The 144,179-nt window shown below is 41.8% G+C and overlaps 1 protein-coding gene across 1 annotated transcript; it reads right to left on the reverse strand.

Annotated features, from left to right (window-relative positions):
* Window positions 1-32,354: 32,354 nt before the first annotated feature.
* Window positions 32,355-90,151, reverse strand: KIT (KIT proto-oncogene, receptor tyrosine kinase). The gene is made up of 21 exons (XM_061992880.1): window positions 90,085-90,151; window positions 71,307-71,546; window positions 67,480-67,758; window positions 64,589-64,725; window positions 60,319-60,478; window positions 57,300-57,489; window positions 56,497-56,612; window positions 50,983-51,097; window positions 49,120-49,313; window positions 46,808-46,914; window positions 46,588-46,714; window positions 46,256-46,360; window positions 46,058-46,168; window positions 44,089-44,239; window positions 42,211-42,299; window positions 41,734-41,861; window positions 38,889-39,011; window positions 34,681-34,792; window positions 34,484-34,583; window positions 33,722-33,827; window positions 32,355-32,603 (listed from the first exon to the last, which is right to left on the reverse strand). The coding sequence occupies exons 1-21, from the start codon at window positions 90,149-90,151 to the stop codon at window positions 32,478-32,480; spliced, it is 2,883 nt and encodes a 960-aa protein (XP_061848864.1). The 3' UTR covers window positions 32,355-32,477.
* Between the last annotated feature and the right edge of the window lie 54,028 nt (window positions 90,152-144,179).

Here is a 144,179-nt window from a genome sequence, read left to right on the forward strand (position 1 = left end):
TTAATCAATGACCACAAGTTACATATATATGTGTGTTCTGAATCCAGAAACATTCTTCCTCCATTTCCTCTTCTGATTTTTTTACATCCTAGCAGTGAATATTTTAAGCATTATTGAACTATTAATGATCACAGCATTACAATATAATCAGTACTGATCTGCACAGTGTGCAGATATTTACATATATTACTTCTTTTTATATATGACATACATTAAGAACTATACATAAAGTAACATTCAGTTCTGCCTGAATTTTATTTTAAGAAACAAGTGGAATCAGGCTGACAGAATGAACATATTTAGGCTGTTCTTTTAAAAAGATTTAATTAAGGAAAATTACTCCACATTGTGAGTAACACTAAGTGGCTGTAGCATGGACAAACCCAAGCAATGCTTTGATGAACTCTGCCTTAAAGGTTACTAATGTGAGATGAATAACGCTCTCTCACACTCTTGAGGCCTCATTTCTCAATGAGAAGTGAAAAGCTAAAGGGACTAGTTCAAAGATTTACATAGGTCAGGATGTAAATCTCAGGGGAAATAACAGATTCTCCGAGCAAAGAAACAGGAAAAGGAAAAACAGCAGCTTTCCTTCTTCCGAGAGGGGAAAACAGATAAAGGGTCCTAGCGGCTCTTGCCAAGTCATCGCGCCTGCTGTGCTGCAGACAGTCCTGCCTTTCATAGGCTGTGGAGCAGCAGACGTTCATTATTAGCAAAGACCTTTCCCCATTTATTTTTTCCTTTTGAAATTATAAAAACTGTCTCATGGGAGAAGCTAACACCTCGGTTTGCTGTGTCCTGCCAATAGTGATCAACCGAGAGCCTGTGAAAGCGGAAGCCACAATACATTTTGTTTCACTGGGCCTTCTCTTCCACCCTCCTGATAATTTTCAGTTTGATAATTTGAGTTAGCGTCCTAGAGACAGGGAGCATCACCTGCCTGTGAGCTGTGGTCATGGCAGCCTGATGTCCCCAGGAGCCTCCAAGGCCAGCGGGCAAGTAGTGGTGTGGCACTGACAAAGTGAGATGTCAGAACGGATGCGTTTCCTGAGAAGCCCTTCCATCTTGATGTCTGGGCGCTTTCCCACACAAGACGCCTCAGTGGAAAGTTGATTCATATTTGTTTACAGACAAACTCATCCCTGTAAGGCAGATGTACGTTAAAAGCCAAAAACGGTTTGGTTGGCTGTCACGGTTTCTACTGCAATAACAACATGTTGACCCTTTGCTTGTCTAATTGCTCTGAACTCCTCTGCTGGTGAAATGTGCTGCAGTGGGTGGAGAAAGGAGGCCTCATCCCTCCCCAGAGTATCAGTGTTTTTTTCTGTGACCTCAGGCTGCCAAAAAACTTTAATGAGTTTTAGAGTCTCAAAAATGTCCAAAGCTACAGCCAAATAAGAAGACTGAAATGCTCAGAGCAAAACTTTAAATTGACAAAATGAAGGTTCATCTCTCAAACTTTGCTCTTTGATCTGTGTACAGCTGGATTTGGGATGCACTTCTAAGGCACCCCAGTTTTCCCCTATACAAAAAGGGAGGGTAAGTGCTTAGATCTGGTCTTTGCATTCCCAATCTGTAGGTAAGAGTCTTGCAGGCAAGTATCTGCTGCTTATTTTTGGTAGCAGGCTTGGCTACTGGCAGTGCAGTGCTTCTGCCTCCTTCTTCACCCTGCAGATAGATAGCCATTCCACTGAGAGAGCCAGAACTCTCACTTCCAGCTCATTCTCTTCTGTTTGCTTTCAATACCACATGTGTCTGGATTTCTCTTTGTACTTATGAAGCCCAGGTACACTGTGGCTATTTGTGGCAAATACAATGTGGGGCGGTCGTCCTCGGATTATAACAAGGAGATGCGCTAGCCCTCAGCTCCTCAAAGCACAATGAGGAGCTTCTTAGGTGCTTTTGAACGTTTTATTGCATGTTCATGAAAACTATCCCGAGAGCATGCTAATGTCCTTGCACGTTTCACAGGCTGCAGGCGGGGTGGTTTTGCAGAACCTCCTTGCATACAAGCTCTTGCCACAGAGAGGCAGCCTCTGCCAGTGAGACAGCAACAGAAACAGAAAAAAAGTGAATGGGAAAGAGGAGCTTTGTAGGAAGCAATCGTAAATGGAAAAGCAGTGACAGTGTAGTCGGGATCTGAGACTGTGCCTGACCTGCTCCCGGAGTGCCCTTGCACTGAGGACAGAGGCAGCACATTGACTGGGTGTGTTATGTACAGTAACAAGGCTACTAACCCATGAAGGCAAAAATAAGTTTTGTATGGTGTGAAATAGCAGTGGTGTCTTTTCAGCAGCTGACTCTCATGACTCGAGCAGCAGTGGTACCTATTCTGATGGTTTCTGCTTGGGATAGTCTTGAGTCCATCTTCTGCAGCTAAGGGACCTTGCATGGTGGGCAGTATAGTGAAAGCATGAGTAGCACCTTGTAACAGGTAGAGATTTACCAAAGCTATGAAGAGCATATATAAATTTTGTCACTTATGTCAAAAGACCAAATTGAGGACCTGCTCCATTTCTTTTCTAACTATATATATATATCTTTGTTCCTTTTTTTTTTTTCCCTTAGCTGGGAACTCTGTGATACCAACATTCCTGAGGACAGAAACCCTTAGCTTTCCACCTGCAAGTCAAGGATGTTTGTCTATTAAAATCATAATTGTGTCAATGAGGTTTATTCATTGTTTCAAAGCTACTAGCAACAATTAGCATGCTGATGTTCACTGATTAAGAGAAGAAGGGGGGAAAAAAGTCTAAGGTAAATAAATCAACTTAAAAATTATCCCTTTCTGCAAACAACAGCTGCACAGGAAAAGGAAGACTGTTAGCCATCTTTCACTGATGTACTAGGCTGATCCAGTAGATGCGTTTCAAGTACTCTGCGGCTGCAAGTTAATATATCCTACACTCCACAGGAAAGAACCGTGCAGGAAAACACACAAAAAAAGAGGCAGAACAATTGTGTGAACTGAATGCCCCATCTTATTCTGAAAACATCTGGGACTCTGAACGTTTCATTCATTCATTTGTTTTATTTGGTGCAAAAGCTGCCCAAGCATTAGCAGCCGGTCTCAGTTAATAATAGAAAACACAAATGTTGATGTAGAGGTCCTTTGCCTTTTATTCGATAGGACATGGGCTCAGAAAACAGGAACCACTCTAGGGCTGAGGCTATAGGGAGTATGCCGGGATGCAGTATAGGGGAGACAGCTGGAATGTGCCATGCTGGGATTGTGGAGGCTTTAAGGAACGCCAGGAGTTTTGGAAATACCGTTTTATAGAAAGTCTCTGTTCAGCACAAGGTACAAGAATACTGGAGAAAAAGGCTACAGGGATGAAAAAAGTAAATGGAAAATGAAAAGCAGGCTCTAAAAGTCTGGGATGATTTTGGCACAAAACTTGCAAAAAGCCAGGACTTTACCAGGAAGGATATCACAGTTTCTGACAGTTTCTGCCAAGCTTAGCCATGGGACTCTGCTTTAGTGCTGAGAAATGTTCTGTAAAGGGTTAAGTGGTGAAAGAGCAACTGCTTTGTTTTACCTAGATAACACAACAAAGCCTGGAAATGCAAATACCTTCAGAAAAAGCCTTTGAACATTCACCCCCCCCCCCCCCCAAGTTGTTACATTTTAAACGTTTAAGAAAAGTCCTCACTGTTTATTGTCAAGTGTTTATTACTGTGGACGTCAGCAACAGCTGACAAGTTTACATTAAAAATTCCGGATCTTAACATTTTCCCAGTTGTTACTTTTCCTTTCCTACTGCTTCATCTTTACAGAAGAAAGAGATTAAAGTGGTGTACTTTGTCACACTTTTTCCTGCGGTGAATTAACCCTTGGCCAACAATGACAGGGAAGACAGCACAGCTATATGGAAATTAACTTGACAGTCCATAAACATGAGCCTGTTGTTCACTGGATTTCTTTTTAATAGGCATTAACAAGGCTTTAGGGTTAAGTAAGCAATCAGAACTAGCCCTGAAACTATAATTTCCTTTCATAGCCCTTTTGATAGGGATTAGCTATCAGTCTGAAAGGCCTGTGGGGCTTCATCTGTCTTTTTAATTCAAATTGTACTGAGTCCATCCAAATTCCTCTTTGCCCCTAAATTGCTACAAAAAAGTAAACAATATCCATTGTGGATCCTGATATTTCTTGGTACTTCAGATCTTTAATGAGAAATCTGAGTTTAGAATGGTGCAAATTTGCACTGGTCTACCAAAGGGAGAGTCTGCTTATTCCCAGATCTTAAATTAGTGAGGATCTTTATCCTATAAGGATAATTTTGCTTTAAAAAATGTCAAAAGTGCATACATGAGCTTAAGGAAGAGCTAAGCCTCTTTCCCCTCTCAATTTTTCGGCACAGTTTGTGCCTAGGCTGGACTTGAATAGGATGCAAGCTTGCTGGGTTGGGGCACCAAGCTTGTAGCACACTGCAAATTAATAAAAATTGTTGTGACATTTCACAATGTTGTCCTTTTGCTCACCCTCCACAACTCTTTTCTCCTCCTAAAAGTAATACAGCAATTCACAGCTGGGTAAGAACAGGAGCATACTGTGTAGCCACTGTGACACCAAGTAGCCACAGTGACAAAGAATCAAGACGAGTGGTTATAATAATCACTTCTGATTGAGAGTATTGCATGGAAAATGAAAATAGTGCTTTTGTATGTGCTTAAGCAGAACAAATTTTCCAGTCAAGAGAAAGAACTTCCTAACAGGACAGTCAGAAGCTTGCCACAGGAGTTCCCATTGAGCCCACTACTGGTGATGGCCGCAGCTTGAATACTTCAGTGATCCTGAGCAGCTTAATGAAGTTGTATCAGATGGTGCCTGGCATACAAGAGAGCAGCCCCCTATTTCAAGCCAGCCCTGTAAAGTTGGGTGCCACTGTAAATGGCACAATGACTGCACCCTCCTGTGACCAGGAAACAAGGCTGAACTGGTCTGGGTAGAAGTCAGTGAGTGTTGACATCTGGTGTAGTACCATACCTGTAGTTGCTCGCTGCATGCTGTGGGGAAACAGTGTTAAGAGGGTCCTGATGTTAGAGCACTTGACAAGAGGATAAGTCATGTAGCACTACCATGTCCATTGATAAGTGCTTCTCAAAGCATTGAGTGAATAGACTTGTGTGAATAACGGAAAATGGGTTTTGCAAGGATTCAATCAATCAGCCATGCTTGCATCCTTTTCACCTGCCTCCATGCAATCATTTGCTTGTATAGATATTTGTGAAGAGTCTTTTATATGAGTAAGTACTATTCACACACAGGTGAACGTATTGACAAGTGAACAAATGGGTTCCCAGAAACACAAGCACACTCTCTCTAGAAGTGATTACCCCGCCAACTTATATGTACACATCTACTCGATGAGAGTGTGACTAGAGAAACTAAATGTAAAGCATGCAGGACAGCCAAGAAATACCATTAATATTTTCCAGTCAGGAAGGAAACCAGCTATTTTTAAAACAAGGATTTATAAATAAAGTCAAATGTAAGGCATGCTGTAAAGAGGACAAGCAAGAGTGGAAGATGCTCAGTAGCTATCCTGGAGCATACAGCTTATTCACCCTCACTATTATTGGCCCAGACCCAAGTAGAGCAGAGCCCTTCTAACATCCTGTTAACAAGAGCCTCTTCTGCTCTTTTAGCTAATGGCATCAAGATATTTAAAAAAAAAAAAAGTGGAAATATGCTGTAGAAATATGGGCAGAGCTTACCACTTCTGTGGGGCTGTGTTGCAGATTTCTGACTCACAAGCAGCAAACGAGTTGAGAGTGCAGTGTTCTGTGTGTCTGCCTCACGTTTTCAAGCATGGTTGCCCACCCTCTCTTGTGGCACACATGTATTTGAGAGTGGTTCTTCACAGGCTACATCAAGCAACCTGTGCCCAACAGCTCATTCACCACTCTCAGGTCTCCGTCCATACCTCCACTGGAGGATCCTGCCATGTAGCTCCTGTAAGAAGGATATCCTCCAGGGAGGTGCACAAACAGGATCCTCAGATGGAAGTATTGTCTGAGACTCAGGAAGCTGAGAAGCTCAGTGCCTGGAAAGGACTGTATTTTGTGCTAAAGAACAGGAATGTAAATATTGTATTAAGATCTTGTATTTCACATCTGTGATCTCAGCAAAGGAGAGAAGAAGGAGGAGGTTGTCATGAAGGAAACAGAAATCCTACTAACCTAAGGCTTCTATTTCAAAGATTTAAAAAAATATTTAATGTGTTTTTTGTGAAGTTCTAAATCTAATTAAAATATCCACTGAAATATTTGTTAAGATACTGCTTCCCTCTCTTGGCTCCCTCTCTCAAGCTGACTAGAAACTATTGTATCAGCTACTTTGGGGGTTTATGTACAACAAACAGCCCAGAGGCTTAATTTTGTGCAGCACTTTTCGAAACACTACAACTGCAAGCTGTGCTTCAGTGTAAGGCTGAAATGTAGCAGGATATTGCTGTTTTAATGTTCCTATCACATGGGTATGTAAGGTATGGGAGGTAATCAGCAGCTGGTTATTAAAAATCAATTTGCTCCTGTCTTCTACAGTGCAGACATCTACCAACATAAGGAATGTATAAAAAAATTACTTCTATTATGTATCTTCTAACACATGGATTAAATTTTCTCTTTTTTTGGAAGCTGCAGTTGGACTTGGAAGGATGATGTGGTAGCATTAAAACATTTCTGGACTGACAAAAAGAACACAGATGCTATCTTCTTAATTTCCTGCTTTGAAACCCTTCTTTATTAGCCTTTATTAGTGAAATTTTGGATTTCCCAGTCCAACCAGCATTGACTACATGCAATAATTAGCAATTAACATGATACTTATGTTTTAAGGTGATTTTCCCCAGTCAGCCTAAATTTGAAGAGTTGATTTTGTTATCCAAATTAGAGTTATAGCCCATAGCATGAGCTTTTACTGACTATCAAAGTCAAATTAAATTAAAGACTATCAATTTTTCAGTCAATTTGAGGATGTTATTTTCCAGAGTGGGAGCCCACCTTCTCCTAATGAATCTGGGGAGGCTGAAGGAAGAAAGGAAATGCTTACCTTTCTTTCTGAAAAGAGATAGTATCCCTCCAGAAAACTTACTGCCTTCATGCTTTGAAATTATGACTTATTTTCACACACACAAACCTGAAATGTTTAAATGGCATTATTACGATGGCAAACTCATGCATCCAAAAGGTCAGATGTGTCAGAATTATAACAACATATTGGGGTGTGGGAAGATTTTTGTGTGTTATATTGTTGACCCTATAGATAGGATCATATAGATGCTACATCTTGCCAAGTGAGTTCCTTTCACATGATTCAAGTACATCTGATTTAGTTGTGACTATTAGAATAGAGGTAGCAAAGTTTCTCTCTTTTGTTCTGCAGTGCATCAGATGTCGCTTTGCATTATTGCAACAAATAACTCATAGTATTATTCCTTTATGTCTCTCCTATAACCCTAAAAAGGGTCATGAAGGAATCCTTTATTTTGAAATTACAAGTATGTATTTAACACCAAGAAGGATATCTGATAATTTTAAGAGCTGGATTATACCAAGATAAGTGAAATTTCTTTCAAAGTTATTCTGGATTCACATTGGTGATAGTCTGGGGAGAGGAGCCTTGGCTACAGATTCTTTTGAGGCATTTCAGGAACTGGGGGTGTTTAGTCTAGAGAAGAGGAGACTGAGGGGAGACCTTATTAACATTTATAAATATCTAAAGGGTGGGTGCCAGGAGTTTGGGGCATCCCATTTTTCTATTGTATCTAGCAACAGGACAAGAGCTAATGGGATGAAGCTGGAACACAAAAAGTTCCATTTAAATATAAGAAAAAACTATTTCACTGTGAGGGTGATGGAGCCCTGGCACAGGCTGCCCAGGGAGGTTGTGGAATCTCCTTCCTTGGAGGTCTTCAAGACCTACCTGGACATGTTCCTATGCGACCTGATCTAAGTGAACCTACTTCTGCAGGGAGTTGGACTAGATGATCTCTAAAGGTCCCTTCCAGCCCTATCATTCTGTGATTCTATGTTTTCTGCAGCCTCAAAGCTCCTTGGACTCATATGCTCTCTGGCACTGTCTCCTCTAGGCAAGGAGCAGACACAGTAGCCAATGGCAAGATCTCCTTGTTCCCCTGTGCCCTCCACACATCACCAACCTGGCAGCTGAATGAGGGCTGCTGCTGTACCGAAGATGTTCAGTGGTTACATATCTCTTTTTTTTTTTTTTTTCCCCAAAGCAGCCTCAGACTGGTCACTGGTCTGAACAGCAAATCCAAAGCACACAAGATAATGCAGGAGTGGCAGAAAACTCCCTGAGAACCAGTTTGGAATGCCATGAGCCCAGTGCCTCCAGATTGTGCAGACTGTACTACTGCATGTGCTCGCTGGTTCTTAACTGTACTTCTTCATAGAGGACTTTTTGCTTAGCTTAGTTAAATGAAAACAAATGCAAATAGAAGATCATTACAAAAGGAACCAAAAGAAAACTACTTTCCAAATACCTTGTGATTAGAAGAAGAAATATTAGCAAAGGGGACTGAGGTTAAACTTCATTCCTTGCTTTCTGCTTACAGAATCATAGAATTGTTTTGGTTAGAAAAGACTTTTAAGATCATTGAGTCTAACTAAATAGTGCCAAGCCCACCACTAAACCATGTCCCTCAGCACCTCAGCTAAATGGCTTTTAAATATCTCCAGGGATGGGGACTCCACCACCTCCCTGGGCAGTCTGTTCCAGTGTCTAATAACTTTCTCAGTGAAAAAGTTCTTCCTAATATCAAATCTAAACCTCTCCTGGTGCAACTTGAGACCATTTCCTCTGTTCCTTCCCCCTTGCAGTGAAGTACTGCAGAACTAATGTGGGAGGCTATAGAAACACCCTCCTGGAGTGTTTCAAGGACAGGTTAACAAATATTTCCCAGAAACAGGTTAGGAGTTGCAGATCCTGCATGGGGATGTGACAACAGGCTGGATGAACTCTCAGCAATTTTTTCTAGCATTCATTGCACAACAGAAATGGGGCTGCTATCCCAGTTTAAAAGGAATCCCCAGAGAAACCCATGCTGTTCATTGGCACTGTGATGGTGCTTCCAATTCCCATGTGGAGCAGCCTGCTCTGTGCAGTCCCCAGCACCCACTGCTGTTTCACACCGTTGCCGTGGCATCAGAGAGCGAGGCCATCACCATGGGGGAGAGTAGCTGTGTTGGCAGGGCAGCCTGGCTCCAGCAAAGCTATCTGCTGCGGTCACTTTAGCAGAGCTGTTGCAAGGGAAGGTGAATCCTCAGTCCCTCAGTGGTTGCAGACATCTCTCCCAATGTTACCTTTCTGTTTTGTCTCTTGTGCAACTGTGGCTGGCCCGTGGCACACAGAAACAGCTTAGAGACAGCTAATGTGTTCTCTAATGTGTTCAAGTGCATCCAGCAACCACTGCTCTGCACTGACTTGACTTAGCCACCAATACTGGAAACTCACACTTTGGAAAAGCAAGAGAAGTCCATCTCACTTTGCCCGTGAACTGGACTGATTTGTTTGGAAGAACAAATAAAATTCTCTTTCAGGGACTGAATTTCAACCTTTCCTCCATTCCATTATCACTGTGACCATTGCAATAGTCAGTGATGTGAGGAGGCATGAAAGCTTTAGCTTAACTACTGCACCACGTTAAGAGTAGATACTAGTGAAAAAGAATAACTGATGTTTTAAACTCTTTTAAAATCTAATTTTAAGATTTTAATTCTCAACAGAAAAAAATCATTATAAAACCCCAGTGCAAATGTGGCTTACACTGTGTTGAGGGGACAAATGAGCTTAGACAACTCAGCAGCAAATGAGCAGAAGATAGGGAGCTACCAAATAGGACAGCTCGATGCCAAGAGTGAGCAGGGAGTTGATGTGCTACCAGCTTCATCTGAATATTCAGGAAAGTAATGGTGACACCTTGTCCTGGCACATGTCCCTATCCTCTCCTGTAAAACAGACCCTGGCACACAGCACATGTCGTGTCACTTGGCTTTTTTTCCTTTCAGAGGAAGAGCAAAAAAATTGTGCACATTTTTGAGACATCTGCATTTAAAGTCACAATAGCAGGGAATGTAGATGACTGTGTCCTTGAAAAAAAAAATCCAAAGCATATTCTCTCCGAGTGCTTTCTGCCTTGCCCTTGCTAGACCAGGGAGCCTTAAGGCCATAGTTACATAGGTTAAGGCAGAAAGACTGCGTAGATCGAAGACATCTGACACACTAGGCAAAGACTTCTGGATTAAGATGCATAAAAGCTAGTGGTAACTAAGATGGTGGAGAGTTAGCAATGCTCCTAAAATTGCCTGTATGAATTTCCTGGCTGTTCATGGCCCAGAGGAAGTGTTCTCTAGGAGAAGAGGCTTGCATATGAATCAGCAGTTCAAACCTGACAGAAAATTTGGGGAGGGGAGCCATAGAAAAGTGAGATGTGTTTGGGAAGCTGTGGAAGTGAGGTGTCAGGCAAGGTACATGCAGCCATAGTAGATATGGGAGTGGGCTGTGCCAGGCTGGGCAGGACACAGGCAATCTTAGAATCATAGAATGGTAGAGGTTAGAAGGGACCTCTAGAGATCATCTAGTTCAGTCCCCTGCTCAGGCAGGTCCACCTAGATCAGGTCACATGGGAACATGTCCAGGCAGGTTTTAAAAAACTGCAGAGAAAGAGACTCCACAACCTCCCTGACCAGCCTGTGCCAGGACTCCCTCATCCTCACAGGAAAGATGTTTTTCCTTGTGTTTAAGTAGAACTTTTTGTGTTCCAGCTTATGTCCATTACCCCTAGTCCTGTCACTGGACATTACAGAAAAAAATTGTCACCCATTCGCTTGACATTCACAGAATCACAGAATCACAGAATCACAGAATGGCAGGGGTTGGAAGGGATCTTTAGAGATCATCTAGTCCAACCCCCCTGCAGAAGCAGGTTCACCTGGATTAAGTCGCATAGGAACATGTCCAGGCGAGTCTTGAAGACCTCCAAGGAAGGAGACTCCACAACCTCCCTGGGCAGCCTGTTCCAGGGCTCCCTCACCCTCACAGTGAAATAGTTTCTTCTTATATTTAAGTGGAACTTTTTGTGTTCCAGCTTCATCTCATTACCCCTTGTCCTGTTACTAGCTACTATAGAAAAAAGGGATGTCCCAACCTCCTGATACCGACTCTTTAGATATTTATAAATGTTAATAAGATCACCCCTCAGTCTCCTCTTCTCCAGACTAAACAGCCCCAGTTCCTGCAGCCTTTCCTCATATGAAAGATGTTCCATACTCCTGATCATCTTGGTGGCCCTGCACTGGACTCTCTCCAGCACTTCCCTCTCTCTCCTGAGCTGGGGAGCCCAGGACTGGACACAGTACTCCAGATGAGGCCCCACCAGGGCAGAGTAGAGGGGAAGAAGAACCTCCCTTGACCTGCTGGCCACACTCTTAATTCACCCTTATACATGTTGAGAAATGACATTCACCCTTATAAATGTTGCTCCCTTCCCTTCCCTTCCCTTCCCTTCCCTTCCCTTCCCTTCCCTTCCCTTCCCTTCCCTTCCCTTCCCTTCCCTTCCCTTCCCTTCCCTTCCCTTCCCTTCCCTTCCCTTCCCTTCCCTTCCCTTCCCTTCCCTTCCCTTCCCTTCCCTTCCCTTCCCCCTTTCCTTGAGAGAGAGATGCTCCAGTACCCTGATCATCTTGGTGACCCTGCCCTGGACTCTCTTCAGAATCTCTCTGTCCCTCTTGAGCTGGGAAGCCCAGAACTGGACCCAATAATCCAGGCCTAACTAGGCAGGGTAGATGGAAAGGAGAACCTTCCATGACTTAAGGGAAGCTGACAGGAGAACCAGGCTTCTTTTCAGAAATAACACTGAAGTGTCACAGAGCATCATCTGGAGCCTGCCAGCTGTTGAGCCACTGCGGCCACTGTTAGCTAGGGAGCTTGAACTCGGGTACAAAGAGGATGTTTTCCAAGGAGATAATTTGCCACTTGGTAATTTGCCTTCCTGGTGACAGTGTTGGTCATTGTAGCAGGGACTTTATATGTTGACTGGCTTTAAAGGTTCATCTTGACAAAATCAGAAAAGGTGATCTGAAAGAAAGACTCTTCCAATGTCCAAAGTCACGTCTCTGGCTTGATGGAGAAGAAAGTTTTTTTCTCTAGAGGCAGGTAATTTTTCTTCTGTGGAGATTAGATTTTTTCAAAACAACACTGTCATAAATCAGAGAAGTCTAAACTCTAAAACCTTAATCGAAGACACTGGGGTCAGGCTTGCCCTAGAATCTCATCCCTCTGTCTCTATATCCAGACCTATTCCAGGCTGAGGAAGTGCCCGTGTTAATCTATTTAAGAAGGAAGGTCACAGCAGACATCTCATGACAGCAGCTGACTCTACAAGAATGCCTCCCTCATGATGGCAGAGACTTGACATAGATGCCTGAACTTGCAAAGCATTTGTCATCTTCAATTGCCATGCTGTGATGCAAGTTTATAATATCCTTGGGATCCCCAAGCATTCTTGTTCTTCAACCTGAAATGCAGTCTGTTCAGAAGAATTTGAGTAAATCTTTTGCAGTATTTATTTTCTAGAATCTGAGCTGACTTGGAGAAAGATATGTCTTTCCATCTCTACAGTAGCTGTGTCTCAATGGAAATAGAAGGAGATTACTTTAAAGGTAAAGAAACAATTGTTTTCAACTGGTTAATAGCAAAAAGAAAGTGCATGCAAGATTTTGCATTGTCAAATCCTTCTATTAAACATAGACAAAGTTGCAGAGTGTGGCTCCACGATGAGACAGTGATATAGCATTACTTCTGTTTCCCTTCTATTACATCTTTAAAAATGTCCTGCAAACCACACCTCAAGACAAAGGTGTCACAGCCAGAGTAAGCATCATGTTTTAGCACTGAAACTTCCATCTGCCTGACTCAAACAGATGTAATCTAGACTGTAGGCCTAATGTTCATACCTCTTGGTATCTTTCTGACTGTGTATAATTATAATTTATACATACTATAACTCACTTTTCACTGTCCCAGTGAAGACTTGCTAACTGCAAGACAGAGGCCCAGAACGTACACATTAATTCAAGCATTATTGTTTCTTCAAAGTGTAAAATGGGAGTTGTACAGCTGAAAATCCAAGTGACTGCACCATAGCTTCACAAGAGGAGACAATGAAAGCATTCAGTGTTCAGTAAATACTCCAAGGGCCAGTCTTGGTACATCTGCTGATCTCCCCAGCATCAGTCAAGCAAAGTCTTCTCAGAGAAAAAGCATATGTCTGCATACATCTGACAGCTTAGGAGATGACTCACACACTGAGGGGCTGGTGTAGAGTCGAGCTGGCTAGATTTGGTCAAAACCAGCTCTGAGAGCAGAGAGATGAGAAGGAAGAAAGAGAAATGGCCCTATTGTTACAACCATGCCATATGACCTGAGCCCATCAGGAGGGCTGCTGCTGGTTTCTTTGCTTCCTTCAAGAAAATCTGAGCTTCCAGACATTTTAATTTTCTTGATCATGGAACCACCAGTACCCTTGTGCTGCATGAACACCTGAGCCTGCACGACCAAGGGATCAGTGGTCAGCAAAGGCAAGTGATGATGGCCTATGCCCCATCACTGCCCTGGCAGGTAGTGCCTCAATGATCATGGCACTTGGTGACTTGGTGCCAGTAGAGCTAGAATTCATTTGCATTCAGTGCATGCCAACCTGTGTTACCTGAAGCAGGGAAGAGGAGGTCAGTGAAGGAGTCTTCTGGGGCCTGTTACCAATCCCCTTAGAGTACTCATCTCACCCTCCTTAGTTCTCTGCACCAAAAATGTTGTTTACAATTAAAAGCAGTTCTTAAATCCATGCAAGCTAACTCTGCTGTTTAACAATAGAGTGTAGCAATGCACAGATAACTTCTATTTATCTTCTTAATCGTACATTAAGCCAGGAATGCATGTTTACATTTAGGATTGCTAAGTATCATGCTTCTCATGTGTGCCTGATTTTTAATGATCTTCTGAATAATTCATTGTAAAAGCCTCTTTATTTTCTTCTCTCCAGTTTAATTAACCTCTTGGTGCAGTCAGTAGGATTTTACCATAAAAGCATAATGCATTTTGCATTAGCATGTAACTCATGCTGGAAGAATTTGAGTACAGCCACTGAAGAGTTAACAGCAGGTTCTGACTTAATGCCTTTTTATTATGGATGATGAATAATAAGATAAAATTGTCTTTATATGCCTGAGTGCTACCTCAGGATACCCAGGAAGAAATATTCATCTTGCCCAGTGCCACTGTACAGATCTCAGCCCACGGCTCCATCCTCAAGCTAGGCAAAGGCAGCATCCTGCGTTAGTTTCTGCGGAGTTCCCAAAAGGCTGAAGAAGGTTCCCAAATGTATGCTGATCCTCTGCCAGAGACTTGGGTGACAAATGTTGATATGATTGTGATGCCAGGGGGCTTTTGAATAATCTGTGCTTTTGGGTTGTCAGGTAGAATCTTTTTGAGTTCCTACTGATGGACACTACTGACCATCCCATCCAAAGACTTGGACTTCATCGGTGGATATGAGCATTTCTCCTTTACACTGCAAGTTGGTAGTGGTTATTATTAACAATGTTATTTGTTCAAAGACCTAGGCTACTTTCTATGGTGAGAAATACTCTTTGCTTTGCAAATGGAAGTTGCTGTAACATAGCAGTGGACAAGTCTTTATAAATGCCTAAGTATGAGGTATCTCCTTATTTCCAACATATCATCTATTCCAGGGTTTTTAACTGCCTTGTAAGTGCCTGTAAACTTGCATGCCTAATTACACAAAGTTTGGGAGTATTATTCTTTCTCTTACAGAGGTTAGGAACTGGTCATACAAAGACCTTAATAAAATTATCCACAGTTCTGTTACCTGGGTGGGGACATCAAAGTGAATCTTTACTTGCTGACCGCACCATGACGCTTAAACTGCAAAGCCAGCTTTGCTAGCAAAATGTCCCCTCTGCTCATACGGGCTCTTGGCAGATGCAGATGCAGCTGCAGCTCACAGCTACAGCCACTTTGCAGAAAGAAGACTCTCCTGATGCTTTCTGACATTTATTCCAATTCTGGGCAAGTTTCAGTATCTCTTTCTTGATAGAAAGTTGTGCTTGACCAAGTCATCCTTGGGTCTCTTTAGTGCAATGTTTTCATGGTAGATCAACCAAGCACCACTTTGGTTCTGTGGTGAGAGATGACAAGGAGGCACATCTAGCGATGCTGGGCCAGGACCCAGAAGTTGTGCAAGAGGTTGCCACAGTAAGGAGCTATGTTTTTCCCTAGGCTCATGAAAGATAGCCCATCACTGGATAGAATCTCATGCCCAAAGATTAGAGAATGAGTCCTTAAATAGGCAAATGATTAAGCCCCAGCTGGTTTGGTCTGAACTAACTAAGGCAAAGTCTTTGGCTGGGAAGAGTGACATGGGATTTAAATCAGCTGTGCACTGTTTCAGGAAACAGATTCTCTAGTGCTGTTTTATTTCCCCCGTAACTATTGTCTGGGTTCAGATTGTCAAAACAGGCAGTGGCGGTTATTTGCTGTTAATTATTTGATCCTTTCTTAAGATCCTCTTATGCAACTGCTTCATTATGCAACTCAGCAGCAGCAGGTTGCCACACGCCAGACAGGGTACGAGGAAGCCAGCCATACCTTAGATAAGAGCTGGGGCTGTGGCAGCAGTGGGGGCTGCGGGCCAAGGCTCAGGGGCCGTGGGCCGGGGCTTGGGGAAGGTGGGGCACAGAGAGGGCAGCGCTTCCTATGCACAAGCCACACCAGCGCCTCAGCTTCCTGAGCATCTGCAGCTCACGGGACGCACAGGCCTCACTGCTTTCCCAGTGAAGGCCTTTTGCTTCCTGTCCACCAAGACAAAAATATAATAAACCACTTGTGTTTTGCAATGGGGCTAAACAGAAACGGCCTGGGTCAGGGGGTTTCTCTTCTCCCTCTCTCCTTGAGCACACATGCATGTATGCGCACAAAGACACCCTAAAGAGTGAAACGCAGTGGTGTTTTTCTCAGTGGCAGTATACAATTTTGAGACATGACAGTCCAGTTCCTACATCCTTTTTCAGAGGGCTCTCAGTTTGAAATCTTTCGTAATTCTCTTTACCAGAACTTTTACACATTTATTCTTTCCTCAGCGCACAACAGAGCTCAAGCTTTAATCAGAGAGGCAATCACTGCCTTCATGAGAGATGCAATGACTCTAAATTATTTTGCTCCAAATGGTTTCTAGAGACATTTGAGTGTTTTGCATTCTGCCTTTTTCTGAGCGTGGATGAAAAGCTGACACGTTCAGAGTCTTTGATATTGCAAACTGCAAAGTAACCCCAACATCACCATGTGGGCTCAGAAAGGGACAGAAAGAACACTCACATGGCTCCGTTGTCTGTGATTAGAGGGAGCTCAGAGAGGGCATCACAGAAGTTGGGGCTGGGCTGCCTTTTACTGCTCAGGTTCTCGACATGTGGGTCTTGCACGGTGCCCTGGGCAGCAGCCAGCAGTGGTGCCTTGGCTGCAGATGGGGAAAGCCTCACTTCTTTTGGTCAGGTGGTCTATCCTGGCATACAAAGACTATTTTTCAGCTTGCTTAAGGATAAATTTGAGGGACAAGCTTTATCTGTGAAACTTTAAGTCATGTGGTTGCTGGGCACCAGCACCTGCTTCTTGTAGGACACTGGCCAGCCCAGGCACTTCTGTTGGGAACCACATGTTTCATAGGTACAGTGCTGGCAGGTGGCATCTTCAGGAGTCCCTGGCACTTACTCATCACACCAATCTGCCCTGGTCTGAATCTGCAGCTCTCAGCCCCTGCCCTCCTGGGAGAGAGGAGAGCCTAGCAGGCAAGGGATGTTCCTAGGCATAACCATTTATCCAAGTGTATAGTGCCAGAGTTTAGTTTATCAGCATACCTACATGCATAAGAAGACATTTTAATTTAATATATTTTAATACATATCTAAATGCTTCCAGCTCCTAAGATTTCTCTGAAGACTAAGTGAAAACTTTTTGCATTGTATATGAAGACCATCATCCTGCTCCACAGAAAGGAACATGTTCATAAAAATGTTATGATAAGCTGTCTTTTGGTGTGTCTATTATTTTTTGGTAAGATCTTTTCTAATAACACACAATAGTTCAAAAAACTAGTATCCTGTATCTGGAGCTTCAAAATTAAGAAATTGTTCAAAGACTATTTGCGTCAGAGGGCTTCAGAATGGTCCCAAGCAACAGTTCTCAGGAAAAAAAACCCAGCAGTTTACATTTTTTCACATTTTATGTCTATAAAATTTAAGGAAGTATGAAATTTAAGGGGTGGCCTCTTTGACTCAGATCCATTAAAAGCTGAACTGTGCATAGAATTTGGTTTTATAATTTTTTTTTTCTAGTGTAATCAGGTATAGAATGTACTACCATAATTCAGGCTGTTTGTCTTTTTGTCTTGTAATACGATGCTATTTTCCCCTCAATATCCTACCATTAGAAACATATACCAAAAGTACTGTTTAAATTCCAGCCAATTTAAATTGTTTGATCTTGTTTGTTGCCAAGCTCATTCTCAGCCAAGAAAGTTAGATTTCTGTGTCCTAACAGGTTACTGTTATCATCTAAAATTATTTGTGCTGAATGAAAACACACAGGAAATGCAGATAGCTTGTGGGCTTTACAGATCACCACGGAGGAAATTCCTTCGACATACAATCTCTCCAGCTATAACTTGGTATGTGTTGAAATCTTTATACACTAAACATATGGTACGTGGTTCTCCTCATGCTACGGACAGCACATCTTTGAAGGCATGCCTTTTAAATGCTCCTTCACTTGGGAGACCTACCAATGCACAGCAGCACTTTTGCACCAGGTGCATTGAGACAACAGTCACCAAGTCTTTCTTTACCAGCAAATGAATTGGGAACAGGGACAGGCTCAATCCCTGAATTATTATGAATTACAGCTGCAGCAGGGACCATTTTATAGAAAAACACAAACACTGAGGAGAGCTGAGTTTATGTATCAAAAGTGTGGCTTTTCAAAGGAAAAAAGGCATTCAGAAAATTTCTGTTGCTGAAAATCAAGCTTACCTTACTGAGACATTTGCGCCAGCACAAACACTGACATGTTGAGGATTTAAAGGTTTTTCCAGCTCACTCCAACATGAATCTTTTTGCTGAATTTTCTAGCTGGGGATCAGCTTTTCAAAATCTCTAACTAGCCCATGTATCTCTTTACAGGATAGAGTTGTAATGTTACAAGAAATCTCATCTGAAGAGCATAGTGTAATCCTCCACCGTAAATCATGTTAGTCAGTCTTCTGGAAAGCTGAATTGCCAAGGGCAAAACACCACCTCTCTGTGTCTGTCAAGCTGGGTAATAATAATACTTACCCATATCACAAGGGTGCATTTAGGATGAATTACCCCTCCCCATGCCAAAATGAATTTATCCCATAGTATTTGATACTGCTGTCCATTAGTGGTAATTTGTATAACTAATTATTTTGGGGCCTGCTTGCCAATATTTGCACGCTCGCGCGCACACACACACACACAAACACTACATTGACTTCTTTCTAGTAGATCTTCTGGCACTAGCAGAAGTTTTGGGCTAATCTTTCCTGATTAGGTCTTGCTCATGTTTTCAAGAAGTTTATCTGTAAAGCCATCTTGTCTGATGAGTCCCCAAACAGTCTGGGTTATTCATCATAAGGTGCAAGTACTTCCTGGTGACATTTTAGCATGCACTTTCAAGCATCTTTTAGAAAAAGATGTAAAGCAGGATCCAGAGAGATCCTGCCCTATAACTGGGCTGCAAATCTCAATTCCAGCTGATGACATTAGATTACAGCATGCAGCTCAACAAGGAGACTGTACAGCTTGGTCACAGGAGGGCTGAGGTAGCACTCCCTTCCCCAAATTAATTGGAAGTCTAGTTTCTATTTGCAGAAGTAATTTATAAACCAACTGAAACTGTTAATGATTAAAGTATTCACCTCCTATAGCTTCAGCAGTATAAATACTGGTTTTGTAGGCTTGAGTGACTTATCCCATCACAGGATAAGTACCCAAGACAGTTGAAACAGTCTCGCTATCAGCTGCAAAAATAAACTGGTGCGGAAGGCTTGTCCAGAATGCCTAACTTTCTGACATTCAAGATTGACTGAAGTTAATTCCACTTTAAGATGTTTTTGAAGATGGGAATTAGTTTGTAAAGTCATGACAGCCCAGAACATCAAAGGTCAGCGAGCACCTCATTTGGGCTCTTTTCCAAGTTCTAAAACTGTTCTCTCTGCATCACATGAAACTACAGTGTTCGGTGAAAAATTCCTATCTGGTTGTATATCTGAACTTGTGAATACAATGTCCTGTATATAAGACAGTGCACTATGCTGTTTGCATTCATTAAATCATTTTCCACTGGAAAACTGTCTCTCTGGCTTGGGATATGCATGACACATAGGAAGGATGTCTGTAATGACTTACACAAATGTCCATATCCTTCTGCTCTTCCTGCTGCCTCCTTACTGTCTCTCATGCTCAACCAAACTACATCTTAAACCGGGAAATGACAAGCCGTGAAGTATTTTCCATCAGTTAGAATTACGCTTGAGTCTCAAGTATCATAAAGGCCAGAAAAAACATGCAGTTACTAAAACCTTTTTCTCTGAAAATGTATTAATAATGTATGATCATACTTTGTAGATAATGCAATAATTGCTTGCTTGACTATGTAGCCAAAATAATCATTTCCAGAGATGCTTGATTTTTGCCTGGTGACTACATTTTGTATCATTTTCAGGGCAACAGATGCTCATCTATTTGTTCTAGTTCAAAAGACAGCTCTAAATTGAAAGTGAATTACTGTAAACCTTCTGCGGGCGTCTAAATTTACTTTAAAAATACATTCAGCCTAAATGGTTTTATATTCAGAGGGGAAAATCCACACACAACGTCCATGTTCAGAGAACTCAGTGCACTGCATTTAATATCACAAGGACCAAATTAGGCACCTAGAGAATACTCATTCGCATACACATGTGCAAAAACACGTGCTGTGTTTCAAACCTGGTTTTAAAATGTTGATTCTGCCTCTTTGTCCCAACATAAAAGTATTTTGTATAAGTTTTTAAATACATGCCTATTTCACTAATAAATACAAGTAAATAAATAAATTAATAAAAGTAAATAAATATCACAGAATCACAGAATCTCAAGGGCTAGAAGGCACCTTGAAAGATCATCTAGTCCAATCCCCCTGCCAGAGCAGGACCACCACAGGAACTCATCCAGGTGGATTTTGTATGTCTCCAGAGAAGAAGTCTCAACAATTCATCTGGGCAGCCTGTTCCAGTGCTTCGTCACCCTCACAGTGAAGAAATTCTTCCTTACATTGCTTTGGAATTCTTATGTTCCAGCTTATACCCATTACCCCTTGGCCTATCATTGGACATCACTGAGAAAAGCCTGGCTCCATCCTCCTGACACATGTCTTTTATGTATTTGTAACCATTGATGAGACTAAATAACTAAATGAAGGTTAATAAATATAAGTAGTGTTCTTGAACAGGCTGAAATGTATTTGAAAACCTGCTTGGGCAAAGATTTGGAAAGTAACGGCCTATGCAAAATCTGTTCTCCAATACTGGACCAATCCAAGCACACTACTAGGGATAAAATGTATCAAAAAAAAAAAAGTATAAAAAAAAGTAGTATTTTTTTTTCCTAACAAAAGGAAAAATTCAACAGTAGAAAGCAGGACAAAGCTCCAGCTGGTTGGCTTGTCTACTTCACTTTTCCAGTTGTTATAAAGATACTCTGCTTTAGGTTTTCAAAAGTCATCACCTTTGAAGTGACTGTTCCCACCTACTTCACTGATAATATGACCAAGACATAGGGGAGTTTTCACTGCTTCAATTCAGTGACAAAGCTCTCTATAGAAAAGGCTTTCCCACTCCTGGACTGATAGTGTGAGTGAAAAGCATCAAGGGGCACACAGTGATGAAGTGGAAAGGAGATCCATCCTCATGCTGAGGGCCAGTGAAGTGAATTCCCCCAATAGGCATTGCTGCCTCAAGGTAGAGACTGTTTGGAAATCAGGTTTAACCACAGACTAGTGATTTTTGTTGACTCCTGTTTGTTTTTGCCAGCTACTTTATTTTTAAACATTGGGCAAAGTTATCTTTGGAGACGAAGTCTCTTTATTTTTTTTTGCACAAATATGGGTACATTATTTTTCAGTTGTCTTCTCCATTATTCAAGTGGATTTTCACCATGGCCAGGCCTGAGGTAGGAGGCAATTTAGGGCTTGGAATAAGAGTTGTGACCAGCAAGCTTCCTTCTACCCAATCCCACATATTAGGTCCTTATTCACAGTGTTGCAATTAGATGAAGTAATGTCTGAGACTGAAAAAAATGGAGAATGATGTTGTTCTAAGATTTTAGTTTTGTAAATACAACATTGAAAGGAAAGCGGGCAACATTGCACTGGAGAGCAAAATGCAAGAAAGAAAGGGCCAATCTGGTTAGCAAGAGGCTACTTAAAATCTTTATCTAAATGGGATCTTGGGATGGAAAAGGACCCTAAAGATATGGTCAGAGCTGGCCTCACCCCAATTCCTCCAGGTATCTTTCCCAGCCTGGCTGTGCCACAGTGCCTTCTGCTTGTGCTGCCTCTGCCCAGACCCCTAAGACCATAGGAAAGATTTCAACAACAATGCTAAGTCCTGGGAAACAAGATTAAAAATAATAAACCCCCAAAATAAAGGTAGCCAATGGAGTTTTAAGAGATTATTTTTGCAGTCAGTATCTACCTGATTTCAAATCTTAGAATATAATGAAATATAGTTTTAAAAATTCCTTAAATGATCTATCTCCAGCCAAGGGGACAGGTCTCTGTTCTCTGAACAAGAGGTAAAAGTAGGTTAGGGAACAAAGTGGGAGGCAAGAGCTGTGACATATCTTGACTTCAGCTAGTTCTCTGTACCACATAGCACAAAATCTTACCTGCTAAAGGACCAGATGCTACTTTGTGTTATGTCTAAGCATGAATTGAAAACAAAACCTTTAAACAAAATGTAATGGGAACTACCTTTGTTTTAATAAGGCCCTTAATGGAACGGTGCAGGCATCAGTATTAGGTCTGGCTTTATTTAATATATTTCATTATTCATGACCTAGAATTTTACAAAGGAGACAATTAATTACAGTTGCAGGAAAAAAAACAAAACTGGAAGGTACATTACTATGCTGCTGCCAATAGTTAAAGCCAACTATTTCTTTGCCAGAAAAGAATTTTTTCCTTCCAGCCAAAATTAGCAGTGCAATTACCCCAGACTGCTGTGCCTCCTTGAACCCAGAACAACTCCTCCAGTTGGTGGAGCTGGGTGCCACCAACACCACGATGAGTCTCCAAAGGGGGTTGTATGTCTGATGGCAATGCCTGTGCCAGGCTGGCTCAGGAGCCGTGTGACTGTGCTTCGAGCCGTGCCGACAAAATAGTACAGAATCTGCACCTTCTGAGCCCTTAGCACATCTAGCCTGACTACTTTTACCCTTTCTAAATATTTCTTCCCACATAGTTCCAGGGGAGAAGATGGGGAGCAGATGCACAGCAGCTACAGGTGGGTGTTGGAAAGCACTGGCGGGGACATAATGAAGAAGATGCTTTGGCAGGAGCCACCCCAGTAGCAGTGAGCATCATCAGAGACATGCAACTAGTTTAAGAAGCTGCATTTGTGGGTAGTTTGTAAAACAGTTCTCTTGATGGTCCTCTCAAAAATGGTCACATCTTTTCTCACAACAAATGGTCTTGGGACAGCAGGATGAAAAATGCTGCACAAAGCCTAAGTGGAAGAATAATGCAAATGACGAAGTATTTCTTCCTCTTATACAGTCTCCACAGTAAGTCTGTCATGCATAGTCATAGCATAATATGCATAATATGCATAAGTCATAATGCATAGACTTAGAGCTGGCTGTCATAGCAGCCCTGTACAGCTGACTTTCTACACTTGGGGTAAAATGCTAAAATCTATTGCAAAAGAATTATACCAAGTGTGTCTGCTTGGAAGTGATAGACTTTCTGAAGCTCTGCTGATGTTCAGGAATGTTCTTTTCAAGTTCAGCATATACTTATCTGGGAGAGAGGATTTGGACATTATTAGACAAAATGAACTGTATTCATATGGTGTTTATAAAATACATTTGGTTGCTATTTCCCACTGCAGCAGATGGTACGGAAAATAAGAGATGACCTGGAACCTCATTACCAACTGCATCAAGTCTGCACAAAACTGCTCAGGGAAGTAGGAAAATATTTTTCACTTGATTTGCTTTCAGCCTTATTCCAGGGCTCCATCTCTCCTGCAAGCCACTGCTGCATTGGTTTCCCCTTCTACAGGAGTTAATAAAACACCTGCCCCACTTCCTCCTGAGGTGGGAATGACCTTCAGATGAATTTCATGGAAGGCACAACCAGTACTGGCTGCTTGTCGGGCTGGTCAGAAGTCCACCCCTCCCAGGCGATACCCATTGCTCTCTCAGGGAGGCTCAGCCCAGCCCAGACAATCAGATCCAACAATGCAAAGCTTGGCTTTCCTCTCTCCTCCCCACTCCTTTTGACTTGCTGTGTGCTCTCATACTTTGTCATGTATTTGAGCCTGGACAAATGAGGGCTAGTGTATAATTCAAGTTTAATCTGTAACCAGAAAAAAAATAAAAATAATTTATAATCATCATCATCATCACCTATCTGATGGTTGAGTACTTTAGAAGTTATAACTGAAGAAAGAGCTACCCTGGAGAAAAACAACTTTTCATTGCAGGAAAGCTGTTTTTAGCCTGTTTTCTGAAACTTGCGCTGAGCCTCAGAGGCTGTGGGTTTTTCGAGTTCTTGTGCAAAGGAGCAGAGACATTTCCTTCTCCAGCTGATACGTTGTCGATCAGCTTTAACCATATTCACAGGTATCACTGTGGTTAGGCTTGAATGTGACCACAGATTACAGTGTGGGTGCCAATCTAGACAGCTTGTCATATGAGTGTAACGATCTCATGGCGCAGCGTGTGTGCTCCACAGCTTTCTGTGCCATCTTCGCTCTTGCACTGGCCACATACAAGTACAAAACCTCAACTTCTTCCTATCTGTTCTTCCATTGGAAGGAGAAGGATTGCGCAGGTAAGCAAGGTGTGTTTATACTTGTCCACTATCCTACTTTGTGCATACCAGTGGGTTTGAGAAAGTTAGGTTTTGCTCCAGAGAGGCTTGTAGTATCAGAAGAAGAAATCTTGAAAAGGTGACAAGTCTGCATGCACTCTCTGGGCTGCTGACACCGGCTGTGTGTTGCTCTATGAGATTTGCAGGTGTCATGCCAGAAAATATCCTTGGTGAGACTGTGATGTTATTTCTGAATACATTTTCTCTTGTAATAGAAGTGACTTAAGATATTTCTCATGATATAAGTGGCTCCTTGAACTGTCCAGATGCTAGATGGCATCTGGATGGCTGAAATTCTTATTTTCCAACTGCTTAACATACTTTCTTCATAATTTGTGCTTACATTACTCAGCCTTGCACTGTACAATGCAAAATACTTTGACTTTCTGTGAGGACCTTCATTTTCTCTTCCCAGCTCTGAACTATGGTTAAACTGTGAGAAAACAGCTGCGATGTATTTAGCCCAAAACAATTTTCTGCCACAGAAAACATGATAAAACATGATTCTTCTTCAGCCTTGCCCCTCCCTCCCTTCAGGAACTGATGTCTTTCATGCTCTTTGCTATGAATAAATGACAAAAGCAGGTCCAAACCACTGTCACATGAGTGTTTGCACTGGCATTGCTCGGGGCAGAACTGACACAGTGGGTCTGATCCCAAGGTATTACTTGTGATGAGAAAAGTACTGGGGTGGTGATGGGCACACATGATGATCATATGGCCTGAGGATCCTACGTAATTGCAACAACAGTTACAAGGAGGATTAAAAGGAGATTTGTTCCTAAAGCCATCTAAAGAGGAGGCCAGAGGGGCTTGTGTCAAACCATGCTGTCTGCTTCAGCAGTGCTTTTGCCTGCAGGACAATGCATTCTGCAGCTGCCTGATACTAACACACACACACTGCTCTCCCCAAGAAGGAGGCATAGTTCTCCTGCTGCCAGAGAGAGGCTTTGAGCAGTTTGCCTAGAAACAAGATCTTCCCTGATGTTGAACTGCTAGGCCTTCATAGGAAAACCAAAAAAAAAAAGAAACACAGCAGGAGCCAAGGCTGGTGAGGCAACTTCATTAAGGAGCAATAAAAAAAAGTATAAAAGATGCAAAGAAACATTAAAGATCATAAAATATGGGTTTTTTTCTCCCTAGCTCTTTGAGATAGAGGCTGTAAGGAATCAGGTAATATGTTTTCTATAGGGATTAATTGCCCAAGTAACAGAGGCCACCTGGGAGGACAAATCTTCTGGGTTAACTCCTGCCACTCCTACAACAATTCCTCTCAAGTGCTTGTGGCTTCTCTGCAAGAGGCTGGTAAGCTATAATGCAGATATTCTCGTTGACTCTTGAAGTGCCAAAAAGGGCCTCAAAGAAAAGTTGGCTGGTGAGCCTAGGGCCAGTGCTGCTAGGATTGCTCCTCCCCATGCTGGGATCCCAGTACCCCTGCTGCCCTGGGTCCTACTAATGGATACCTGTAAGGGCCAAGTAGAGGTGCAGGCAGTGCAGAGTCACATTCAATTGCTGGAAGGATCTTGCAATAGTAATTTTATGACAAAAGATATCAATCTGTTTTGGTTTTCCCCTTAAGTGGCCAAAATCTGCTTGGCTCTTTTTGATGCAACTTGACAAGTGAAGCCCAAGCAACTGCTCCCGTTCAAAGGGGCCTGAGAAATCCTAGGAGGCCTCTAACAAACTGACAGTCAATGGATGGAGGGGATGCAGAAAGGCACAGGTCAGCCATGTCCCCTGGACTGCTGCTGGAGCTACCCCCCTGTAACCCAGGGCTCTGTTCTGGCAATGCAGCTTACCATTCCCAGGCTCAGGCACTCTCTGATAGTGCCCCATATCTCTGAAAGCTCCAATGAATTAACCATGAACTTTTGAAAAGTGATTATAATCCTAGGAGTCTATTGATTTCTCTGAGAGGTTTTTACCAATACTGCTCATACTTTTGTGTTTTCTCCATGACCCAAAATGCCAAAAGCTGTAAAATAAATTAATAAAACTTGCAAAATTAGTTAGGTAACTAATTGCAGCAAAGTTATTTGATTTTATCCTATGCAGCTTCATAAAGATAGTTCAAAGGATGCTGGCAAACATGCTCTACATTTACGTGTATTACTAAATTAGAAGGTATTCTAAAACTTGCTAAATATCCTCTCCCCTTCAGTGTCTCAGTTTTGTCACATTGAACAGGTAAAATATATTACATTTGTAATTTCCCTCTCTTCCCTGAAAATGAAGCCACTTGCAAACACAAGGATGAGCAAGGACACCTTTGCAGGTCTCAGTTATGAAGGGATAAAGCCAGCGTTTCTTTCTGTGCTGCTGCTGGACCTAGCCACATGCTCATACCCAGCCTGAGAGGCTCGTGCTTCTGATGTATTTAGCAATGTGGCAACACAAGGCTATCTTCAGGCAGGCAATGGGCTGTGCAATTACTTACTGGATTTGATGGAGCAATTGCCTTTTTTGAGCTGTTGTTTCTAGTTCAAGGAGGAGCCTTTTCTCTCATGCTTTGATTCAGAAGCATCCTGTCTACCAGAGTTGAAACTCAAAACATGTTGCACAAGAACTCTGGAAATAATAATACCAATTTCTGGAACAACGTGACTTAGGTAATGATTGGTCCGAGCAAAAGAAGAAACATGTAAGCAGCTTTTGAATGAAAAGTGACTGAAGGAGAAAATACGAGAAAATGTTTTCATCTCATAAATGAGTTTGTATTGTTTTGCTATTTTAACATTAAAAAAAGGAAATGCCAACACAGCATCTGGGAGATTGCTATTGCCCTTTAAAAATCTTCTTTCAATACAGTGAATGGGCCAGAGGCATAAGGAATGTCTTTCACTCCTTTTATCCTGAACCCATTGGACAGCTAGATGCAGGTCAGCTGCCCTGCTCAGCAGCCCTCCTCCCACTCTGAGCAAGCAAGTCAAACATCATGTGCCATTTTAGCCACCAGAAGCGAGAGCTCATCTGTGCCATGAAACTAACTTCTTTTTTGATGACCACACCAAACTCCCCCACAACCACACAGTAAGAGCATGGCCCCTTGCCCTGCAACAAGATGACCAAGAGCATGTGCAACGTAATTCACAAAGCGCAGCCAGCCACTAGTGCTGGCACTACTTAAAATGTACACATTTCAGGGAGGCCAAAGATTCTTTTGCATTTTCTGTAGCTAGAGAAAGTACAGGGGTAACTAACAGTGCACACTCGCACTGATGTGCATTGATCTATAGGGGAAGCCACGCGCTGTGCCTTCCAGCATGGTGACCTGAGGGCTGGACAGTGGTCAACCTCCCACAGGAACCCTTTCTCTGACACTGCCATCTTTGCCGAGCGAGGGGCACCTTCCCACTGCCTGTCAAAGCCTAGCTAAAATGATTTCCTGGGCACAGACAGAAAAATCAAGTCACTGAACCCATCACCACTAGTAAATAATCTCTGCTGCCTGGCTGGCAGATGGCAGGTATTAATTCTCACCAAAAAGAGTGACCAATAATCAATTCATGAAATATGGACAATCTCTCAGCAAATATAGCGTCAGGGCAATTCTTGTGCAGAAACTTAATAGTAACAGCATAACCTTTTAATAAATTAGTGCTCAGGAAGCATGGCAATCAAAAGTTGTCTGTAACCATTATTAATAGTTGCAGAAGTTTCTGGAAACCACACAGAACTGCAGAATAGGCTTTCATATTATTGTTACAATTTCAGTTCTAAACCAGAAGTTAAAAAGTCTATGCAACTGCTCAGACCTCCTCATAGGACAACTAGGAAATTTCCTAATCCACAAACAAGAAGAGGGAAATGTTACACTCCTGGTTTCAGCCTACAACAAGGTAGAACTAAGGAATTATGGAATCATAGAATTATTTTTGGTTAGAAAAGACTAACCTCATCCTGCCAAGGCCATCACTAAACCATGTCCCTCAGCTACATGGCTTTTAAATATCTCCAGGGATGAGGACTCCACCACCTCCCTGGGCAGCCTGTGCCCATGTTTTAACAACCCTCTCAGTGAAGGAGTTCTTCCTAATATCAAATCTAATCCTCCCCTGGTGCAACTTGAGGCCATTTCCTCTTGTCCTATCAGGTCCTATGCTGTGAACATTTCAGTCTACACTGGTGACTGGTTCTTCCCTGGTGGCTTGGCCAGGAGAATCATGTCTCCATTAACAACCTCCTGAAAGACCTACAAGGTGTACAGACATGAAGGAGAACAGAAACAAAACAATTCAGTGTTGATGATGCATATGATACTGGTCACTAACTCCATGTTCACTATAGCGTTTCCATGATCTTTCTCTTTCTCTCCCACAAAGCCTAGAATGATTTTCCTTTCCAGCTAGTAAACAGAACAGAGGAAGAAACACTCTAGTGTTCAGTATAAGGATGGAATTTTCTTTTCTGCTTCTGGCCAGGTGAATGTTAGAGCTGAGATTCTCTAAGTGCCCTTGCTGGCTGCAGGATCACAGACTGGTTGAGGTTGGAAGGGACCTCTGGAGGTCATCTGGTCCAACTCCTCTGCTCAAGCAGGACCACCTAGAGCTGGTTGACCAGGATCATATCCAGACAGCTTTTAAATATCTCCAAGGATGGAGACTCCCTAACTTTCCTGGGCAACCTATGCCAGTGCTGAGCCACCCTCAGAGTAAAAAAAAAATGTGTTTCCCCATTTTCAGAGGGAATCTCTCACATTTCAGTTTGTCCTCTCTGTCTCTGGTTCTGTCACTGGGCACCACTGAAAAGAGCCTGTATCAGTCTTCATTACACCTTCCCTTCAGATGTTTGGTCCACGATGGTCCATGATCTATGCTGGTAACACGGTGCTCTTTATATCTGGGTACAATAAAGCTTTAAAGGGCAAATAAAACATGTATCAAATGTCTTCCTGATGTGCTTTTCCATGCAATATATTGGTTACAACTGCTGCAAGAAAATAATTCTGGGGGAAATGGTCTGTGTGACCATGGATAGGAATGGAGGTGGTAATCACTGTGAGCCTTGTAATTAGAAAATAGGAAAAAGATTTTTTCAGAAAGCAGAGATGTCATATCCTAGGTTGCTTCAGAAGGTGAAACATTTTGGGAAGGTAAAATGTAATGATGTGCTAACTGAATAAATATGTTAAATATTAACTGAATAAACACATAAAATAGATCTTTTGGTTGTGATAAATGAGAATTCACAAATTATTTGTACCGGTTCAACTACTGGGATGCCTTGGTATGAAGTTTACTTTGCTTGAATAGAGAGTGGACAAGACAGGAGAAAAAATGGTTCAAAATCAGCCACAATCCTTGTACCTTCTGAAGAATTATTGCAAAACTATGACAATGGTAGTTGTGACAAAGCTTGCACCTCCTGGCTCCCCACAACGTCAGCTTTCAATGTTCTTAATTAGTTTTAACAAACAGAGCTTATATGTCCCGTACCTCCCATTAAACCACACACCAACCATACTGATGCAAACGTTATGCAGCACAGAAACAAATGCTTGCAGGTGAGTCACAGATTTCAAATCTGGAGTAATTAAAGTGGAGGGTCTCCCACTAAGAGTACTTGCTCAGCAAGGGAAGCATGACATTTTCTCTTTATGACGACCCCCAGCCCCAGCTATCTCATGCTGCTTGCCCTACAGTGCCGCATTTGGCCAGCTCAGCATGAGCTCTAGTGCCAGAGTACAGGAGGGGACAAGAGCATGTGCACTTGTTTGAGCCAAGGGGGAACATTCAGCATCACTGCAGTCTTTGAGTTGCTCCAAATGCCTCTGCAACCTAATCTCTGCAACAACTGAAATATTTTTGTTCAGTTTCAAATACTATTCATGACACATAGGCTACATCAATAGTCTACAGGATCAATTTTTTGGTTGCATTTTTTTTTTCCAGAATAAATTTCCTCCAAATTTCCAAAGGTAAAGAACTTTCATAACAAAGTGACATGAGGCTTTCTGGCACATTTTTGCAAAAAATGTTTCAAAATGCCAAACTTGACCTCTGTGTGGCCAGATACCAAGATTTTGCTTCAACCCAAGGATTTATTAAGACTTACATGAAAATATTCCATCTTAACATAGTACACATTGGTAGCATTTGAATACATATTTACAGATTTATTTGAACTTTTCTGAACTGCAATTCTACAACTGAGCAACATAACCATAAGTGTTTCATAAACTTTCAAACACTTACATATTTATACATATAGTTTTTGCATATATATATATAAAAAAATATTTTTGAGACTCAAGGACTGAGAATAGTCAAAAGGACATTATTGCTACATTTCCATATTTACAAAAACAATGCATAAACCCATTCAAAACACCAAGCCATTGCAAAATAAGTTTCAAAAATCCCCAAATTATAAAAATATAAATTTTAAGAACGAAAAAACCCAAACCTCTTTCAGCTAAGTGTCTGTAAAGTACCGAGACATCTATAATTATAACAACTACTCTGTCTACAGTTGCTCTGAAAGCCAACACATTACAAAAGAGCTTTAATAGCATTAAACTGAAAATGCTCAACAACAGGTGTGCATAAGAGTGCCTTCAAACAACTGGCTAACTTTGGAAAGGTGCAACAGCCTAAGTAAGTTCAGTGCAAATGGCTAATTTTTTATTTAAGTTTGAAAGACAGATTCCTGTAACAAAAAAACCAAGTGCACAGTCATAGAAGGAGCGGGATATTCAACATAATCCAAAATATACTACCAGTGTGTGTATTTACAATTACCTTGCATTTGGGCAGTTAGTTACGCATTTAAATTGCATGTAAACGCAACCAAAATCCTGGTAAAGTATAAGTTACAGAGTGCTTAAGTGCATTGTAAATAAATAAGTACTTAACTAGTACTCTGCCTTGGACAAATGCTTCTCTCAATGCCTTTACTAATTTCTAGGGGACAGAAACGAAGAAAAGAGCTAGCAGTGTTTCTGCTGGGAAGAAAAGAGGTTAGAAGATACTTAGGCACAACCCTGGGCTCAACAGATACTAACCCCAAAACCTCAAGTCTGTCAAACAAAACTGAAGGGATTCTTTCTTTTATCCCATTTATAAATTCAGCACTTCCCAGTTAAGCTCTTCTTCATTATGATCTCTGGACTACTGTAGGAAAATTAAACGTTTCAGGGCGGGGGGAAAATGGCCCTTTCCAGTTAGCACTATCCAAGCCTGCCTGCTGGAAAGATTCACCTGGGTAGGACAAGATAAAGAAAGGGCCCCCAGGAGAGAATTTCTTGCCTCTGCTCTTGCTTAGATAAGATGACTCGTTAAACAGCTTCTCCTCCAGACACACAGTTTACTGGAAGCAGCCTTCCTCCTCTGTTTTGATCAACTTGGCAGGGCCCATCTATCTTTGGTGAACACTTTTGGACATAATTATCAGCAAAACAAGCTCCGAAGCCTCAGAGCTCCCAAAGGCTGTGGGGAGCAGAAGCAGTTCAGGCTCCATGGTGTGCTGAGACCCATCCCTGGGCAGATCCATCCCTCGTGAGGAACAAGACAGTGGGAATTAGTGCATATACCCACAGAAACCTTGCAACCGATCTGCAAAGCTGACAGTGTGGGTGGGAAGGAAAGATAAAGTTCCACGCTCTTCTCCCCTCCTCTGAGCTCCTGGGAGTATCCCAGAGCTCCTGGCAACATTTGCTGTTGTGCAAACCGACTTTGAAAGGACCTCAGTTCCTTCACCTCCCTTGCCCAGGTACATACAGCACCCTCATTGGCCTCCAACCTCTGATACCTGCCTGAGAAAGCTTCTCAGGCTTGGCTGGACGTGGAAAGGGGTCTGCAAAGCCATTAGCTTCATATTCATTTATTTCTTGAATTCAGCAAAACAAGATTAACTAGAAAATGACTGTACGCCTTCCAGGAACAGACCCACAGAAGGATCACTGCAGATTTGGTTCCACACCCTGGTTCAGGATTTCTTTTGTTGGGTTTTTTTTTTTTCTTCTTCAGATATAGCTCTCTACTGCAAATACACACAAAACAGCAAAATATATACAGCTTCAGTTAACACTGCAATGATGCCTGTAACCGTGCTCAGCAGATTAAGTTTATGTGTAACAGTGTGTGGTAAAGGACAGTATTACAACAACGTTTTAGCTACACAGTGGTAGTAGTGAGTAAAAGTAAGAGAAATTATTGAAGTCGTCCCTCTCTCACCCCCTGCACAATACAAACAGCTAGTACATCTGGGCTCCACTTCTTCCAGATGCCACTCAAACATCTTCGCGTACCAGGAGAGGCTGAGTAGATGAAGCACTGCTACCCACCGAGTTAATCCTCACCGAGTGATCTGGAGCATTTCCTTGACTGGAAGGTGGACTCGAGAAGTTTGCATAAACCTGCAGAAGGCAAAGACCTGTGTCAATGTTGTGCAGACTGCTCCCTTTGCATGTAGTTGGGAGAATTCTCCTTTCCTAGCCTTTTCCCACTGTGTACCATACACCAACATGGAAGAGATCCAAATAATCGAAAAACAGTTCCAAAGGGTCTTTTAAAGAGTCAAAGGCCTCAATCTTAGTTATTAAAAACACCACAGTTTCCAAGTGCACACCAAATTTCAACTGAGCGTGAAAAAACATAGCTCAGGTTATTACAAAAACTCCCCCAGAAACCTCACTAATATTTCCTTTGCATTCTTGCTTTTGTTTTAATAATGCCTGCACCTGCCAAAAATACAGTACAGGATGCAATTGAACACCAGCAGCTTTCAGTTTCCTCTCTTCTCAGATTATCAGGAAGCCATGTACTTGGCGCCCAAACAAGGCATCCAGAAGGTAAAAGGAAGCTTTATTTTTAAACCAGGTTTTACACTTAACTTTTTTAAACCCCAGTAGCACCAGTAACTGCCAGTCATTGTGAGAGAAGATACAAGTGTCTGATGTGCCTCCACTTTTTCTTTGGATTGTTTTGTCCAGTTATCCCCTCAGAAGAACATTTTACTAGGGAGCAGTCAAAAAAAGAGTGGTAAACACAGTTTGTCACAACACCTCCAAGGGGTTATATAAACAGAGGCAGGGGAAGCAAGTGAGAAGAATCAGACGAGCTTCAAAATGTTCAACTCCTTCACCCAAACAGCTTCCCTAATAAAAGCCAAGTATACTTCACTGCTGAGACTTTTCCCATTGGAACAGAATGTTTCATGGTTTGAGATGAGTTTATGAAATACCATTGCAATTTGTAACACCAAAATTATTGTGTTGGGTCTGTTTTGAGTGAGAAGCATCAACCATGCGAAGAGTCTTTTCCAGCTGGCACCTGTTTCAGGCATGGGCTTGGATAGTTACCGACCAACGGCACAACAAAGCAGATGTGAGCAGCTCAGGCATCATTGCTACCACTTAAACTTGCAATGCAACGTTACATAAATGATATTGGAAAGTCAGTGCCTGACAGTTCTTTTCTAGTGTCTTGCATGAAACTGCTTTGACTCCAAAAAACATGATGATCCATAACTTACCCGGGGGGCATTATCTGAAAGCTGCTGCTCTATCAGCTGTACAATTTGTTTAAATGTGGGCCTCTGTAGAGGATCAGCATCCCAGCAACTTTTCATTATGTCATACCTGCAAAGATACTGTAGTTTAGTACTGCTGATGAGGAAATCCCAAGTTCTTAACTTGCCTCCATTGCTATTTGACAGAAAAGTGTGATCCAGTCTCACAGTCTACCTTCTTTACCTTCTCTGGACTTTCAAGACCAGAAACAGTGCTGCTAACACCTACGCTTATGACAACATAGGACTCAATACTAATGAGACTCTCTGGACGTAGTTCATTTTGACAGCTTTCAAAGTGCCAAGCCCTTTACAAAACAGTGAAGTAGGGATGGCTCATAAAGAAGATCAGTAGCCAGTTCTCTTGCTGTCAGGAAGTACAGCACAAATGCAGATGTTGTACAGTCTGGTGATACATCTCACTGCCTGCATTATCTGAATTAAAAATGTTTAATTATGTTCCGTGATCTGTCAATAATTTATTGACATGGAGCAGATGGCATGACAAAGTGATCAGATGGTACGAAGTATGAGTGTATTTCATTGCTTGTAACAACACAGGCGTGTATTCTGCTAGTTAGACTACATTAATTATTTAAAGCATGAAAAGAACTTTAAAAAAAGGCAATGAGGCTGTGCAACAATCCTCCATGCAAGTATGGAAGCTTCCTTTCCTTTGCATCATTGCTGCTGTTTGGTGATTAGGGGTGCTGGTTGCTCACTTACATCTCAGGCGGTGCACACTCAGGGCTGAACATCCTGTATCCCTCCTTGATCATTTTATAGAACTTGGAGTCCACGGGCATCCCTGGATAAGGGCTGCTTCCTGTTGAGAAAGCACATGAGCAACATGATTTCTACAACTGCAGCAAAACCATGATGGAACAGAAATCCCCTGAAGTACAGATCTTGAAGGAGCTTACCTAAAGAAAAGAGCTCCCAAAGCAATATCCCGTAAGACCAGACATCACTCTCAAAGGTGTAGACGCAATTGAAAATACTTTCAGGTGCCATCCACTTTACAGGAAGACGAGCCTTTCCAAAGAAAAGGGAAGAAATTAAGACAGTGGTTATAAGGCACACAAAATACAAGAGAAAAGTAATCTTTTCTACTTATATACTCATTAAATCAAGAAATAGAAGCTTCTAACCAAAAATGGAAATCTCAGCATTTGAGAGTCTACAAGCGCTGCATGGTTACTAATCCATCATTCTGTGGGTCTACTAAACTCGTGCAGTTCATGCACTCTGATTTTCTGTATACTGTGTGATTCCTTCTGTCTTGTTCATAAGGAATGGCAAGAGGTCAGAGCAAAGTAATACACATGACCATGGCACAGTTCCTTATGAAAACATGCAAGCTTACTTCTGTGGACTAGCTACCACAGGTATATCGATAAGGTTCACATGAGATGCTTTGAGGATTTAATCAACAGTTAAGAATGCATCTGCTTTAGTTCCTTGGTACATCAGAAAAAGATAATGAAAATTCACATGAAATATATACATATCATTGAATCATAGAATGGTAGGGGTTGGAAGGGACCTTTAGAGATCATCTAGTCCAAATACCCTGCAGAAGCAGGGTCACCTAGACCAGGTCACATAGGAACGCATCCAGGAAGGTCTTGAAGACCTACAGAGAAGGAGACTCCAAACCCTCCCTGGGCAGCCTGTGCCAGGGCTCCCTCACCCTCATAGTAAAATAGCTTTTTCTTATGTTTAAATGGAATTTTTTGTGTTCCAGCTTCACCCCACTACCCCTTGTCCTGTTGCTAGATACAATAGAAAAAAGTGATACCCCAGCCTCCTGACACACACCATTTAGATATTTGTAAATATTAATCCCCCCTCAGTCTCCTCTTCTCCAGACTAAACAGTCCCAGTTCCCGCAGCCTTTCCTCATAAGGAAGATGCTCCAGTCCCCCGATCATGTTGGTAGCCCTGTGCTGGACTCTCTGCAGAAGTTCCCTGTCCCTCTTGAGAACTGGACACAGGTCTACAGATGAGGCCTCACCAAAGCAGGCAGGAGGGAGATCCTCCCTCCCTCAACTTGCTGGCTACACTCTTCAGGATGCCATTGGCCTTCTTGGCCACGAGGCCACATTGCTGGCTCATGTTTATTTTATTATAAACCAGCATTCCCAGGTCTCTCTCTGCAGAGCTGCTCTCCACTAGTTCAACCCCCAGCCTATACTGGTGCATGGGGTTGTTCCTCCCCAGGTGCAGGACTCTGCACTTGCCCTTGTTGAACCTCATGAGGTTCCTCTCTGCCCAACTCTCAAGCCGGTTGAGATCCCGCTGAATGGCAGCACAGCCTTCTGGGCAATCAGCCAGTCCTCCCAGTTTGATGTCATCAGCCAACTTGCTGAGGGCACACTCTGTCCCCTCATCCAGGTTGTTGATGAAGATGTTGAACAAGACTGACCCCAGAACCGATCCCTGTGGAACTCCACTGGCCACAGGCCTCCAACTCGACTCTGTGCCATTGATCACCACCCTCTGGGCTCTCTCCTTCAGCCAACTCTCGATCCACCTCACTGTCCACTCATCCAAGCCACACTGCCTGAGCTTTCTGATGAGGATGTTGTGGGAGACAGTGTCAAAAGCCTTGCTGAAGCCAAGGTAGATGACATCTGCTGCTGTCCCCTTATCTAGCCAGCCGGTTATGCACAGGATTTTCCCTTGGTGAATCCATGTTGACTCACCCTGATAACCACCTTTTCCTTCATATGTTTAGTGACAACATTCAGGATGAGTTATTCCATCACCTTTCCAGGGCTGGAGGTGAGGCTGACCAGCCTGTAGTTTCCTGGGTTGTCCTTCCTGCCCTTTTTGAAGACTGGCATGACATTGGCCTTTCTCCATCCTCAGGCACCTTGCCTGTCCTCCATGATTGTTCAAAAATGATGGAGAGTGGCTTAGGAACCACATCAGCCAGCTCCCTCAGTACTCTAGGATGCATCCCATCAAGTGCCATTGACTTATGAGTGTTAAGCTTGCCCAACAAAGTCTTTAACCTTTTCCTCATGCACCAAGGGCAAGTCCTCTGTTGTCCAGACCATTCTACTATCCTTGCTGGACTGGGCTTCCTGAGGGCTGGCCTTGGCCATGAAGACTGAAGCAAAGAAGGCATTCAGCAGTTCAGCCTTCTCTGCATCCTCACCAGTGAACACTCCGTGTTAAGCAGTGGGCCCACATTCTCCCACATTTCGACCATACTATAGAGAAGAATCTTGATGCCTTGTGGGAAAAGGAGACCCAATAGGAAAGGAGGTATGTGAAAAGGAAAAGAAATGAAGTGGAAAACAGACAGCATTTTGCCATGAACTGGCTCATCAGAGAGTTAACCTGAGTTATTTATTTCCTGAACAACACAGACAGCAAACACTCTTCCTGGCCAAACCCCTAGCTGCTTGGGGTCTCTACCTCCCAGAAGTGTCCAGGGTTAGCAACACCCCAGCACTCCCAATCTGCTTTAAGATCAGGCCAGATGCAACTAAACGCCTCCTGTAGCCATTGCTTTCCAGGCAGCTGAAGCCTATCCTCCTCTGACCTTTCAGGTTATAAAATCCTATTCTCAGGCAACTCAGTAAATTTAAAGGGTAGCCTAGACTTTAAATTACTTATTGTCCACTTCCCCCCTAAGCTGCTGGTCTGCACTTCCCATTCCTAGGGACTTTGACTGATAAGTAGCTCCTGATCTGACCATGAGCCTGAAAGCAGCTTTCTTACACTAAATGCTATTCAATATTTTGCTAGGACAGTAATTCTTGAATTATTTCAGCTCCTATCCTTCCCTAACTTCAACTTCTGGGTACCCAGTTGCTGGCACCAACATTGTTCCTGAAGACAACCAATAAACCCATCTCTCCCATAGCCTAAGATGACGATGCTGTAGGTAGCCTGGGACAGACTACTAGATAGCCTGCACCCATGGCCTAGGACATTAGGGACTGCTGGGTGACAGCAGAGCAGCACAGATGTCTCAGATACCTGAGGTACTAAGGTCTGACAGGTTAATCGAGCATGGTTAACCACCGGTGAGAAATGCTCAGGTGTGGGATTTTCTCTCCTTATCAGCTTGCCCAAAACCAGGATGGGTAAGCTTCAGCTTTGTGTGTTGTCAAGTCCCTAATGAATGGTCAGCCCCTGACTGTGAAGCACTCAGCTAGGCTGGGGAGCAGAGCTGCCTGGCTGAACGTGTCTCTTCTTTCCTTTGAAAAATGGTGCAAGTGAAAGCATATGTAACGCTGAAGGCAGTGCCTAACTGCACATATCTGACACAGACTTAAGACACTAATCCAGGCAGCGCAAGTCAGTTTAAGATGCAAAATACCTATTCTTTGTGGCACACTTCTCCATCTTAACCACAGACCAGCTCAGTTTTCTTTTCTAGTAGAGCTCCCTTTATTGCACTAGCACTTTAAAGGGGACTTTGAGAGCTGACACAGTAATCTGCATCACTTCAAAGCATCTACCTTTGTAGTGGTAGGTTTAGTAGGTACCAGTGTGATTAGTACTCTCCTAGATGGAAGTGTTAAACTTTTCTCATGAAAATATTATACAGTTTGGCTACAACCCTGTTACAGAGTTTGAACTATAGCTTCAAGTTTAAGTTGTATTTGTTGCACATATGAAGTTAAAATCTCTATATGGAATCAGAAAAAAGCAAGGTTTTTTGTGTCTCCTACTATGCCCTAATCAATACAGTGACAAATGGTCAAATATAGCAGTGCCCAAGGAAGAAGTTTCAAAATAATTATATTTAGGATTGAGCTACCAGAATATCTCAATGGCAAAACTGGCAATTACTCAGAGCCGTAACTTTTAGTACATTTGGACAGAATACAAAGACTGGGTGTTACATTGGTGCAGCAAAAACATCTCCACTACAACATACATTTCAATAGCAGCACGGTTTTTTCCAGTGTTTAAAACCCGCCAAGGGGTTTTACCAGCACACACATCTCCATCAGGAATCGCCCCTCTCAACCTTCCTGACCTGCATGGATATATACCAGAATTTAGAAATCTAGATTTTTTGCCCAACTAAGAATGATTTTTCTTTCCAAGTTAAGACAACAGAGACCACCTTAAAACAGATGGATAAAATAGCACTTATACTTACATTTCCTTTGACCACATAATTTGAATCGTTCCTTATGTCTCTCGCCAGGCCAAAGTCACAGATTTTTGTTATTCGACCATGAGTGAGAAGAATATTTCTTGCAGCCAGATCCCTATGAATGCACTAAATAACAAACAGAAAAACAAAACTATTTTATAATATCCTTAACAGGCCGTTGCTTGGTTACGTGTTTACTTCACTATATAAGTTACTGCATTATGCATTTTATGGCAAGCTGAAAGTCGTAATGAAGACTTGTGTTAATAAGCTTACTCAGATGATTAAACATGCTGTTGTAGTATCTTTACTAACATGAAATTGTTCCACATGGTTAAGGTTTTTTATGTATTTATTTTAGAAAAGCCCACTTGCAGTCACATTGAATTTTCAACTGTTTCATGTTTAAAGCTACAGTTTCATGTACTTTTTCTCTAGACTTTTTATTTAAAAAAATCACTGTCTTCTTTCCTGATGCAGGACACATAAGGGGAGAATGTGGTTTGTTTCTAGAACAATTTCAATCTTTTATTACGTAGCCAGTGTAGTTTAGGGAAAAGTGTTGAAAAGCTGAAAACAGGGAAAATTATGGTAACAACTTCAAAGCACACAAGTCAGCAGGCTGAATCCCATTTCAAAAATGCTCCTCTGGAAGACTTGAATTGCTAGGCACCTTGTGAAGTGTGCATGTGCTGGAGTCTCCCAGTGGTTGCATTTCTGCTGTATGCAACTCTAAAGCCCATGTACATTTGTTAGAGAATGGATGTAGCTCTCTAACAAAATGATCTCTTCTTCCATCTGCAAAGGAGAGCATTAAGCTCCCACTTTACTGACATATAGTATGTAGGCCATGGCTTTAAAAAAACTGGTTAAATATGATGCCATTTTTCTCTTTTTTCCTTTGAAACACAAAGCTTTCTGAGTTTCCTACAAAAAATTACTTTAAGTACCAATAATTATCTAAAGCAAACTCAGAAAATGATAACTGCACATTGCATAAGCAACTTAATCTCTGTCCCGTTTGCATGCTTACATGAGGAACTATTTTTAGTGACAATTACTGTCTCAGGGGACTTTCCTTCACCTCACAATCGAATATACTCTTCATGTTGCATAAGAAAATTACTGCACTGAAGAAGTAAAGGAATGTACAAGCACCCAGCATTTCTCTGCCTCGTTCCTCCAGAACTAGTGCAGTTTACACTGAATAAAGACTTTGTCCGTTGGAGGACGCCCTGTCTTGTGATTAAGACACTGTGTGCTTAGTAAGGGAATTATTCCCCCAGGACAAGCTCCTATCCTGATTCCTGCATAGAGGCACTTTTATACCTCTGAGCATTGATGTACAAACAAGTTGCAGAAGAGCAGCTGGGTACTCTGCACTGCTGGCCTGCATGGACACTCCTTCCCTGAGAGTGTTAGGCAATCTGAATCATCTTATCTATCAGCACACACTACTGATGAAAACCATTAAAACCTGTAATATAATGCATTTGCCTGTCAGGCCTGTTTTGAAGCTGCAGATAGATGAAAAATAAACAGAAAGGTTTAGAAGGAGGAACAGTGGGGGAAAAAAAAAACAAGTGCAAGAGTAAGTTTTTATGTGGACTTCCTTTGTTGTAGAATGAGAGGCAGATTTCCCACTACTAACATGACATCCCAGGATTATGTTATCGCAAAAGTTTGGTTTGTGCTTCATCCAAAGTGCACCTACACTATGTTGAGTTTATATTAGTTACAATGTTTACATGATAAATGGCATTTTGCCCATGAAATGCAAGAATAACCATAGGAAGATCATAATTATGCTGTGCTTAAGACTTCCATTCTTTATAAATCCCTTTCTGTTATACAATAGTTCCCCTATGAAACCCAGATAAACGTCTATTATGCTCTGGGTAGCCAATGAACATTCTTTGTGGGTCTCTAGGCTGATTTTATCTTTCCAGAAAATTATAAACCAAGACATATCTTGTGCATTAAGCCATACTGCTAAAATAAAAGCACATGATATGATAGCTCCCCTGTTTAAGGCAGTATTACGCATGAGAGAAGTAAGCAGCAAGTGCAGCATGGTTTAGAACCCATGGGAGTAGATGGCTTTGCAGACGTCTTCATGCTGTTCTTTTGTTTGTAAACTCTCCAGCAGTTCTACAGAGAATAAACCTCAAACTCTCGAGAACTAATTGTTTTTGAAAGTGTCCATGTGTTTGGTTTCCTCTCCTTTCCTGAATTCCATTTAATTCCCATATGCTAGAGAAGACTGAAGAAATAACTCCTTGGGGTACCTACGAGTTTCACTGCCTCCAAAGCCATTAGTTCTTATGAAACTACCTGTGTGCTCCAGTAAACACAGGAAAGGCTGAAGATGAACCTGTAAGAGGCACCACTCAAGCTATGCAGGATTCAGCTGCACTTGCCATCCCTCAACACATGACACTAATCATCAGCACAGCCTTGGGGTACAGCAAACATACTCCACTGCAATTCCTCTTCACTGTCTCTTCTCTTGATATTTCTATGTCTAGTTTCTGCTCACAAGCAAGGCCACTGATTCTACAAGCCCAAACTGCAGATAGGCAACAGCACCGCTTCACGATGATGACTGTGCACCCTCTGTTTAATAGGATATAAACCATCACTTTTGACCAATAAGAACAGTATAGAACTCCAACATTAGCAAAAGATTCAGGTATGAGGAGAAGCATATTAATTTGCAGTGCTTCTTGAAAAGAACACAGATGTATTCAGCATTTAAACATGTGTATCACATTAAAACACTGAGAATAATGCTAGAGGAAAACAGAAATCTACTGATTCTGCCCAGCTCAAAAAAATCTTTACTTACATTTTTGGAGGCAAGGAAACTCATGCCTTTTGCCACCTGGTAAGAAAAGCTTAGTAGATCTTCAACATCTAGAGCAAGTTCATCATCTTCTGGCATAGAAAGTGTAACATCCTGATCTGTGTAGGATCCTACACAATAAAAACAACAGCTTTTGAGTAGAGCAACTGTAGTAATTCAAAAACAGAGTTGTCTTAAGGTTAAACAAGACATTAAACAAAACTTCTTCAAGGATCTAAAGAAGTACCAGACTAGAGTCATGGAAACTTCCCATTGCCAAAGAGAAAAAAATAAACCTGATGCTCCAGTTAAATGTGGAGAAATAAAGGATGCTGTAATTTAGCCTTCTCATATCAGTTAATGAGTTTTAATTCCTCCCATCCATGTGAGAAAAATATGATGAAACTGAAAAATTCCATGAAGCATCTCTTCTCTGCACTCTCACCAGCAAACCACCACCTTCCCTATCACTGCACTCACCAGACTTCACTGTTCGTTTTTTATCAGCTTTTGGTGGGACTGCATATGACACTCCTGGTTTCATGTCCATGTACTCATTGGCAACATCACTGTAGAGACAGCAGGTAAAATGAAACAGTTTAGCAGAAGGATCTCAAGAGCAATCCAAACAAAAAGCTAAGGTCATGCCAACCTTCTGAATATAATATTTTACAAATGATCAATATATTGGAAACTCATGGGCGCATAAAAAAAGATGAGGAAAGGCCTGTACAGAAAGAGAGGTTTGTCAATACAACTAATGTTACCTCTAAAAGTTTGGAGTTTGGCTCAAGTTAGTAAACAAAACCTTCCATACAATATACTGTTTATATAGACTTCACTCTCTGTAAATTAACATGCAGATGTTTCACAGGATCTGTTAGTGCTTCCTTCTTCTGCTTAGGCCAACTTCTACCAGAATATTTCAGCAATTCAAGTGGCAATTGAAATGCAGAGGGCAAATGCTAAAAAGATGTTAAATTCAGGGATTCCCCAAATTCCATAGGGGATTCATATGTATTTCAAAGAATCAGTTTAGGCTTGGGACAGCCATCTGCTACATTTTTAAAGTTTTCTTATTTCTTATTCTATTTCTTATCATTCAAATTTTCATACTATCTGGTTTACAAATATACAGTTAGGTACTTCTAGAAATGACGGATATACTGCGGTATTTTTCACTTCATTGCCATTAGAACTCATACATAGCCCTTCCTTGGCTTGAAGTATCTGTTTAATTTGTGAACAATAAATGCGGCCACAGAACTAACACAGAATGGAGTAATGAGATCACCAACAGCTTTAGTCACCACCAGAAACATGTCTGATGCATCTGGGAGCTGCAATCTTACAGTAAATACTAATATGAGAATTTGGTAAATACTCCTCTGTTAATACTTCAGCTGACAAAATGTACTCAAACAGTGAGATTCCTCCATTAAAAGAAGGTCACACCTCCAATGGCAAATCACAGCTTTGTGTTCATCACTTCAGTGGTCCCAATCTCTCTGGGGCATTTCCAGCTATCCATATATTACCAGAGTACAAACAGCTTGCCAGTACTATGACTTGCTGATATAAAAGGCTTTACCACCTGCTAAGGGTCTGCCTAGTTCTTTTGTGTCTGCCAAATAAAGTAGTGTGCCCACTAGGCCAATAAACAAGCTAAAAATAAAAATGGGTAGGTATTGTAGCAGTCTCTAGATTTTGATAAGTTATGTCTCCCTCACTTTGCGAATGGAAGGAGCAATCAGGAAACCTGCGTGGAAATGTACTTGGAAAAAGCTCTGGGCTGGTATTCAAAGAGAGCAGTTATATATAGATGAAGTAACTGGAAAAAAACCCCCAAACAAAATGCAAGAGCAATCTTGGAATCATGACATGGGTCATACCATCACAAAATCTAGCAAGCTATCAGTGGCAGCTTGCCTCTGATAATATAACATGCTGGTTTGATTTTGTAAGAACTCATTTCTCAAGGCAGGAACTCGAGAGAGCTCAGAGTTATTAACACCCCAGCACTGAGGGAATTGTCATTCGAGCTGCTAAGTGAGCACTGACGATGTGTAACAGGAACGATAAACACAAACAAGTACAAAGACTGAAGCCAAGCAGTTTCATGAAGTAACTACAGGAAATTTGATAAAGAGGCAAAGCAGAGAGTGTATACATTCTGTTAGAATAAAGCACCCACTGTACAAATCGTCTCTTCAATTAAATTGTTTCCTTGCACAGAAAGAACCTTCAAAGCCTGCTGCATGAAAGGTTTCTCCACATCTCTTATCCCTAATAAACTTTGACAGCTCCTCCTTCCCAACCTTCTAAAAACACAAGTACATTTCAGCAGCTCATACTTACGTCGCAGGCTCTGCCTGATGCAAAAGGTTCTCATAAACTGCTGTTTCTGCATGTTCTTCATGTTTTGGGCAAATAAATGAATCTCGTTTCCGTCTCAGAAAATTTAAAAGATCACCATAGCAGCAATACTCCGTAATGACCAGAGTGGGACCTGTAGATGTACGTGAGGTTTAGAAAGCAGGCGAGTATTGCTTTTAAAGCAGGAAATCATACATAAAGACAGCATTCAGCCAAGCACACAGACTGGGCTATTAAAAATCACACTGTCTAGCACTGCCTAGACTTGGAAAGTTGTGGAAAAGTAACCCAGCATCTTCCCTTTCACAGATTAGCAACTGTGGTCCAGCTAAAGCTGTGTCACTCCCAATTAATTTCACCCCCGTCAATAGCATTGCGTTGTACAAAAATTAAACAAATAAGTCTTTTCTTTCTTCATGTGATAATGTTTCTGGCCAGATACATCTGTTTGACTTTGCTCACTTCCTGAAGGAAGTTATTTGTTCCAAATGTTAGAGTAATTCAAGCTTCAAACATTAATCCTTTTGATTCACTTCTGTTTACAGTAGAGCTTCACACTCCTTCAGTAATGTTTTGGAAATGATGTAGAGTGTTATACTCTGCAGTATAATAGGAAAAATCATTCAAACAGAACAGCCTGCTGCGACAGAAAACTACATTGCACAAGGTCTTAGAATATTAAAATGAAATCGGAAAGGAGAATCAAGTCATCTTCAGCACAGATGTTTATAGATCAAATATATGTTTTCTGAGTGAATGGCTCCAGCTATGTCCACTGAATATGTAATTGCACTGCGTGTTATTTCATTTATAAGGTTATTCTGTACCACCGTTTCTTAACCTCACTAGTTTACTTCCATTTTTCTGCAGTTAAAAATGATAGCTCTCATAATAGCAAAAGCAGTGTTTGTGGTGGGATTTTCTTACAGACGGCACATTTTTTCAGCTGAGACAGACACGCACTCAGTCCAATGAGTCTGCTTTGTCAACTGCTTAAACAAAAATTGTTTCTTCCCATTTTTAAATCACTGAATGTGAAAGCAACAGATATTTTGCCTCTGTCTAAAACTATGAATTTTTACAAGCTTCTTTTCTTTGAAAAGTTAAGCAAAAACTTGAAGAGCAAATATTTGTGTAAAAAGCAACACAATCTTTCACATTAAAATGTATATAAATTAAAAATACTAGACTCTATCACTCGACACTTCAACTGTTTTGTAGCTTTAACTATGTACAAAACCAAACTTACTAAGTTAATGTTAGATGTGAAACATTTCGGCTGTGCAATACTTAATTTGGAAAACTCTTTTTCTCAACTTTCTGCTGCTTAGAATTTGTAACTTTGGTAGTGCCTTAACAGACATATTAACAGTTTAAATAGAAGGCTTGAAGACTATACAAGACAGGCCTGTTGACTTCACCTTGGATACCAACAAGGAAACAGTTCATGCACTGTTTCCCCTTTGTGAGAAATAGTGTGGTTGAGAAAAAAACTTATGCTGTAAATTCTGTCGTCTCTCAAGAATCACAGAATCTCAAGGGCTGGAAGGGATCTCAAAAGATCATTTAGCCCAACTCCCCTGCAGAGCAGGACCACCTAGAGTAGGTCACACAGGAATTCATCCAAGTGGTTTTTTTTAATGTCTCCAGAGAACGAGACTCGACAACCCATCTGGGCAGCCTTTAGAAAGCACACAACGGCTCACATGAAATAGAGTAACAGCAACATTCCTGTTCAGATGCAGCTACAGTCATCTCATAATCGATTTTCAGATGACCCTAAAATACAGATTCAGTAATTCACAGGTGACAGTCATGATGCCTGCAATCTGCCTAAGTGAGAAATGTATTTAAGATTCCCATACTTAGCAGCACTGGGTTCTTTACAAGGTTCCTCCTTCCGGCAATAAAAAAGGACCAGAAATAATCAATAATCTGTGGATAACCCCACCTCCAATAGTGCAAGCTCCAAGTAGATTCACAATATTAATGTGGTTTCCAAGGTAACTCAGCACTTTAAGCTCTGACATCAAGGCTTCTCGTTCTGTTAAATGGGCACTTGCTGCAAGGCAAAGTACAATGTTCAGTATGTAACACATCAACCAGAAGGAAGCGAGAAAAAATTGTACAGCATATTACAGCAACTTACTTTTCAACATCTTTACTGCTACGGTCATAGCAGCATCAGATTTAAATAGACCATAAGCAGTGGCTTCCACAACTTTTCCAAAAGCTCCAGCACCAAGGGTTTTACCTAATAAAGCAAAACAAAATACTCTGTAACAACATGGAGCACTTATGTTATCAAGGAAGCGATTGTAGATATGCCTGCTTGCTTTTTGTCTCAAGGTAAGCACGTGCAATTATCATTATTTGCATCATTGCACAACATCTTTTTGACAAAACCCTGCTCTGTTTGACCACAGCCTCATGTGAGACCTGAAGGTTTCACCTTGCAGATTAAGTTAAATTTAAACTAACCAAAACTCAACCGGTTTCTAGGAAATTCCCATTTATGATCATAAGGAAGTTGCGTTGGGTCTATGTAAACATAGTTGTTTCCATTTATTTCTTCAACAACTTTCCACTGAACTTCGTATTTGGGTTTCTGGAAAAGAAAGGGAACAGCTGTCACTACCTGAAGGCTCCACAGGCAGTTCACACACTTTCCTAACTCAGGCAGAGGGCCTTCTGATTTTACCTGCAGATATATGTACACCAGGATCATGACTACGATGCACATCAGTCCTGCAGCGACTCCAAACGCAATTAGTAAAGGCGTGAAAAGGGTATGGGTACGGATTTGTTCTGGAAAGAAATAGAGAAAATTCTACTTATATATTAAAGAAGAAAAACTATTAAAAAGACACAAGTGAAAAGCTTTCCTTGGTTATTCCCCACGAAACATGGTTTGGGGTTTTGACTTTCCCAGATGTGCTCCAGGTACATCAGAATGGTTTTCCTGACTGAGCTGTGGGGGGACAGGACTGGCACAGAAACTATCCAGTTTGTTGCCTCAGAAGTCTTAGCTTCATCAGTCCAGGAAGTATCACATCATGATCTTAGTCAAGTTAGTTTAAAGAAAGAAGGTTTTTTCTGAAGTCCTAATTTCTTCTCATTTTTTCCCCCCAAGTATGATGTTTAGAGCACAGTCTTTACAACAAGAGGTTATGCTGAGTAGGGAAGGAATACCATTCCAGCAAAACCCATCTGCCCCAAATCTGGCTTATTTGTTTATGTTATATCTGGGTATAACAGAGCAAAAAAAAAGCAGCAGAACATTTGATTTTGCAAAGAAGAGCACAGATTTACAAACACATTTTAAGTCATCTACATTCTAGTGCTTTTTTTTCATCCCCACAAACCCACAAATACTGCTAGAAAACTCATAAGCCCTTTTGTAGTACATTGTTGTTACCTCTTTTACAACAGTGGGGCCCTTAGGCTCCAGGCAAGGTCGGGACTGCATTTCTCCTGAGACATTGTAAAAATATTAAAAAAATGCAGTCCTCCCTTGGAAAAAAAAAAAAAAAAAGTGATGGCCTAAATAGTCAAAACAGACAATAGCAGCAAAAGAAAAGGGAGAGACACAGGGAAAGCTAGAGTAATGCTGTAGTGGTTTTGTCTGGGCCAGGTTTTGGTAGTAGGAGGCTACAGGGGTGGCTTCTTTAAACAAAGATCTGCCCAGAAGCTTGCCCTGTAGCTGATAAGGTTAAAGCCAGTCAATTCACTGTTGACCTAGACCTGGCCAACTAGTGCCTGAAGTAATGCCTCTCTTAATAACAGTATTTGAGAAGGAGAAGAAGTTGCTGCACAGCAGCAGAAGGGAATGAGACTGTGAGAACAGCATCGCTGTAGACACTAAGGTCAGTGGAGTAGGGGGAGGAGGTGCCCCGGGCCCTGAAAGAAAGACTCCCCTGTGACCTGTGGTGAAGACCATGGTGAGGCAGCTGTGCCTCTGCAGTCCATGGAGGCCACTGGGGAGCAGACCCACCCGCAGCCCGTGGAGGACCCCACACCGGAACAGGTGGATGCCTGAAGGAGGCTGTGACTCTGTGGGAAGCTCACCCTGGAGCAAGTTCCTGGCAGGACCTGGGAGCCCATAGGGAGAGAGGAGCCCACGCCAGAGCAGATTTGCTGTCAGGACTTGTGATCCTATGAGGGACCCAGGCTGGAACAGTCTGTCCCTTGAAGGATTGTTCTCCCAGTGGATGACCCACATTGGGACAGGGTGTGAGGAGCTGCCTCCATGGGAGGCCCCATGCTGGAGCGATTCGTGAGGAACTGTAGCCCATGGGAAGGACCCATGTTGGAGAAGTTCATGAGAGACTTTCTCCGGTGGGAGAGACCCCACAGTGTAGCAGTGGGAAGTGTGAGGAGGCCTCCCCTGAGAAAAAGCAGCGGCAAAGTCCATCTGTATGGACAGTAACCTCCATCCCCTCCGCTGCTAGGGAGGAAGGAGAATCCCAGAAAGTAGAGGTAAGGGGAGGTATTCTAAGATTCAGTTTTATTTCTCATCTCCCTGCTCTGTTCTGATTGTTCATTAATAAATCAAACCATTTCTCCCCAAGTTGAGTCTGTTTTACCTGTGACACTAATTACTGAGTGATCTTCCCGTCCTTATCTCAACTCAGGAACTTCTTGTTATATTTCTCTCTCCCCTGTTCAATTTAGGAGGGGGAGTGATAGAACAACTTGGTGGGCATCTGGCGCCCAGCCAGGGCTAGACCACCACAAAGCCTGTAGGTGGTTTGCTCCTGTCCTGCACAGACAGAAGAAACCCAGACACCAACTGTGCTGCAGATATGGAGCCATAAAAAGATGATATGACAATATTAATTGCAAAATTAAATAAATGCTTTAACAAACAGAACATGTAGTATAATTCATTATCATATGCTTAGCCACAGTACCATAAACCTTTTTATGGCAAAGGTAAACCACTTAAAATCCTTTTATGGAAAGAGCTGAATGGCAGCCCTGTTTGATGGCTTCATACACTCCAGTCATCACCTTTAATAGCAAAGTTGAAGAAAGCAGAGCTCCTATCGCCATTGCTGAAGGCCTCGCAGCACACGGTGCCAGTGCTCCTGAACATGCTGGCGTTGATGGTGCTCTCCACCAGGATTCGTTCAAATGACGGCACCGTTGAATTTGTGTAGCTGACTTTGACATCCATAGGAGATATCGTTGGTGAATCAAAACACCTGGGAGAGAAAATGCTGACAGTGACCTGCCATGGATTGCTACCTGAAATGGATGACTGGTCCTGCTGTTGAGGCTGATAGTCATTGCCAGACCATCAGGTAAGTAAACAACACTGCTCTACAATGGAATTCAGCTGAAGATCTTACCCTTGAAATTTAGCCTGCTCACAATGTCTCTCTATCTTCTAGGTAGGGAGTGAAATGGATACACACACCAAGCCTGACCCAAACGGACACCATGAGGTCTTTGCATTTGCTTTTGGCTAGAGACAGTCCCCAGCTCAAGAGAGACAGGGAACTTCTAGGGGGAGTCCGGTGGAAGGCTACCAAGATTACCAGGGGACTGAAACATCTTTCTTATGAGGAAAGGCTGTAAGACCTGGGGCTGTTTAGCCTAGAAAAGAGAAGACTGAGGGGGGACCTCATTAGCACTTTTAAGTACCTAAAGGGTGTATTTCAGGAGGATGGGGTGATGCTTTTTCTGTAATCTCCAACAACAGGAGTAGGATTAATGGACACAAGCTGGAAGACAAAAGTTCCACTTAACCATAAGGAAAAACTTCTTCCCTGTGAGGTTGAGGGAGCCGTGGCACAGGCTGCTCAGGGGGGTTGTGGAGTCTCCTTCTCTGAAGGTTTTCAAAACCTACTTGGATGTGTTCCTGTGTGACCTGATTGAGGTGAACCTTCTTTAGCAGGAGGGTTGGACTAGACAATCTCTAGAGGTGCCTTCCACCTCCTACCATGATTCCATATCTACAGGTCTGTAAGTCCACTATGGGTCTTATACCACTCCACCTGCATCTCCAGCTTCAGCTTTCAGCAGTTATGGTCTATTACGTACTCTTGAGAACTTTCCCCAAGCATTATTTTATTACAGAACTAAAAAACTATGATGTACATATAACATCACCAAGTTTACAAGCAGACAGAAAACAGCCAGTACTGCCTCTCTCTCATATGTCACATATTAAAAAGATTTTAAGAAGTATTATTTAAAAAATAAGGAAATAAAAATTATTTCAGATGTAAAACAAATTACACGGGTGGGAGCCCCATGACTTTCTAGTATGAGATCTAGAACCACTGTGGAAGTCAAACAAAACCTTAAAACATGCTTCACAAACCATGACTTCACAGTGAAACTCTACAATCTTTTTAGAACAAAATACTAGACATCAGGGTCTATTCACAGTAACTCTGGACTTGTTTACCTGTCCTATGCTTCCTATGAATGCTTCCTGAACAGAAATCTGTTTCGTTTGTCTTGAAAAATTATGTCTTTACACAATAAGACAAAAGATAACAGCCATTACCACAAGTGATTCTGTGATTGTCACTATGTGAAATTTCAAACTGAATGTGTGCCATTTAGGGCCAAACTGATAAAAACCTTAGCTAGCTTGCAGCAGAAAGTTTGGCTTTTACTTTTCCACAACAGTAAATGTTGGTTACTCCCCTTTCACAGATGGAACACAAAGGGGAATAATGAAGCTTCCCCTGCCTTCTCTCAAACCACTGCAAATGATGCAATGCTGAAAATGATGAAAACAGTGACGCAATGTTTGAATGTAACTGCTACCGAGTCATCTTTTGTTCTTAATTTTTTAATTACAAATTGAGTTTGTTTTGTTTAGAAGAACCTTTGGATACTCTGGTTTACTTAACTCACCTCTGCTCAGTGCCTGGGCAAAAATACCAGTATATGGTAGGGGCTGGGAATCCAGCTGCTACACACTCGAGAATACCATTGCTAAGTATATCCAGAGTGAGAATCTCCGGTTTTGCTGTGATAAATGAAAATGAGAATCATACATTAGCGAAGCACAGAATTTGCATTGCCATCCACTTTTCACCCCAGCAACTCGTGTGCATGATTGTCTACTCAGGGGAACAGAGCTTCATTCAAGGGTGTCTGGGTCTGAGTTGGTGTCCTGCAAGCACTGACCATCTGTGAAAATATCAGTTCTTACACTGAGTGTTTGAGCTGGATTTCAGAAGAACACCTTACCTTCACCTTGAGCATTTGGTATGATGAAAGACCCTAACCAGCAAAGCCTGGAGCTTTAAAAACCCAAAGAAATGTGTGCTTGGAACAACAGCGCAGTTCCTGTTCCTGCACAACACAGCTTTACCCACCCATAAAAAGGACAGTTGCTTCACAGTTACAAGTATACTAAATCTGTCAAACCACATTATTCTTACATCTACCCTGTGTCTTAAATATTACCACCACAGCCAGAAAAGGAACTATAGTGCAAAGCAACTGCTGCAGACATCCCTGTCCCCACAGAGGACACACATCCCTCTAAGATACTGCTACCAAAATGCCTGACTGCCTGACTCTCTGGAACATTGCATGTAGAGGAAGTCACTATTCAGTTGAACGTGTCAGCTTTCCAAATGGTAATTCATGACTGCTCTAGTAGTTTAGAAAGCAATCCAGTTGATGCCTCCTGCCACATCTTGCACCAGAGCTAGTCCTCCAGTTTGTTCAGGACCTGCTATTTCAAGTATGGCAGGAAACCAGAGCAGTCAGGTAGACTTTGTTACAGTCATTAATCCAATGTCATAGGCTTCAGCCAAGGCTTCCACCAGCACAGCAAGATGTCTTTCTTGACAAATCTTGAAATAGAGGCCTTACTTCCCATAACTATCTTAGCTTCCTTGCAAAATAATCTAAAAAGAAATTAATAGAAAAAACTAGACTACTGCAATGATGCTGCTCACCTAACAGGTACGAGTTAAGACTATTATCAGTTAATACAACTTTACACAAATGTAGGGTGAACTTTTAATATTCTAGGAAGTGATGGAGCTGTGTAGACTACAGTGAGAAAACACAGACTTATTTCAGATAAAATCCACGTACAAAGACTGCATGGCTTTACTTTTTAATGAACACTCTACTTGCTGATCAAATTAGAGGCAAATGAAACACACGTATATTCTCAATCACATAGCATCTCCTCATGACTCATGTTACAGGAACCGAATGTTCTTTCATTTCTAAATCTGCATGTTGTGTTTTATGCAAAGCACTAAGAACCAAACATTGTTGCAAAATGTTGAGACGGGTTTTCAGCATTACCCATTTGGTGAAGAACATTTTGAAAGCACACAGCATGTCACCAAGCCTCAGTGCTCACATGGAATACACACAATTCACATTTCCGAAAATCTTACCAAAGGGTTGCATTGTGAAATTGTAACTAGCTAATCTACTACCCACATGGAATTTGTTTAGGTATATGCAGTGTTTTAGGCAATGTTACAACTTAACGTAACTCGAGAAATGAAACGTTACATATAAGAGGAACATAATCATTAAGCCTTTGGAAAAATATTTTGCCAGAGCTGGGCTGCATCTACCATCTTCTGACTTTGAGTGAGGGGAACAAAAACGCCCACATTAGGCATTTACTCTGTAAAAACCTAGCGCAATGAAAGCCTGCCTAGATGGCCATGTGGATGAGAGGCTGCAGAGGATTAATGCCTCCAGCAGTCCAGGCAGAGTGGCCCATCCCCACCAGTGCCATGGGAAGCTGAGCTGCAGCAGTCTTCTGAGAACAGCTGCCTGCAGAGCAGCTCTACCCATCATGTACCTGGTGAAGCACTCTGACGTGGCCATCAGCATGATCAGCCTCTCCTCACCCACACAAAAGGCTCCCAAGCCTCCCCAGCTCAGAGAAATTAACGGATTCCCTGAAGCCAGTACTCAAGAGGACAGAGGTGGTTGCTACTGCTGTCCGCCTGGGCTGTGTCCTTTGCTGGCTCAGGCCACACATGTATCAGCACGTGCACCATTTTCTGGTACCCTGAGCATCATCCTCATCCACCTGCGTGGGTGCTCCAGGGGATACGGGAACAAAGATGGACTTGCTTTTGCAAACAGATGCCAAGCTGTCACCAAGCATCTTCTTTTTAAAAGAGACTTTCTTGTGCTAGATTTTATGACTTTCAGTGCCTAATTACTTCTGGTATCAGACAGGTTCCTAATGACTAGACTTTGCTTTCTGTTTTGGCTTTAACCCCTTAAATATTTAATGTTTCATTACATTGCTTGGCATATATGCATCTGGCCTTCTATAATCAGTCATTAGATGTCTTAAACTTCTAATTTCACTAAATTTATTAACAGCTTTTCAGCTTTTCTTAATGTTGATTCTGAGTGTATCAAAGATGATTTATATCAAGTCACTCCTACATTAATTCAATGCTCAGTATACTAACATTGTGCATTTAGAACGATAGAATCATAGAATCATGGCTGGAAAAGACCTTTTAGACAATGGAGTCCAATAAGATCTTTATACAAACTTAAAGCATTTAATTGCTTTTTGTTAGTGATTTCCTTTTCTTCATTGCTAACAAAGTAATGTCTAAAAAGTTAACACTTAATAGGTATTGTCTGTCATCGTAGACAAAGAGAGAGAGCTTTTCTCCTGGGGCTACATTTTCTGGATTGGAACAAATCTTTTTATAGTATCATGGTGACTTTTCATTTGTTCACTACACAGTCCAATGCCAGGAAGACCACTGAGTTTGGCTCCATGTCATCTATAACATCATGACCACTTTTCTCTTTGCAGCATGAGTCCCACCTGTATAGATAATACATTATTGATGATAATTAAGTCCAGATATTATTTTGGGCTAAACTCAGATACTAGGTGGAAGATTCCTCCGCTAATTGCTAGACACACTATACCTTACCACTCTGGAGATTTCTACAATTTCTTAATTGTACCTCAGTTCAGAATGCTGCTTGTCAAGTTGTAATTTTCTTTTTTGGCACCTAATTTCAGAGCTCCTTCCTTCCTTACTCTATGTCACATTTACTATGAATTACTACTTTTTTTTTTAAAGCAATTTAGTATTGTTTCACATTAGCATATGAAATTGCTAAATGTGTTTAAATCCAAGGTATGCAGTTCTGCAATGGGTTTTTCATGCCTTTCAGCAAATGCTTCAGCATCGATTTTTGTTTATATGAAGACAACCTCTTGATTATGAATCCTGTTTTACCTGTTTGATTACTTTCTGCTGATTACTTGCCCATGGCAGACGTGTAAACATCATGAGCTACATCGCAGCAATTTATGCGAAATCCCCTCTGAAAACAATGTCAGGTCAGGATGCACCATTAGATCTGACCCACCCACGTATGACTCATTTTTGGCAGTTACTCTGCTATGTCAAACAATATGGCACATTGTCATGCAGTTTGTGTTTCATAGCTAAATGATAAGCATTTTACAAGCTACTGAAAACAGATTATTTTCCTTAAAAACAACCCCTTAGAAGGATCAATCTATTTCATCTCCTCTTTTCAAAACAAACATTTGCAGGAGCTTAGTCACAATGCCACAAGAAACTCTTTTTTTTGAGTCAAGTGTGTCAAATCCATCTGCTTTGGCAATGGCTGTAGTCCACCCAGGGCCACAGGGCACAGTAGCATGAGCTCTATGAGACTGCTTAAATGTCCTCATTACAAGACCATTAATTGAATCAAGATGGAAGAAGACTCAAATACTGGACATGGACAAGTTATTCAGAAGAACTAAACTGTCTATGTTCCCTCTTGCCTTAGCCATCCTGCTTCACCATGCTCTTCCCAGTCTGGCTTCCCAACCATGATCTACAGGGGTTTTCAGCTTTTATGAAGAAGCATGTTCCTCAAACGGGACCAGGTGGAGCTCTGCACCAACAACTGAGACCTGATGATGGCAAAACTGTGGACTGGTGCAGTTTTTCAGTTCTTGTGCAGAGACTGCTCCCCGGGAGCCTGCTGAGCCCAGCAGAGCTGGGAAGACCATGAACAGGCCCTTGCTCCAAGCACAAACATGATGCTGCAAGTTGGAAAACATCATCCTGCTCATGTGAACCGACAGTTCCACAGGCAATCTGCAATTTCTCCCATTCCTTCCCAGGAAATAAACTTCTCACTCAAAAATTTGCTCCACTAATCAGTAAAATAGTAGAAATATCCCTCATGACCATAACCCATACTCATCTACAGAGGGAAAAGATATCTGAGCTTGTCAATGCTTTCATCTCAGAAATCACAGCTAGGAAATGGGAAAGGCACAAGAATACAAATGACAGCGTTCACAGATGAAGAAACAAATGTCATGTTCTGAAAGGAGCCTGAGTGAAATTTCTAAACCATACCAGGCATTGCTAATAATGACACTACAAATGTTGACCTTCTGCAATAAATGAGAAGAATTTGGAAATTACTATGTAGGATTTGGGGCATCTGGGGAAGTCTTAACAGTCCTCTGCATACCTGGAGAAGGACACATCACTGCTAAAGCATAGCAGTAATACAGAACTGCATTTGCAGCACATTCATTCACTTTCGATACAGCCCCTCATGCTGAACTGGAGGGTATCACTGTCTGTCTTGCCTTAGTTTCTCCAGTTTGCCCGCAGTCCCCGCCTAGTTTAACTTTCCTTAAGCTTGGCCTTTAGCAGCTGTCAATATTTATCTGCTGGGCACATTAAATGCTTTAACAGGATGGCTCTGTTAAGGACAGGGTTTCCTGAAGCTTTTATTCAATTAATTCTGAAGTTTAGCTTTTGTCTTGAAGAATCCTGGAACTGAGACCAATGCTCTTTTTTAACAAGTATGGCCCAAAGACGACAGCACATGCATTTGTAAAGCTATGCAGATTTCTGTAAAACAATGGTGATCTATACTACTATATAGAAGTATTTAGATGCCAAAAGGCACAAGTTATAGTTCTCCTGACAAGCTTTCAAACTCTGCATCCAACTCAAGTAAAATAAAGACAATTAATAGCTTAACTTGGCTGCCAAAAAATGTAAATTATAATCCCTGTATATCCTGTTCCACCTTAAATCACAAAAGGTTTATGCTACATGCTTATTTTTGAGATTGTGCTTCCAGGCATTACAGTTTTTTTCCTGTATCTAGCTGCTCTCTGGTAACCTCCAGAATACGACTGCTAGAATGTAAGGTCATGCTGGATAGTAGGTGGATTTGTGTAAGTACTCTGCACTTTTATATCTTGACATTTAAGTAGTTTTCCAGCATGTGCTCCACTTCAGAAAGCCTCTCATATGCTGAACCACACTGTGACATCTTGTGCATACATTATGTTGTATAAAATACAATGACTGTGATAATGAAATATTTCAGACTGTTCACTTTACTTACTTTTCACATAGACATTAAATGTTACAGAGGAGCTGGCATCAGAATTGGACACAAAAAATGTGTAAATGCCTCCTTCTGTTCCTTTTAATCGGGTAAGGTGAAGTTCACTTGTATAACTGTAAAGAAAAAAATAAGCATTACTGATACTCACAATTTAGAGTGAACAGGCAACTGCTGATTAGAATTATTAGCATGCCTCATTCTCCTGCAGACACTGTCCACGGAGACACTCTTATCTTGCATTATGACTGCCCTTGCACTACAGCGTCCAGAAGTCTTGCCACTACTAAGACCCACATGTGTGCCTAGAAGCTCAGCACCAGGCTCAGACCCCACGCACGTGCACCACCCCTTGCTCCTTTGCTCACTGAGGAGGGACCCCAGACACACAACTCAGGCTACACGTGCTAGGTGCTTCACTGCAGTTTTGGAGGACTGGGGCTCAAGAGGGAACAGTGGAGAGCAGAAATAAAAGGATACGCTTTTGGACAGAGCATTGGGCTCTCCTGTGGGGGGTCTCCAAGCACAAACAACTTCAAATACTTATTTTTACTTATTGGGCAGGAACGGCATCTTGTAGGCAGTTGTATGTGGTGCATTGGTCCTGAGCTGGTGTGGTTAGCTCAATGCTATTCCAAGCCTAGGTTAGCAGACTTTGTACCAGTTACCAGGGTAAGCCACACATACTACAAGATCTTTTATAATGACAATTTTCTCACCATCTGCACTTTCCTCTTCCCCGACTAGACTCTGGTTTGATGTTCCAAAGTGAAATTGATAGTGCTTACAGTCATTCATATTACCTGTTATTGCCCACAGTCTTGAACTTGACATAATGGTCTGATGAATTCTGTAAGGTTTCATTCATGTACATCCAGACTTCTTCCTTTGGTTTTGGATATGCCTCATATTCAACTGTTAAATTTCCATTTTGTCCTGCATTTATATCTATTGTGGTATTCATTGTTGCAAACAAACGGACAAATCCTTTAGCTGATGGCCATAAGAGGAGAAGAAAAACAATTTCAGGGCCACTTAGAAGACTGTCAGTACTGTAACCACACTTACACTACTTCAAGATCATTGATCAAACATCCAACTGTGAAACAGGAAACCTTATCTACAAAGCAGAACTTGAACCCTCACCTGCCAAAACCAAGGCCACTAGCTTTATATAGCAATGAGGCACGGGACTTCAAGCAGCCTTGAGTGCCTTAACAGAAATAATACCACCTTCTGGTGGTAAAGGTCTTCTATTTGCTTTTGCAAAAATGCAATATGGGTTTGATTCTACCGAAGTATCTTTATTTTTCCAAAATTCAGTCACTGTCTAGTATGAAAAAACCACTAAGAAAACAGCAAGATAAAGCGATAGTTTATGACAATATACTAGAGTATTCAAGGTTTCTTTGTCAAGTGTAATTAAGAACGACATTACAAATGAAGCCATTCCCAACTGTAATTAGAGAAAAATATGCTAAGTCAACAGGTCTGGATGTCAACTGTCTTAAACTATGGCAATTCTGTTCATATACTGGTGGGTCTTAATCTTTTTTTTGGCAGACATCATTTATCATTGTGCAGTTCTGTTCCAAAATATCATGTGGAGCAGCATCCTTACGGCACTGGTATTCATTTCATTAATAAATTCATCAGCTTCAGGATTATTCACTTTGAAAAGACAAATTTTTCAGTCCTATTACACAAATTCATGTGGGAATTGCCAGTTTGACAGGCAGACTGCAATTACTAGGAAACACATTTACTGAGAGAGCTTGAATTTAGACCAAAAGTCAATCTCGGATCCCTGCTTCTTCCCACCTTCTAGTAATCAAACTGTTGTGGCCAGCTGGGCACCTGAGCTCGGGAAAACCAGAGCCAGTGAGGCTTGGTGAAAGCATATGGAGCTTCCAGAGCACTTGACAGATGCTTTGGAGAAAAACAGATAAAGTAAATTCACAGCAAGCAGGTATGCTCTAAAATGCTCTCCATCATTAGGTGTGAGAAAAAGGTTTAAATTCTGGAAACTGAAGAGTTTTAATTTCCTTCATTAAGCTTGTTTTTTTTTGTTATTATTTTCTGTAAAAACACAATCCTCTATGCAACCTAAACACAAAACTGAAGCCAAATGCCTGAAAATAATATTTTATGGTTGTGCTACCCATCCCTGAAAAGCAGTTCAATCAACTGTTTACAGTTAAATAAATTGTTTTTTAAAAAGAACTAATTAGGAAAATTAGCAAAAATATCCATTATTTCTTGTAAACCTTTCAGCTAACATTAGTACCATGGCCATTTAGGATCTGATACAATCCCAGAATCTCTCCAGCACATGCTATATACCACTTTCCAGGACCCTGGGAGCTGGCACAGTTCAGGTAAATGCAGTCAGCCTGACAATGAATTGTGAAAGGTATTCAGGATATAGTTTAAGTCGAATTTGAAAGGGTGGGCAGATAAAAGCATCTCAAAAATGAGAGATTCCAGTTTTTCTCCGGCACTTTGTATTAAACACAAATGTTGCCTTTTACTAAATACAAACCTGTTACTTTACTTTCTACTTTTTATAATGCCATGCTTTATTTTAGTCCCCAGACCTTCCACAGTCAATCCTTTTTAAAGCCACATTTGCATACATAGTAGTCCTACGAATTTCTGTAGTGAAGAACTTCTCTTATAATAAAAGCTTTCATATTGTTGCCCTTGGGGAATAGATTTTCTTTCATATTTCACACTGTTTCACTTTTTGCATATGAATTTAGTCTCTCTTGTAAAAAAAAAAAAAAGAAAAGAGGAAAACATCCCTGTTTTTATAAGCCTCAACTCCTCCAACGTCAGAGCAAGGTTAAGGGCACTCAAATCTCTGCTGCTATGCTGAAGACCTGACCTGCATAGGTCAAATACTTCTGTTTTCCTTAAGTTACCAGGGAAAGCAAAACAAGCAACGTTGCAGGACTATCTGTGCGACAGAAAAACAAATTTGAAAAGGAAAAAGAGTCTAAAGCCACACTTCTCTCACTTACTACATCCTTGAATGATAAAGAACTGAAACAGTTGTAGTCAACTATACAGACTTGTTCAGAATGATCTTATTAACTGTAACATGTCCTTAATTGTCCTTAATTTATCAAATTAGCAGCAGCTTTAAAACTCAAAAAAGCATTGTGTGTCACCCAAGTTAATACATAGCAAGACTCTAAACAAATCTGTTACTAAACATGAGGAGGGAAGGAGTTTGCTCACTGTTCAAGGACACAATCCAAAACCCTGGGAAGTGATGGATAGTGGGTTTACCGTGGGAGTGAGTTCTGGAACAAGTTCATGCTGTCTGTGCACACTGCAATGATCCTCATGGCATTATTTTAAATAGAGGTACATATATAGTTTCTCAGGGAAAAAACATTGCCACGCTGATGTCAGCAAAATTTCCCATGCTTGGAGGGCAGGTATTGAAGACACGCTTTGTGCTTGTACTCAAGCATAGGCATCGAACCAGGCAAAGGTAAATCACTTGCTTCGTTAAGACAGGATTAAATTTAAAGTTAAACCCAGAAGGATGAGACAAACCAGAGAGATGGAAACACTGTTGGGTGGTTGTTCTATTACCCCATTCCACGAACATGCAAAGGGTTATTAAAGTAGTCATATGTAACACAACACTTTCTGAGCCATCCCACATGGTACCACTCTGCAATAACCTTCTCATATAGCAACTTTACTCATTGAGCTCTGAGGGAAAGGAGAGAGATGGAAGGGAAGGCTCCCCATTATTGTCACTCTCCACTCTTGGAAAAAGTAAAGATTTCTACAAGAACTATTTACCTAGTGCTTTCAAGGTTACTGTGGCATTGGTTTTTCCAAAAGGGTTTTCTGCTTGGCATGTGAATTCTCCAGAATCATTAACTCCCACTGAACGGATGTTCAATGTTAATTTCTTTTCGTATCCATAATCACCCAAATTTCTGCTTTTGCTTGTAACAATCTGTCGGTAAAAAACAATTAACATCTAAAACACTGTGTATGCAGCATCTTTCCTAGATAAATTAAAAATAGATGTAATTATAACTTTGCTATATTAATATTCATAACTGTAAACCGGAATAATAAGCCAGCATGACAAACCTGTCACTAGAATCTCTCCATGCAAAACAAGTGTATGATCAGCTGTCTTTGGGAGACAATATCCTCTCCTAAGTCCTATTCCCTCCCCTTATTCCTTTTTTTTTCCCTCCTCAAGCTGTGTACATGTGTTTTCACCTGCCTTGAGAATGCCAGATATCTTTATCAATGATATGGATGAGAGGATTGTCAATTTGCAGAAGACACCAAGTTGGGCAGGAGCATTGATCTCTCTGAGGGCAGGAAAGCTTTTCTGAGAGACCTGGACAGGCTGGATCAATGGGCCAAGGCCAATTGTATGAGGTTCAACAAGGTCAAGTGCCAGGTCCTGTGCTTGGGCCACAACAACCCCATGCAATGCTGCAGTCTTGGGGCAGAGTGACGGGACAGCTCCCTGGAGGAAAAGGATCTGGGGGTTTTGGTCAACAGCTGCCTGAACATGAGCCAGTAGTGTGCCCAGGTAATCAAGAAGGCCAATGGCATCCTGGCTTGTATCAGAAATAGTGTGGCCAGAAGGACCAGAGAAGTGATTTTACCCCTGTACTTGGTGCTGGTGAGGCTACACCTTGAATATTGTGTGCAGTTCTGGGTCCCTCACTACAAGAAGGACATGGAGCTGCTGGAGTGTGTCCAGAGACAAGCAACAAAGCTAGTGAAGGGTCTGGAGCACAAGCCTGATGAGCAGTGGCTGTGGGAGGTGGAGATGTTTAGCTTGGAGGAGGCTGAGAGGAGACCTTATCAGTCACTACAACTACCTGAAAGGAGATTGTAGCAAGCTGGAAGTCAGTCTCATCTCCCAAGTAACAAGTGACAGGACAAGAGGAAATGGCCTCAAGTTGCACAAGGGGAGGTTTAGATTGGATAGTAGGTAAAATTTTTTCACTGAAAGGGTTGTCAAGCATTACAGCAGGCTGCTCAGGAAAATGGTTGAGTCACTATCCCTGGAAATATTTAAAAAAATGCGTAGATGGATAGCTTCAGGACATGGTTTAGTGGTAGACATGGCACTACTCAGTTAATGGTTGGACTTGATGATCTTAAAGACCCTTTCAAACTTAAACAATTCTGTATCATTCGGTGTAAATGGAAAATATCAGTTCAAGCCAGAAAGCTGAAATTACAATTTCTTAAACTGTTTCAATCATTTGAAGACAAAGGTGTTGTGCCCAAAGTCAGACTCAGCTCACTCTGGGTAAATTTCTAATGCTGAGGAAAGGTTTTATTTGCACTAACAATGCTTCTAGCTGTAGGACTTAATGCAAAATGACCACTGCATCTCAACTTTCCTAATACTCAGAAGTTGCAGCTATTGTAAAAATTCATTGCACTCTGAATGGCTTTTAGATGCAGCAATCTAGATTTATTAATCCTAAAGGCAACTGGAAATTTCATTCTTTTTTCAAAACATTAAGTATATCATGACTCTATATCTATGTATGCATAGAAAAAAATAATTGCTTTGAGGTGTTGAGTTTAGTTTCTGTGAGAATATTTGGTGTGGTTGGAAAGAACGATAAATTTACAATGATTAATCCAAGTGCAAACCTTGGCTTGTTATGATTTTATAGTAAAATGATTTCAATTCTTGGAGTTTTCAAGAGCTTTTAGGTAAATTTAATCTTCTCACCGCAATTTTGATTTCTCCTCGGCTGTAATGATCACAAATACCAAGCAGGATCATGACCCTGGACTTTAGCAGGGCCAAATTTGTCCTTTTCAAGCAATTGCTAGGGGACGTCCCATGGGACAGGGTACTAGAAGGTAAAGGGGTCCATGAACTCTTAAGAGAGTAGTGTAGGATAAAGGGACCTGGGGGTCCTGATGGACAGCAGCATGAACATGAGCCAGCAATGTGCCCTCATGGCCAAAAAGGCCAATGGCTTCCTGGGGTGTATTAGAAGGGCTGTGGGTAGTAGGTCGAGAGAGGTTCTCCTCTCTCTCTACTCTGCCCTCGTGAGACCACATCTGGAATATTGTGTCCAGTTCTGGGCCCCTCAGTTAAAAAAAGACAGGGAGCTGCTGGAGAGAGTTCAGCTCAGGGCCACAAAGATGATGAAGGGAGTGGAGCATCTCCCTTATGATGAATGGCTGAGGGAGCTGGGGCTCTTTAGCTTGGAGGAGACTGAGGGGTGACCTCATTAATGTTTACAAGAATGTAAAGGGTGGGTGTCAGGAGGATGGAGCCAGGCTGTTCTCAATGATGGTCAATGATAGGACAAGGGGCAATGGGTACAAGCTGTAACATAAGAAGTTCCAAAGAAACATAAGGAAAAACTTATTCATTGTGAGGGTGAGGGAGCACTGGAACCGGCTGCCCAGATGGGTTGTGGAGTCTCCTTCTCTGGAGACATTCAAAACCCACCTGGACAAGTTCCTGTGTGACCTACTCTAGGTGATTCTGCTCTGGCAGGGGGGTTGGGCTAGATGATCTTTCAAAGTCCCTCTCAACCCTTGAGATTCTGTGATTCTGTGAAACAGAAGTTTGTTTCATATAGATGTACTTGCTTCTAACAAGTCTTCTAATTTTTAAAAGTGGTGATATATCTTCAGTCACACAAGCAAAAAGTGGTTTGGGTTTTTTTTTTTTGCCTCTCATCTCCTCAGGACAAAACATAATTCTGCATCTGTTTAAACATGAATTCTATGTATTCTGTTTCAGTACAAAATTTAATTTGACAGTCAATATTTAAAAGATAGCACTCCCTGCTATTTACCAGAAAGGACAGAAAGGTCAAACTTGTTTGGTCAAAACTATTTTGCTCATGTCTTTTACTCATAAAATGAAAAGTGATAAAGCACAAAACTGCAAAGGCCCAAATTTCATCACACTGTAACAAAGAAAAGGGAGGGAACAAGAGAAGAAAAGAAGTTCTCAGATGAAATATTTACAGTTGACCTTGGCACCGGACCAAAAGCCCCATCTGCATGTCCCATGCTGCCTTCATGTCATTTAGACCTCCTCAACCTTTGGAGCTGCAAGATGGGATTTCTGGAGCAGTGAGCACTTAGCAAGGGCAGCTCTGTCTGAGATGGTGGATTAGCTAAGCATGGCATACCCAGCCCCAGGGAATGGGCCTCTCATTTGCTATCTGCCTGAGAAGATGTGATTTATCCAAATATCACAGCATCATAGAAGTCTGTTTTTCCATACACACGTGGACTGTGAATTACATATTCTGGTTACTACCATTAGCAGTAAAAGATGGTACAATTACCATGGGATCATATACGGTGGGAGTTACTAATGGGTCTTCACAAGGGCTTTTCATTAATTTAAATCTCAAGCTATGCCCAGAAGACCAAGAAGCATCCTTAAAAACAACTCAGTGCCTGCAGAGGATGTCTCTGCCCCCAGTCTGCAGACTAGTTGTGCTGCTGGTAGAGAACTCACTGGGAGCGTGGAGCCTGCCAGCCATTTAATTTGGTGATGCCAGGAACTTCACCTATCACTACAGACAGAAGCCAGTTCACTGGTTCATTTTTCAGAACTTTCCCAATTAGTGAGGCATACCATGCAATTTAAATGAATTAATCATTCCTGTGAGTGCTTACTACTATTCCTGTCACACAATCCAATGCTAATTAGCAGGTATTTTACTGTTAATGATAACGACTAGAATATGTAATTTGCAGTCCATGTGTTGATATTTGCAGCTTCCATTGATTGCAATGTGATGTGTAGGCACTCCATGCTTCCCTATTTAGGCAGACCGACAGAGGTCACCTAAACTTCACATTGAAAAGCCTAACTTTAATTTTTGTTTAGGAAGAGAGGCCTGTGCAGATGCTTTTCCTCCCAGCCATCTGCACAGGCACAGGTCAGTTGTTGCTGGCCTCTCACCTGTCTATAGGATGCAGGATCTTTGGAAATGCAACATATCCAAACCAGTATAGCATCAGGCATCCAAGACAAGCATGTGTAATGTCTACAGAGAGTTTGTGCACTGTGCATAATACAATTAAAGGAACTCACCCCACTTTTGTGAGAAATCCAACTAGCTTTTACGCTGCTATCCACATCCATTATTATGCATGTAACTTCAAATTCTTCCCCTTCTTTGAGAAGCACGTAGCTTTTGGATAAGGTGATGACGGGAAGAGTTTTGTGAACTGGAAAACAATTTAGAAGCGTGTTACTTTTCATTAGCTTCAGAGCTTCCAAGGGGGGATAAAAATCAACAGTCATTAACTTTCCAATAAAATTTCAGGCTTCTGAGAGGTGTTCAGATTTCTTTTACATATTACACAGTTGTTCCTTTATAACAAACACATTTCCTCTTCAATCCCCCTTCAAATTACAATGAAAGTTAGGTAACACTCGTTAGAATGTAGCAACTTGCACAAAAAAACTAGAATGATGTTGAACCCTCCCTGAGACAACTCATTCCACCGCAGCAATTAAAAAGTTGCACTCTGGAATCAAAAACATGGTGAGGATCAGTCACTGAAGAAAGACAGATTAGCATTAACTGCAACTTTTAATTACAAAATACTACACAAAGGACTGTCTGACAGGTCCATGAAAATCCTCTGATGGACAGTATAGGAAGGACATGTACAACTCAAGGATGTCACCATGCATGGCCCTGGAAGCACCGTAACCACACCATAAATTGCCCACAGCGACAGTTCACAGAGATGACTGGAGCTAAGACTGTGGCCAAGTTCATCATCCAGGGTAGGTGGTTACAAGCAGCCCAGGGATAGCTGTACCCCTCCTCTGCTTCAAGGTGTCTTTTGTCAACAGGCAAGTATATCTGAGGACTACATGTCTATCTCCACACAGCTCTTCAGCAGTTCCTCTGCTCCCTCCACAGGTTTTTTTTTTTGTTGTTTTCTTCATACTATCTTCAGATTTCCCTCATTTACTCCAATCAACTTCTCATCAGGGCTTTTACATAGGAAGACTCACTTTCAAACTGTGAATGCAACCTATATCAGATAAGGTATTCCAAACTCTTTCCCTGCCTCTGACATATGCTTTGTAGTGGTCTTAGGTAAATTATATGAAATTGAGAAAAACGCCATGCTTTTCAGCCATTCATACTTTAACGATAACATTTTCCTTGTGTTGCTGTAAGAGGCTATGGAAGAGAACAAAGAAATATGTTTGCCCTCTTCAGATATAAAGGCTCACATAAAAATCCCCCCAGCATTCAGGTGGTGCCCAAGAGACAGGAGGAAGCCAGTGCAGGTGTGCTGTCTTCTCACCTGCAGAAACATCTATGGACAACCAAAAAAAAGACTGTAAGGCCACAAAGACCCTTATTGTTTTGAGAAGGGCTGGACATAACCACTCCCTGTACTATCATAGCAGGGCTGGTGTATGTGTGAGTATGCCTGCACAGCTCCCTGTTGCAGGGATGCCTCTTCTGTCTTTCTGCACCAGAAGCTCAGGCCTGGTGGTCTAAGTGTCACGGTTACAGTTGCAAAAACATTGCCCACCAAAGGGTTTCCAATGCACTTAAATCTTTAGCCAAGGAGAAAGTGGGAGTTTTACCTGATGAACTCACCAAGGACTGAACACTACAGTACAGTAATTACAACACTGAGGGTGACAACATTGTTTTGCTGCTTGATGGCCTTTAGCAGATGCTTCCATTTCCTATGCTCTTCCTCCTAGAGAGAGAAGGTGGGCAGAGCACTCAGGTCCCACTGGCCACCTATGGCTGCCCACATCAGTGCAGCACTGGCAATAGATGCCAGGTCAGCAACCTCCCATCTAAAGTCACTGCTGTGTCGAGCAAGTACAGACTTTTATCCAGTAGAAGAATGAAAACAGTTCAATACTACAACTTGTACTCTCCTATGTCAGAGAAATGTTTGTCATGTCAAACAACTGCTTTCTTTATTTGGCCATCAGTGAAAAAAACAGTTGGAAAACATCACAACTTGGTACAGAATAAACTTGAGAGACAGCAAGAGCGAACTTATGTTGTCAGAGGAGAATGTCAGGTTAAACTTTTGTTCTCTTAACTGAAATTTGGCATTAATTATTTTTTTTCTAAATAAGAGCTTCCAAAACACTAGGAAGAAGACTTCTTCAATTTGCCATTGCAAACTGTACACACGAGATGGTTCCTGCTGCCTACTCTCTGCCCCACCACCAAGGAGCGGGGCATTGGGTAGGTTACACAACCCCAGCAAACTCCCTCCCAAACTCTCTTTCTTCCTAAACCCACCCAACTACTAAAATCTAGAGCAGAAGTGCAAGTGAAGGTCAAAGGTAAAGTATCATCATCAGGTCTGTGGAGTTAAGTGGTGGCAACTCATCCTTGTCATGACCTGGATACACAGTTGCTGTTGTGATAATCCTCACTCATGAAGAAAGAAACAAGGGTCTTCTGTTCCCTCAAACTTCAACACCATCAGTTAGTTCCTCCTGCTGTCACTTGTGGGCAACAGACATGTGAGTCAGGCACCCACATCTCCATCTTGCCGGCACAAAGCTGTCCAAACCTCAGGGCACAGGTTTGTCCTCAGAGTTCAACAGGACAATCCATATTTCTTGGAATAGTGAAAAAAAACACTTCAACCAGTAACAGAAAATAAAAGTGATCATGGCCAGACCTGCTCAGCACAGCTACAAGCCAAGTGTCCCAAGATCAACCTCTACCCTGACACGACTTGCCCAGAACAAGCTTTCTAAGCCCATTGTCTTCCTTTGGAGAGCCTGCGGCAGCCACAGCCATCACAGAGCAGTCCCTTGGTACACAAGCATCTCTGGCTCCAGAGGAGAACGTCACCTCCAGCCTCCCCATGACAAGGCCAGGGCAAAAGGTGAGGTTTCTGAGCACTTCCCATTTAGCTCCTGGGAAGTGAAAGGTAAAGGCACTTTACAAGAACAAAAAAATCCTACATTACCTGGCCTCACATTCAGGAAAATGTGCTCCGATATTTTCTCAACTCCATCGTGCTTGGCCAAGCACTGGTAGCAGCCCTTAAATGACCTCTGCACGTTCTTTATAATGATGCCTTTCTGAGGATTGGGAATGAACGTCATATTTTTGGGGAGACGTTTGCCATCGCATTTTCTCAGTGTGAAATTTGAAACATCTGGATCTGTTAGTGGACACACTAGCAGGATGTCACTGTCTTCTTTTCCATAGATCAGAGAATCAACAAGGAAGAGCATGTTTGGATCTGTGAAGAAATGCAAAGACCTGTCAGAGAAGCTGACATTGCACAGGGAACTTTGGATGACCTTAACTCTGCAACTGGGCACTTATATCAAAGTTTTACACTCAGCCAGTAAAATTGAGTATTACTCAATTCCCATTTAGCGAGATACATTAAATTTTGTCCTGAAAGAGCAGCACAGAGGAGATGTGCAGTGGCATTCAATACCAGACACAGTAAAGAATCATGTGCACTAAAAACAACCTTGCTGTTTTTTTATTTGGAGATAGGGATTTTTTTTTTTGCCTCGTTTAGCTCCAAAATCTCCACCCTCCACCCCAACAACAATAAACAAATTTTTACAGACCATTAAGAGGAATTTGCTTTTAGCTAGTGGCAGGGCTGTTAAGGTTTCATGCCCACAGGAGGATTTTGAAGAAATTTATGAGCAAATGGAAGTTGAAAAGTACCTAAATTATGGTTTTCACTTCTGTAAAATACATAATCTAAATGAACACACATTGCTACCAGAGGAAGCACCAAACAACTTCTCCCTCTCTTTTTCCCCTCCCTGATAGCAGGGGTTATTTTTAGTCTGCTTAGAAAAAAGCTGGGCATACAAACAGCGTATCTGACTGAAAAAATCATCCTGCAATCTTTCACAAGGTAACTTTTCTAAAGCATTTTATCTCAAGACAATCAAAGCATGCAAACATACGGTACTTTAAACACCTCTACAACCAAAGTCAAAGACCATAGAATCATAGGATGGTAGGGGTTGGAAGGAACTTTTAGAGATCATCTAGTCCAACCCCCCTGCAGAAGCAGGTTCACCTAGCTCAGGTCACACAGGAACGTGTCCAGGTGGGTCTTGAAGACCTCCAAGGAAGGAGACTCCACAACCCCTCTGGGCAGCCTGTGCCAGGGCTCCCTCATCCTCACAGTGAAATAGTTTTTTCTTATGTTTAAGTGGAACTTCTTGTGTTTGATAAGTGATGAACTTGAGATGCTAAAACCCTGGCCACTACTAGTAAACACAAAGGACAGGGTGGTGACAAACACTCTGTAAAAACTTATTTCAGCTGCCATCTGCTCTCTCTACAAACTAAGAAGAATTAGAAATGCAGAAACTGGCTTCAAACAGCTTGAATGACTAGAGACCAACAAACCATGACTTAACAAGGATGACTAAGAGAATCTGGTTAAGATGATGGACAACGTACATTTGGTTTAAGACAAGATATACCAGGTTGAAAATGAAGGATGGGACATTTTGCATAACCAATTAGTAAATGCTAAGTTGAAGGATGCTCATCACTAAACAGAGAAGTTACTGTCCTGTTTCTAGCTTAGAGCGAAGGTATAGTTTTAACCTTATTTGATACTGCTTCCCAAGGAGCCTCCACAAACTAAAAGCTTTGAAGCACCAGTCTAGAACTAGAGGACGAAGACTACTAACAAAGCATGTCTGAATAACTAACGTGTGACACTTTGCGCACAGAGATACTTAGAGAAATGCTATGAATAGCTGTCACTCCTGAGCTGGAAAAGCATAGACCAGAAGAGGATAGACTATGGTGAGAAGACATGAAAGGATTTGCTGTAGAGAATTTAGGTATAAACAGGGCTGCTCAACAGCCATGTTCTTCCCTTCATGGCTTTACACCCTACATACATCTTGGGTAGTACTTTGTGGGCATACCTTAGGTTTCCAACACAAGGTGTGGTGGTGTTTATCTCTGAAAAGACTTAAGATAAAAATCAAGAGATTTTCCTCTTTTATGTAGGTATTCAAATGAGTTTGATCTTCAGTAAACTTCCTTGCATAGGGACACAAACTGCTTCTAGAGATACAACACAGGCACTTTCAGCCAAAGCAGAAAGGTAAAAAAGGTAAGCACTGACAGTCTGTCAACACTGTGTGATGGTTGGCCACAGAGCATAGAACAATTGGTTTTAGCAGATCAAGACGGATGTAGAGATAAACAGCTGGCATCATATTATGTGCCATTTGCGACTGTGCAGGATCGAGGTTCTTGGTCTTTTTCTCTCTTCATTCCCAGCTTTACAAGCAGAAAGGGTATGAGGTGCTTGTGGCAATCTCACAAGTAGATAAGATCATGGTAGCACCTTCCCGGTGATGTAAGATGTCATTTAGCCATAGTCTATTTCAAAATGATGGCCAACTTCACAAACATATTTACTTTACTTCCAGGAGAAGTGAAGTAAAATCTTGTTGAAGTGAAGATGGCACATTTTTCACACAATTAAGACAAAGAAATGAACATGTTGCATGAAGGCCACACAACCTCTCTGGTGCTTTGGTAATCATGCTTAGTGGGAGGGTTGCCTGTTATCCTGAGGTGAAGGAGTTACCCATGTAATGGAAGGCACAAACATCTCTGTGATCACAGCTGTCTGGGATAACTACCACAGCCTTCAGGAAAAGAGTCATGGTAGATAAAGTCAATAATGTTTGTCACATTTAAGTGAAATGGATGCCAGATTTCCTTTGGTCATAGTCTCAGAGAAACACCAGAGGTCAAGAAAACTCATCCACAGTAGCTCCATGGCTATTTGGACAACTCAGGAGCCATTAAAAGAGCACCCTTTAAATTGTGTGGCCACTATGTCAGATATCTTCCCCTAGGAAAATACTCTTCGCTGTACTGTGCTGCTATCTCTTTGTCTTGGAGAACAACCTTGCAGTAATTCTCAAAGGACTGTCAGAGTTCAGAGGAGGCTCTTTGAAACAATCCCTGTTGGACAAGGAATGCTGTCTTCCAGAAAGTGAACGTTGTAGGACTTTTTTCCAGCACCAGGAAATAAAGATCACTAGAGGTATGTCAAGGAGAAGCAAAATAATTGTCTTCCTTGGAAAGGAAATAGGAATGCCAGGCATGGTAATCTGTCAACTTGGGGGCAGCTGATGAAGCCACAGATCAGGAGCAAACAAAAGAAAAGAAATCTGAAGAAAACACTGCATGAAGAAAGGTAATAAAAGATTACAAAAATGTGTCAGAGCAGAGGCACTTTTTCCCATCTGAGGCATTTCTGGACAGTTACAAGGTAGATTAGGAACTGGAGGCAGAAGAATCATTGCTGCCTGCTGGCTTAAGCCTGAGAGCACAGCCTCGAAAAGCCAAATCCTTCAGCTAAATGTCTTAACAAATGAAGAGCTTGGGGCCAAACCTTACATGACTCCATACTGATGGATGGCATGGAATTGAAAAGACATTTCTACATACCGCTTGTTCTCTCAAAGTACAACTGACTCATACAACTGATTCAGGTCACTTGGCTAGCTTCTAGAAAGGCAGCTCAGGTATACAAAACAAAGGTGACATAAAGAAAAACTCATCCAGAACTTTGCCCTGGTGGCAAAGGCCATTGCAAGTAAACTTGGGAGTGAGTTTTCCTTCTACTAGATACAGAAGAATATTTCTTCTGTCTGACTGTGTTCTCCCTCTGTACATCAAACTCACTTCCTCCTCTAGCATTCACTGTCCCATTATTTTGGAGTGGGAAAAGTTGCAGGGGGAAACAAAAGTAATGTCTTCATTCATATTTACCTTTAACATAAACATAAAAAGAGGTGACAATACTCCCTTTGCTTTTGCATATGTATCGGCCTATGTCTCTGACTGTTGCATTTGTGGTGTACCACTCTTTTTGATTGGAACTCCTTGCTTTTGCTGATGGGTTTGAGTTCTGGAAATTCCAAGTCACGGGTCCATCCTCATTGCACCTCAGCCGTAATTCCTCCCCTTTATTCAGAACCAGTGAAGATTCTTCATGGGGCAGTGAACCACCTGGGGAAAAAAAAAAAGAAAAAAGGCAAAAAATACAATGTCTGTCAACACAACACTATTTTATTCTCCAGCAAAATTGTTATTTATAGTTTGATACATGCAGCTAGAATTTTGGGAGTTATTTCTTAAAAATACTAAGCTGCAATCACATTGTGCTATTCTACAGACACCTTTTGGCTTCTAACTTTAGTACACAGAGCAAACAACCACAGCAGGTGGAAAATGGCCTTTAAAAAACCATTTGAAATTAGTTTCAGATGCACCAGTTTCTACAATGGTTTGGCTTTTGAATGGGAACAGACCCAAGCTATTTAAAAATTAAATTCAAGAACATATGAGCCTGATTCTACATGGCAGCACTTTTAATCATTCTTTGTCATTTACTCAGTACGTTGCCAAGAACTAAAGTTTCCTTGCTCAACGTTTACATTTTTTTAACTGCTCTCTCATGTGCTCCAAAGCTCCACTCACACTTAGACTAGAAATGTCCAGTTTAGTGAAGACATCAATACACAGTTTCCATACATGCTTATTTCTGCAGCTGAAGTGCCAATTCATCCTTTCTTACCTCAAAAAACCCCCATGCAAAACACCCTTCAACTTTCCATCTAAAAGCCCCCAAATTAGTTTCACTGTGGCACCAGTCTCCCAGTCACCAAAGCTGCTCTAAATGACCTCCTAGCTTCTTTTCCACTGAGCATGCCGTAACACAATGTATTAAAGGTTCTCAGAAAATTAAGCTGTGTAAAATTGCTAACTTCAATTCGTAATTCCAAGCCACTTCCCAACTTAAACTATGTACTTGGAGAAATAAGTGCATTCATGCTTCTCTGGCTCCACTGTGAAATAAGTCAAGTAAAGAGTTAATCATATTCATAGCCAAAAATTCAGGTAAATTCTTATTATTATGGAACTACTTGAACATCTGAAGAACACATGCAAACACCGAGGTGGTCTTGTAGGAACAAACCCTTACCCTTTCAGAGTAGCTCTTTAGTCCTACAAGCAACCCCTCACTTACAATAACTGTGCTGTTAGCTGACATCCCCCTCATGTGAAGCACAGTTGTACAAGATTGCACAACATCCATATGTAGTAGCAGAGTCATGACACTGAAAATACTACTCGCATTCAAAAACACTCTCTGCAGCTCCGTTCAGAGGCTGCATTTCCCTGTCCACACAGATAACAACAGACGTTCAAGCAAAACAATTGGATAATGAGTTGGGATGAGGTTACATACTCCAGACTTAATTCACTCATCTCACAGCTTTAGCTGTTCTTAAGGCAGATGCTGGATTAAGACCAGGTCAGGTAACTGCTCCTCTTCCTGACAAATTCAACACAGAGTAGGAAGCAAAGCACAGTCAGACCACCTGCAGAGTAATTACTTGGTATGAGATGTGGGTTTTGGAGGGAGCCTTCATTCCCTCTCCATCTCCCTCAGATGAAAATTTATTTAGCAGTGCTGAACCCAAGGCAATCTTTTCCAGCACCACCAGAAATTTTCCACATGAGGTTCACTAACCCTGAATATATGCTTTTCTGATTGAACACATAAACAATCATTCTAGAAACAGCAATTGCCAGAAAAAAAGTCAGAAATAAACCACTTTTAATCTCAAATCTGTTAACTCACAGTGCAGGTGTGAGCCTGAACAGCTCAAACAAGGACAGTGGAAGTCCAAGGTCTCAAGAGCATAAGTCCCAATCAGCAGTGGCATGGAAGGTAGGAAAACCTGGTAAAAAACCCTTTGACCTGGACATATATGCATCTGACAGCACGGCAGAAGTAAGGACACCTCAGATTCGCAAATGCCTCAGGTCACAGCCAGCAACTTTTGGCACCTGAAAACAGAGACAGCAAAGAGCTCCCAGAAGGTGCCATGAAAGACCATGAAGGTCCTTTACGGAGATGTCTTTGGAGGACTTCTCTGCTGCTTCCCACAGATCACAGGGTACTTCAAGCAACAAATGACATGAGACGCATAAAACAGCGAAAGTGCAGGGTAGTACACCCACTCTGGCACTAGGTCTGGCACTCATACAAGTCAGGGAAGGCTAGGCAAGAAGATCGGGACATCTGGCATCACTCCCTGCCACTGCCTGCCTGGAGCCAGCAGTGTTTCAGCCTGGGCCCTGCCAGGGAAGGTGTGGTATGGCTGGGCTGGGACAGCCCCCATTGCCCACGTCCTGCCCCACCACCAAGGAGCAGGGCACTTGGCAGATTACAGAGCCAAACACCAACGTGGCCACTCATCACCTCATGGGGCAGCCCTCCCTCACCAGGACCAGGGGCGATGCTGGTGGTGGCCTGGTCTCAGCTCCAAATATCTGGTATGAGACAGGTAGCATGGAGGAGTCACACCAGCCCATTGGTCCAAGCCCTGTCCCCCTCCTACAGCAGCGGCCTTGGCAGCACAGCACAGCTGGGATGGCACTGCTGACAGCTGGATGCCTGCAGAAGCACAAAGCCAAACCACACAGCCCCTTCCCAACACTCTCAACAGCAACATCTCAATGTGAGACCTCAGCTGCGTGAACAGAAATGCCCTCACAGCCAAGAGCATCTCCTGGGGCAGAATCTACATGTGTGCAGGCACAGGAGATGCTCCCTCCCCAGGCCTTGATGCAGCCGTTGCGTCACACACACACATAGACACACACTCAGCTGCAGCAAGGGGTTACTTCATCCAAAGAGCCTTGATGTTATGTGGGGAACAAACTCATTGCCCTTGAGGAAATGCAGAGACAGCTTGCCTTGCTGAACCACTCCCATTTCTCTCCTGGGTATTTATAGAGCAGGTTAATGACACATGGGGTAACTGTAGGCTCCAAGCTGCCCAGACAAAACCAGTCTGTAATGTGCTGCACAGCCAGGCATTGGGCTTCTCCTCCTTCCCAAACCCATTACCCACTCAACTCTAGGGCACAGGGGCACAAGAAGGTCAAAGGTAGGGCATCATCAACAGGTCTGCAGAGGAAAGTGACACATTAGAGGTAGCAGTGCATAGATCAATGTCATAACTGAACTTCTAAATGAGTGTATATCTGTCAAACCATACACATTGATCTAATGTGTGCAAATGGTGATGGGTGCTGTAGCAACAAACCCTTCCCCTTCCGACGTTTGGCTCTCTAGTCCTACAAACAACCATCATCCCATGCCCTTCCAATGCACAGCCCAGTATTACACAGTCAGACTGGATGTATAATAGAGATGACTGCGCTGAGGGGGGAACACATCTCAAAAAGCAACACCACCTGCATTCAAAACCATTCCGTGTCTCCATTCAGAGGCTGAATTTCCCTACTCACACAGATAACAACAGACACTCAAGTAAAACAACTGGATAATTACTTAGGATGAGGTTATGTACTCCAGACTTAATTCACTCAACTCACAGCTTTAGTTGTTCTTAAAGCAGACACTGGATTAAGGCCAGGTCAGGTAACTGCTCCTCTTCCTGACAAATCCATCACAGAGTAGGAAGCAAAGGATAGTCAGACCACCTGCAGAGTTTAATTACTTTGCTCATGGTCTGGGTTTTGGAGGAAGTCCTCATTTTCTCCCCTCCTCCCTCAGATGGAGATTTATTATCCTTGTTAAACCCAAAGGCAGTTCACCAGTGCCTGTTTTCCCAGTGCCACCAGAAATTTTCCACAAGGTTCATTAATCCTCTAGACAAATTCATATGACTGAACATATAAAAAAGCACCCCAGAAATAATAATTGCCAAAAAGATTAAGAAAAACATGATTTCATATTTTTATGCAGTGTTTGTGACTTTCACCTTTTCTTTCCCTAGCACTCAAGCTACCTATCTAGGTTAGGGGTTCAAGATTTTGCAACACTTATTACCAAGACTATCTAGCATGTTGTTGGAAAGTTTATAAAGGTGGTAAACAACACAGCAGAGCATGACTCTGTTCAGAGGCACAAGAAAAAATACGTTACATACCAGAGCTGGGGAAAGAAAGACAAAGAGGGAACGAGCACACTGTGGCACTCCACAACAGAAGCCACGATATACCAGTTGAAACCAACACGCATATTTCGAGATAATCTTGCTAGGTTCCTTGTACACAGCCTACACATTCTTAGCAATACAATTTAATTAATACCTCATGTAGAGGGCTTTTTTGTTGCCTTCCGAAAAAAAAATGTATCTTCAAGAAAAATATGGCACTGTAAGGACAACAGATTGTAAACACAAGGGCTATCAGATGTGCTTCGTTTTATACACCTAAGCACCGCATGTCTTTAAAAAAGATGACTTTAAATGGTGCTTAGAGAGATGGGAATGACTTTGTATCTTCTTTTTGAAGGAATAATTAAGTTACAGAAATCTGAGAGTTTGACCAACAACTTGTAATCCACTGTACTAATCCCCATGCGTCCATCTGCTATCTCTTGATCCTCTCTCAGACTGGTAACGCCTCACGTCTGAGACTACTCCATTTGTACAGCACCTGAGGCATGATGGGGCTCCTCCAGGCCTATTGTTGCTCTTGTGCCCTCCAGTCACACCAGTTGTAAGTATGTAACCATAACCATCACGCTAACACTACGAAGTAGGGAATCTGTTGTGTTGGATATATGCCAGGGATGGTAAGAGATCTGCAAGTGCAAAAACCCCATGGAATACAGTGTCTACTGTCTCTTCCCAGGGCTCCATGTTCACCTCAGGCAGGGCTATGACTTTACCAGTTACCACTGGGATTATAAACTCTCTGAGCAACAGAATGGAGGCACTTATGTCTCCACTGAAGACTTCTCAGCATGGGAGTGCATCCTTACTCTGTTTTCTGACTCATATCTGGGCATGCTTCCACCCTCTCTCTACCTCCTTACACCTCAGAAAAGGAGGTGGACCACTACTTTAATATTCATCTGAGTAACTCCACTTCAGTGAAGCCCACCTAATCATGGGGACCACATAGGACAAGGGGAAGAGAGGAAACCCACACTCAGCTCCTGCGGGCTAGTGAGAGCAGATAATCCCTGTGGATTCCACTGTGAAACATCCAATGCTCCCCATACACTACATAGTCAGAGTGTCACACTGGGGCTCTGGATGACCATCTAGAATTGTCCTCAAGGGCAACTAGAATGTAGTTATTATATGGTAACAAAATATATTGATAATGGCAAATAGTTGAAAATTAACAACACAAATAAAAAAGCCGATAAATTGCAAAGCTCAGAGCTGGACAGCTCAAGATCTATTTTGGATGTCCTAAATTCATGTCTCATAGCTGAAGAGAGTCACTTCCACCACCCTAGCTTCTCCTTGTAATATAACAAATTTGTGTTAAAAATGACAATGCTGGGATCACTTGTGAAGAGGCTGTGTCACTGAAAAAAGCAGCAAATATTTGAATATATGACAAGCAGCTTCCTAAGCCCTAAAAGAGAAGGGAGTGACTTCTGCATGCAGATGGAACATCTGGAAAATGGGGCTGGAGGAATTAGAAAATAACAGCTCTAGATAACACTGATAGGAAATGCAGGTCAAATTGCAGGGATATGATTAAGGACAGCAGAATGTTCCTGTAACAATTAAGGGATGTGCAAACAAAAAAAAAGCTTTGGCTAAGGAGTACACTATCCAGGGAAAAAAAAAGTATGGTTTATGCGGGAGTTTTTCAGCCTCAGCCACAACACTGCCGTAGCACGGAAAAGCACATCAGGTGCAGGTCCACATCACTCAGAAGCAATTGGAAACCACCTCCATCTGCCAGGCAAACAAAGGATGTGCGACTGCCATGGAATAAGATGAAGAGTCAAGCGCTGTGGAGTTTACTCGCAACTCTGCCGCATATTTCCTGCATAACCTTAGACCAACAGGTTAATCCCTCCATGGCAGTTTCCTCTTTCAACTCTTATCTAAACATTAAAAGGAACAAGAAGTTTGTGGCAGCCCTATAACACAACAGATTGCTTATAGAGAAAACAAAACTAAACTAAACAAAAACTGCTGTGCCTTATCCCACTCTCTTCCACATTAAACCTCTCTCAAACATCTCCAAAGACGGGGGCACAGCAGAGCCTCACAGTACAGCCACAACCTACTCGTATTCACTACCAGCCTTTCTGTCAAGCCCAAGGGACTGGCAGCAACCTGCTACCCAGCAAGAGCAAATTCCTCTCCCAGGGCTGGGACACTGTAAGGACACGACAGGCTCCTATGAGCTTCTGCCTCTTCCTCTTCTGTTTGTCCATAACCTTCACAGTCATCAGCAGTCCCTATGTAAGCTGTACAAAGACTGCACAATGAAAACAATGACCTGACCTTGATCTGATCCTGACCATGATTTCTAAACCAGTTAATGTTGTGGGTTTTTTTTTTTCCCTATGACAAATGCACCAAGGAGCTAAACCTCATGGGACAAAATGTGCGCAACTTTCATGTCAAGCTGTGATGATCGTCTATTCATTCTAGGCATCGGGTTCATTTCAAGGGCTAGTACACAGACCTCACTCACCACATTTTTCAGTTTTTCATCTACAACAACATAAGAGAGCGGAGACAAGAGATAGGCTTTATCAGTTAAAGTAGTGGCACTGTTGTACATGCAGTAGTCCAGGGACATCAGCAAGACATGGCTTGCAGGGAGGCAATATCCTTTTTCAGTATAGCCAGTGCTGCTGGAAAAATGAACATGTGTTCAGACACACAAGTCTCCTGCAAGTCTGAAAGAAAAGCAGAAGCGAAAATGTCTCTTTTATACAAGTGCAGAAGTCCTAGCCAGAAGCCTGCCCAGTCTTCATTACAATTTTGGTTGGTCTAATTGAAGAGTATCACCTTTTCAATTCTGTCTCTGTTAAAGCCACTATCATACTTGACACACACTATCAAGGAGATGACTTTGAGACCTTTCAATTAAATTTTCTTTGTCCTGACATTTCATGTCCCAAGGAAAAAAAGTGTCAAGCTCACATGTTAATCACACTGAAAAAAACTTTGATGTATAAAATCTCCCAGATTTTTCAAAGGAGAGATGCTATCATATGCTTGCTTGCTTTGTTCCATTTCACTAAACAGACACTGCCCCTTATGCTAGATGAAAAGTTTAGCAATGACAAATGTCAATTTTAAATTATTTGATCTGAAAGCTACATCAGATACCATTCCAGCTAGACTGCGAGGGAAATGGAGGCTGTAGCCTCTTGCTTCACAAAAGAAACCATCCACGCCAACACCCATGCTACTCTCTTCCTCAAAGACATAGGCCAAAAATGACTAGATTTAATTGTCTCCTGTAAGCAACACAAACTCTTGGTATACATGAATGCCTCAAATCCTTGCTGATACAGAAATGCTGGCGGCTCATCTGCCCCAACTTCATCTTGGAGACTGAAAAATAACTGTCACTGGGTGTGTATTACCAGATCTAGACTGATTAGGCTTTGCAGAACCAAATGGTTTGTTTCTAACCCATCTAACAGAGATGGCGCTATCTGCTGACCACCAGGCTCTTCGACACTGTAGGATTCCCAAGCACAGAGTTCCTGTGCTCAGGCTTGCTCTGAAGTTTTGGATCCTCAGAGGCTGTGGCTGTATGTTACTAAGCAGAAAACCAGGGAAGAGGATTAGTATGGGCTTTGATATTTACCCAGCTGCAAAAGGGCAACCACTGTCCTCTTACCTAGCCTTTCCTCACCGTAGACCCCTCACCCTGCATGGGGAGGGGGCAGAGGAAGGACACTGTGGAGGGCAGACGACAGGAACTCTCCAGCCCAGTACTCAAAGGCACAGCCAAACCGACTCCATCTGGGGGCAGCATAAAAGGGAAAGGGGTATTCCCCAACACAAAGAGCAAGTGTGGAGCCAGACAGCTGATTCTCACCCATGGCAAACCCAAGAGAGGAAGTGGAAGGAGGCAGGAACAAAGGTTGTCTTTATCATCTGTGAAGGCATGAGTGCTGGGAACTACAGAGACAGTTGGACTTTGGCTGTGAGACAACCTCCTTTACAGTGACACTCCACAGGAAGCTTTCAACACCACAGTCTGAGATTGCTCCTATGTGGACCTGCCTCACAAAACACCTCACACCTTTGGGGGAAAGGGGAAGGGGGGGGGCAGGCATTCCCCAAGACAAGTAAAAGGCACTTGATGCTTACCCCTTGCAGAGAAAACAATGAGACAATCAGCTACACCTGAAGAGAGGTTACGCACCCCTCAGAACGAGATATGGTTAATTAAAGGCAGCCAACATCAGAGGCAGGTGGCAAGAAGACAAATCCAGCCAGCTTTCCAGCCCCCGCACATCCTACTCTCCAAGACAGACATTCACAGGATATTCAGGCAGGACAAACATGAGCACCTGGATTGATCCCCTGCTTGTGGGTGGAAGCCAGCAGTTCCTCCTGCAGAAGGTCTTGTTGCAGCAATTAACGATGTAGCTCACCATACTTTGCTTATTTTGGAAGTGGGCTTAGCACAGCACATTCTGCACATGACCTCCAAAACAAACACATAAGAGCTGCCCTATACATCCCAGTGCAACACTCCCTCAAGGCAGGGGGCTGGGGGAAGTAACTGCACCTTGCTCTTGCCCCAGCTGTTTTGTTTTCCCTTGCTGGGGTGAGGAAACTCCAGCCATGCAAACAGGTCAGTTTTCCTGCCTACCAAGCTGCATGTAGCTGGAAGTTGATGAAGCTGGAACACAAAAACTTCCATTTAAATATAAGAAAAACTATTTCACTGTGAGGGTGATGGAGCCCTGGCACAGGCTGCCCAGGGAGGGTGTGGAGTCTCCTTCCTTGGAGGTCTTCAAGACCCGCCTGGACATGTTCCTACGCGACCTGATCTAGGTCGACCTGCTTCTTGCAGGGGAGTTGGACTAGATGATCTCTAAAGGTCCCTTCCAACCCTACCATTCTATGATTCTACGATATCTGACACTGCTAATCAGCTAATAGAAGCACTTGTCAAAGACAGACATAGCTGAATATAATTCTAGTTTGGCACACATACTGAATGTCCACAGCATGATCAAATGTCATGCTTCTTTCTATGGCTGGCTATGATACCTTTTAAACTCTCTTTTTCTAGGAAGTCAGTGCTTTGGGGCTTTTTCTCTTGTTACGGGGGTTTGGTTTTTGACAGCACACCACATGCACTACAGCAGTTCAGTCACTCATCCTGAAGAACTACAAGCAACAACTTGTTCTAGGTGATTAATTCACTTCATTACAGCACATTGATAAGCTATGGTCGTTTCTACCTAAATTTCCTGCCACAGAAGGAATCTACAGGCACTCTACTAATGAACAAAACCAAACTCAAAGCATGACTGACCTATCATTTTGTTTTTTTTTAAACTAGGATCGAAGCATCTATCTGCTAATTCTTCAAAGAACACTACAGAGGACAGATAAATATATATGTATGTACACACACATAAGTAGCATTTGCAAAAAGGGCAAGTGTTTGCTGCAACACTTGTCAGCACTGAGATTTATACATTTAGACTGATCCTTACTCCTACTGAATTACTGCCTTCTTTCCTCTAATTTCCAAAATTACATATTAAGCAGCTGTTCCCACAGTTAGTTTTATCAGCTGTAAGACACATAAATAAACAAATTATAAAATAAGTATGGAGAACGATCAGAAGGAATGAAAAAGCGCTCTAAAGAACAGTGTATTCAATTTGAGCTGTCATTCATCCAGTTCTTTAATGTTTTTTTCTTCTCACTTCTCCTTGCTGACATTTACATTAAAAGGTGCAGCATCTTTCAACTTCCATTTTGCATGAATGTTCCTTGTAATGAGCAACATGGGCTTGAAAAGGTGTTTTCCAAAATGCAGTGAAAAGGTAGTTTTAATGAACATAAATGAGAAAAACAGCGAATAGTGAATCGTTCGGCAACCTGAATTAATTCTGTTTGGAAAAGGTTCAACTGAGGAAGGAGATGTAAGACTTTTGGCAATGTGAATTCTAATTATTTCGAGTCTTGGCAGTAATTTTCTCAAATAGTAGCAATTTCATTAAAAGGTGCACTGGTAATCATCTATGTACGGCCTCCAGAGGGGAAAATACACCAATAATTGCATAATTACGTTATCATTGCTCTTAACAATGGACCACATTAAATACCACAAAGATGAGCACTGCTTTTTACTTTCTCTAGATATTTAGCTCAGTACTTTTTCCTAGAAGATTGCTGCAAGTCTTTCAGAATAATAAACACGTTCACAAAATTTTGCAGAAAAGACACAGCCTTCATGTCCCTATCACTTTGCATTCTCTTTTCCTTGACTGAAAGAACTGACAGATTGATGAGAAAAAATACTGGTTTTAGTAAGAAGATAGCTAAAGTATTCATATAGCTCTAATACTGAAATACAAGTCACTGTGTCACATCATACATCCACATGGCAAAGGGACCCATTTAAGAAGCAGGGTTTGAAGTATTTCTGTATTTATCCACATAAATTATCTATTCAGTGATTATTTTTTTTAATAAGCCTGAAATAAGCTAGATTTCCCTGGTCTAATTGGTGCACAAACTTTGCTACAAGCTGAGATATAGGTAAAAATTATTTTCAAGCATTGTTTTACAGAGAACACCAAATCTAATAAACATATTTTTAATGGGGAGACTCCATATTACATAAGCATCTTTACACATGCCTTCTGAAAGTGTGACTAGGATAATTTTTGGAGGATTCATGAGCAAATTCTTCAGAGTCTTCAAGGGTGGACAAATCTCTGTCACTGATGTTGTCTTGAAGTATCTTCAATACAGGTACTTGGATTTATTCCTGACAATCCAGTTTCATTTCCCCAGTCTTTTATTCCCCATTTCTTGTGTTCTTCATTTCCCCAGTTATGCATCAAGGAGATACATAACTCAGCTTTTAAACTTCATCCCAAACATCAGCAGAAGTCCCATTTGTATTTTTTTGCTTCCAAATTGTACTTTATTTCCTAATTTATTAACAAAGAAATATGTATATACATGGCATCTATAGAGGTAGCTGCTTATTGCAAAAATGGTCCTCCTTCCTATCCCAAGAGGGGATTGCGCTGTGAGCACCTGTATAAGCAGGGAATTCCAATTCAGCATTACTTCTAATGGCATGTGTTTTTTGGGAAGAGACCATAAATACAGGGTTTACTTATGCTCCTTCCATTTGACCTCTTTTATTGAGCTGCATACCTCAAACTCCAGGTATTAGCATCACTGCAAAGTCAGCAATTTTATGTATAATGCCTGGAAGTCAGACGTGCTATGAAATAGGAAACTTCAACAGCTTGTGTTACAATGAATACTACTGGGAGGAAGCTTTTATTTTGTTGAAGATAATATAATTTCTTTTCCAAGTTAAAAAGTTATGCTCATCCAGGCATAGAAAGCACTTCCATGCCACATAAAAAAGCAGAAAGAGTTAGGCAGCAAACATAAAGAAAAGAATCAAGCAGTCACAGAGCAGTAGAAAATGAATGCCTCAGTACCAGGACCTAATGCAAAAGAGCATCTAAAGCACACAAATAGAAATACTTCAAATAAAATTATCCTATTAAACTAAAATTTTAATTTAGTATTTCGTTAAAAGTACAAATGTAGCATTTTTATAATGTACATTTTCCTTTAAAAAGTAAAAATGTTAAACAGTAATTTTGAAAATACAACAATGTGCATTTATAAACTTCTCTAACCATTAAAAAAAGGAAAAAAAAAACCTTATTCAAGCCATACATTCGCTGTCAACATTTTAAACATAGTCAAATTCATGGAAGTTGGTTACTGAGCACCTCTAGCCAGGTTGCGCTGCAATGATAAACCAACCTTTGGCATCTGGAGTTTTCTTGCAGGTGCAGAGAAAAATATTTATTTCAGTTCATTCAGCACAACTCAATTAAGCAACTAGTCCATTCAAAGAGAAGCTGCTGATCAGGAGTTGAAAAAAAACATGAATGCTTCTTTCCATTGCCATCCTAAGAACAAAAATAGGATGAGATGGAATAGTTCTAAGATTTTTACAGCATAATGATTAGAAACCACCACTTTTGACTACAGATAGGCCTTTCAGACTTTAATTCTTTGTTTCAAAACATTTTTCAATGAGTTTTTTCTTCTGAATTGGCCAGCTTCTATGTGGTGCTATTTATCCAACAGAAGAACATTTCAGAATTCTTGTTTTCTTCATTGTAATCAATGCAAATCATGAGTAAAAAAATCAATTATCTAATACAAGAAATGTCAGCACTATTTTCATACAAAAACACACACATGAAGAATCAGAGTAAGTGTATATATAACAAGCTACATAATTGCTTAAATACAGTCACAGTGATTAATCAAAGTAAGTATAACGTTAAGTGCAAAGGCTAGATTTAATTAAAACTCTATCTCAGTGGTAATAAAGGAGGTTAAACCTTTCTTTACAATATGATTAAGTACAAATGCAAAACAGTTAAAATGAGGCTTACTGTTGGCTGATTTAAATCATGATTAAAATCAGATTTACAACGCTTTGAATCAAATTGAAGCACAAAGTACATGGGGAGGTAACTATTTTGTTAAACCTGGGAGCACTGCACTTCCTATCTGGAGTCAGATGTCAGTTTTACACATCATACCTGGAGGAAACACAAACAACTTGGAAAGGGCTGAGAGGTACAAGAGAAGACGGAGTTACGAAAGGTGCACCAAAAGAAAAGGCTGAAAAAGTTTTATCCCAGAAAAGATAATTCAAAGATGTTCTATTAATTGTTGATGTGTAAAATGTTATTTTCAAGACGATGGTGATCACGAGCTCACTATATCCACCACAGTAGGAGGCAAAAAGGGATGGAATTAAGCAACCAACATGGGAGATCAGGTTAGGTATCAGAAACTATTGACCTTTAACAACTAGTTATGTACCAGAAAAAAAAACCCAAACTGGTGATAGACTCTGTACCTCACGTCTGCCTTGCTGCAGGTTAGATAAAATTCTCCCTGGGTACAGCTGTTCCATCTTACCCTGGGGGAGAGCAAGGGACCAGATGACCTCTGCAGGTCTCCACCAGCCTTACTCCTAAAGTTCTGTGGGAGCTTCCTAAGCCTCTTAGAAACCTAGCTGCAGGAGGCAGGTGAATACATGAGAAAGTCAGATTTCATTCAGCAAAGAGTGAAGTTTCCAGTCCTGAGGGCTGCCAATAAAACCTTCAACAGGTGACGTCAGTGCAGCCATTAACTCCTGAACAAAAAACAGATTAAGAGAGCCAAGTGCAAGTTTTAATCTCATGATACACTTCAGCAGAATCCCAGGTAGTTCTGAATGGCCTAGGTATGTGAATACCCAAAAGAATTCTATTACATAGCTCACCAGGACCTTTTCTTTCCCCATGAAACATACATACAGGCTCTGAAACACAGGTTATAACCAACAAGTTTGATTTATTTTCCCTGTGTGGCTTTTACACAAAGCCTTTCTTTAGAAGAAGTCCACTCCATGTCATGAGGAGAATGTTCACCCAGCACATGCAAAGCAGCATTGCTTACCTCAAGGCAATTACTAAAGAAAGGAGATAGACTAACCTGGCATTTGCCAGGCTTCCAAAGAACCTAAAAGAGATGCATCTCTCTGACTTTCAAATTTCCCTGCCATGGTTTTCATCTCCTCTTAACTTGAATTAGCCCACGCATCCTCTTTATCACTTAGATTTACAACCATCAGTGCTTAGTTGACCAGCCAATTCTCCTCCATATCAGATGTTTAATGATTATGTTACATGATTATGGACTCAGCTGTCACAATGACATTTGAAATCATAGACATTTAAGGCTGTCAGCCCCCCAGTGACCAAACCCCCTGTAGCTGACAATGTTAGTAAATGATGCTTCATTTTAGTCACAGTTTCTACTAATGATCCTATGGAACAGTCAAGGAGCTGCATAGCATGGTAGCAACATTAGAAACTTTTGTCATTTACATGTCTGTTTGCTGTTAAAAGACAATATAACCAAGAGCCTTACATGCTGTACAGAATAAAAACATTAAAACATGTCACAACACGGAAAAGATCACCAAAATCCATTTAAAGGCGTATCTGAAAACCTATGTTTTCAGAATAAATCAATATAATCCCCAAGAGTAAATCCACTGAGAGATTACCATGCTTTCTAATTGGTATACCCTAGAAAACAGGAGTCGCGTTCTCCCTTCAAACACAGATGTTTACACTCCCCTTGTGCTTTTATCACTAACGGCAGCAATCTTGGCCACTGGACAAACAATACACTTCGGTTGCCATTAGGTTTGGCAGCCAGCCAAGGAGACTGCTCACACGCGTAAAATTACGTTCCTTTATGACTGTTTGCAGGATTTACTGTCAAAGACGGTCCTTTTGGAGAAAGCCCTTCTAGTTTCCTAAAAGCCAAGCACAATACTTCTTGTAGTAAAATAACAGAAGGGTAAGAATAATTTAAAAATTTTCCTTATGCCAAGTGGTAGCAACTCCTATGTGCAAGCTCTTCAGGTTTTTTTAAATAAATGTCCAAAAGACACAACACACTGAAATCTGGACCAGTGCTTTTATTAGAGGCCTTCAGCATCAGCTCTCCTCTTTCACCTGAGCTTACAATGAACACCTTAAGCTCTAGTAAGGCTGAAGTGCTTCAACTGGGGGAGCTGAGTTTCTGAAGGACAGAAACAACTGCAAGTTATTTCTTGTGCAGGAGAATTCTCAGAAGGACGTTTAGAAATGACAAAAAGGCAAAGTTTTATACTTAACGTGAGAGGGTACTTACAGTAAATGCAATGCATTAGGATATTAGACCTCATTTCCTCCAGCCATTCTCTGAACAGCTGAAAGAGACTTAAGGAAATGAGTCAAAATCCTGGAAGATGTTTGTACTAGATGAAAAAGAAAACAACATCTGTAAAATCACGTGTCACATACATAGAGCAAGACAATGTGCAATGCTTGATCACCGCAACAGAATTCATCTTCATGGAGAGAAAAAGCTAAAAAGTGGCTTAACCTTGAGACAAGTATTGCCTCTCTTCTACAAGACTGTTACTAGATTAGATCACTTGTCTTATATTGTAGGTAAACATAGATGTCGTCGAAATGTTTTGACGCTGTGTGGTTCTTGTTTCATCCAGAATTTGTCATTCCTTACCTTCAGATTACACCAGAGGGTTTACTCAAAGTTCAGGCTAGAAAGCAGCTCTCCTTCAAACCACAAATGCGTAGTATTTGGTATTTAGTATGACAGCTCCAGATATGTCTTAAAAATCTCTCAAGTAGCTTTCACTAACAACATAGTTCAGACAGAAATCCAAAGAATATAGAGGTAGCATTAGAGTCTCTCAGAACAGAGTAAAAAGGACAAGTTTCACCACGAGCAGCTCCTACCAACTGGAACATGACTCAGATGTTCCTCCTAAGACACATCCTAGCTTGTGTTTACATGTGCTAAAGACATATCCTTTCCAATTCCACCTGTGTCCTGGTGCAACATGTCCCTTTCTGGAGGTGATTCAGGATCCTTTGATCAATACAGGCACCTGCAAAGATGCGTCACTGTTTGGACAATCAACGATAAGTTTCAGGGAAGGCTGTGAGAGACAGAAAGCCCACGGATAGCCAGTGTAACCCATCTGCTGACGACAGGCTCTCTCTTGAAAAATGAGCACGTGGAAATGCCTCCAGCCTTTACGCATGGTACTTCAACAGGATAAACATGGAAGTCTCCCCTCTTGCCAAATTTATCACATTCTTTATTATAAAGCTTGAATAAAAGCCATATTTGCATTTGCTAGGACAGGGTTCTCAGTTGTAATGGAAGTAAAAAGAGTTCAGCACTGAGCAATTTTTGACACTTCCATTCTGCTCCTGGCAGTGGCTTTGGGCCACGTATCTCTGCAGAAGAATCTGTACTGCTGCAGGCGAGGGAGGAAATAGAGAAGGAGAGAGCAGAGATGTACACAGGGGAGTAGGAAGGGCAAGATACTGGGATGTTTTGAGGGGAGACAAGGCAGCAACAGAGTGACAGCTTTCAGATTCCTCATCAAGTTTTATCTTCCTCTTTCAAGCCTCCTCCCTTGTGGCTGACAGGTAACAGGAAGCATCATGAAAGCAGACATTCTTCCCTCTGGGCACCGGGAGAGCCTCCTATTACTCTGTAGCTGACTGAAAAAAAAAAAAGCTGCACTGATGGATGCTTAAAAGAACCATGTCCAGTCTTCCATGACCACAAGATGGAAATGCCACAGAGACTCTGGCAAAGTACTGGGGGTTGGGGGACGGGGCAAGCCTTGGGGGAGGAAAGGCCCAGATTAAAGACTGTTCCTGAATACTGCATAAATAAGGACTAGGCAATCCCTAAATGGAAGGAGAAGTGGAAGCATGTGTTAGGATGCAAGAAAAACAAAAACTAGGAAGGAGCTGTGGACAGAGGAGATGAATGGCTTACACTGTAAGAAGCTGCATTCAGCTCTGTTTTCTACGTCCTTCTTCCCTATTTACAAGCAAAGGAAGAAGCTTTTGGCTAAAGGCCAAAGAAAGATACTTATAAATGTGTATACTGATAAACAACAGGATAGGTGTCAATAGGGACTGTGTGTGGGAGATCATCCAGCCCAAGCGTCTGCACTGAAGCAAACCCAAAAGTAACCCAGGGTCACGTTAGCTGCAGAGCAACCCAGCACAGCAGATCAGTTCTGTCCTGCCTGTCATTTCTGATCTCCCCTGCACCCCTGGCAGAACACAAGCCATCACTCTGACCCAGCACAAAACTAGCCCTGAATATTGTCCATCTGTGTGATACACAGATGATGTGTATAGATTTCCATAGACAGCTGTCTTTTGCAACAGCAAGACATTTATGCCTACTACACAGTGCATTTTTGTCTACAAAAGTTTATCTGATGTGCCCCTGAAATGAAATATCCCCCACAAGTTAAGTGTCTGAAACTAGGATCAGAGAAAAGAGCCTGAGAAAGGTTCCCTCCTTGCTTCTCGAGTACTCTGGAACTTGCATTTCATGTCTTCCAGGGGATGCTGCCAGCCTGACCTGTTTCTCAAGCTTTCCTTAAGGACAGTCTAACCATATGTTGAAGGATAAAATCTTCAAGTGTAGGCAAGAAATACATGTAGTAAACAAAGTTAGTGGGTATTAGTAATTTCAACTCGGTTTTAAAATTTATTTCCAGGAATAACCCATCGGCAGGAGGCTTTCCCACCCCTGTGGCCACAGCACTAGCATTTTGCAGACATATGTGGGTATGTCTATCGAGGAAAGTCCAAATTTTCATATATCACCTCTGAGATTTTCAACAAACAAAAGGGAGACAATTCCAAAAGTTACCTGAAGAAAACTATTAACAAAAATGTTCATAGATCAACTACTGTCCCCTCTCACATCCCAAAGTAAAGTGCTTGCAAAGAAGCCACCTAAGTTGTCAGTACTGCTGGCTCTCTTTGCACAGAATGCCCTGAGCAGCAACCACCCCCTCTCCCTGCCGCTGCTCTCACTCTGGGTGCTCTGCAGAGCTCCTCGCGGTTGGTGGCAGCAGACGTTTAACACTCAGCACAGCGCATCGCTTCTGCAGCCGCAGCTCGCTCTTAGATAAGTAGCAAAATAACCTTTCACGTTTTCCGCTTGCAGACTTCGGTGCGCAGGGCGAAATTCCTCCCTGGGCTTAGCAGCGACCTCCTCACAGCACCTGCCCAAACGCCTCTCAAGCCTCCAAACCGTGCAACGAGTTGCACGGCCACTCCAAAAGCCATGTGCAAAGTTGCCCAGCGCCGCAGCCAGATGCTGTATTTAAAAATCACTATCCCTCCACACTGGGGTCGCGAGGTTTGGCAAGGAAACCCTTTTTTATCAAGGAAGTGGAAGAGAACCTTTGAATTTCTATCAGACACGCTAAAGTTTTAGCACCGACGGCCCTCCCGAAGGCCCTAGTGGCATCGCGTGCCCTCCTCTTGAACGCGGAGGGCTGGCAGTGGCACAGCAGACCTGCTCTCATGCCTTTTCCCGCGGTCAGCCGCCAGCCCGGCCCCTCCGGACCGCGGGGCACCGACCCACCCGCGGCGGCTCACGTCGGGACTACGAGCCGACCGGCTCCCCCCGCCCCGCCAGGCTCCACCGGTGCCGGGGAGCGCTGGACACCTGACGGCGGCGGCTCGTTCCCTGCCTATTGTTCAACGAGCACTTAACCGCGGGGACATTTTGTACCGATTACCAGATAGTTTATTGTCAAAACAGCTCGACCCGAGGAGGTGCGGGCGGGTTGGGGGGGGAGAGGGTCTCCCTGCGGGCCCCTCTCCTGGCCACACACGCTGCAAACAAAGGACTTTTTTTTTTTTCTCTAATCGCCGGCGGGGTGTCCCGTGAAGGTGGCGCGGGGCGATGCCGGGACCACTCGCGTGCCGCCGCCGCGACCCCCGCCACGACGCTGCCTCCGCCGCGCCCGCGGAACAGGCGGTCGGCGCCCAAGTTGTTCCCCGCGGCCGCCCGCACCTGCCCCGGCCCTGGCGCCCCGCGGGTACTCCGCGCCCGCCCGCGCCCGCGGCTCCCACCTGCGGGGAAGAGGCTGAGCAGCAACACGGCGTGCGCCAGCTCCCAGGCGAGGTACGCGCCCTCCATGCCGCCCCCGAGCCCGGCGCAGCGCGGCTACCGCTCGCACAGCCCAGAGCGCAGAGATGCCCGAGCCCCCGCGGGAGGCTGCGGAGTACAGCCAGCCCGGCCCCGCCGCGCCGTGCCGCGCCGCCACGGCCCCGCCTCCACCGCCCGCCCCGCCTCGTCCCGCCCCGCCCCGCCGACACGGGGATGGGCGCAGGTGAGATGATTACCCGGTACCCCACTACTGCCGCCGTCCCCCCGAGGAAGGGGGAGCATCGTAGTTTGCCTCGGTGGGGCTTATCATAATGACCCCAAACACACACTCCACTCCCTCAGAATAAAATAAGACAACCTCCAGTGGCCGAATATGCACCCACTGTTGTCGGGGGAGGTGTGTGTGTGGGGGGGGGAAATCGCCCTCCTTCCTCGGTTCTGCCGCGCTGGGCACCGGCAAGTGCTGCGAGGGGGAGGTCGGGGCTGTCAGGGGTGGGGAGGCGGCCAGGGCGCGCCCGAGGCCGTTGGAGACACAGTGAGCATCGCCCAAAAGGCAGCTGCAGAGCTATTTGTCCATCTCTAAAATCCTCACTGATGGCTCCTGCAGGTGTCACAGCGGTTTCTACGTGTACCACAGGTAACGCTGTTGTCCTGGCTCCCATCGGTGCGATGGCAAAGTGCGCCCGCTCTGGGCCCTCATCTATTAAGGGTCAGTGAGAGCACCAAAAGTGAGACTTAAAAGTGTAAGCCCTGACACAAAAGGAAGGATTGAAAGAATTCGCTGGTTTGGTATGGAAAAGAGAAAGATGACAGGGAGCTTAAACGTGGAAAGGGTTCTTACAAAGAGGATTGTGAGCAATTGTTTTTCATGTCCCTCAAGGGTGAGATAAAAAGTAATCCATTTAGCTCTCAGAAAGAAAAAAATAAAAAAGAAGAAAAAGCTTAAATGTTAGGAAAGCACTTGCAAAGAGTACAGAGAATTTAGTCTACAAGTGCCTTGCAGAGAAGAGGTTGTGGAATCCCACAGAGGGTGTTGTTTAAGCACTGATGAGACAACTGACAAGGAGGATCTGGGAGCACTTGCTTCAGTAGCTGCAGAGCTGGAGTGGAGCTGCTTTTGAGGCAGAAGTAATACAAAATACTGAAATGTCTGTCTTTAACACCGCTTTGTCAGTCAGTGTCACATGCTGCTGAGGTGAAAGAAGTGTATGTATAGGTGACCCGGGCAAAGGATTAATCCATGTATTCACCAGCTGCTCTCTGCCCAGGTATGCACAGGCAGCACCCTATCAAGTGGGGGAAGGACAAGACACACAGGCTGTCAGAAAACCCATACCAGCACTTCTGGATGTACAGAAAGATTTAGGGGACACATGGCAAAATCTTCACCTGTGAAAAAAACAGAAATGTAGACTTCTTGATACATGCCAGTACAGATCAGAAAAGTTATTGAAAGTAAATTATTCCTTTTTGTTGTTGTTGTTGTTCCTCATCTCCTTTTTCACTCCTGTCAGATTTTTTCCAAGGTTAATAGCACTGTCCCATATGGTCCAGCATGAGATGAAAGTCTTGTCTTATATGTTTAAAATGGCGCTCTCCATTTCTTTACTCTCTTTCATCTCTGACAGCCAGTCTCTTTTGATGGGTGACTCCTTCCTCTGCTGCAAAACGGAATTCATTTTTTGTTAGCACACCAACAATTTCAAAATCAAACATCGGTGTTAAATCATATTTCTCACTAGATGCTAGTCTCATCAAATTAATTCTGGCTAGAGGTGAAAAAAATAGCTGAAATATTTGATTTTTCACTATTGCAGATTTTCTAGGTATCTTTGGGTTGTTTTTTTGGTAGAAGGGGAAAAAAAAGGAAGTTGGGAATTTTTTATATAATTACTTGAAGCTTTTAGTTTCTTAAAGATGTGAAGGCAGCACACAATATGCTATGAGAAGTTTCCACTGAAATGTTTTCAGAGAACATGTGATGTTGTTTTTGTGTCAGATTTCTCCCTGTTCTTCTTGATTAGTGCTCTTTCAGTTAGTGGCCTGCCTTTATGTCCTGCACATCCCTGATCACATGAAGCCAAAGTCCGCATGGCTCTGCATCATGTGCCTCATTTTCATGAGCATTAGCTCGAGTATTGGACATCTCAAAATCAGAGCAGCAACAATATTCTCGATGTACTTTGCCTGGCTATAAATAGCTACAGTAAGTGGGAAACAAAGGTGAATTGGTTTTAACCTTGCCACTTCATTTATTTTTAATAATCATAATAATAAACGCAATTGTGCTCTCCACCTCTGTCCAATGTATTGCACTAAATGCTGTAAGTTCTCTCCTCCATATTCCATGTGCATTATAAAAGCAAAAGAAAGTTTCTTAAGCAGCGGAGGATTCTCTTAGGTATTTTTTCTTCCTTTATCCAAAATACGTAAGCTTAAGACAGAAAGGGTCTTTTCTTCATTTTCTGCCAGCCTCACTTGTTCCTCTCTTCAGTAATCGCTGTGGCACTGAAGACAGTACGTTAGGATAGGTAATGCCATCTCTCCTCATCGTCTCCTGGAACCAACTTGCAGTAGGTTGACATTTCAGGAGGGGGAAACCAAAAGACAGAGAGAGATCTACAGACTTTGGAGACCAAGGATACAGATTTGGAGGAATGATAAGCTTGGAGAAATATGTGAAACCCTGTGTTTGGAAAGCTCACTTCAGCTTGAAATCCTTGAAGTGATTTAGCATGTATAGGCCACCTCCTTTTGACAGTCAATTCAAAAGATTGCTTTTTGCACATCCATAGGACTGCTTAGCGGAGTAAACATTGAATAGATCGATAATATTGCTAAGATTAAGATAATGTCATTGAACAACTGATGCCCTAATGAAGGACTTAGGTTATTTCTGCTTTGAATGTAAATGCATTTGGTAATTAGCTAGTTTGATGGTTTCAAGCAGTGTATTTGTCAAGGCCATGAAAACCTTTGTATTCTAAATCTTTACAGCATAAATAGTCCATATGATCTATTTTATCTATGGCAAAGCATATCTAATGAGAAGAGAGGAAAATATGCTTCTGATGCAGCCAATCAATGCCAGCTATCCCTCCTGATAACTGTGTGATAACGACTTCTTCTATGAGGCTGTACTTTCCTTTTTCTAAATTGCAGATTGATAGATTTTGGTCTGGGACATTGCTGTTCCGTATAAACTGGCAGCCCTGGCAAGCCAGACAGCTCCAGAATTAACTCCTCTGTGATTCCTGAAGGCTTTGAGAAATTATGAGAGTTTGAAACATGTATTGATTTACCAATGTTGTTGTAAAAGCTATCTAATCATCGGTGCAAAAGTTTGTTAAGCTTTTTGAAAGTGACAAGTGGTTCAATTTCTGCCTGGTGCATTCACCTAAAACAGCATTTCTGAAGGGTGGCCGTCAGGAATGTCATACGAGCACCACACAAAAATACATACTCAGCATTCTGCTGTATCTTTATTTCAGTCGACAAAACCATAGCTGTGAGTTTTCCGAGCCTCTTGTTTATTAATAACAAACAAACAAACAAAAATATGTGTGAAACCTGCTGGTCTAAACTATTGGTACAGAAAGGTAAAATCCAGCTGGACCAATTTTCTGGAAGCTTTGAGAATTTGAAATCCACCATTGCATTTAGTTTTACGAATTTTCAGTCTTCGACATCCTCGCACTGACATGTAGGGGTCGGCAAGCGGAGAAAACTGATAGTACTTGATGGACAATGTCGTAGGACTTCATCTATAAATGGCGGGATTATAGTGTCTTCTATGCAGTTTAACTGAAGAAACTTATGCTTTTGGGGTTTTTTTTAGTGAGGATGGCAGTAAAATAAATGCTAATAAAGTGGATCCCTTTATCTCATTCCCCCTGGAATACGAACCTTCAAACCGAATCCATTCCGTCTTACTCAAGTGGGAGGTACCTCCTATTCCCTTCTAATCCAATTTTCTAAAATACTCATTAAATCCCATTGTGCCCATGATCTTAACTCAGAATTGCCTTCCTAGTTAATTAAAGAGTTTCCCAGCATCGAATGTCAAGAGCCTAGATATAATCATCATTGAAGCTTGAAATATATACTAGTTTTAAAGACATCTTGTATTATCACATGCGTAGCACACCATTGTAAAAACTGTCTTATCAGTGTAAGCGTAAGTGGAAAATAAAGACTCTAATCTTCTTGATAGCATTTTTTGTTATTTTATAGCCTGCAATCTTACTAAGAAAAGAGATTTGTCTTTATGAACTGCCAAACGTGGTTCTTGCCTTTATCGCTTGCTGCCTTATTTGCACAGGCCACTGTGACTCTGTGGAGAGCTGACTCCATGCAGCAACTTAAGTCTTTTCAAGCGTTGTTTTGTCTTATTTCATTTTGCTGCTGGATTTTGTTTCTTTTTAACAAATTTAACATATCAAAATAATGTGGGAAAACAGCTGATGTGGCTCCTTCAAAGCTTTCTCCTTTCCCAGCTCATTGCCCTTCTTATCCTCCTCTGGTCTTCCCACGCAGGGTAGCTTTGGGCTGCAGACCTGGAGAGCCTTGTCCTTGCCCACTCTCTGCCTGCTCCCAATAGAATAATAATGCCTCAGTGGCTGAAAACATATCCAAGCTCTGCATCTCATGACAAGAACCAACTTTGCTTTGCAGTTCATAAACAGTCCTTTCTGTGTTTTCTCACAGTGCTTTGCCATATCTGAAATCTAAATAAATGGCTAGAGAGGGGTTTTGTCAGGCATTTTTCTTCTGAGGTGATTAAAGCCACATGAGATCCACTTGACTTCTTTGGTATTTTTGTTAGACTGCACTATTTTGTGAAGGAACTTGGGCATCAAATAAAAAGGAAACAAAAACAAAACCAACCCCCCCACACCTCTTTGGTTGAGACGATACGTTTCAAAAGTGCAATGTAGAGAATGGGGTGCTTGTCTTGCCTCTGTTCCCTGAGTGGGTAAACTGAAAAGCTGGTTTGTTTTATCACACCTTGCTTGTTGCATCACCTCTCAAAGTATCTTTCATTAACCTGTTTTATCATTATTTAGATGTATCAGAAATTGCTTGTATCCTTTTTAGCTTTGCAAGGCATCTTCCAAGTTCTGTACGTCCCATGTTGTTTACATTTTTGTCTAGTTTGCAGAAGTGTATCAGTTCTCCTTTACTCAGCTTTAAAACTTGTTATTAACCTGGACTGTACTTTATGGACAAGCAGCCTCTCTTGCCTCCTCCTGCCAGTGCTTCTCTCACATGTCTGGCCTGAAGCACTCAGCCTTTGTCAGGGGAGCATCATATGAGCCTCCGTCTTTCTGCCGGTCCCATCCTCAGAGTCCACTCTGACCATCTCCTTGTAAAGAGCAAGGCAGATTTGTCATAACTCTTCCACCTCATCTGGAACAAGGATATCAGTGTCTGGCCTTAAGAGCAACAGTTATTTATTAGAGTCAAAGCATCTCAGAGAAGGCAGTTACTAAAATAGTAAACAGGCTGCACATGTGACCCATTCACTGTTTTTCATAGAAAGACCAGGAAGCTTAGTCTCCCTAGCTGCTTCTCCACAAAACTTCTCTCAGCTTAGTTTTGTTCAGTTTCTAGGATGGCCACAGGCAACTGAACTGCTGGGAGAGCAAGGCACTTTTCAGTTAGCATCTCTGTCTTTGAGCGGGTAACTCCTAGTTTGCTGCAGATGGATGAAGTATCCACTGAGCTAACAGCTTCTCTGTCACCTCTCACTTCTGCCCCTGCAACTTTTTGAGTAATCCCTACTAAATGAAAATGCTGTAGATGTTATTGCCCTCTGCACAGAGCAGGTAACCCTTACCAAAGCAATGCTGCAGTGTCTTAGGGGACTGCACAGCAGGTACAGACATATTTACATTTCCATTGCAATCTATCTTCACAGTTTGCAGTAACCAAAAGTCTCAGAGAGATTATTTTCCTATCGGTCTTATTCCATTTTCATACAGCTATCTTGTACTGTCAGAGGCACTTCAGGGCTTTTTTTTCAGCTATGTATATTTTCAAATGCAGTGCATGTTATAGTTACCAAGCCCACAGTCCTGATAGATGGCAGGAAAGACATACAGACCACGGGGAGAGTCAAAGGTGCTTCCCATTAGGAAGGTCGTGCCCATCACATTAACTATCTAATTCCCTCTCTTTTTCACCTGTAGAAGGTTTTTTTTTCAGTCTTTATGATGAGAGTTTTCAAACTGAAGTGGTGCAGTTTACCTTTGGAAATGTCCTTATGTACCCTATTACATAGCATAAGTGAGCTTTTGCAGGCAGTTTCAGCCACCTCCCCAATGGATGCTGGCTGCCTGGCATCCTGGGAAGGCTGGGATTGCACCTTGATGAATCTGGATTTTGACGAATTGTCTAGGCTAGATAACAAGCAAGAAAATATCAATTTGTGAAGAATGCCCAGGAGTAAAAATGGTATTTGTAGCTGTGAGACAGGTCTTGTAAAGCCTGCTGATATTAATTAAATCATCTAGCTTTAGAAGGCTTGTGAATCTGGACCTTAGGAGGCAATATTCTATTAAATAAGATGGCTACTTCTCCTTTTTTTCTCCTCCTGTTCTGAGCTGAAACAGATTTAGTAAGGCACTATCAGTTCAGTATTCCCAAATTCAGTCAAACAAGTTTCCTGACATGTATTCTGGGATCCTTTCCCTATTTTATCTCAGTTAGAGAGAGTTGATACTGACATGATGCATTACTCAGGTGAGCAATGCTTATTTAGATGTTTCTGCACATTTACCTGTACATACATGTACATATCTATACATATCTAATAGGTAATATAAACAACATTAGGGTAAAAAAAAATATACTCCAAAGACCATGTATGCTTTCGTCCAGGTATGCCCTGCCAGTTTGCCTCTGTGTGTTGTTTCTGCTTCCAAACTCAAGAGCACTACTGGCAAACCACTAATCTTAGTTGCTGACCCTGCCTGAAGCCAGGGTCTGGCTTGCATACAGGTTCATACACTCAGGAGACTCTGCTGTTAGGAGATGACCACCAGTGACTGCCTTAAGGTGTGTTCTCAGAGCTCAACAGCTCTTTGCACCTGTGGTTGAAGAGCCCTGCACACACTTCTGCCTGTTTTAAATCTCACAGACATTTATATCTCAAAGACTTTCTTCTCTGTCCCAGGTTCCTTAGTTAACTGCTATAGAGCTGTCACCCACGAGTAGACAGTTGCCTTTGGGGAGGTGCTGCTGTCACCTGGTAGCATGAAGGTTTGGTTTGGGACAGGAAAGTGTCCAACTAAAACCAAGATTTGGGAATCTTTGGGGTTCACATAGGAAATTACAGAGCGTCCGTTTGCCATCTGCTCCTTGTTGGAAGTAATGCAAATGTAAATGTCAGTTTTGCAGCTTATGAGCCCGTTACCCCTCTAGGCATATAGCCTTTCTTGCTGAGGGCATGTGCATCCAATGGGACTTGGCTTTCACAGCTGATAGTGTGGGTTTTGTGTCTGCCTTCATCCTGAACTACTCCCCTGTCACTCAGGCCTGTGTTTGTCTCATTACTTTGCCAGACACTGGCTGTGAAACAGGCTTAGGAAGGTGCTGACCCTTCTCTCCCTAATTCTGTCCCCTGCTGTGGCACTTTAACTTGCTAGCTCTTTGTTTTGCTGCCACAGCTATTTTGAGGAACTGCAGAAAAGGTTAATTTTCACTCGTAATCTAGTCCATGATCTGGTTTACTGTGTGGCTTTGCAAACAGGTCTACTGCCAAACTGAATGAGGAAAAGCAATGAGAACGGGCAGTGAGAGGGAACTTACACTGGCTTGCTGCCAAAGCCAGCACCTCGCAAAAACAAATGTTTTTATTCTACAGGAGCTGGCCTTTAAATACCAAAGTAAATGCCATGCCTGCTCTGAAGCCAGGTGTAAAGGTACTTACAGGTGATTTCCCAATTGTAGATGGACACCTGAATAGCCAGGGTGGTTTAAACAATGCAAGGCAGCAGCTGGCTCCTCCTAGGAGTGGATATCTCGGTTTATCTCAGAGCTACTTCCCCTGCCTCACGTCTGCTGGCCAATTGTTCTGTGCTTGGTCGGGGCTTCTGCTGTGGCCTCCTTTATTTATCCTTACGTTAAATGTTATACAAGATGTCAGTTATAGGTACAATCTGTTAAATGCATGATCTCTGATGTGTTACCAGCCCGCCCTGCACAGCCCGCATATGGTCCATTGTTAACACAGATGTCAGTCCAGGAACAGCTTGCTTATCTCGCTACACCTCAGAGAGCGGGCAGATCTTCCCCCTCAGCTTTTGCGCAAGTTCATGTGTCAGAAGGGGATCATTTGTTTGGGGCTTTGGGGATGAAATTAGTATAGCAATTAGGATGTGGCTGTGGCAAACGTCCACTCATTAGTCTATGACAACGTGCACTGGATTTATGACAGGGACAAGAAGTCAAAATAACACGGTAGGGTAGCTCCTTTCAAAGGCAAATTTAGCAGGTGCTGTTTGCTGAATCTGAGTCAGAGCCTCAACCTGGGGTTAAATCTTGGGGCATTATTATCTGCAAAGCCTTGATGCCATGTTAGTCATTCTTACTGAACAGCCATTGTAAAGCCAATAGGCAGAAATATGCAGGAAATGTTGTAAATAATATTTAGAATTCTTCTTTCATCTTCTTTCACAGATGAATTCTCAGTTTCTCTAACATGATCATATGATGAAGCATATGTCATTTTGACCCTTGAAAGCCTGAAAGAATATTAGCATCTCAAGTTCCTTCCCAAACATTTCAGAAGTTCTTCTGCAAACAAACACTGGAGATACCCACAATTTGTAACACATCACAGCCCTTGGGTTAATGTTTGACTGACACTATCAGCCCCCAGTAAAATACAAAACTGCAGCGTATGTTCAGAGAGGTACCAGAGTCCTGGATCAGCATGCCAAATGTCCATTCATTTTGTATTCATATTGTACTGCTGTGTGGTCAGCTATGTTGGATAACATTTTATTTATTGCAGCTCATCAAGTTTTGCTTCTTTTAGTTCTTTAATGAAGACAGGATTGCTATTGAAATGAGCCAGCTGAAGCTAAAGTTCACTCAGGTCTAAGCTGGATGACCAGGTGCTGTCTGTATCTAGTACAGAAGTGCAGGTACTTCTGAAGTGATAGTCACCAACCTAATGCAGATGGGATGAATCATCCTTTGGAGATGTCTTTCTCCTCCTCAGAGAGACTCTAGACAACTGATTTAGACAGATATCTCACTTTTAGGTGGCTGAAATTATGTGAAAGTTGCATATGCTGTTTCATCTTAAAGGTTAACGGGCATTTCCTTTAGATGCCTAAATACAATAAGGTAGATGACTACAAGCAATGAGTTTCCTCTGTAAATAAATCCAAGGCAGAACTAACAAAATATTTAGACATAGAGACTCAGTCACATGCACAGATCGGTTTAGATCTCGTATCACTACCTGCTACGTTTCTTACCACTTTGCTGTCTTCAGCTGTGAATGACACAGCCTTAAATAGGTCTGGTCTCCTTGCTCGGTGGGAAAAAAAAAGACTCTGCAGCTGCCATATGGCACTGGGATTTTGGAGCCTCTTTGCACCACCCTGGTGGAGAACTTCAGTGAAGTCTCTCTGTGCCACAGTGTCTCCAGATGTAAGGTGCACTGATCACCTTTGCAAAATGCTTTGTGCTCTGGGGCTAACAAGGACAACGCAAGAGCCTCCCAAAGCAGTTACTGAGCATCTCCAGTGCGTGCCAGTCATTTCCAGTGCCTCTGGGTCTCATTAGCTGGCTGGTACATACTTCTCCCTGAAGCTCTTCTCCTGTCTTTGCATCAAAACCAATATAGCACAAAGACTGCGGGTTGCAGATACCTCTCAGTTTCCCACTAATACCTTGCCTGAATGGCCATCCTTTCGTTAGCAATGATGTGGACTGAAGAGTATTTCCTGATGGAATCAGCAAGCCCAGCAACTGTATTTGTAGGTGAATTCCTCTACTGGCGCCTGTTGCCATGCTTAATTCTCTAGGACTTCTTGTAACTCAGTGAGATATGGTGTAGCTGGGTGTTGGGAAGGTGGACCAGCAACAGCAGGAGATACCAGAGCCTTCCGCATCGTTGCATTACTGTAATGCCCCAATACAACATATTCTCAATGTGGTTGTGCAGCCTTGTCTGTGACTGACTCATACTCAGCTCTCTCCCCTCCATTGTACTAGGCAAAAGGGGTGTGTGGCTACGTTGTGGATCCAGGCAGTGAACTAGCCTAGCTGAAGTATTGCTGTGATACAAAAAAAGGAGGTGGAGAACAGGGTTGCATAAATTAACACCGCTGTTAACGAGGTGCATAATGGACTGCAGTCTGTGCAGTTGTTTTCTAGGTCTTCGTTGTCTCCTAGAGCTGACAATTTCTGGCCAGTGCCTCTGATAATGTTTTCAGTTCCTTCAGCTAGGCTGCGGTTCTACATAGATTTTTTAATTTCCTTCTACCAAAGATGTCTGAGATAAAATACAGCTACTTTTTCACATATATACAAAAAGAGACACAGGGAACGTTCTGCTCAGCTCATCTGCACTGAATCTACTGCCAGCAGGTGCAGAGCATACCTAAGCAAGATGCACTTTGGGGCAGGAAGAGGGAAAGTGTAGAGATGACTCCTCAAGCAGTCAGAAATACTACGGGATTGCAGCTACAGCTGCAGCATGAGTCTGGCCTCAGAAAGCTCTCCACAACAGGCAGGCAGCATTATGTGTTTCCTCGTGGCACAAGCTCTTGAGTGTGCACCAATGTATGCCCAAAACTCTTACATCTGTATCAGCTCACTTGTGAGCTGGGAGCAGGGCCTTAGTGCTACTTGTGCCTTGTCTGTAGGATCCCCTTCGCAGAGGGTATTGCTGTTACTCTGAGCCGTACGACCTGTTCATGCTAATGTCACTACATTGAATAGCATCATTAGAAGTAAACCTGGCTTGGATCGACCATGCAAACAAACCCTCTGTGCACAAATTCCAGGTAGACTTTAGTATGGTTTCAGTTATGATGTTTCTGAAAAGGCTCAACTTATGTTTTCACAAATTTAATTAATATTCATTCATAGTGTTTTCATACTCTTTGATTGACTGCAGCTGGATAAAAAGTAAGATGTTTGCTGGCTCCTTTTTAGCCAAGTATGCAACAGTATCTCAATTTTAACAGCAAGCATATCTTTAGAGGGCATCTTTTTGTTAAGCAAATTATTATAGATTTTGCCCAATCTACAAAAGAGCAGTTTCACTCTTCTTCTGATTCTCTTTTACTTTTATGATAATCGGAACATTTATAAGACAAGATATCGTTTAGATGTTCAAAATAGAGTCGTATTTTTGGACCGTGACATCAGTTTTTATGCCATTTCACTCTATTTTGAGCTACGATTAAAAGTTCTTTTTTAAACAAACTGTATCTAATTTCTGTGCTAAATCAAACCAGGCAGTGGGGAACGTTTTTACTTTTAACTAGAATGTCATTAGAGTCAAGACATGCAAGTATAATGCAGAATTGTAAGACATCTCTGCAAAAAAAAAAAAGTGAATTAACTACAAAGTCTTTGTCTACACTAGAAGTGAGATTTTTTTTTTTGGTAGAGAAATGCCGGCAAACTCTCATGCTTGCACCAAAATAAAGTGATTTCTCACTAGATCTTGTTCCAGTTCTTTAACAGAAGCAGCAATACCAAGAACTGTTTTGCCAGCCAACAGCTTTTTCAAGCTCGACTGTCTTACTACGGGCTGTGTATTATCGACTCCTCCTTGACATCATTACTCCAACAAAAATTTTGGACCCATCTTAAACCAACAGAATTAGAGCACAAGTGACATTCAGTTTTACACATGGAAATAGTATTCAGTAAATGTGCAACAAATACTATTTTCCTTGTAGAATACTAGGTTCGTAAACAGACCGATGCTTTAGTGATTTTTACAATACTACATGATGGGCCTAAATTCCTTTATGGTATGCCTTTAAAGGGCCACACATTGCATATATATATATATATATGTTATATACAGCTTTGCTATTTCTTCGAACATATTATTCTCTGTGAATAAAGCACATGGCTAAATGTGAAGTTTAGAAAAGCAAGCTGCTTTTTGGGTTTGCTAGACAAAGAAATAACATATGACCAATGTCTCTTTTTGCAACTGGTGCTGCAGCTTTCACACTCAGCTTACACAGAAGGAATAAACTTCATTTAGCTAAAATTCTCCAAAAGTTTTGCAGGTTCCTCAGTCGTTGACCCAGGTCAAAAATTCAACCCCTGCAGAAGTCTTGTCTTCCTCCTGATGTTTAGACCTTGAGGGCCCAAAAACAAGTTAAGTGTTGAATTCCTCCCCCAGATGGTATGAAAGAACTGGAGCATTACCTGTGACCCAGGAGAATGTTGTAGTATCTGGGACTTTGATGTCTCTGGCACTAGTCAGTGTTGATTAAAGACTGGATATGAGATAAATGAGAGGCACATGACTGTGCTTGGTTAGCTTTAGAAAGAGTCATGTATTCAAAGCTTAAAATTACAGTCTACCCATGATTCATGAGGAATCTCACATGGTCATTCAGCTCTCTCTTGCATTGCTGAGTCTCCACAGCTCTTGCTGCAGGAAGATGTGTCTTCCCAGGTCTGTTTTGGAAAGGTATACTCTGTGGTAGGACAAGATCTGAGCTCAGTCTTTTGCATTGCTGATGTCCCATTCTTCTCCTCCACTTGCTGCCTCACTTTATTTGGATTTTTCCTCTTCCCAGCCTCTCCTTTCTCATTCCCAGCCTCCCATCAGCCTCTCCAGCCCCTTGACCTGTCACACTGCCTCACTGACAGTAAAGACTTTCAAAAGCTAAAAGTGGTGAGGACTTTTTCAAGGTTAATTCAACTCCAGATAAATACGATAATCTCTGCAGGCATTCAGGGTGGGATGCTGCTCTGAGCCAAATTGAGAGACTGCTCTCCATCCTGAGTTGGGGTATATATCCAAGTAGGAGAAAGTAAATCCATCTTTTCCTATTATGCCTAGCAAGTCTGCATCTCTGCTAACCCTAGGAAATCTCTCCCAGACACACATGAATTGCCTTCTTTGTTTGACCTGTTTCCTATCTCTTAAGCAGAGGAGACTTCCCACAGTTTCTTTTTGGTCTCTTTCATCTTTTCTTTTTTTTTCTTTAGCTTCTATACTTCATTATAAATAAGAATTTCCTAATTATTTCTGATCTAACCCCTTTAAAAGTTTCATGTGATGATGACACAGTAAGGAAATGAAAGAAGGAAGATGTATTTGTAAATTGATCTGGTCACCCTCAGGCTTTGAAGTGGGAAAACTTTAGGTCTAGGCAATCCATTTCTGATGTAAATGTTTCAGTCACATATCTGGAGCCCCCATTAGCAAAGGGGCAATCTGTCATTGAGCCTCCCTATATGAGATGTTTTGTGCTCTAGTTCTGTGAAGAAAGAATTGCAAACATAGGAAGTGACTATTAAATTGAGGGACTGAAAACACCCCTAATAATGTTCATTAACAGCAAGAGAATTACTTTTTTTTTTATGTAAAAGGGAAACGGAGAGATTTGGTTTCATTGATATCTGCAAGATAAAAAGCAACACCAGCTATTAAGTCTCCAGATAAATATATTTCCTTCCAACACAAGATGTGTAATTCCATGGAAACAAACACACAGACATAAACTGCAGCATGCCTTGGGGCATTTTTAACTTATCAGCATAGGAAAAAGGGAAAGTAAGTATAAATGTCACAGAAGCTATAACCAAAATTAAGAGAGCACACATTGTGTTTAAATCTTACAGATAATGTGCTAAAGATTAAGTTGCATACGAATAACACATAACACATATTTTAAAGTAGTAACAAATCAGATGAAAAGAACAAAAAATATTTAGTAACATATCATATTGATTTAGTAAATTATCATACTACATCTACTGCAACTCCTGCTCCCATTTTTAGGAGGCTGTTAATTAAGAAACTATGACATTAGGCCCATTTTTCTAAATTGCAAGCCAAACCCAAGGCTGCAGATGTGTGTGAGAAAGATTTAACCTCTGCAAAATCCCACTGGGCACATTAGACAGACAAAGTTTACTAAAACTGATGTCAGATTATAGAAATAACGATTCTAGCAGCTACTCTTCTCTCTTATGCACTTTAGCAGCGTCATTTCATTTTTAATATCATAGGACAGAGTTGCAGGAGCTTCCTCATGGGAATCCTGCTGCAACCTCAAGTATTAGCATAAACAGTTGAGTTTCTGCCAGGTTTGGTGACCCTGCAAAGAGCTACTGCGAGCTCATTTAAGTGCTGTCCTGTAAATGGCTTGTTGATCATTTCTCCTGGCCTTTCATACCCCTGGTGCAAGATTGGAATAAAGGAAGCCAATATTTACATCTATTCCTCCAGAAGTGAGGGTGTAGCCTGTGGGCAGGTGTATTGCTTGAATCTCAGTTGCACAAGTTGATTTAAATTTTATGGGGTCTTTTAAATGAGTAGCATCAGTGGCTGCTGCAAGGACCATAGCTGATACATGCAAAGTTGGCAGCAATTAGTTTGTACATGCAAGCCATGCGGGGTCTTTCCTCATCTTTTCTCTTAACTTCTGCACCAGAAATCCATATTTTGAAAGACATTTTATAGTTCCTAGATAGAAACTAGTGAGAAGAGACTCTTTCCAAAAACCTTTCTTGGACTTTCAGCACAGGTAGATCTGTATGATGTTACATAGAACTGGGCTCAGGCTTTCTGAGTCTTGACAGTAAGGCAACAAGACCAGAGACCAGCATTTGTTCCAACACAGGACCTGAGAAAAGCTTGGTTGGCTTCCAAAGTCCTACATTTGCCGGCCTATTAAGCTGTCACGACTGGAGTGAGTTGATTACGCTGCATCTATTTCCTGCAGAAATTTTTGTAAAGAAACTTAAGTTACCTTTCTGACTGGAAGAGGCACTGAAATTCTGATTCTAACATGCCCAGTATCATAACGTGCTGGGGAAAATCCTCCAGGCATTCACAGCTTCTTCAGGCACTGCCTGTCATATTTGGATTCAGATGTGCTGTAATTTATTAAATTTCCCTCTGCATATGTTCTGTGTCTCCAGCAGACCTAGTTTTAGAGGGAAACCTTACACTGTGCTTTTGCAGAATGCTTTTTCAGGCACGCCTAAAATAATAACAGTTTCAATGAAAGGCAAGCGGTTATGAAGGAAAAGCTGAAATTACTGCAAAGTTCAAAATGTTTCCAGTAACTACTAGCAGTTTTCCAATGTATCCAAGTGTTGCAGTATGATGTCTTCAAGCAGTTCTTCAGCCTTCACAATACAGATTTTCAGATATATTTGTTTATGACTGAGGCTTACTGCATAACGCAAACAATGTAGCAATACAACAAGCGTGAAGCATGACATAAAAAATACGATTAACGTCAAGCTCATAGATCCAACGTCTGCGTGATGCATCCTCAAAGTGCCCTTCACCTCTGAGTTATGCATTTGAAATCAGGAAGACATAGCCTAATTCTTCATTATCTTCAGATGCTCAGTGGTGTTTAATAAAAATGAAACTTATGCATGTGTTTTCTCATAAAGATCAAATCTCGCTTGCAAAACTTGATAGCTTTTCTTTGCTGGCTCTTAGTTCTCGTGGTAAATTAGCAACTGAAGAAAACACAGTAGTGGTAATTTGAATTAAAAACAGCAACAACATTTGATACAGTGCCTTACAAAGCCTTACTTTCAAAATTAATTCAGAATAGCTTGGGCATAAAAATTGCTATGCAAATTGAAAACTGCAAGCTTTAAGCATAACCAAACTGGACATCTATAATGTTTTCGTGACAAAAAAAGCCTTTCCTCCTCCATGGGAAGAAATTTCCGAAACACAGTGATTCTTTGTTTGTCAGCTGTGGTCTGGACACAAGAACTGAATATTTTCCAGAAAAAATTATGGACTCTGTAACTGTTCTAGACACGCAATCACAGTGTATTTTCCTATACTGATGAATTCAGCCAAATGAATATTGCCTGAGCCTGTGGGAATTCTAGATTTGCCTAGGTTCTGTTATTTGGAACACCTCCAGGCCTCTGTCAGACACTCAGATTATTGTCATTCATTTTCTTGCTGTTTCAAAATCCCCTACATCATATTCTTCTACTTAATCCTGTGTGAATTGAATAGAAATGCTGTTGATACCATTTGTGATTCATACAACTAACTAACTAAATAAATAAATAAATTTTATGCACAGACTGCCACGCTTTTAGATATGTTTTCTATTCCTGTCTGCATGCCTGAAGAGAAGCCCTAATTTTCAAAAGACAACTCTTCCTAACAACCTCCTTTAGGGTATGTTACTACTTCCCAGCAACCCCCTTTGGAGAACATTACTACTGAAGCATTTTCAGCATCGACCGAGTCTGTGATAATCAGCCTGAGTTGGTTTGTCAGTAGCAATTGTATCTTCAGACATATATATCTTTGTAGCTAAATACACTTTATTATGAACATGTGTCAAATTAGGTACGTATTTTCAGGTGTAGTTGTTTAGTGCAGTGTTACACTGCAGTGCAGTAATTAGGACTTAAGCAAATAAAAGAGATTTTCCTCACCTTTGAAAGGTTTGCAGGATGACTCAGTCCCTCCTGTAATACAAATAAACATTGTAAGAGGTTATATGGATAGTCAACACTCCAAGCTGGTACAGGGTACAATGGGACAGATCTTCCCAAAGTGAGGTAAAGGGCAGATTACTTCTTACAGAGTTGCAATGATTGATGTTAACTGCTTGCAATTAAAGAGGCTTTACCTAGAGGAAAAGGCTGACTGAAGAGGTGAGAAAACAAACATTGCGTTTCTTACAAGACTCCTCCCAGGAAAAAAGAGAGGAAGAGAAGCTATCAAGAGGACAATACTTTTGTCATTGCAGTGTAAGGCTCAGATCAACTCTTCCTGAAACTGGGGACTGACTTTTTGACATCCAGAAGCAGTTCAGTGTTTTAAACTCATCTGAAGGCCCGTCATTTAGATACAGGACAAGTATCTGACCCTCTTCTCACCTGGAGACTTCACAGGGAGCCAACTCGTGCTGCTCAGGTTAGGAATGATTTTTTTTCCACGATTCCAGCATTTATCAGAAGGGACTCATTACACAGGTGCTCTTTGATGAACATATATGGGCTTGCCAGCTCAGTGAGGGCAGTCACTCGTCAGCTGGGTGTAGACAGAGCTGGCAGGAAAGAACCAAGCTTGGCTACAGAGGTCATTCAGACATCTGCTAGGCTCTCAAATGGCCTAATTTGCTCTGCTGCAGTCCTGGCTATGCCCCTGGGCCTCGGCTACCTCTGTGGCTCCAAGTGAGTGGCTCATGAGCTGAACCAACATACATGAGTGGAGCCTGGCTGAAGGAGAAGCTTGCTTTGATGAGATATGGCAAGGTAAAATCAAAAGACACTTCTTCCCATCTCTCTTGCCACAGCATCTTTGGCGATGTTAATTTTTACGTCTCTCTACAAAGACTTTCAGTCACACTCCACTAATTCCAGTTGATGATCTTCAGCTTCATAGCATACAGTCTCTTCGATATGATGTGGGGTTGACTGACTTGCAAACATGGACAAGGAAGGCACAGTTGCAGGTGGCAAACATTAGTTGATGCATTAAGTTTCCCTAGCCAGGACCAAAAACTTCTTCATGGGAAATGCCCAATAATATTAATGCTCACCAAAATTCAGTTGTCAGACCCACAAATTACCCAGAATACACTTGAGGATACTACCTGAAAGACACTTACCCTTCACATCCCAGCCAACGCTTTAACTACTGAGAGACTCTCCAACCCACCCAGCATTTCTATGCTGGCCCTAAACTATCTTCTTGCTCCATGTGTTTCCATGAAAATTTTCTATGTTTATGCATACGCATTTTCTCATGAGAAACATCAAAATACCATCAAAACATCAGCTGCATTTTTGTTTCACTTCAAAGACAAATGCTATGGAAAGACCTACATGCTGGAAAATTTTGAGTCAGCTGTCTTGTCTCGAATGTTGAAAGGAGGCGTTTTTTGGGTTTTGTACACAACAGATAATGCCCAGCATTAAGTATTTGTGGTACACCACATTAAACTAGAATAGCATAGAAAGTACATAACCTTTAGCAGTGCCTGAACCGGAGCAGTGAACCCAAAGCAGTCTTTTTATCTCATCATGAACCATGGTGTCACTAAAGTGTTGACTGTCTAAAATAGTGCATAAACCCATACACTTACTAAACTGTCCTTAGTTGCTTGCAAATAAAACAATGTGTGTGGTGGGGAGGGGGAATCATTAGCTGGATTATCAATATCCTGGATCGTTAATGTGTTTGTTTGAGGAGAGGCAGTACAGAAGATATTTGGCTTTGTCTAGGAACCTGGATATGGTTCTTGTTCTGGAAACATGCTGCCTCCCACATTATGTTGCAAATACAAACCTAGCCACTCTGACTGGGGAGCCATGTGCAAGGTTACTCACTGTGTCTAGAAGGAAAATGTACCTGCCAAGGCAAGCTGGAAGAGAAGATGGAAGCACAATGGTGTCAAAAAGGGTATATGGCAGTAAAGTACTCTCTCCAGATCAAGACATTTTAAATTGTTCAGCTATATCTACTCAAAAACACGGCTTTTTTGGTAGGTGGCTGGAAACTGTGCCAGAGAAAATGGACTTTTGTGTCAGGTATATTGGCAACATAACTCTTACATGACTTATCTTCATTGAAAGTACTACCAGGACAGTTATATCAACACTCTGAAAAGTCAGGCAGGCTCTCCTCCTCCAGAGCAAGTTCATTACCCATGCTAAAATAGGGATTAATGTCCCTCACCACCACAGTGGACATCACAAAACACCTCTGGCTTCTCCAAGCAGTTGTCCAAGACTCCCTTCAGCTTCAGGCACATATCTATTTCACGTTCACAGGTTTTTCTTTCAGCTCTCATAGCAAAGGGCTTGTTTATTTAAAAAAAATGAAAAATAAGCTAGATTTTGAGACATAGGTATATGATGTAGATCAGTGTACCAGCCCAGGCTAAGCTCTCAGGAGTAGTGCTAAGCCTTCTGTCTTAAAACTGCTGCCTCGGATGAAGCCTTTTGGTCCTGCGTGCGTGCAAATTCTCGTTACTTCAAATCTGGTGGTATCACAACTCTCTCTGTAGACTGTCATTCCAAGCATGGACCTAGATATTAAACAGCAGCTACAAAGATTAAACACATAAAACCAGCAGGTCTGGATACTGTGCACCTGTGTTTTTTAAGACAGCTAACTGGATGGTGATTTTCAGCATACTGGAAAACTTCCAGCACTTCCCAGAAGACTGGAAGAAAGTCAATGACATGTCAGTATTTTAAAAGCCTGTAGCAGGAAGCTTGGATATTATGAGCATATCAGAACTATTTTGAAGCAAAACAAGATGTTGAATTGTGAGTACAGGACTTCGTTTTAAGAATAGAAATAAAACTATTTCAGATCAAAATTAGTTTATGGAAAACAAATCTTGTCAAAGTAAAATAATATCTTTTTGTCGGAAGTCTGACCATTGCTGGAAACAAGTTATTAAAGGGAGAAAATGTGGTACTTCTATTTTTTTCAGAAACTCAAAAGCATCAGAAATTTCATGTTTAGACTGAGATTGAAAAAAGTAAAGAAATATTTAAATTGCTTAGGAAAAACTTAGAGAAGTAGCTCTTGGGTTCCAAAATGACTAAACACTTCTGACACAACCTTCTCCCTTTAGCTATCCATTTTGAAACAGGAAAGAGTAAGATCCATATTACTCACTCGCATAAATGGATTTTTGTATAAATGAGGCAAAACCTAATGATAGCAGGATAGCGATGGCTTTGCTGCTTAGGAGCTCAAGTTGTTCAAATATACAAATACTATTTCAACAAATGAGTAAAGGGCAGTGGCAGGTAAGTTCACCAATAAGCCTTTATTTGTGACGTTTGTTCTCGTGTATTCTCTCCTAAATAGTCAGACTGTGGCATTATGCTCCAAAATAAATACAAGTTAGTCATCTGCTGCACATCAGCAGTATGCACCAGATGTTTGAAAGCTGTGAATACATTTAAAATGTCATTTTACAGTATCTGATTATTAAATAGGATGAAAATTTTGAGCTCCATGCAGGAAGCTGCAATGACTGTCTGTGAAGGATTCATTTAATTTGTGGCAGATCGGCTGCCTTTCCCTGCTTCCAGAGAAAGTGGAGGAAATTGGTATGGTCACACTCTTACTAGAATAGAAGAGGATGGGAGCAAGCCTGTGTGCATACAGGCTTGCGTTTACATAGGTGACATTCGAAGTCACCAGACCTGCAAATTAAGAAGAGTGAATGACTTTGTGATAGACTGCCATATGGAATGAAACTGCTCTTCATTGCATTTTGATTTAATTCACTGGTAGGTGTAGCAATCATCCCTCAGTGTCAGCTGGGAGTTTTCACTAGCTCGTATCAATGTTTCGACTTGTGGATGACCCCTTGAAGTGCAGCCACAGACCAATGAACACAAAGGACCAAGTAATCACAATGTTAAAAGTTGCTGCTCTTTACCACAGTGAAGGTGGGAGGTGTGAAGCTTATTTCACTTTTCACTGTTATGGAAAGCCCAGATTTAGATTCTCCAATTCTCTAAACACTGCCTGCCACCACCTAATGAAAAACAAAGGGTGCACGTCTCACATCTGTAAAGGTACTTGGACACCTACCTCTTATCAGCTTCCTGTGGGTGTGGGTGGAGACTGGAGATGGAACCAAGCCACTATTTACTGAGGTTTGCTTCTTACTGGCATAAGAAAGAGGTCACTGACATAGCTGTACAGTCAGGACAGGTGTATTAACGAACACTAGAGAGAGGCAAAACTTACTTGGGAAGAAAGAGGATTTTACCAGATAGCTTAAAATATTTAAATGCTCTATACTTGCCACCAGACTCTACCGGTGGTCCCATTACTCCTGCATTGAGGTGTAACTTAAAGTGGCTCCGGGTGCTTCTGCACTAGTGTTTCTGTTTGGATCGGGAGTATATTGTTGAACTGCAGATCCCAGGTTATCATATTTTGTGGAGCAGTGTTAGGAAGCACCATCTGATTTCTTCTAGGATCAACCTAAACCAGACAGTGCAGATCAGGAGCATCCCTTTGGGATTTCACCCACAAAAAGGGGAATGGACCAGACAAGATGTAGTCTGAAGTAAAACCTTCATAAACTTGTATGTCACAAGCATCAGATCATCTAAATCAGAACTGATTTGCTTTGCAGTTCACCCTTGCTGCGCTGCACTGCTGCTGCTGTAGATGTCCGTTGCTCCACAAGAACTTGGTGTGTTTATCATGTCTAAATGTCTCTGTGTAAAACAAAATGGCATTTTCTGTCTTCCAGCTGTAACTGGAAGAGCTCCATACCCACAAAAACCATTCTGTATTTTTTTTTAAAGAGTCTTCTATTTGGGACACAACGACCCTCTTCAAATAAATCTTGAACTAAAATGAGGGAGATTAGAGATACAGAAGAGAGCTACGGGACACTACAAAGAATGCCTCAGACAGAAGTCTTGAGTCCCGTCCCAGCTCATGGAGAATTTTCAGCAACGGGCTTGCTTATTCCTCTCCAAACCCCTCTGCATCTCTGACTAAAGGGAAAAATTTTCTAATGTGCCCAAGGAAATGGGTAAGCAAGTGATAAATGTGACATCCCATCTTTTTCCATTAGGAAAATAATCATAGAATTTTTGAAGTGCCTGCTTCAAAAAATGACAATGTTTTTGGAAGGCTGTAAGTTGGATAAAACTCACAAGATTTTCATTTTTTTCCAGTTTTCAGACTATGATCTGTTTAGTGCTTAAAATCTGGAGGAAATTTTAACCAAAAAGAATAGTGCGATTTTCTTTTTTGCTTATGCATAAATCTTACTGAGAACAGAATTCATGTTAAAAGAGAACACAGAAGGTCTTATCTAAAGTGCTACAGTTTACTACAACTGCCACAAAGTAAATTTATGGAAATTTTTTAAGAGCAAAAGAGGAATGTGTGAATTTAGATACAGAGGTGAAACAGAAATGCAGGAGGATGTTGGCAATTTTTATTCCACTTGTAAAACAAAAGAAGAGTGACTTTTAATTCACATTTTTAACATACCTAGTTTTTTAAAAAACACACTAATTGAAAAACAGAGAGAAAACATGGTGTGCTTCCAGTGTGATAGAAGTGACTAAAACCTATGTGCATGTTATTAGTTAATAGGTAGATAATGAAAATTCAGGCAAAAAGACAGCATGAAAAATCCAAAGCTGTTGTTTCTGACACTGCTGTCTACCTTTTCAACAGCCAGGATTTTGTGCATGGACTGTTCCCTTGACAGACAGAGAAATCCTTTTTGTTATATTTTCTCTCTCGCTTGCTTGCTGCTTCCTGTCTGCATGTGATGACGAGATGTCATTTCAACACACAGCGTTGAGACATCTGACAACAGCCACTACACCATCCCAGTTTGAGCTGCTTTCACTGCCAGAACCAGGACACCTTGAATACGAAAACATCCAACCTATGGTCTAACTAACATAGGGAAATATTAGCACAGATGCTGCAGGTGTGGGAAAGCACCGCACTCAATTGAGAAAGGAGCAGACGCCTGGCTGCCAGCTGACGTTGTCCACAAAGCTGCACCAATGCCACCAGGCACGAAGGTGCTGAGCTCTCCCCAATTGTAATGTGGAGTGAAAAATGCAGACAGGGTTCTGATGCTGTGTGCATCGCCTCAGAGGGCTGGCATGGTCTGGCACAGGAACCAAGGTTCCTCTTATCTTCCAAACCACGAAGATAATGACTTGCAAGATTCCCTGTCCTGTGTCAATGCAAGTCAGTGTCAAAATGACAGGACGTCCACCTCAATGGGAAGAAAGGCAGGGGCATTGCAGCTCTAGAGAGGTGGCAATGGATATGAACCAGGCTTTGGATGTGTGGGAGGTTGAACATACGGAGTAAGGATAGGTGCTGTGGAACGACTGGGTTGTCCCCAGGAAGGGAAAAGCAGAGAGATACAAATTCTTGCAGCCACATCCTCGCTGGCATTTCGTGCTGCCTGACTGCCACCAGCGCTGCTGCTAGCTGTAGCCACCAGTGGTGACAGCAAAATAAATCTGACTGTGGCTGATGAAAGCAAGCCATGTCCACTTTGACGTAAACTTATGGTAGAACTTCAGAAGAGTTCAGGGATGGAGACTGTCTCCCACTGGACACCAGGGCTTGGAAAAAAACCTGAGAAGTCATTTACAACACCCTGCTGTCATAGGACACTTTTAGCTTTTCTGAAACAATTTGTCAAAGAAATTTGTCCAGGCACATTTCTACCTGTCTTTTGTCTCTTCCAATGTTTCATCACCAAGAACAGTTTTTCTGTTGCCTAACATAAATCACTCTTGCAGCTGTTTAAGCCTCTAGACCACTTGCCCTGTTGACCCAGGATGAGAGGAAGAGTTTTCTCTGTCCTCCTTCCAGCTACTTCTTACATAGCTGAAAATGGTTATTATGTCTCTTCCATCTTTGCTTATTGAGGCAACCATGACAATAGCAATGTTCTTTAAGGTTTGTAATCGATAGATACGGAAAGAAAAATCAATGAGATTGACTTCTTGAGGGAAGCAAATTCTCTGGCCTACTTTGAAGCAATGAGATTTCCTGACTGACCAGAGTATTGCTATGTGTGCAGAGGAGAGGGAGACAAGAACAGCTCTGGGTTGCACAAACTGGGAGGACTTGTGTGAAGATAGCTGTTTACCTGGGTTGTTTTGGGTTTTTTTGTGGTGTTTTTCTATAGCAACTGAAGACACAATTTTCAGAGGTGGACATTTAGTCTAAAAAGAAAGAAAAATACAACCTCGGAAAGAATTTAAAAGTGCTCCATCATCTTCAAAAGTCTTTCTCCACGTGCATCTAGCATGGAGCCATGAGTCCTGCTCATGTCAAAGACTGGAGGAAAGATATGGCAATGGACTATTTCAGAAGACCAAATTCCCTCAAAAGAAGACAGCAAAGCAGACCCAGTGTCATGTGGGCCAAACTCCTGATGGAGTAGAGGTCCTCTGAGTTTTCATATACCATGTTCTGCCAGCATAGGCTCTGATACAGTCACCCCAAACTCTCAGAGGCAGTTTTTCAACGTGAAAAAAAAAGAAAAAGCAGCATAAAGTAATTATTGTGTAGTCACAGTTCACACTCTCATCATTTGATGTTTAAAATAAAATCTTAAATGGAAGAGAGGGTAAGACTGCAACAACACTCAGAGTGGTAAGTGTCTTGAAGGGCTACATTATAATTAGTATTAGGTTGTGTTTGATTCAATACTTTCATTGTAAGGTCATTGATCAATAAAATGTTTAGAGATTTGAGAAGAACTAAAGCTTCAAAGTCTCACTACAGTATTGGGTTTAATTTTTAAGTCAGTCATTGATGAAGATCACATATGCTGCCATGCTAATAAATTCATTATTCCATTGCAAATACCAGCAAATAAATTTAAATATGATTAATGGAATTATGTTAATACTGACAGAGATGCATGCACTTCCTTTAACTTGACACAGGGTATAATCAAGCAATTAAAAAATAGCCTCTGGATATTGGGAGATTTTTTAAGAACACAAAGACGGTAAAATTCTGGGGGCTGAGTGATGATTGCACAGCTCGCAAGTGCAACAGATCCATTAACAAAACAACCAGCTTTTCAACTGGCTGTTGGCTGCAACCAGTGTGTTTCTCAACTGTAAAGCAAGATAAGAACACGACAGTTATTAATTTCAATGACTCATTAAATAATAGAGAACAAGTACATATAGCTTTATCTCCTCTCTATAACCCCCATAATCAATGTTCCCACAACTTGAAGGAACACTCTGTTGTCACTGACTGTCAAAATAAGCTGCAGCTGAGAACTGGCTAGGTTTCTGATTAAAATAATCTGGCAAACTGAAGCAAATTAACCCCCAGTGAAAATTATGCAGGCACTTTGATGGGTAAAAGTGGCTTATTATGTGCCATGCACTGGTCAGTACTTAGATAATACTCTACAGAGCAATGCAAGGAGAAGGGTCACTGCCTGTCACCTTCCTGATGCTTGGAGGAACTGCAGGGCACATGGTTTTGTTTGCTTTTGCACACATGCATACGCTCACACAAATAATCCGAGAAATACTCACTGAATCTATTTTAAAATGTCTTTTTCTGGGTGTTATAATGTTGTTTTCATTGGTTTCTCTGAAAAATACCAATATCCCCTAACACAACAAATTCTGTTTGTGAAGCTTATGGCCTGCTGAAGCAATATGTTAGTATGATTTGTCACAACAAGAGCCTAATTTGCCTGTTTTAGGAAGGAAAACATAATCCTCTGGCAACATGCAAAAAATCTTATTTTCCCTATGACAATTAAAGCTGTATAATGAAGAAGAAATGTGTCCCTATAACTCGGGCTCTAAACAGCTGTGACAGATTTGTGCAGTTTCACCTTTGACGAGTTTTTCCTTAATCTTGCTATTTCTGTAAAACTGTGGTAATGCTACTTTCTGCCACTCTTTGTCTTGTGTTTGGACTGTAGCTCTTCAAGGCAAGAGCTGTCTCTTTTTATGTGTGTTACTGCCAACTTAAGATGTTTTTTCACATGTCTCATGATATTTGATGTTTTCCCCAGCTCTTGTGAGAATCTCAGCATCCATTTAAAAAAGAAAAGTTCCAGTTCTAATGGTTGTAGATAAAAGCTCTAATATGGGCCATGGTTATACTGTAAGCCTCAAAGAGCAGGAAAAAAGTGTGGATAACAAATAACAGGAACACCTATGTTTTTATAGCTATTGGTAGATCAGTGTTCGTCTGTAATTTTTCAGTTGATTATTTGTTATCCCTCCATTTTGGGCTTGCTTCCTCAGTACATATGACACAGAAAACAAAACCATTCTCATCTTCTGGGGCTGACATAGCAGTTGAAGAAATCCTTGCCATGGGACCTCAGTCCTGCATTTAGGTATATGGTTATGGATCCCATCTTCAGGAGCTAAGGCTGCTGGAGTTAGTTTGGCTTCTAATCTCTCTGCAGCATTTGGAAAAAGGTAGTGTTTGTCCTGTGTAAGCTAGTACACTGTTAGTAAAAAACATGTCACTGCTTTGCTGATACAAGGAACTCAGAGATCATATTCTCTCAACACCTCTTCCTTAGAGCAAATGTTTTTCTCTCTGTGTGTGGATATTTTTTTGGGGGTAAGATTTGGCACCATACACCCTGTCTGTAGGCACTTACTTCTGCTGCTGGTCCACCCCTGACAACTAAGTGATGTTCAACTGATAGGAGAGCTGCTGGCTAACCATCTCTCGTCTGAAGAAGGACATTGAGGTGCTGGAGTATGTCCAAAGAAGGGCAACAAAGCTGGTGGAAGGTCTAAGAGAAAAAGTCTTATAAGGAGTGACTGAGGGAACTGGGGCTGTTTAGTCTGGAAAAAAAGGAAGCTGAGGAGAGACTATATTGTTCTCAACAACTATTGGAAAGGAGGCTGTAGTGAGGTGGAGATTGGTCTCTTGTCCCAGGCTACAAGCAATAGGACAAGAAGAAACAGTCTCAAGTTGCACCAGGGCAAGTTTAGGAAAAAAAATTCACCAAAGGGATTGTCAAGAACTGGCACAGGTTGCCCAGGGAGGTGGTTGAGTCACCATCCCCAGAGGCATTTCAAGGAGATGTAGATGTGATGTTTAGGGACACAGTTTAGTGGTGGACATGGGAGTGCTCGATTAATGGTTAGACTTAACATTCTTAAAGGTCTTTTGTAGCCTAAATGATTCTGTGATTCTATTATGTCAGGATTCCTTTGCAATTTTGTTCTTCCAAGGGCAGCACCTCCCTGCAAATCAATCATCTTGCTTTCATGTGGTGCCATTGTACATGTAGCAAAAAGAGACTTCCCTTTCTATACTTCGAAATTCAAGAGGCACTTCTCTAGCAGCCCTGTATTCTAAAGAAAAATACCCTGAAACATCGTGGAAGTCCATAGGGAAAGGAAAATGAGGAAGGAAAGGAAATAACATTCTTGTTCAAAGACAAGTATCTTTCATTGCCTGATGCATTTGTAAGAAAAGAGAGGAAAAAAACACCCTATTTTGGTTTCTCTTAAGCTTTGCTTTATTCACAGTAGCAGCTTCCTTTTCCCTATGACAAAAGCATGGATGTGTGTGTACAATTTGGACCCTTGTTCAGCTATAGCCAGCATTTTTCAGTATGGAGTGCTCTTGTGGTGAATTACCTTTCACGTTATACCTCAAAGATGTTATTTAAGCAGGAAATGAATTTTCTCTACTGCTTCCTGTACAGAGGGGCACTGCAAATCCCAAGCAGTTGCAATACCTGCAATACCTGCATTTTTGGGCTGCAGTGTAACAGTTGACTGCTGTCTGCTGAGGAGAATAACTATATTTGTGGTTTCCAATGCAGGAAAATAACTTTATCTTTTCCTGCAAATTTTGTGGTAAGTTCACATTGACACCACAACTGAAGAATACACTTCTGTGAGCCTAGTGCAGTACTTCTGCATGCAGTATTCAAGCTGACATTCTATGGAAAATGCATCTTTAGCTTCAGTTTCCCTACCCAAAATTACATTTAATTTGCCACTTTAAAGAAGCATGAGATCATTTGAAAGAATGCACGTGATTTCTTAAAAGCAAAATACTGTTGATCTGTTATGATTTTGAACAGCATAAACTTCTTCTTTTTCTTCCCCATATTGACTGTTTCCTTGCTGCAATGTAAAATTTACACTAATATCCGGATGAAGGATAGGAAAGTGTGGTGGGTACAATGCACTAATAAATTAGATGATGGTACCTGAAAACTTGTAGGATGTCAATCCCTTTGCAGGAGAAGCGGAAGATCCTGCACAAGTCCTATAGTCTTATTGCTCACAAGGTAGATAGTGTGAGAGTTTATCTGTGGAACAGCAATAATTATTGTAGGTTTCCAGGACTATCAAAGAGCTGCAAGCACCAGTGTAAGCTCGTTTCATGTATCTTTATATCTACAATACAGATGTAGTCCTCCAGTTTATAATACGCCTAACAATCGATAGGGAAAAACAGAGAGTTTTAGATACTAATTAATCAGAACCATTGTATACATTTCCTTGAAGATTAAATGAATCATACACCTGAAGTGCTTCCTTTCTTCTAATGAATATGTTTAACATCCAGCTCAGATACAGATGTTTTCACTGTAGCCATCTACATCTGATAACATAAAGTCCACACCTTCCCATCAAACTCATTATCTTCCCTAAAGCTCATTTTTGGCATTGCTTCAGATTGAAGGCATAATCATTTCCATTTTATCATTAGTGTCTTTATAATGTCTGGGTAAATAAGGCATTATAAAAAACAGATAGCAGCTATTCTTTTGAGAATTGCACTTTGGATTGTGGCTGTGGCCTGTTTAGGTTATCATTTACTGTGATTTATGATGAAGAAACTTGAGCTTATCTTCACTGATATTTTGCAACCTTTTTGCAACAGCCATATGTGCTGTTTACTACAAGTTACCAACTTGCATTTTCCAACTTGATGTAAGTTACCAACTTACATCAGCTAGATCTGACTTTCCTTTGACCTACACTAGGATTGGACTAGTCTCCCGATGCTTGCTCTAAGTAACATTCCTAGAAGCAATGTTGGATATTTTCCAAAGTCTAGTAACGGTTCCCTTATTTATTAGGAGCCCAAACCTCTTGTGTTGTAAGAACATGGTAGTAAAACAGCAGAAACAAGGAAGGATGATAACAGGAAATCTTCTCAAACACATTTGAACTACCAAGTATCTGTAATTTGCAGTTCCAGGGGCACTGCCTTGGGATTTTAACAGGAATAGCATGCAGCCTTTGCACTCCTGTGGTTTTTAAACAGTGTGAACACTGGCAAAGAAAATGAGGCACTTGGCTGGTCTTTGTGAGCATGGTATCAGGCAGCAGGATCTAGAGATAGCTGTACAAGCAACCTCCTTGTTACTAGCACTTACAGCCAAGAACCTCTTTCTATATCTTAAGTCTGGTAATACTTTCATCCCTGAAGTTCGAAACTTCCACAAGGGCAGATGGAGTACCAGCACAGTTTCTAAAGTGGTCTGTACCTGTGTCTTGGTAGTAGCATTTGGAGAAAAGAGTTTGTGGTTCTTCCCTCAAGTTTGTAATTTTGCCTTTGTGAAAGTTAAATGAAACCTGACTGACCTCTATGGTTTCCCATAAAAGACCTTTCACAGTCGCAGTAACAAACATCCACTTTGAGTTACATTGAGATCCAAGGCCACAAACACAGGACAAGAACACGGCTGCTTCAAAGCTAGATGGATAGATCTTCACTGGAGTAGGTGTAGGATGTGGATGTTATTCTGTAGGAGCTACATGTCTAGCACAGCAGGAGCACAAATAATCAAGGAAGACTTGCAAAGAAACCTCACTGTCAATACTTGTAAGACATCTCTACACTGACTGGAAGTAGGACTGGAGAGGCTAGCACAGAAACTTTCTTCTGGTTTGTGATTCCTCCCTGTACGGCTTCAGGAAATGGAAACTACATGTGGTGTTCATGAGAGGTATAGTCACAACAAGGAAATGCCATATTCCATGGTGAATTCCTCTTTAGGCTGGATTCAAATCTCAGGATTTAGATTACTGGCAGGTACCATATATGAGAGGAGCTAACTCCCTGATGAAATGGCTGGGCAAACAAAGCCAAAACTTTAAGAGTAAAGAGAGTGAGCAAAATAAGGTAAATCACAGGATGAATGCAATCAGTGTGATGCAGCCAGAACAATACAGACATAATTGTGGGGTGCATCAGATGAGTATTTTCTGTAGTTGGAGACGTGCTCATGCTGTTTTACAAGGGACTGAATCTGATCTATACTACTCTGTGCAAGCCCATTCCCAAAAATGTAAATTCCAGGTGGGAGAAGGGCAGAGAAAGGTCATTAAAAAGAAGGCAGAGGTAGAGCACTCATTCCCAAAGAACAGAATGAAAGAGCGTGGGTGGCTTAGACTAGAATACAGAGTTACGATTGCTCTGTTAAATGATGTATCTGTTAAATGGCTAATCACCAGGTAGTCATTAAAGAATTAAGAATTGTTTCAGTAAGATGGCAATACTGGAACAAGGTCAAATGAAAGGAAGGGAGCAATAAATAATTTGGAGTGGGAATTAAAAAGCAAGTTCTCATCCTTAGATGCCCTAGAACATATTTCCAGTGGCACTAAGGAAGGAAGATATTGAAGGTTTTTAAGTGACATTAAACAGCTTCCTAATGTATCCTGCATATTCCTGTTAAAATACAGGCAAAAAGGAAAGCTCAACATTTTTTTGACAAGAAGATCTTTGTCAAACACAGAAAAAAATAACCCAAAAGGACAATCAGGCATATTTAGAGCCTCAAGACATGGACACCCTTCTTCACCTAGACCCCAAACACTTTTCTTGGCTCAAAGACTATCAAAGAACATTTTGGAGTCAGACAGTTCTTTTCTGGCTTCTCATAGATATACTTTGCCATTTGTAAGATTTGCAAGAATCCATCTAAAGCAATTAGTTGATGGCAGAAACACTCAAGGTACATGAAGGGTTGTGCTATGTTCAGTGATCTTACTCTCTGGATGAAAAATCCTGACTTCAGTGAAGTCAAGGTGAATGTCATCCTTGATTGCAAGCTTTTTTTTCTTCTTCAGTGTTCTGACACTCACACCTTCATGCTTGTCACCACGTCACAGAGAGAGAGGCAGAAATGTGTAGGATGGTCAAGGGGTATTTTACCCCTAAAAACCAGAAAGCATTCCAAATGAAAAATGACAGCATTAGAATGGAGCTCAAGGATGGTTTTTTGTCCTCAAAAAAGAATTCTCCATCTATCCATGACACTGTAAATGTAATTTCCCTGTGACATACTAAAACCCTCAGTGAGCAATGCTTGTTCTCAGAGGTGTTTTTAAACTTTGTAGTTCTTCAATCTTCATTTATGCCACTTCTCCTTCAAATGTCCTGCTTCAGTTTTGTTTATGTTTTTTATCTTCCCCTTTCCTCCATTCCTTTCACTCAGCTGGAGTAAGATGCCTCTAGAAAGAGGAAATATAAAGAAAAGCACCTGATAATTCAGATGAGTTTCAGTAGTTTAACGTCCTTTCTAGTTTTAAATTCTTTAGGGTTTACCCTCCTTCTTAAAAGACATTTCTGATTCACTTATTTGAGATTATGCAAATCACTGCTGAACTCAGAGCAGCAAGGGTTATTTCACTGAATAAAATTAGCAGACACTTAATAATAAGGCACATTTACATTTGTACAGCACATTTTATCTCACCAGATCCCAAAGCACTATTGAAATGTAGTAGGGGTTTAAACTGAGAAACATTCTTGAGGAGTTAATTCTTCTCTCATTCTCACTGATTTAGCCTGCTGACATTTATGCAGTTTTTCCTACTTCATACCAGTGGAAATCAAAGGTGATCCAACTCATAACTTCTTACAACCATTTACTAGGTTTAATTAACTCATCCTGGACCATTTTTTACCTGATTCTGAAAGGTTTATGCGCATTTTCTCAAATTGCCTTCCTCCATATATTCACAAAAAACATATGATTAAAGAAGTATCCAAAGCAAGACTTTTTTCAAAGCCAGAGCTATTTTCCATAGAGCTGGCAGGTTATAACTGCCTGTTCTGGGCTTGATTTGCAGCCCTCCTAAAGTGTGTCCTTCAAAAGTCGGTATTGCTTAGCATCCCTGAAGATTCTGAATGTGTCTGCCTATATGTGCACTCCTAAGAGGGAAGCTGTTTTCTTCTTTTTCTCTTTATTTGTCCTTTAACAATAGCTGGGACCCTTATAGTCCCAACTCCTGTTTGGTGGATAGGCTTTTAGTGGTCTTCATGTGTTTAAAATTATAAACAAGTATTACTTTCTGTTCTTTGAGTTCAGCTTGTTTTTCACTCTCCATGTATTCCCCACTTTTACGAAACAGAAGCTTATCTGAACTTGTCCTCATCCTGTCCTGTTATTTGGTACCCCTGGGTTGGTGTTTGCTTTAAACTGAATGTAGTGATTTTACCTGGGCCTGTTTTTTTGGTAGCAAGGGGACTACAGGGGTGGCTTTAAACAAAGAGCTGCCAGAAGCTTCCCCTGTAGATAACAGGGCTAATGCCAGTCAATTCTAAGATGGACTCCACACCTTATCCAGACCTGTCCAATTAGTGACTGAGGTAATGCCTCTGTGAATAACAGTATTTGAGAAGGAGAAGAAGTTGTTGCACAGTTGCTAAACTGCAGCAGCAACAGGGAGTGAGAACATGAAAACATCTCTGCAGACATTAAGGTCAGTAGAAAACGAGAGGGAGGAGGATACTCAGGCACTGGAAGAAAGACTCCCCTGTGACCTATAGTGAAGACCATGGTGAGGCAGCTGTGCCCCTGCAGCCCATGGAGGCCAAGGGGGAGCAGAGACCCACTCACAGCCTGTGGAGGACCCCACGCCAGAGTGGGTGGAAGTCTGAAGGAGGCTGTGACTCCGTGGGAAGCTCACCCTGGAGCAAGTTCCTGGCAGGACCTGGGGAGTCAGTGAGGAGAGAGGAGCCCACGCCAGAGCAGGTTTGCTGTCAGGACTTGTGATCCTGTGAGGGACTCAGGCTGGAGCACTCTGTCCCTGAAGGACTGTTCTCCCGGTGGATGACCCACATTGGGGCAGGGTGTGAGGAGCTGCCCCTGTGGGAGGCCCCATGCTGGAGCAGTTCATGAGGAACTGTAGCTCATGGGAAGGACCCAGGTTAGAGAATTTCAGGGAGGTCTGTCTCCCGTGAGAGGGGCCCCACAGTGTAGCAGTGGGAAGTATGAGGAGGTCTCTCCCTGAGAAGCAGCAGTGGCAACCTCCATCTCCTATCCCCTGCATTTCTGAAGGGAAAGGAAGGAGGATCCATGATGCTAATTGCTGAGTGATGTCTCTGTCCTTAATTCACAAATCACTCATTATACTTCTCTCTCTCTCCTGTCAAGTTTAGGAGAGGGAGTGATATTATGACTTGGTGGACACCTGGCTAAACCACCACACTGAGCTATAAAGAAGCTTGACGATCACACACACCTACATCTACTAGTTTTATATTTGATCCATTCTTATATGCACTTTATGTACATATATTCTTGACTGTGATACAGTAAACTTTTAATGCATTTCAAATCCACACTGGAAAAAAAAAAAGACAACAACATCAGAAGCTGTTGGGCACTTCCCAATGGAGACTGAAGATAGATACTTCCAGCTGACTCAGAAAAAAAAAATGCTGCTTCTTGAATAGTTTTCACCATTTCTTGGTAAGATATTGTTGGGTTTTTTTTTCTAACCAACTGACAATGCAGAAGTTTTTTAGGTATTTGTCTTTTCTTAAACACAACATTATCCTCCAGCCTGGAAAGAAGTAGTAATGCTGTCACGATGTCTAGAAAATTAGCCAGATTTTAAACCTATTTTTCAGAGATTACAGAAAAAAGGCTAAATTCTGTTGTGTGAAATATTCAGGTAAAAAGACTGAAGCTGGGTTATCAATATACCTGCCTGACTTTGTTAGCATGTCCCTGCATTTGCCTGAATTTGTGCATTAAGCTCAAAAAACCCTGGCAGACAACAAAATTTTCTGATAAAGATGTAGGTCTTGAGCCTCAGCCAAATGTCAGCAATGGTATTTTTGTGGACTCCAGTAGGAACTGGATCATGCCTCACTGGCAAGAAAACCTAATGTATTACCCGGCAAATGTGTAGCTCAGCTATTGCATGTTCTGAACAGACAAATCACCAAACTGGCTTTTTTCTGTGCATCAAATAACAGTTCAGAATGTGTGGCCTTTGGTGTTAGTATGTTCTTAAGAGATACCCAATTAGGTTAGGAAGGCAGTAGTAATGGACTGGGAGAGCCCCGTGCAGAGTGTCCGGCAGTGAGGAAAGGCAACTTCCCCTGCAGTTACCAAGACTACAAGGAGCTTTAGTTACTGGAACAGAAGAAGCAAAAACCAAAGTGCAGAGTTTAGTATAGAGGTGGGTATCAGTGCCCTGGAGTAATCAACCTGAGTAAAGAAGGCTGTATTCAGGCATGTGGGGAAGGTCTCATTCAGCACACATAGTGAGACCGTTTTGGTGTCATTGGGACCATCGAGCAGGAGAAACCCACAAGCTTGGCGACACTGGACAGGGAGGGAAAAGAAAGAAGAGCAAGTCAGAATAACTTAAAGCACTATTTGTCATAAACGCCCTTCATGTTCAGTCATGAAATGAGGCAGCAGATATGAGACAAGAGACTAGAAGTGCTCATGCCATTTGTAGAGCATAAGAAAAATAAAATATGCTGCTATTTGACTGCAGCTAAACATCAGCTCACACACGCCTAATTAATTAACATGGCAGTTAATTAACAGGACAGTTTTGATCTACCATAGCAAAGCTTTGAAATACAGTGGCTCACTAAGGCATGTATTTCAGTCAAAATTAAAAGCAAATATTTTTTATTGACCCATTTGCACAGCCCCATATTACCCTAATGGCATCAGTGTGTCATCCCAGTCGTCTGAATCCAGTCAGAATTAATCAGAGATTACAAAAGATAAATAAAGGTTGATCTAGGTCAGGAAGCACAAAAGTGGCCATGAGATGCCCCAGCATAAGCTGGGTCCCTGGTAAAGTGCAACTGGCCTCTCATAGCCCCTTGTTTGCTGCTCTGGGTTATTTCCCTCTCAGAAATCAGAGCAAGACTGAACAAATTAACAACTAGGTCAGGAAGACTTTAAATTGGTTTTGTTTTCTTCCTCAGCAAGGCATCATCTAAGTTGGGATCCTGTATTTTAAAGGAGACATCACTAGTGTAGCCGAAATCCTTTGTTAGCCCAGGTTCCCACAATCCTGCACAATAATGCTAAGATGGCTAGAAAGGTATGGGAATGGCTCTTGCTGCAAATTGCAGCCCCAGAAAATGTGTCTACAGCAGCTGTTCAAGTCCCCCTTCACTGATGAAGATATTTACCTCTCCAGGTATGGTCGCAGGCAGACCTGGTCTACTGCAGACCTAGGGACTAGCACCCAGAGGAGGAGTTGCACATTACCATGGGATCTCTGAGTATTGAAATTTAGAGATAGTCCCAGGGCAGACCACAAAGAAGTGGTTTAAAAATACCTCTGCCCTTTCAAGGGTTTTGTGTCGCACCCGTCAGAAGCAGAGAACGGAAGCTCACCTTACATTTTAATCAGTCTTTCCTTCACTTAATTTTAATCTGACCCTGAGCAATGCCCCCTAAGAAGATTCATTTAGAAGCAGATTACAGTATCTAATTTGCTAATGATGAGACATCATCCTCAGAATCACAATCTTCCGTCGGGACTTAGTAGACACATCAGGAAATAAGATAAAAATGTCATGCTCCCCTCAGCATTGTCTTACAGCTGGAATGCTTGTCCCCAGCCGTTGCTCCAGTCCTGCTTCAGGTGGGAAGGAAAGGCTGTGCCTTGCTGTACTGGGCCACAGGAAATCAGGAAACAAGCAGGAAAGGCCTGGATAAGGGTATGCTTGGGTCAGAGACCTGTGAGGATGAAAAAGATGGTTCATGTTGCTTACTCTCGGAACAGAGGGCTCAGTTCAGCATGCAAGTATGGGTTGCAGCTGGCCTGTGCAACAGGTGAACACGGTACAGAGAGACATGATTCTCTATGTACAGATGGGAGATCAAGTATTCACAATTTACAGCCAGAAAGAAGGACAGCAGTCTTTTTGTCGTCAGCTGTATGGGCAGGATTTTCTAGGGAAAGCAAAGAAGAATCACAGGGTACTGCTGGGGAGCGAAACAGTGGGCAACTTGGACCACTCAACAAGGGGCAAGGAAGGGAGGGGAGGTACTTCAGGGAGAGCCTCATGTTTTGCTCAGGAAGATGCTTAGATAATAGAGAAGATGACAGAAAATATAGAGTATGCTCTATATTCTCTGGTTATAAACCAGTTCATGATTACATCCTGATTCAGCTTAAATTCAGTGGAAGATTTGAAAGTTTTTCAGTTTCTAAAGGTTACTTTTGTGTAATGAAATGAATTCTAACTGCTGAAGAAATAGAAGACATGAATGGAAAGAAATGCATTAAAGCCAAAGGTGCCATACTACCTTCAACTTTTATCCCAAGCAAAATAAAATCTTTCAGGAAGGGCTCCAGACTAAGCAAACTGAGTCAGCATCTCAGAAGTCACATTAAGAGTACCAGAGGGCTCAGAAGCATTGCAAAAGCATTTGATCAGCAAAGAAATCTGTGTTCAATAAAAGCAGAATTGCCAAAAGTCAAGCCGAGTCAGACATGTGAAGAATATTAAAAGACACAGCAATATTTCTCAATCTGCATGAAAGAAAGAGGGACAGGTAAGGAAGAAAAACGAAACACAATAACTAGCTTCCCAAAATTGCTTGGATCACAGTCTATGCACTCACATGCAAAGACAGAAGATGGTTGAGGAGTGGGAGTGGCCTTCCCGTCTCCTGCCACACCCAGCCCATCGGTCTCACAACATGGCCTGACTCCCTGACAGGGATGTTTCTCTCACCACAATGTGCAAGCAAGAAACACACAGAGCTTTAAACAAAGGCTGCAAATCTGAACTGGTGAACTCATACAGTCAAATAAATTCTCAAACAGAAAAACTTTGTTTTCTGGCCACCACAGTAGTCCATAGCTCCTAAGGTCGGGGATGGGATTTGGAAGGGCAATGTGGGCTATAAACTGAGAAACAGGGAAAGAGCTGCCCTTCACACCTCCCCTTCAGGCTTTTGTTGTCACCAAGCTGGCAGGAGCTGCTGCCAGCCCTGCAGAAACAGGTTACTTTTCTATCTCCATTTCTCCAGCCTCTCTCCTTCCTCTCTCCCCCTCTGAAACATATTCCAAGAGAGACACAAACCCAGTACAGTCTTGTAAGGGTACTTGGCACTGTGCCTTTGCCAGTGGCTACACCCAGTGCAGCTCCAGGTCATCATGGACAGTTTTCTGTGGGATTACTGGCATCAACCCATTTCTTATGAGTAGTAGGGGAAAGCCCAGCTCTTAAGAGGGCAATAATGCTCCAGGAACTGGCATGCTCCTTCTATACCACGGGTGAAAAAACTGTCTTCTACAACCTCTCCTACATGCCAGGGTATGGTGGTTTAGCCCTAGCTATGTGCCAGGTGCCCACCAAGATGTTCTGTCCCTCCTTGTCCTAAACTGGACAGGGGAGAGAGAAATATAACAACAGGTTCGTGAGTCAAGATAAGGACAGGGAGATGGTTTAGCAATTAGCATCATGGGTAAAACAGATTCAACCTGAGGAGAAATGGTTTTGATTTATTAACAGTCAAAGAAAACAGAGTAGGGAAATGAGAAATAAAAACTGAATCCTAAAACACCTCTACCCACCCCTTCTTTCTTCTCAAGTTTCGACTTCCTCCCTGCCAGTGGTGCAGGGGATGGGGGATGGGGGTTGTGGTCAGTTCATTACAGATGGACTTTGACGCTGCTTCTTCTCAGGGGGAGGCCTCATCACACTTCCCACTGCTACAGTGTGGAGTCCCTCTCACGGGAGACAGTCCCTCACAAACTTCTCCAATATGGGTCCCTCCTACAGGCTGCAGTTCTTCACAAACTGCTCCCACATGAGTCTCAATCCAATAGTCATTCAGGAACCTACTACTTCAGCCTGAGTCCCTCACAGGATCACAAGTCCTGACAGCAAACCTGCTCTGGCGTGGGCTCCTCTGTCCCTACGGGCTTCCAGGTCCTGCCAGGAACTTGCTCCATCATGGACTTCCCATGGAGTCACAGCCTTCTTCAGACATCCACCCGCTCCATCATGGACTCCTCCATGGGCTGTGAGTGGATCTCTGCTCCCCAGTGGCCTCCATGGACTTCAGGGGCACAGCTGCCTCACCATGGTCTTCACTATAGGTCACAGGGGAATCTTTCTTCCAGTGTCTGGGTACCTTCTCCCCCTCCTTCTCTACTGACCTTGGTGGCTGTGGAGATGTTCTCACACTCTCAATCCCTCCTTCTGCTGCAGTTTAGCATTTGGCTAACAACTTTTTCGTTTTCTCAGATATGTTACTCACAGAGGCATTACCTCCATCACTAATTGGCTTGGCCTTGGTCAGCATCAGATCTATCTTAGAGCCAAATGGCAATAGCCTGATCAGATACAGAGGATGATTCTAGAAGCTTCTTTTTTTAAAGAAGCTGCTCCTGTAGCCTCCAACTACCGAAACCTAGCCACACAAACCCACTGCACAGAGAAGGTGGGGTGAGACACAAAGGGAAGGGTTCAGAGTTGGCCAGGGAAGGAGAGGAAGTCATGATAAGGGTCTACATAAAGAGGCCAAAGAGAAGCTTCTTTTTTTTGATGTCTGCACTGATGAAGAAGTCAAGAATTTCCTTTTGCTTCCACTGTTGCAAGGAGGTGGATGGAACCTCTGAGCACAACAGGGACACTCTACTAGTGTTTGATGCACATCTCATCCATATTATGCATCTAGCCTGAGGGCTGGGAATCAAAACACACAAACAGCTCTAATGTACACAACAGACTGCCTCTCCAGCCTGCTCCATCATCACAGGATCATAGAATCGCAGAATCATTGGACAATCAACTGGAATTTGTTGCTTTAAAGTGTATCTGCATGGCACTGTACCTCACAGAGGCATATGGCATAATGCAGACTAGGTATTCTCTTAGATGCAGTGTCTGATTGGCAAATGTGGCAGCCCAAGATCAATTTAATTGATGTCTGTAATACAGTCAGCAACAAGTAAGCTGTTTGTGATTTTTGGTCCTTGTGCTGTGGCACTTGCTATCAGTGGTCACACAGACTTTCAAGGGCTCACCTGTTAGAGGATCTCACGATGCTGTAGTTCATACATGCACCTTGGACAAATGATGCACAAGTGTTGGAATACATTTGTAACAGAGTTGATCATCTAAGTTTCTTCTCATGCATTGTTTCATTCTCATGCTTTTTGTTCCCTTTACACAAAGTAAATGGGAACATTTAGTGTTCACATCAAACTCTACTATTGCTTCAGACCATTTTGATAAGGCAGATGTGGCCAATGTAGATGCTAAAAGAGATGAGGAAAGCTGATCCTCAGCAGAGCAGGGTTCTCCAACAGCCTCCATCAGCACCTGAGTTGATGGGAAAGAGGAAGCTGGTTTTAAGATGAAATTTTGTGTGTTTCTGAATGTGGTTGCATGATTGCAAGAAAACAAATTAAATGGTCCAGGCATTCCTTCTTATTTTGTTGTCTTCATTGCAATGTATACCAACACCAACCAGTGAGAGCTACTGTGATTAGCTGATTATGCCATTACCACCTGCCAGAGATCTTCATTGTTTTTCAGTAAGCCATGATGACCATTTATAAAGCCAGGGATTTGGATCAGATGAACAGTGGATTTAATCTATTTCCTAAACTGTGTTTTAATATATGCTACAATTTGGTTTTTAACCATTTGGTTCAAGAGAAAGTTGTTGCACATGTCTCTACAGATGTAAATGTCTCACAAAGATCTCCATTCTTGCTTTAACTCAAGATGGAACTACAAATATTATGCAGTACAATTTTGCTAAGTAACACAGATTGTGCACATGCAGTAGCCAATTACTCAAACTGATAGAGAAAGAGAAAAGGGAAATAAGACATTTTTAGCCATCCACTTGCAAATAAAAATGGCATTTCATATAATAAACTTCAGCACTGCATTACTGAAAAAAGGCATCTAAAAATATCACACTTATATATCATCAAAATAATAAATGTGAGTTGATATGGTATCTTTCATGCTCAGGAAATTCCTTGCAGGTTCTCATGGTGACACAGGGATGCCTGATCAGTTAGTCTGTATCAACTTTAGCCATAGCACACTTGCCTCTATCCACAGAGATATTTCAGTTTTACAATCTAAAGGGAGAAATACAAAGTTGGGAAGCATATCAGATTTAGAAATCTGCCTGACCTTTTTTTTTTTTCCCCCAAAGAAAGTCATGAGCTCTTTCATATTAGTTTTTGTGACTTACTTTTGAAGGAAGGAGGATGTTATGGCACAGGGTTTGATTAAACTGGAAATGAGCTTGACTAAAAAAGCCAGATCAGTTGGGACAAGAGGAGAAATTCTCATCTATTATCATCAGTTGAGATGGACTTCAACTAACAAGAACTGAATGGAATTTACATGTGATTGGTGGTAGCTGATAGTCACCTGCCTTAAAGGAAGGACATTCAAAAAGAAATGCTGAAGAAGATCCAGGAAGATACAAGCACAATTTTACACACTTAAATTCAAATCACTGAGTTCACACAACAGCATTTAAGGTCCAAAAAATTACTAGTCTAACCCACCAGAGATACCAAAGTATTCATTACCACTTTCTCAAATAATCATAGAGTAACAAGGATCAGTTGTAATCATCTGCTCTGGTGTCTTGTGGAAACTGCCAGACCAAGCTGTCAGACACTTCTCACTTCCAAGTCCATTCTTGTTTGAGCTAGAGCATCCTTTTCAGAGACCAGGTACTCCTGAATACAAATAAAAATCTTGTTATTGTTTTCACCAGTCCTCTGACAAGGTTGTCTAGTGTTTGATCACTTTCACCTTTAAAAATTTGCACGTTCCAAGGGTTATCAAGTTTACCATCAATTTTATGCCACTGGATTTTATTACATATTTATCTACCAATTTGAAGCCTGCTGATGAATGTGAAAAGCCACATTCAACTTTTGCCAGTGCCACATCTCCCAGTGTGCACGTACAAATTGCTGGAAGTTGTCCAGAACCAGTCTGAGTTCAAAGCAAAGTCCCAATGAGAGTTTCTGCAGAGCCTTTTCTTACCTTATCTCGATGAGTTTAAGTGACCCATAAAAACAGTAAGGAACGTAACTTTATGTGGACCACTGGAGCAGTGAAGCACTAGGTTCAAATGCTTATCATGTTTTGGGTGAGAGATGTGCATATCCACCTCCTAAACTAACCAGAAGCAAAGAGTGGCTGGGGTAGGCTTTGCTCAGCCGCTTCCACTGAAAGGTCTCTAATTTGTCACATAGACATGTGCAGCCCTATGGTGAGGGTGCAAACCCTGGTGAGGAAGCTGGCTCTGGTCCTAACCTCAAGGATGCAATAAGTGCAGTTCCCACTACTGCTCAGGGATATGCATGCCAAACCTTGCAGCTGCAACTATCATTTCACATATACTACAACACTGAGGCAAGCACTTGGAGGTGGTTTAGCTCAGATCCTCTTGGCAATAGTCCTGGAGGGCTCCAGCAATCACTGAAATACATGACCAAGTGAAAAATTGCTAAGGCAGGTACCGAACACCACGTATAGTAGCTTTAAAGAGCTCAGTTGATCTTTAAGGTCCTGAAGGAAAGTCTGATAAAAGCTACAAGAAAATATATCTCCAACACTGTCATTTTTTAAAAGCAGGAAGCAGCATGAACTTTCCAAGGATCAATCTGTGATGTGTCTGTCTGCCTCTCACTAATGCACAATTAAGAGTGGTGTAAATGGCCCTGACACCCTGTGAAGTGTCCAGCCCTCCCACGTCCCATTGTGCTAATGTCAGGCAGAAGAGATGGGCCTTCCCTGCAAAGGTCATTCCAGGGTTGCCATTGCAGTCTAAGAGCACAATGGACTGTGGAAACAGTTTGGACCCTTGTTCTGCATCTTAGGAGAAGCCTAGAATTTGGTCAATCATTACAACACTAAGCATTGAGAAGCTTCAGTCTTTATATGGATTCAGTCCCTCTGTTAATTCAATATTAAATTTGCCACAGGAAATGTGCTTCTGGACCAAACAGTATGTGCCTTTTGCCAAGCCAAAAGCATAACACTGTAAAGAAAACAGAAACCTAACAAATCATCTTTTTGCAACATGTTGTATAAAATCTTTCCTCACTTATGCAGCAAAAATTATTAGAGCAATTTTTAATCAGAAACAGCAAGGGAGTGGGAAGACACTGGCAGGAACAGTACAGCACATGTGCAGAAATGGCAGGGGAGGTGGAGGAGAGAGGGAATACAGGGATCTCCTGGCTATTAGACCATATTGCCCTCCTGGACATAGAATTGAAACTTTTCCTTCCTTACAGGTGTGCAGATGGCAGACAAAACCCTTCACCTTAATGTAAATACAGAAAGAGGAAAGAGGATTTGCTACGATCTAGAAAGGTCAAGACTGAGTCACATCATAGAATTAATTTTTCTTTTGTGGTTTGTCTGGAAATTTTTGAGCAAAAAAATAGGAAATGGTGCTTTTTTTTTTTTTGGTCTTTCTAATGCCACATTACAAAAATATTTGTGTGAATAAATTAGGAAATGGAGAAATTAAGAGTTCCAATACAGCCTTCATTTAACTCCCTTTATGCGTATAGTTTATAGCTTGGTCTCTACAACACTTTCTTTTCACCCCACAGGATCCATTTAATCCATTTGAGATACTGGAAAGACATATTGTGAAGGAGACAGTGGTTTACAGGCAAAAATGACAGACTTATAGTTGAGGTGATTGAACGTTGCCCTAGAGGACTGGGGACTAAGTATACAAAGGGTTTAAGCCTTATGCACAATAACCTTATCCATCCTCCTTGGCCCGATGTTTGTGGCATCTCAGAGTTGGCTCTGGATCATCACCCAGAGCCTTGCAAAACATCTCAAAGTCCCATGCCAGGGACAATGGGGACAAGACAGAAGCATCCATCCCAGGTAGGATCCCCTGTTTTTCCAGGAGTGGGAACTTTGGCTTCCTCCTCTCTGCTGATTCATTGCTGACACTGAGACACTGCACCTCACAATCTTCAGTTTCCCTGAGGCTCACCCTGCCTTCTAAGTCTAAGATACATTTTGGACCTAAGGCTAGCTTTTAGGACTAATCATTTTAATATTAGAAACAGAGATCAAATCAGAGGTAAAACACAGTGCTGTTTTGCTCTTAAAAACACTCTCTTTGTGCTATTTCAGCGTGTGTCACCATGACGGTCTCCAATGTACCTAGGCTGCAGAGATGGGAAGTGAGCACTCCCACAGCTGTCCATCTCCTGTCCTCCCCTCTCCCTGCCTACCATCTCTTTCCTGAATCATTTCTCTCCACCCTGGTCCTTATATATTGCACTTTGTTGTCTTCCCACTTCTGATTTGCTTATGCTGCAAATGTAAACTTAATGACTTGAACTTTATCACCCCCTTTATCACACACCTTTTAAAACCTTTATTAAGTTATGACAGCATGCAGCATACAACTGTGAAATATACTAATTGGACAAGCCTTCTGCTAATCTATGAACTTCAGTGTATTCTCAACAAGAGCCATATGGATACAACACAGGTGCAGCATGAAGGTGCTTTGTCCACACTACTTGTTCCCGTTTTCACTTTAAAGAATTTGGCATCACAGCTACCACAGTAAACTGGGAATTAAAGTTTTTTGTTTTGTTTTTTTTTTTTAGGGAGAGGCACTGTAAAGTTGCATTCATTAGTATTCACTAATAATTTTCCATGAGGAAATTAATAATTTCAGATTCACTGCAGAGCCTGAAAGGTACACAGTAATTAAAAGATGGAAAGGTTTGCATAAGTATCTACTTTAAACGACTGTATACGACATGGGTTTTGTAGGAAAAAATTATCAGATATCCTAAGGATTACGTCAAGATGCACACTTGCAAGAAGACACGTTAAGACTGCCTGAGGTGCCTTCTTTCAGTAATTTTCTGTTCTGTATTTGATTACACAACTGTACCATTCCTGTAACTTAGAAGTAGTGCTGAATGGATTCTAAACCACTTACTTTCAAGAAAGGAACATTTAGAGAGATTTGGGTGCCTAAATATAAGAGGAGCTGTCTAATGTCATTTTAGATGCTCTGAGAAGCCCGTCTGTCTTGCAGCTGGTGCTCCAGCAGGGCACAAATCCTGCCATAAATCCTGTATCAAAGCTGCCAACACATTTAGATGACTCCAGCAACTGCCATCATCTCCAAAGGCATTATGTTTAGGTACCTGAATTTCCCCATTTAAATTACATTTGAACACTGAAAACAGAGAGTCATCAGATAAACTCAGATATAACTTCAGCCAGGATTTCCTAGTCATAGTGCACAATTACTCTCATTTGTCTTCTTCAGTTATTCCTGCTTAGTTTTGAGTTTATTGCCTTTTGGGGTTTCCAGGCAATTTTGGTGAAAGGGCTGACAAATCAGAAGTGGCTGCAGGAGCACAGTCTGAGGAAATGCTTGTCTGCATTCAGAAACTGTCAGACACGGCACTTCCACTCAGTTCACTAATCCTCATGCAGCTCGAATTAAAGTTATAACCACGCATGTGCTGCCTCTTCTCACTCTGTTTGCTGGTTTATGATGGTTTGGGGATTGGGCTTTTGCCAGAAATTCATCCCTGAAGGAGGCATGACTTGCAGTGACAAAGAAGGGAATATGTTTCTGCAGTCTTATGCCAGGAATTGGGAACAGACAGAAGAGATGACAGGGCTATGCTAAGGTTACACAGGTATCCATGATAATTCCCATAAGGCAAATCCAATCTGTGATGCCGTCTTTAGCAGTCTGCAAAGAAATCCATGTGAATACTCCAAGAGTATTGCAAGCTCAAAAAATACATGTTGTCAGAAGATTTAAGATCTCCTAATGAATTTCCTTCCGATTGTATGTATTCTGCAATATCTATATTTATTGGTATTTTCTAGTTGCAGAAAAACCCCCAAACTTTGTCATGCCTTCTTCAGCTTCTCTGCAGACAGAAATTATGTTTAAGTTTTCCCACATAAATTCACTGGAGTTAAGTACCTAGATGTCTTTCTGCATTTGGCCTCCAAGTCCTGTTTATGTTAGAAAATGCTGGATTTTTTTCACAAGAGCAGTACATCTTCCTGGCTGTGGGTCAGCTTATGTTCAGAAAAGAGGTTTTGCATCAGTCCAGGTCCAGGTCCATTTTGTGTCAGTCCACTATTTTGCCAGCCAGAAGAAACTACTAGCAAAAGGGCTATTTTAGTGTGGGCTTATATCTACAGTAGAGTTTTCAGCACTATTCCCAAGTCAAGATATGATTTCTTTTCACATTACAGATATCCATGCAGGCAACAGCCTGTAAGAGCATCTTAGACCAGACAAGATGAACTTTTCTCAGCTCAGTAAAGCATTAATAGCACCAGTTGCAGCAGGCATGAGAGAAATATATTCACCACTGTTAGATATCAGAAAGGTGGTGAAGGAGGCTAAGCTATTCCAGATGCCTACCTGGAGATATATTCAAGCTACTCTGACCATCACCACTTTGTGAAAATCCACATCTCTTACTTAAGGTGTCTGTTTGGAGACCTGAAGGGAGACATACCCCACATTTTCAATCACTTTCCAAAATATGGGCCAGATTGGAGCAAGTAAAACCGCATTTTGACATTTCACTGATTTAAAAATGTGATCTCCATATATGTTGTATGTAACATGATGTTTTCTTTCTCCCATGTCCTGATTGCCTTGTGCATTTAGGGCATGGGATCGTCATCTTTTTTGTTGTTTACAGGGTTTTTTTTGTGCGGAGTGACCTTAAGTTTAGCTGTTACTATTACACTGCAACATAAAGCAAACTGCAGACAAGAATATCAGTGTAAACATGACAATTCTTCTATGGAAGATCTATGATCTCCCCTCCCCTGTCTTAAAAGCAGAATATATACCCCAGCACAGGTAGGCACCAAAGCTGAAAAAGGAAAAAAACCTGTTCCATTCTGAACTAGTGTCATTAAAAAATTTTTTTTGTGGTTGCCATGGTAATGATACACTTAACAAGGTAACTTATAGTCTCGAAAGTTATGCTGGGGATGAAAAAAGCAGCATCCTGAGGTCACAGAACAAAGTGCCCAAATAAACGGATGTGAAGATTTAATTACTTTTTATTCCTTTGTTCTGTGATATGTTTTTGCACTAGTTGCATAAGCTCTCCATTAAGAGTATCAAGCCATGTTATCTCTCCTTCCTTTGCCTGTCATTATAAGGTTGCTGCTAGAGCTCAGGAATTAAAGGAAGGACTTGGGAGCACCACTGGCCTTGTTGCTGCTCTGGATGGTGAAAGGATAGCAGAAGTAGCTCTACTCCTCTAACCACCCTCACAGGACCTCCTGTTACTTCTAAGAAACCTTGCTCTGCGTCATGAAGCTTAGGTTATTCTGAGAAATTATATGAAAAGATAATTTTTATGTCTGTGGATCAGATAATGTTATTTGTATATCTGTTATCTAGCCTATTTCCCCCACCCCCACCCCCACCCGGTGCTCTGTGTGGGTCTTCCATACAACAAAAAAGGGAGTTGAAAAGAGACTTTAAAGAAAGAAAAATATAGAGTCTCATAGTTTAATAGAGAGATTCAAAAGGAGGTGAGAAACCAACAAGATAGGAGACTGAATCTGGTGACTCCCTGTAAACAAGGCAGAAAACATTGCATCTAGTTCCAGTGGACATCTCTCTCCTCACGTGATCATAAACCGTGTGTTCTAACCTCAATACTTACAGTACTTCACCATATTTTTTCTTACTACTTCTATATCTCTTTTCTTTCGGGTTCCACATTTCAAATATCACAGTGATGTTTTCATATGAAAAGCTTGAAGCCTACAGCCTCCAGGACACATAAGACCACAGGGCAAAATACAGCCCAGTTAACAGTGAGTGATGTCTCTTCTGAGCCTTCGAGAGAGAGAGAGCAAAAAGTGACAGATGTATTTCAGTGGCCAAATCTGTCCACATACTGTCCTTCTTACTTCAGTCATCTCTCACGGAATAAGAACTTGGAGAACTTGAATTTTGCTTTTTTGTAATTGTTCTCCAAGTATACTTCTTGTAACATAATTCTGCTTTATCTGCACTGTAAGCTCTTGGGAAAAAGGATCATGTTATATCATATGATTGCACTGCATCCAGCTTGAGGGTTATCACACTATTGCTATAGAAAAAAATAGTGTTAGAAAGTTAGAGGAAAAGCTCACTGAAACAAACAGGAAAGGGGAAGGGAGGAGAAGAACCTCCTTTTATACTAAGTACGTAGGGAAGTAAAGCTTATGGTATCTATATTTGACCTTTAAAATGAAAAAAAGAATCTGAGCTTGTTTGTGTGAAGAATCAACACTGATCTAGAGCAAACTATCTGTTCAAAACTGAGGCTTTGACCTCGATCTGACATGCCATGGAGAAATTTGCAACACTAACAGTAATTTGACTCTTTTAACACACCACACTGTTCACTGCCCAGATAAGAGGAAAGACTCCCTCATCTCATTTCTTCCTTTCAATTCATTCCTTTCATCTTGTTTTTTTGCAAACCTCCATAGCATTCTTGCATATTGCACACTAAATGTGCTTCTGCCATTAATGAAATGGGAAAGGGAGCTGCAAGAAACTGGGATGGACCTGAAGATGCTGTTTCTGTTATACTCATTTAGTCTTTCTAAGGTTGAATGGAATATTCCTGTGGCAATGTACTCTTTAATTTGCATTAATTTCTTCAGTTAATGGTTGATGCATTGTAGTAATCACTGACAAACAGGCCAGGATGGAGTAGGCAAATTGGATCTGTAGCAAAAGGAGAAAACAAAAATTTCAAATCCAAGGAAAATAAAAGTCTAAATTCTGTCTATGCATTGACAAAATGAACCTGGGCTCAGATCAAAAGCCATTTTTCCAAGAACACAGAACTTCAGACAGAAAAGAAGGAACCAGTTGAGAAATTCTTCCAGGATGAAAAATTCCAGAATTCCAAAGATTTCTTAAATGGAAAATAAAACTTCTCTACCCATCTGGTCCTAGTGTAGGACCAGTACAGAACAGTACTTTTTGAACTGCTGCTTTCTGACCAGCTCGGGTCCTTTCCTTCTGATCATTTACCACATCAAAGAGGAGGAAAATTGAGCGCTAACCGAGATGGACTGTATGAAAATATAAAACAAAAAACCATCTCCGTTGTACTTATCATTGCAAATGTTTCTCTTCATTTGGCTATCACAACTGGCTTGGAAAAAGTACTTGTATAATCAACATATTATTTTTCATATGAATAAAGCACAGAATTTCCTTAAAGTCTCAGCAATCAGACCTCCCAGATCCCATTGGTTTGACCTAAAATCATGGTCTGCTTAAAATAACACATTTTGGATTCTTTTTATTTGTCTTTTAGATCTGATTTGATCATCTTCTAGGTGATACTGCTTCATGTTTTCCATTTTAAAAAAGCTGAAAATGTTATAGAATCTTTATTCCAAGAATGTAAGTTTTAAGAAATGCATCAAAAATCACGAAACTTAAAATTAAAATATGAAACTTGGCAGCAGTGGTGAGCAGTAATTCACTATTCCAAGCACTTCCTCACCCTTTCAAATAGAAATTGCTAATCATGAGAAAAAAAGTCATAAACCCAAATTTGTAAGCCAGAAACATAGAATTCATTCTCTTTTTTCCCCCCACATTTAACTCAAATGTAACTTTAATTTCACTCATCTATCTCCAGTTTCCCAGTGCTAGTCTGAAAATACATAGAATTGCAGAATCATAGAATAGTCTGGGTTGGAAAGGACCTTACAGATCATACTATTCCAGCCTCCCTGCCATGAAGTGGGATATCTCCCACTAGACCAGGTTGCTCCAAGCCCCATCCAACATGGCCTTGAACACTTCCAGGGATGAGACATCTACAGCTTCTCTGGGCAACCTGTTCCAGTGCCTCATCACTCTCATAGTGAAGGATTTCTTCCTTATATCTAATCTACATCTACTCTCTTTCAGTTTTAAGCCATTACCCCTTGCCCTATCGCTACATGCTCTTGTAAAAAGTCACTCTCCAGCTTTCTTGTGAGCCTCTTTTGGTATTGTAAGGCTGCTAGAAGGTCTCCCTGGAGCCTTCTATTCTTCAGGCTCAATAACCCCAGCTCTCTCAGCCTCTCTTCATTGGAGAGGTGCTCCAGACCTTCTTATTTTGGAGGCCTCAGAGCTGAACACAATACTGCAGGTGAGGTCTCACCAGAGCAGAGTAGAGAGAGAGAATCACCTCCCTTGAGACGCTGGCTGTGTTATTTTGGATGCGGCCCAGAATATGGTTGGCCTTCTGCGTTGCAAGAGCACCTGGCTGGGTCATGTTGAGCTTCCCATCAGTCAACACCCCCAAGTGCATTTCCTTGGGGCTACTCTCAATCCACTCATCACTCAGCCTGTATTTGTACTTGAGGTTGTTCTGACCCAGGTACAGGACCTTGTACTTGAGCTTCCTGATCTTTGTGAGGTTCGCATGGACACACATCTCAAGCCCTGGCATCGCTTCCCTCCAGTGTGTCAACCATACCACACAGCTTGGTAGTATTGAGGATGCACTTGATCCACGTTGCTGACAAAGTTCTTAAACCATACTGACCCCTGAGGAATGCCACGCGTCACTGGTCTCCACTTGGACATTGAACTGTTGACTGTAACTCTTTGAGTGTGACTATGTACAGAACAAGCCCAGCTTGATATCATGATGCCCTCATCTTGTCCAAATCTGTGTAAGTTCAGCAGCAAGAGATCACCTAGATGTTTGCATACAAATTGATCCAAGTCTATTGACTTCCTTTTCTGTAGTTCTGTCTCATGTGTTATGCAAAATTCAACAGGCAGATATTGTAATCAGCACACTAGTCACCAAGCAGACACAGCCGATTTCCTTGCAGTGTCCCAAAGTCACATTCTGCTGCCATTCTGAACCTCAATTTCATGGAATTGGTGATGGTACAACAAACTAGGACAAAACGAACATGTTATGATACCCCAATGGACAACTGCTGATCCTTAGGTGCATGGGTGGTTGTTTTAACTTTTTGTCACCTACATCAGAGGAGAAACTGCAGGAGCTCTGCAAAGATTGAAAGGCATGTTAACAGACAAACACCCTCCCATGGCCAGTCAGCCTTGTGTTAGAAAGTCTGAACTGTGCTGAGTGGTATCTCTTTCCTGCCCAGGTACTCCCAGATTTGCTGGCAATGTGAAAACTCAGAGTCTACCCACAGTTTTCACTGAAGAGTTTCATTCTGATAGAATTTAGGAGAGGTAGTAGTTGAAATTCCAGTGCTTTTGCTGTTGCACAATGCCAGCACAGCACTCACTGATGACTTCCCAACAACATGCTGCTTTAATAATTTCCTAGAGTAGCCACGAGAACAGCAGGCTGTACAGTAGCACAGTGCCACAATGTCGGGGACTGAGTACTCTGGCAATCTGGGAAAGTCTCTTCCCGCCTTCTGGTGTCAGCCACTGATCCTTCTCACTGGCACAGCAGAAAGCTTCACCCCTTCAGCTAGTTCTGGTACTCACCCAGGGGAAGTCAATCAGATCTTCAGCCAGAGTTTTTTGCTGTCAGAAGTAAATTATCTTCCAGTGGTTGCCCTTACTTCTTGCATCAATTCAAGTGTTCCTTGCTTTATGAGTGTACTCTCCAGATGTTACTGGAATGCTGCTTCATGTGTCTTAGAGAGGCTTTTCCTCATTTCCAGCTATGAGCCTTTCTGTCAAGGAGAGAAGAAGAGCAGAACACTCCCTTCCTTTCTGCTTAAAGAAACATCCTGGAAAATGGTGCCATATGCCAGACTTTGAAGGATTTGCCTGGAGGATGCTGGGAGTGTGACTAAGCCCCTCAGGGTGTCTAGAAACACCTCAGTTTTCTTTTTAATGTTGCCAAAGCTGCCATAGTTTGAGATTTGTTCTCTGGGCATATAGCTAGTCTGGGGTTGGGGTGGCTGTCCCTGCTTCTGCAGTGATGCTGTGCTTCTGGCTTGGGGGCTGACAGGGACTGGCAGGAGAGCCAGCAGCTTCCCAGGTAGACTATCCAATTGCATTGACACATGGGTAGCCACTGTAATTAACAGGAGAGTGCTATGTTCTGTTTAAGAATTGCAATTGAGGAATTATCCTAACACTGTATTGCAAAAGCAGAAATCTTAGGAAATGTTATTAATATAGCAGCAAAAGTATCCTTCATGCTGATTAATAAAACAAAGAGGATTTTTTCCAGTCTAGAGCACAGTCCCAAACATACTAAAATGCTCTGCTCAGTTATAATGGGTACAGGTTAGAGACCTTATCTTTTAAGACAAGCTGAAATACTTAAGGTTAGCCACACTGATCTGAAACTTGGAGCTGGAGAAATCTGTCTGGAAATCTCTTACATTCAGACTTCATTTTTTATCTAGATTTCTGACACTTCCTGAGCAAAATATCAGCAAACTTACTTCTCTTCCCTCTCAGTATGCCTTTGCCATCTCTAGTCAAAATTGAGGAGTGTAGAAATGAGAAAACTGTGGTGAGGGGACAGTGGAAGGCAAAATTCTTCTGGATATGTTCAGGTCAAAAGTTCAGATTTATTCCTTCATTCCATTTTTCACTACCATTTACAAATTTGCAGAAACTTGTCCTCAAGAAACCTTGTTCTCAAGATTTATCATATTCCATGTTAAAATGGTGCTCTGACATCTTCTGTGTAAGCAAGTTAACTCCCAACACCCTAAGGATGTGTGAGCCATTTTCCAATCTGGTTTTCACTGAACTGTAATTACTACAAAACTTTTTATGTTCTGATAAAGATTTACATAGTTTCTTTTGACTTCTGCTATATTTTGATAGCATAGATGGCAAAATGTTTTACTGTAGATAAATGTGACTGTGGGTTTGTGACTTTGCTAATGATCATGAGTCAATAAGTCTCATGATACCTACAGTAGCTTGCTAGATAAAGGAAGACATAGAGGCTTATCTCTGCAGAAAGATGTAATAATTAGAAAAGCTTAATAATGCTGACTATCCCTCAGCTGTGCATTGCTTAAGTTCATGGCAGGTCAGTTTAAAGCTAAATGCACCTCCACCTGCCAATATGTGCAACTCATTCGATATTCTCTGCCAAAAAAAATCCCTTTCTAAAACGTACCATATCTTGCTAGATTAAATATTGTCTGCTAACTTAATCTTAGAGAGAAGCAAAAAATGAATGCAAAATTATGATTTTAAAATGTGTTCCCTTTTGATTTTCATTTTTTAAAAAAGGTGTTAACTCTGAAAATGTGCAAAAACAGACTACAAATGTGCTTTGTTTTATAGATTACCATGAAGAGAACCATCTTTTAGCTGAGAGAGTCTGAAGGAAGATGGGAGGAGGAGATATGGACCATTAAGTAAACCTAAGCAGCTTATACTACCTTACATTTATTTAGGTATGGATGAGAGAAGCTGCGGGTTGATTAAAGGATACTATAGAGGAGCAGGCAATGCAAGACGGCAGAGGGTAAAGGTGAAGGTGCTGCAGATCCAGTCATGTTGCAGGAGATTTGAGCAACTGTGACAAAATCTTTGTGCATTAATAGTCCTGCAATATTGCATGGAAATCTTGGAGGTGGCTTTGAGGCACTTAACACTTCTTGGGGTTTGGGAATTGGAGCTGCAGGTTCCTCCACATGGCAAGGAGACATCAGCCAGCTGTGTCCTGGTAAGTAACCTGGGCTTACCTGGGCTTTCCTAAACAACATAAGGGCTAGGGCTAGGAAGAGAGCCTGGAAAGGCAGGATAAGGCTGGAGAGCTGATGGCCTATAGCTGTAGCACCTTAAAATAACTCACAGGCAACATACCCCTAAAAAAATCTGTGTGCAGCAGTTACTGAGATCCCTCCTCTATAACTGGTTCCCAAGGCTGTCAGCTTCCTGCAGTATGGGGATTTGCATACCGCCCATTTTTTTCCACAATAACCATCTCTCCAGTTATTATGCAAATCAAATACCCTGAAGCAAAGAGTACACAACTGCTGTTGTGGAGTCACAATTACTGTTATGACTTAGGAAAAGAGCCGTCTCTGCATTCAATGAAGTAACTCCACTGCAGTATGAAGGCAGGGTTTGCTGGAAGCACCTGTGGGTGATTCAGAAGGCATCCAGCTTGATGCTTAGCAGACCTGCAGAGCCAGAGCATGATTAGTCCTGCTTTTGCTGGACTGAACTGCAAATCTCCTGGGAAATTTGTCAGAAGTGCATTGCTAATCAAGCCATACAAAAGTATTAAGGAGAAAAAAAAAACCCAAAAAACAAGAAACTTTATGTCTGAGCTGACCAGAAAGGAAACTAACTGGCTTTAAATGGAGATTTTAAATGAAATTTTACAAGTATTTGCTGGAAACTCCTCACAGTTGTTTTGTTACTGAAAACAATGTTGTGTTGTTTGTTTAAGCTGCTCTGTCTCAGGACTATTCAAAATGCTCAGACTGGAGGGCTGACAGGGATGTGCCATAGTTTTCTTTTTCCTACGTTGTCTCTTAAGAAATACAGTTAAAACATGTCAAATGAGAAATGTGACTGGCAGCTAAGCTGTTGCACATTTTTCAGGAGCTCTCTTAGTGGCTGTCAGAGAGAAATCACCTGTGAGCAAAGTTAGCAAAGGGAAACTATAAGCAGTTTTCAAATGGAGATCTTTGGGCTTAGGAAGGCTCAAAGATAACATTTTCTCTTGAAGTTTTTTTGGGTTCTTCTTTCTATAGGCTGGCCTTGGTTTGGGAAATTAAAGACATGTAAGACTAGGTTGCACCTTTTAGTCTTTTGTCTAGAAATCAAGAGGCATTTTCTATTTGGAGACAACACCTTGGTGCATTTCTGAGGAGCTTCAAAACCATCTCCTCCTGACCACCTCTTTGGATGTGGAACTGTGGTTTGCTGCTGATGATCCCAGTAATTTTTTCAAGTGGAATGCCGCTCCCTTAATGAGCTGAGCGTGCACACATCAATACATTCCTTATTTGAGCTTGCTTTGCCTGCTCACCCTGGAAATATTTTACCAATATCCAGGGACTCACAGACAGGAGAAAAATCCTGCTGCCACAGTA

Source organism: Colius striatus, chromosome 3 (assembly GCF_028858725.1).
Source record: "Colius striatus isolate bColStr4 chromosome 3, bColStr4.1.hap1, whole genome shotgun sequence".
NCBI lineage: Eukaryota > Metazoa > Chordata > Aves > Coliiformes > Coliidae > Colius > Colius striatus.

What these genes read in the sequence shown, in the direction of transcription:
- KIT (XM_061992880.1), bottom strand. Translation starts at nt 90,151, where the DNA reads ATGGAGGGCGCGTACCTCGCCTGGGAGCTGGCGCACGCCGTGTTGCTG. An exon ending in GCTCAGCCTCTTCCCCGCAG is followed by an intron (nt 71,547 to 90,084) that starts GTGGGAGCCGCG and finishes TTTTTTCCCCAG; the next exon opens with GTGGTTCACTGCCCCATGAA. An exon ending in AGTAACCTTGAAAGCACTAG is followed by an intron (nt 57,490 to 60,318) that starts GTAAATAGTTCT and finishes TATGGCCATCAG; the next exon opens with CTAAAGGATTTGTCCGTTTG.